General features: G+C 43.8%; 2 protein-coding genes and 1 long non-coding RNA gene across 4 annotated transcripts; 1 reads left to right on the top strand and 2 right to left on the bottom strand.

The window, feature by feature from the left end:
* The first annotated feature begins 5,077 nt into the window (after positions 1-5,077).
* On the top strand, positions 5,078-70,203 carry mRpL49 (mitochondrial ribosomal protein L49). Its single transcript, XM_068394364.1, has 4 exons — positions 5,078-5,306; positions 42,219-42,300; positions 63,415-63,538; positions 69,813-70,203. The coding sequence occupies exons 1-4, from the start codon at positions 5,160-5,162 to the stop codon at positions 70,000-70,002; spliced, it is 543 nt and encodes a 180-aa protein (XP_068250465.1). The 5' UTR covers positions 5,078-5,159; the 3' UTR covers positions 70,003-70,203.
* Positions 70,204-79,005: 8,802 nt separating this feature from the next.
* LOC137660240 (uncharacterized) lies at positions 79,006-83,712 on the bottom strand. Its single transcript, XR_011047660.1, has 7 exons — positions 83,333-83,712; positions 82,968-83,009; positions 81,577-81,624; positions 81,343-81,406; positions 79,950-80,001; positions 79,374-79,423; positions 79,006-79,142 (listed from the first exon to the last, which is right to left on the bottom strand). It is a non-coding gene; the product is annotated as an uncharacterized lncRNA (long non-coding RNA).
* Positions 83,713-116,430: 32,718 nt separating this feature from the next.
* RpL3 (ribosomal protein L3) lies at positions 116,431-124,405 on the bottom strand. 2 transcript variants are annotated; one of them, XM_068394971.1, is made up of 8 exons: positions 124,323-124,405; positions 118,751-118,943; positions 118,361-118,529; positions 117,794-117,929; positions 117,396-117,582; positions 117,021-117,223; positions 116,730-116,885; positions 116,431-116,616 (listed from the first exon to the last, which is right to left on the bottom strand). In XM_068394971.1, exons 1-8 carry the CDS (start codon positions 124,323-124,325, stop codon positions 116,458-116,460), a joined length of 1,206 nt encoding a protein of 401 aa, XP_068251072.1. In that variant the 5' UTR covers positions 124,326-124,405; the 3' UTR covers positions 116,431-116,457. The 2 variants fall into 2 exon arrangements, with proteins under 2 accessions (XP_068251072.1, XP_068251073.1); XM_068394972.1 differs by lacking the exon at positions 124,323-124,405 and adding an exon at positions 124,209-124,232.
* Positions 124,406-144,179: the final 19,774 nt, after the last annotated feature.

Consider the following 144,179-nt stretch of genomic DNA (forward strand, 5'->3'; position numbering starts at 1 on the left):
TGTCATTTATCTTACATTCCTTTTCCTATTGTAACCCCTGGACTTATTGTATTTCGCTTCTAATCATAAAGATATTTTTTATTATTATTTTATTATCAATCGTAATAACATTCTATTTTATCTCTCTTCTTATTTTAGTTTTTATAGTTTCTGTATGAAACATCTATATTAATGTTATTGTTGTTGTTAAAATATTTTATTTTAATTGATTGTTACTTTTCTTTTAGTTTATTGTTTCCTTATTTCCTTTGCTCGCTGGGCTATTTTACCCTGTAGGAACCCTTGGGCTTATAGCATCCCGCATTTCGAACTAGGATTGTAGCTAAATAATAATAATAATAATAATAATAATAATAATAATAATAATAATAATAATAATAATAATAATAATGAGACGGATATTTCTAGATTGTAAGTTATTATCCACTTCCTAAAGAGAGATTTTGAAAGACATACTTTTATTGCAAATATAACAATTTTTCTCCTCATTCACTTACAACTATTTCATACCGTTGATAATCTCTCTCTCTCTCTCTCTCTCTCTCTCTCTCTCTCTCTCTGGGGAAATTTCTTCAAGACACGAAAGAGAAATCCCAAATTTTACGATATCTCGCATTCAGATAGAGCAAATTCATGTGCAAATACAAGCCGACAAATTATGGTTTCACTAATATTGTTGTTTGGCGAAGGAATGACAAATTTCACTGAAATGAATACTGGAAAACTGCATAGAATAGAAAATTGGTCTTAGTCAAGGTAAGATTAAAGTTTCAAAAGAGAAAACATATAAACAGATTTGAGAAAAACTCAATTATTATTATTATTATTATTATTATTATTATTATTATTATTATTATTATTATGACTAGCTAAGCTGCAACCCTAGTTGGAAAAGCAGGATGCTATAAGCCCTAGGGAAAATAGGGAAAATTCACCCAGTAAGGAAAGGAAATAAATGAACTATATGAAAAGTAATAAAATATTGTAAGAACAGTAACAACATTAAAACAGATTTTTCATATATAAACTACTAAGAGACACTTATGTCTGCCTGTTCAACATAAAAACATTTCCTGCAAGCTTGAACTTTTGAAGTTGCAGTCAGCATGGAGAATTGAAAAAAAAAATGCATGCATTAAACGTTAATAACTAAATAGCTGTCGACAAATAGAATCAAATGGCAGAAGATTGAGCAGCCAAGTCATTGGGCGAACCATCAAAATGTTAAACAAGCGTTAACCATAAAATGAAAATTTTGACAATTTCATTTTGTTTTTCTCTTGTTTCCTAGCATACGTTTACTGTATATGAAGAGGAGGTTTAGATTTGCTCAGCAGACATTATTTGATCTTTAACTGATTTGTTTAGAAAATTTAATTTCAAAGGCGTAGGAGCGTTTTTCGGGTGGGGTTGGGGGCTGAAATTTGAAAATACTCTGGCGGTGGGGAGTATGATGGGTTGATTTCAAGTCTAAGAACAGATTCCTGAATTCGACAGGTATATGTACAGTTGCCTTTATTAATTCCGGTACACTTCACTGGATGCTAAGGAGACGTCTGACACCTCTGTACATTGGTGAAGGCAAATGATTCGCTATTCAACATTTCGTATAAAATTAATCGAAGGCTTTTCGTCACGTGTTTACAAGCTTGTGAACTTTGTTTTACTGCCAGCGTTGCTAACAGTTCCTCTTATTATGCAATGTACAGCTGTCAGACATCTTCTTAGCATCCAGTGAAGTGTACCGGAATTAATGAAGCCAATTGTACAGTGGACTTGAAATGAACTTCTATCTCTCTTGATATCTCAATTGGTAGAGTCGTCCATGCAGGCATTGTTTCGGCTCAGGGTCATAGGTTCGAATCTTGCCCGGCCTGAAGCATTGATTATAAATGGATTTCAAGGGGATATACAGTACATCACCAAAGGTAGATTTCGATGTTAAATGCCATTGTGGTTGATATTTACATTGATTAAAATCACAACTGTTAGTGATACATATTCATATATATATATATATATATATATATATATATATATATATATATATATATATATATATATATATATATATATATATATATATATATATACTGTATGTGTGTATTTCAATTTTTCAAATAAGTTTCAATTACCCCTTATTATCGAATTTGCTCTATCTTGGGATCTCAAATGCTTAGGGAAAATTCTTCAATGACAAATATTTCTGCCCGGCCAAGGACTCGAACCTACGACCGATAGAAATATGTGTAACTTATTTGAAAAACGTTTTTAATACTTTGAAAAAAAAATCCCGATTAACCTTTCTTGACATCCAACTACCTATCATTTTTGTTAACTTTTCCATCGAATCAATAATGTGAAAAAAAGGAAACCTTTCTTGTGATTTATTGGCAATGATTTAAACTGACTTTGATGTCGTTACAGAAAAAACCCTTCCTTTGAAACAGACTTTCGTATAGAGCAAAACTGTATTTATATTGCCATTAATCCCGGAGACATTATAATCATGTACTCATATTTGCGCCTCTCCAAACTATCACCTTTAACTCTATGCCCAGCACCAAATTCCTTAAAAACATCACGATCAATATTTGTGCTAATAAAAATGAATGTTGACAAATAATTGTCATATTTCTTTAATATGTTATACTGTAGGTATACTCCGTCTCTTCTGATTCATTTGCAGAGATCATCAGCATCCCTATTTTGGAGTAGTCTCTCTCTCTCTCTCTCTCTCTCTCTCTCTCTCTCTCTCTCTCTCTCTCTCTCTCTCTCTCTCTCTCTCTAGATAATAACATTAATGTTATATATATATATATATATATATATATATATATATATATATATATATATATATATATATATATATATATATATATATATATATATATATAATTATTGGATTCTTTTATCTTATATTGAAACAAAAAACAGCTTTATTGACATTCATACAATAACTAAGGAAATGATGGTAAGGTTTATTTTGCAACTGATTTACACTCAGGAACGCCCTTATTAACAAACACAAATTCGCAAGTGGATGGCGTAACACAGTCAGGCTTTGACGAAGACACGGAAATGTGACAATTTTCTTTTTCATTATTCGATTTGTCTTTGTTGATTAAGCTGATTATAAGAACATCAAATTACACTATAGTCGTGCAACTTTTAACATATATCTATTATTCTTTAAATCATTTGAATCTGTAATGAATAATGATATTCTCCATTCAAGGAAATTCCATTTGGCAGCGCTGTCCCCAAACTCGTCCTACCAACCTTAACTATGCTGATTATTGTTATCTTGATCACTTGAACTGGGACATGACTTACCAGCCATGTGTTCTGATGAAAAAATGAAAAATAAATACTTTTATAAGTAAATCCGGGTTGTTTCCGATAACATGTGAAAAATTCACAACATTTTCGGATAAAAAATATTCATTCGTAATAGGGAAACGACCGTTGGACAATTTATCAACTACCAATTCTCTAGCCTCTACCTTCCTAGCAAACTTTCTTTGACACACGTGTTCGTCAAATAATAGATTACATTAGTTGGGACAAGGTGCCTCTGATGCCATCTATTAGCGGTAAAGTAAAACTCGTTACAGTGTAAAGGGGGGGGGGGGGGGGGGGGGGAGCTAGAGGAGTCTTCCTTACTATGCCTTTCAGAATGTAACAATATTTTTATTATACGTAGTTTTTATTAGTAATGCATGTCATACTATGAAACATATTAATTATCTCAAAGTTTCATAAAAGGTCATTGAATAGTATATCAAATAACTGTGTAATTACTTGATTGTCTCGCCGATTTTAATACATGTGGCACTATCTGGCGCCACCCCCAAATGTAATTGAACTAACGATTGTTTGCTGAGGAAATACTTCTGACATTTATTGTGAAATTTATGATTTCCCAAGAAACAATTTGTGGCCAGACAACAAGGAACATCAAATTCATGTGCTTTTGAAGTTTTATAGCAATTTTGTGCCCAAATGGCAACAGAAATGAAGCAATAACAATTATGAGTGGGTGATGGGGATAATTAACAATTGGTACTCTACTACTAATGCCATCTGTTGGCCATGAAAATAAACAATGTGATGAGCTCTTTAATCCTTGCATTCTGGAACCTTCCATGACGTCATTTTGGTTTAAAAACAGCCAAAAATTAGTCTACTTAATTTGAGCTGAATATAATTTGTACCTGAGTTTTAGGCTCTATGGTAATTATATGTGAAATACAGATATGTATTACAAAATTGTATAGAGCAGATCCCAGTATTCTATACGCAAGGAATTGGGACTCGGCCATAAAATTAAAAACCCTAAATTTAACCAAAATATATTCATGTCCGCAGCAAATACGTTATTAGCTAGTAAGCCCAATTATAGTTATCAATCCTCTATATAGTGTGCCTTGTTACTTGTACCAAGAGCGTACGAACGTTTTTTTTTTTTTTTTTTTTTTTTTTTTTTTTTTTTTTTTTTTTTTTTCTGGTGAGGTGGCTAAAGTATGAAAAGGAACTGAGGGGGGCGGGGTCTGGGGAGCCTTCCCAGATTTTTTTTTACGAGGACATGAAAAGAGCAAAAAAAAAAAGAAAAAAAATTGGAGTGAGTTTTCTTGCTAATAAAATTTTGCAGGTAACATTGAAGAATTTTATAGCATCAGTGATAGAATAGCAGGGTCGATAATCAAACTAAATAAAAAGTATAAAAGGAAGATCATTCAGATGTATACACCAACACAGGAAGAAAGAGAAACTTTTTTAAGGAAGGCATGGAGATATCTTTAAAAAACATAATACTCTGCATTTGTTTTGGGTGGTTGTTTTGTAAAGTAGGTCAAAAGAAGTGAGTAGAATCAGCTGTAGGCAAATTTGGAGTAGGCACACGAAATGACAGAGGACACATGCTTGTAGAATTTGCTGGAGGAAAAAGAAGAATCTGAATATCATGAACATCATTATTTTTTTAAAATGGACATAGAAAATGACATGGAGAAGCCCATATGTAGAAACGAATAAATGTGGTGAGCCGTTGTAAAGACTACTACGGAAAGTTAATACTACTAGTAATCCTCCGCCGTTGGTTCGTGTGTATCTGCTTGTATTTTGTTTTATCGTATTTCTATCGTCCTTAATATATCATGAATTCCGTAACCAGAGGATTACATATGTTAACAAGAAGTAGATTAGGTCCGGGACTTAGTCGAAACCTTCACACTTCGTCCGTCACATGCGGAATTGACAGACTTCCGAGAGGTCACCATTCTATTCCAGAATCTCAGGAAAAGGTAGTTTTCGACATGTTAACTCCCCTCCCCCTATAACTATAACAAAACCATAATTATATTCTTTAAGCATTTTTATTGGTATTATTGTACTGTATTACGGGGTAATGTAACCTAGGGAAAAAACTACTTTTTTCTATAGAAAAAGTAGAACACTTGCCTCATGAAACTGCAATTGAATGATATCTATATTTACCGGCTATTACATGAACCATGTATACTTACAACTAATTATTTTGTGTTTTATCCACCGCTAACTATTACTGTTTATCCAGAATATAAAACAAAACCGTTAGTTGGAACAGGCGTACCCTTTAGGTAAAATTATAGAACAGCACGGAACTGCATATCCAAGAGAGAAAAAAAAGTTTTGGGTAGAATGTAGTTTGTTGGGAACCTTGGGGTGTCTGCCGTTTATGGGGACAGGGATATCTTTCTTATTACTAGCCAAATCGTATTTCATTATGGGGTTGATGTTCTTTACAATTTTCTAACATACCATAATATGATGTTAATTTATCGTTTTGACTAATAACACAATTTACCTTTACCACGGCAATATTTTCTAAGTTCAGCATGGTCCGTACGCAAGTCACGGGTAGCTCCTGCTTAGTTTCCAACTTTCCCGATAGACAGAGCCCGTGTCATCCCAGTCTAAGAAACGTTCGGTTTTACAAATTAATACTGTCCCGTCAATCTACATATTTACCCCTTAGTTTAATATGTAGTTTTTAAGGACACGTCATGTTTAGTGACATTTGATACTGCTGGGATATTTATCATGAAATGTTATCTTAGAAAAAGGCCGTTACAATGCGTCGTACGCTGAAGCCACGGCCAACTTACTCGGTCGTAAAATTTCCCGCAATCATTGTTTCCTGCCTGATTATAATAACACCCGTTTGGCGGCGCTCGATTCGCATATCAGCTGGTCGCGCAAGCATGAACAGTTTTCGATGTTCGTACGTATGTTTTCGCTAATTCCAACAATTTTCATTTTAATCTCTTGTTAAGATTGTTATTTCTTTCGAAATCGTCCCAAAATTATGCCGAATACTATTTTGTTTTATATACAAACAAAGGTTAGGTTATCCAGCATCTAGTTAAGATATTTCGTCAGATAAAGCCAGTGTCAAACAAAGCAACCGAACTAACCCTTTCGTGGGCCGCGTGATTTCAAATTTTTAATCCCCCCCATGACCCGAGATTGACCTACAGCTGACCCTTTCCAACTCTAACCGCCGTGATGGATAGACCTGTTCCGTATAGTTTCTCTGTGAGTGATATTTTCGAGTTTATCTCCCGTATTGATCAGATTGATGCAATTAAGACCCTCAGATATATACATCTACGTGATTTCACTCGTGTTACCCCCGAATTCTTTCACTATTTATTTCGAGAAGGCCTCTTAAGGGATTTTAGAGGTACATGTAAAAAGTGTAAAACAGGTGATGTGGCCCTGATGTGGTTTTAGCGACTACGAAATTTAAGGTAAGCCTGAGTAACCTATAATATGATCATGTGGATAAGATATAATTTTGAGTGCTGCCCAAAGCTTCTTTTCTGTAGGAGAGAGACTTACGAAGGGGGTCCGGGGGCTTGCCCCCGGGTAGGGGTAGTGACCTGGGAACTACTAGGATTGGTTAGGTTTGGTTGGTGGGGTTTGTATGTTAGCAACAGTGTTTGGGGGGTCGCAGGGGGGCGTTAGCCCCCCCGTTTAGTTCACGATGAAGGTAAGGACATGGAACTTCTTTTCTGTAGGAGAGAGACTTACGAAGGGGGTCCGGGGGCTTGCCCCCCGGTAGGGGTAGTGACCTGGGAACTACTAGGATTGGTTAGGTTTGGTTTGTGGGGTTTGTATGTTAGCAACAGTGTTTGGGGGGTCGCAGGGGGGCGTCAGCCCCCCCGTTTAGTTCACGATGAAGGTAAGGACATGGCTTGTAGGTCAGGTTAGGAGGGGAATTTTGGGTTAGTTGTCCATTTTTCTCGCACATTTCCGACATCCATGACCAGAGGGTTCCTAGTATGTAGATTGTTGGGACAAGCATTTACAAAACCAGTGAATTTGATATTTCATTCCGTGATCATTCCCGCGAAAAAGAGCAGATTTTCCTACTTAGTTTCCAACTTCCCCGATAGATAGAGCCCGTGTCATCCCAGTCTAAGAAACCTTCGGTTTTACAATTTAATACTGTCCCGTCAATCTACATATTTACCCCTTCGTTAAGTTTGTAGTTTTTAAGGACACGTCATGTAATCATTCCCGTAAAAAGAGCCGATTTCGGACTTTTTTTTACTCGATTTCAAGAAACATTCGGTTTTACAATTTAATACTGTCCCGTCAATCTACATTATTTAACAAATCATTCCCGTAAAAAAGAGCCGATTGCGGACTTTTTTACCTCGATTTTCGGCCGGTCAAAGGGCTGTCCCCATAAACGGCAGAGGCTCCGGAACCTTTGTATACTAGTGGCCAGTTCCTCCCTTGTGGATTAAAAATGAATTTCCCCATAATGGTTGAAACTGTAATTTTACCAAAATGAATATCAACTAACCTCAACTTTCCCCCCTAACCTAACCTACAAGCCGTGTCCTTACCTACTTACCCCCATACACTGCAGTATTCTAAGTTAGCTGTAATCATACATGTAGGTGACCGCTATCATACATACACCCTGTTTGTTAGAACAGGCGATATGTTTCTTATTACTTGCCAAATCATTTTTCGGGGCGTATGTATGATAGCCGCCATCTGTATGTATCATGACAGCAGCGTAAGGGGAGCATTTGCCCCCCTTCAGGTAAGTAGGTAAGGACATGGCTTGTAGGTTAGGTTAGTGGGTAAAGTTAAGTTTGGTTGGTGTCCATATTTTATGCTCACTGGAGGAACTGGCAGCTGTTATACAAAGGCTCCCGTTTTTCTTTATGGGGAAAATGTTATAGAAACTTTTTACGAGAAAGACTATTTTTGCAGAGTATGACTGTTTTCATTGGCAGGCATCCTTAGGCAGTGGTCAATAGATGGCGTTAGTGTAGCAAAACTAGTCATTTTCATAATAGTTATTTTTAAAAAACACTTAATGTGATTTATATGAAATATACATTTAACAAATAGTGACACTTTTGAGTAATTACTCCATTTTTAATTTAGTATATATTTTGAATATACAGTATACCAAATGTACGCTGACGTCACGAACTTCTCTTTGGTTGACTATGTTGATGTCAGCTTCCGGTTGCTTAGTACCTTCTCCACCAACCCTTCCCCCTCCCCAAACATATCTTACCATTTTTTGCTTTCCCAGCATTTAAAGAACCCACTAATAACTGTACAAAGAGAGGAGAGCTGCAGGACTGCATAATTTTGGAGTAAATGGAGTGTGTGCTCTTGTAAACAAATACCTTTTATGTTATATACTATAATGTTAAGTTATTTTACCATTTTACATTATATTATGATTTATCTTTACCACAGCAATATTTTCTAACTTCAGCCCTGTCTGTACACCTGTCACGAGTAGCACCTGGGAATTTCCCCAATTTGTGTCGTCCCAAGTTATGAAGCATTTGTTTTTACTATTTATGATGTCCCATCTATATACATTCTTACTTCTCGGTTAAGTTTGTAGTTGGTTGGGACACCACTTGTACATTTGCATTTAATACTTATAATATTTATCATGAAATGTTAGTTAGGGAACATGTCGCTATAATGAATCGGTCGCTGAAGCCGCGGCCAAGTTACTCGATCGTAAAGTTGCCCCTGAGCACTTCTTCCTGACCTTACGCATGACACATATTTGTTCCAACACAGATACCAATTCCGCTATTTATAGGGTATTACTTTCGGCAATGCTGAAAACTAGCCAAGACAATTTTAGTGAGGGATAACTACCCCCATCTGCTAGTTATCGGAAGGGGGTGGGGTAGACCGGCTACCCTGCTCACTCACACCTGTCGGTTGAGTAACCACTTTTGCTTTTGGCTCGGTAGAGTGCAGATGTGCCGTCTCTCTCTCCTGTTAAAACAAAATGCCTTGACTTTATTTACTTTTCCTTTTTCTTTTGTGTATCAGTGTGTTTGTTATTGCCCCGCTATGCGGACATGTCCAGGTCGTGAGGGCCGCTGCTGCGGTACCTTCATATCATCCGTAGAGATGAACCCCCACCCTTTGTGCCCGGCTTACCGGGGACATCAGTGCTCGCGGGATAACACCTGTTCCGAATGTCGGGAGTGGCCTGCCTCCCAGTGGGAGAAGTTTGCGCGTAAGAAGAAAAAGAAGTCTAAGCGCGAATCTTCGCCTTCGGGGTCTTCCTCGAAATCGAAGAAATCGCGGGCTTCTGCTTCCTCTATGCCCAAAGCTCTGCCCATAGCTACTTTTCAACCAGGCCCTTCCAGGGCACGCCCGAGCTGTAGCACAGGTCTTGTGACTCCAGGTCAACCCTGTGGGATAGGCGAAGGTGTCGGCTCCCCTTTGTGCGTCGGCTCCTTCCCCCTCCCCCAGGGAGCGCCTGTTCCTTTCCAGACCTTGTCTTTGTGGCCATCACTGGGCATCGATGGCCCCCCCTTTGAAGGAAGTTTTCCTCGAATTCCTCCGAAGAAGAGCAAAGAGAAGTCGGTCATCTCCTTCCTCTGCGGAGATTGATCCTCCTCTTGTGGGCGCAGGCGCTGTTGCCCATCGGTCGGACCGAGAGTCCGGTTCCAACGTCGAGGAGTTAGCTAACCCACCAGGGCCGGTGGCAGGGCTCTCTCCAAGGCAAACTTCCTCTTCGGGGGGAATATATCTCTTGTTCGTGAGAGAAGATTGCCTCTGTACATCGGCGATCTCCTTACGCTTATGGTTCTCCTCCAGGGGCGGAACGAGAACGTTGTCGTAAGCGACATTCTCCTTTTGAGGGAACTCTCCTCCCCTGCGGAGGATTTATCTGTAGACCTTGATCAGTCTCCCCCTCGGGCGGAGTCTGCTGAACGTTCCTCTCCAGAGGTTCGTAGAGTGGAGGGGTTCATAACTCCTCCCAACCCCGGACATTCTCCTCCCCATGCTGTGAGGAGACGTATTTTTGAACCTGCTGGTTCTCCTCACATTGACCCTTCGGGGTCTCGTGACGATCACCCTTAGGGCTGGCGTGATCGTGAGCCTTCGGGCTCTCGTCATGTTGATTCTGCAGGTTCTCATGACAGCAGGAGTCCTTCGAGACTCCGTCGCACTGATCCTTCGGGCTCACGCGGCTCAAAATCCTCAAGTTTCAGTTATGCTGAACCCTCGGGCTCTCGTAACGATGGTAACGTTGATCCTTTGGACTCTCGTTCCATCAGTCACGCTGACCCTTTGGGGTCCTGTGACAGAGGAACTTCGGTTCCTCGTTACGTTCACCCTTCGGTATTTCGTAACCTGAGTTACGCTGAACCCTTGGGCTCTTGTAGCTCTAGTCACGCTAACACCTCCATGTTTCGTGACCGAGAAACTTCGGTGTCTCCTTGCGCTGACCCTTCTGGGTCTCGCAACACAGGCTACGTTAAGCCTTTGGTCTGTAGTGCCCTTAGTCACGCTGACCCTTTGGGGTCCCGTGACAGAGAAACCTTGGTTTCTCGTTGCACTAATCCTTCGGGGTCTCGCAACACAGTTCACGCTGCATCTTCGGGTTCTCGTGATCACAGTCATTTCTTATATGAGAGTTTGTGGACTCTCGTTGTGTTGATCGTTCGCGCTCGCACAACACAGGCTATCGTGAACCTTCGGGTGAGCGTAGCAGTGAGTACTCTCATTACACTGAGAGCTTTCGTGCGCACACGAACAAATTAGTGCGCATGACCGTACTGGCGCGCGGACACAACCTGGCACGCACGAACAACCTTATGCGCGCCATGCACGCAATCAGCACCATGCTAAGGGGCACGCACGTGAACAAGATGCGCACAAACAGCGCCATGTTCAGGGGCGCGCACGAGAACAATCTAGCATGTGTAGACAGCCTAGCGCGAGTTTGGTCAATATTGTGCGGAATCCGTAGCCACACGAACTATGATAGGGCATGCGATTGTGATTCACGATCCTCTGTTGCTCCCTTCCTGAGAACATCCCAACCAGGAGTAAGTTCTCGCGAATCAACAACCTCGCAAAACCAAACCCTCCGTGATTCGGCATCTCCGAACAAGGTACCGTCTCCCTTTTTGGCGGCAGGGGTTAACCTCCCTGCAAAGAGACTTCCATCAGTCTCTCAAGTCTCATAGGCTTTCACAGAGACAACAGTTGCCCACGAGACTACGTCCAGATCCTATCCCTAAGGGTAGGCCTATGCCAATCCTGCCTGCTGGGAAGCCTCCCTCAGGCAAAAGGGTTGAGAAGGTTCCTAAACCCAAGGATCCGTGTCTTCCCAAGGACTTCCCCCTTAGTTCCTCGGGAGCCCGTGACCCCCCCATGGCTTCACACCTTATTCGATGTACAGTACTGCGCCAAGCCATTACAGGAGTCATTCCCCGTTCCCAGTCCTTAGGTGACACCTAGAATCCCTTTGTCACCTCCTCTCGTCTCGGGGGCGTCTCCTCCCTCCGATCCTAGGGGGAGTTCGAAGGATTCCGCGCATGCGGGCCCATCTAGCAAGGGGAAACGGTCATCCCCTCACAAAAGACTTTCGGTGGAGAATAGGTAAGAACCTGAAGGGAGGCCTCTGGAGTTCAAGACGCCACAGGCCAGACCCAAGGGGAAAAGGAAAAGGTTTCGTCCTTTGCCCCCTAATGAGGATAGGGTGACTTGCTACAGGGACTGCTTCCGTCTCTTAGCAGTCAAGATAGTGTCTAAGGAGGTACGACCTGCGACTGGGCGGGACGCACTCCCTATGGCAGTGGACTTACATCCCACCTGTAAACCGACGGAGACCTCTAGTCCCTTGTGGACAGAGGACCACCTCCCTCGTAACAGGGAACCAAAGGATTTATTCACCATCCCTAAATCCTCGGCCAGGCTTCTTTCGGCACTGCCTCCTAGGCAACCAGAAGCGAACACCTCCTCGGCAGTCTCCCTATCCCCGGTCTATCCCGTTGACAACCACGACCCACTCCGGGCTTCTATGGATGAGAGTTTGGAAGTGGAAGGGCAGAGCGATCTCGAGGATGATGCTCTGCCAGCAGCCGCTAACCCTAAGCTCATGGAGGATGAGAGGAAAAAATCGGAACATGCCTTCTGGTAGGTCCTAACCTGTATCCGTTCCATCAGTGAACTGCCAGATCCATTGGCAGCCCCTATTGAGGGAAAGGAGACGGTCCTTGACCAGTTCTACGGCACTCGGAAACCTCATAGGACCAGTGCAGCTTTGCCCTGGTCAAAGGGGTTGAAGAGTGCCAGACAGAAGGCAGTCCCCCAGGCGACTGGGTCCACCACCTCTCTCCGCTCCAACTCATCCTCCAAGCTCCTACCTCCTCCGTATGTGTTTCAGAGGATGTACTACAAGATCCTCGGAATCTCTTCCAACGCTGCCTCTCGATCACTCCTTAGAGGCACTCTCGAAGACATCCTTCGAGAGACTTACGGCCTCCGAAATCCTTAACCAGAAGAAGGTGGCTACTTCGTGGCTTGACTTCTGGTTAGGAACCTTAGGGCAAATAATCTGGTCTAAGGACCTGTCTCTGGAGTCCTCTAGGAAGTCTTTGGAGACCTTCCTGTTGTCTGGCACTCAGGCCATCAAGTTTCTCTCCCACCAGGTAGTGAACCTTTGGGCCAACACTATCCTGAAGAGGAGGGACACCGTCAGGCCGAAGTAGCGAGACTGATAAATGCACCTTTCGAGGGCAATTCTTTGTTCCACCCCGAGGATGTCGAACGGGTGGCAGAGATGTGGAGGAAGTCCAGCCAGGACTCCCTCGTCCAAAAGGCCTTAACAGCCAGGCCTTATCCCTCTCAGCCACAGCGGAAATTACAGCCAAAACCGCAACTGAAAAGGGCTAGAGACCCAAAACAACAGGGTCAAAAGGGTGCAAAGAAGGCCTTTCACAACAAGAAGTCCTTTTGTGGAGGAAAGGGAAAGAGGGGATACGGCCGAGGCCGATCCCAATAGGCCAGGCAATCCTCCTATTTGCCCACCTGTGGGGGGATGCCTGCAAAGCCGCTGACAGAGGTGGCTTCACCACGGGCCGAACCCTGGACCGTCGAGGTGATTCGTTCCGGGTATCGCATCTCGTTCACGCTCTCTCTATCTCCACTGACTCGAGTGCCGATTCCATTGAACTCCTGTGCGAAGGGATCCGCACGGGAGTTTGTCCTCAGGGCAAAAGTCCAGACCATGTTGGAGAAGGGCGCTCTCCAGGAGGTCCTCAACGGGTCCCCAGGCTTTTACAGTCGACTCTTTCTTGTGTAAAAGGCGTCTGGAGGCTGGAGACCAGTCATCGACCTCTGAGCCCTGAACAGGTTTGTTGAACAGACACAGTTCAGGATGGAGACGGCCGACACTGTCAGACAAGCGATAAGACCACAGGACTTCATGTGCACTCTAGATCTAAAGGACTCATACTTCCAGATCCCAATTCATCCGTCTTCCAGAAAGTATTTTAAGATTCATGTTCAGTCGGAAGTATTACCAGTTCAGGGTACTGTGTTTCGGTCTTTCCACAGCACCCCAGGTCTTAACGAGGGTATTCGCCCTAGTGTCATCTTGGGCCCACAGAGTCGGCTCCGTCTCCTAAGATACTTGGACGACTGGCTGATTCTGGCAGATTGGAAGCGGCCCTTCTCCGCCACCGAGACGATCTTCTAAGGTTTTGCCAGGATCTGGGGATCGTGGTGAACCTTGAGAAGTCTCAGCTGCTTTCCTCTCAAGAACTGGTATACCTAGGCATGCGATTAGACATCCTAAGGCACAAAGAGTTCTCATCAGTCGAAAGGATTCAGAGATTGAGGAAGATAGCACAGGTCTTCCTCAGTCGGGAGAGCCCCGGCGCAGTATTGGCTTCGCCTTCTCGGCCACCTCTCTTCCCTGACCCGACTGGTCCCCAACAGTCGCCTCAGGACGAGATCCCTCCAGTGGCGACTGAAATCCCAGTGGAACCAGCACACCGATTGCCGGGCTCACCTAGTCCGCATAGGACTAGAGGAACAGTCAGACCTCAGGTGGTGGTTGGCGGAGCCAAACCTCTGCAAAGGGGTCAATCTTCTCATCTCTCCCCCAGAATTGATGCTCTTTTCGGATGCAGCAAAAGAAGGGTTGGGGTGCTCACGTGCTGCACCATTACATCTCCGGCCAATGGTCTGAATCAGAAAGGTACCAGCACATAAATCTCTTAGAGATGAGGGCAGCCTTTCTGGCCTTCAAAGAGTTCCACCAGGTCCTGGCGGAGCACTCCGTGGTGTTGATGAGCGACAACACCACGGTAGTAGCTTATCTGAGCAAACAGTGCGGTACCTTTTTGCAGCAGCTGTGCCATCTGGCAGTAGAGATACTCAGATGGGCAGAAGACAACTCAGTGACTCTATCAACTCGCTTCATTCCGGGCAAGCAGAATGTGCTAGTGGACAAGCTGAGCAGAGCGACTCAGATAGTTGGCACCGAGTGGTCTTTGAATCCTCTGATAGCCAACAAAGTCCTGACATTGTGGGGTTCCCCGACTGTGGATCTCTTCGCAACGTCCCTGAATTTCAGGCTCCCGTTGTACTACTCCCCAGTCCCGGACCCCCAAGCTCTTTGGCAAGATGCTTTCCAACAACGGTGGATAAACCTAGACGCTTACGCGTTTCCCCCGTTCTGTCTGATGAGAAAAGTCCTCAACCAGGTACGAGCAAGCAACAACTTGCAAATGACCCTCTTAGTTCCACTATGACATCACGCAGAATGGTTCCCAGACCTTCTGCATCTCCTCAAGGGGATCCCGAGGGAGCTCCCCACAACCCGACCTCCTCAAACAACCACATGGCAACATCTTCCACAAAGCCGTAGCTTCGCTTCGACTTCACGCCTGGAGACTATCCAGCACTTCCTCACACACAGAGGCTTTTTGCAACCGGTTGCGAAAAGAATGATTCGACACCTTAGGAGATCTACAGAGGCAGTCTACCAGGCGAAGTGGTCAGTTTTCTGTGGTTGGTGTCGTGGAAGGGGTATCTCTCCCCTCGATGCCTCTGTTCCAACTATAGCGGAGTTTCTTGTATACCTTTGGGAAAAAAACGCTTCTCTCGGACTCGGCAGTCAAAGGCTACCGCTCAGCCTTGCCTTTAGACTGAAAGGAGTCGACATATCCTCCTCGTTGGAACTTTCTTTGCTATGAAATAGAAAAAAATGGTTTGTATCTAGGAAAACTTAAATGGTTTGTGGCCATGAAACAAATAGTAATTTTTTGTATTATTATTAGAAACTTAATTTTGATTATCCCTCTGTGACTTTTTCCAAAAAAAAAAAAACTTTTATTCGTTATTACAGTATCTTATTTCCAGGTATTGATAGCTACATAATCAAGGTATTGACAGCAGCCCCTACACTCAGTAGGGAGTGTAAGGGAGAGAGAATTAGGGTATTGCCTGCTACTAGTGTGTAGTGGTCTGTTTAACTGTTATAACTGAAGGTCTGCAATGACTCATGGATACCTTCATCGTCAGACTGATAAAGGCCAACTTGTAAAAGAGATTGGGATGACAGGGAATCCTGCCGATTGGAGATCTGAGACTCCTGCTGAAAAAAAAGGGTTTATGGTGACTGAGTTTTCCATATTCATGATATGAGAGAGATGTGGGACAAGAATTAAATTATGGTATGTTAAGAGTCCTGCGATCAAGGGAAAAACTGTATTGAGGTGTTGTATTAAGTAAAGTGCAATATTTTTCATACTTTCCCATCAATGTGATGTCAACACTTCTGAAAGCTTACAGAAACTTTAGTGTAAGAATGAATTGTGTGATGTGATTGTAAGTAATGAGGGAAGACAGACACTGGCCCTCAGCTTTATTTTGGCATGCCATTCTTCAGTTTTAGCTGCCGTTCTTCAAAGCAGATTTGACGGCAGAACATGACTGGTCAATATTAAGGCCATTGATTATTAACATTGGGGAAGTTTTCAGTAAAGAATTCGGGCATTGAGGGTTCTGCAGTCATGTTTTGTTAGGATTTTAATGTTCCGTTTTGTAACTGAAGTGGTATATCTTGCATGTAGCTAGTATTTTTTCTCTTGCTGGTACAATATGCAAAAGGGATGTTAATTTTGCCTTTGATTATTCTAATTGATATACAGTAATATTATTCCTAACAGTTTTTTCAAATAAAAATTTTTTGTTTTTATGAATACAGCATATCATTCCAGTTCCTTACACCAATGTGCCCCCCTTCCCTAGCCACTGTTTTTTAAGATCTCTTAAGTACAGTAATTTATCATAATTCTTTCCTCCCACAGTGTGTTCCTTTATTAATTATAATATTCCCTTTCACCTAATGTTCTTATACCTTTACTTATAATCAGCAAGCCAAAGGCAAGAGTAGGAAAGGTATAAATAACAAGGTTCAAGCTGGGTCCCCTTGCCCAGTATAAATCAAGGGGTGGTGCCCAGAGCTCCGTTCTCTTGACCTGTTACTTAAGTTTTTTTTGGGTATTACACCGTAATACCCAAATAGTATAGTATAGAGAAGTATGAAAAATATAGAGAGAAAAAGGTGGAAGTAAAGCGCAAGGTACGTGAGGCAAAGAGGGCAGCTGACCTGAGGTGGGGTCAGGGGCTGGGTCAGTCATATGAAGAGAATAAGAAGAAGTTTTGGAAAGAAGTGAAGAGAGTAAGGAAGGCCGGCGCAAGAATTGAAGAGACAGTGAAAGATGGAAATGGAAGGTTGTTAAAAGGAGAGGAGGCAAGGAAAAGGTGGGCGGAATGTTTTGAAAGTTTGCTGAATGTTGAGGATAATAGGGAGGCAGATATAATTGCTGTTCCAGGTGTTGAGGTGCCAGTGATGGGAGATGAGAATGAGAGAGAGATTACAATAGAGGAAGTGAGGAGAGCACTAGATGAAACGAGAGTAGGAAAAGCATCTGGTATGGATGGTGTGAAAGCTGAGATGTTGAAGAAGGGGGTGTGACTGTACTTGAATGGTTGGTGAGATTGTTTAATATGTGTTTTGTGTTGTCAATGGTACCAGTAGATTGGGTCTGTGCATGTATTGTACCACTATATAAGGGTAAGGGAGATGTGCATGAGTGTTGTAATTCAAGAGGTATTAGTTTGTTGAGTGTAGTTGGAAAAGTGTATGGTAGAGTACTGATTAATAGGATTAAGGATAAAACAGAGAATAAAACAGAGAATGCAATCTTGGAAGTACAGGGTGGTTTTAGAAGAGGTAGGGGTTGTATGAATCAGATTTTTACAGTTAGGCAGATATGCGAGAAATATTTAGCAAAAGGTAAGGAGTTGTATGTTGCTTTTATGGATCTGGAGAAAGCATATGATAGAGTTGATAGGGAAGCAATGTGGAATGTGATGAGGTTATATGGAGTTGGTGGAAGGTTGTTGCAAGCAGTGAAAAGTTTCTACAAGGGTAGTAAAGCATGTGTTAGAATAGGAAATGAAGTGAGCGATTGGTTTCCGGTGAGAGTGGGGCTGAGACAGGGATGTGTGATGTCGCCGTGGTTGTTTAACTTGTATGTTGATGGAGTGGTGAGAGAGGTGAATGCTCGAGTGCTTGGACGAGGATTAAAACTGGTAGGCGAGAATGATCATGAATGGGAGGTAAATCAGTTGTTGTTTGCGGATGATACTGTACTGGTAGCAGACACAGAAGAGAAGCTTGACCGACTAGTGACAGAATTTGGAAGGGTGTGTGAGAGAAGGAAGTTGAGAGTTAATGTGGGTAAGAGTAAGGTTATGAGATGTACGAGAAGGGAAGGTGGTGCAAGGTTGAATGTCATGTTGAATGGAGAGTTACTTGAGGAGGTAGATCAGTTTAAGTACTTGGGGTCTGTTGTTGCAGCAAATGGTGGAGTGGAAGCAGATGTACATCAGAGAGTGAATGAAGGTTGCAAAGTGTTGGGGGCAGTTAAGGGAGTAGTAAAAAATAGAGGGTTGGGCATGAATGTATAGAGAGTTCTATATGAGAAAGTGATCGTACCAACTGTGATGTATGGATCGGAGTTGTGGGTAAGGAAAGTGATGGAGAGACAGAAATTGAATGTGTTTGAGATGAAGTGTCTGAGGAGTATGGCTGGTGTATCTCGAGTAGATAGGGTTAGGAACGAAGTGGTGAGGGTGAGAACGGGTGTAAGAAATGAGTTAGCGGCTAGAGTGGATATGAATGTGTTGAGGTGGTTTGGCCATGTTGAGAGAATGGAAAGTGGCTGTCTGCTAAAGAAGGTGATGAATGCAAGAGTTGATGGGAGAAGTACAAGAGGAAGGCCAAGGTTTGGGTGATAGGAGGATAGATGTGAGAGAGGCAAGAGAGCGTGCTAGAAATAGGAATGAATGGCGAGCGATTGTGACGCAGTTCCGGTAGGCCCTGCTGCTTCTTCCGGTGCCTTAGATGACCGCGGAGGTAGCAGCAGTAGGGGACTCAGCAGTATGAAGCTTCATCTGTGGTGGAAAATGTGGGAGGTTGGGCTGTGGCACCCTAGCAGTACCAGCTGAACTCGGCTGAGTCCCTGGTTAGGCTGGAGGAACGTAGAGAGTAGAGGTCCCCTTTTTTGTTTTGTTTCTTGTTGATGTCAGCTACCCCCCAAAATTGGGGGAAGTGCCTTGGTATATGGATGGATTACACCGTTGTATATTTGTTGTGTAGTGAACGTCGGGTTGTGGTCAGCATTCGGACACTAGGCAGTTCGGGTGCTACCTCTGGCCACAGTCCGCAAACCACTACATAATTTTTGGTGCCCAGACCCGGGAAACACCAACCTTTAGTGATGGCATCGTCATCCAGTAAATGCCGAAAGGCTAAGAAGAGCCTGAGCCAGGATGTAGAGTGTCTTGTCAGGATTGTCAGTGACCTGACAACTCAGGTCAAGTCCCTGACACTTAAAGTGGCGGCCCTGAAGACCGTTGAGCCGTCACCAACGTGCCACGTTGCCACTGGGGTCACAACCACAGTGACCACCAGTGCTCCAACTACATCCCCTGCTTGGCCAAATTACAATGGTCTGGCAATTCCAGTGACTGGAGCAGAGCCACTGATTGGAGGTCTACAGCCCCCTCCAGGGTTCACAACGTTAATCCTCCCTGTACCATGCTTTTGGGAGTCTCCTGTGCCAAGTGGACTGCTTGCTTCCTCGCCTGTTCTGGCAACTAACTCTGTTAGTCCACCAGAGCCTGCAGCCAGTGGACTGGGGGAGCAGTTCTTGGACAACCCGGCTGAATCCAGTAGGCTCGAGAAAGCTCCAGCAGCCACCGCTGAGGCAGTTCTTACTCAGACAGGGGCCATCCCAAAGCGGAGACGCCAGGCCAAGGAAAGAGCCAGACCAGCCATGCCCGAAATGATCATGTCCCAGGAGTCAACCAGCGACGATTCTGGCAGCAAGACTTCTGGAGATACTTCCAGTTCCTGTCTCAGTGTCACCTCAGCTGACACAGTCTCCACCGACCACGTCCAGTCCCTCCAGACAGAACGCAGTCTGTCTGATCTGCTTAAGGTCCTCGACTCCAGGAGGAACCCCAAGCCTGGTATCTTCCAGCTCGAAACTGGCCAGAGTTTTTCCCGATTCCTGAGGGATTTCGAGGCCTTCTGTGCGAGTAAGTATACCGCGGGAAGCTCTGGCCGGTGGACTGTTGACCTTGGAAGATTTCTGAAGGGAGAAATTCATGAGGCATTCTCAGCCATGGGGGGTCCCGAGATCTCATACCCCGTCATGAAGGAACGCCTCCACGACTGGTGTCGAGAAGCCCGAGAGAGGCGTGATGCGGGTAGAAAGGCCCGGTTCAGCAGTGCTACCTGTGGCGAGGGCGAACTGCTGAAAATCTACGCCGTCTGGTTTGCCTCCCTGTACAAGTCTGCCTATCCTCGCCGTAGTTTGGACCGGAGGGAGCTTAGGCGGAAGCTCCTCAGAACTGTTCCAAGCAAAGCTGCGAGTTGGCTGGAACAGTCTCTGGCCACCATTAATGTCTCCGCTGGCCGTCAGGCCACTTGGCTGGATGTTTTGGACCTGTTGAGTGTTCTCGACGAGGCATCCCGTCAGCGAAGCCAGAAGGCAGAGGATTTGGCCACCAGTCGTGTGGGACAGTCATGGCACGGCTCGTATGCCGACAGGGTTGCCATGGCTGCCCCCAGCCGTTCACCTGGACCTGACAGAGCGTATTTACGCACTCCTCCTCGACCGGTCCCCAAACCTGCACCTGTGGAAGTGCGCCTGCCATCATCGCGCACCCCGGATAGATCTCCCCAATTCCAGAGGAGGTACTGTGCATGGTGCCGAAAACCCCAATTCCAGAGGAGGTACTGTGCATGGTGCCGAAAACCAGGGCACTTTGTGGACGAGTGTCGCAGACGCCTGAACCTCTGCCTACGTTGTGGCTCGTCCAACCATCATGTGGCACAGTGTGGACGACAGGCGCCGGTTATAAGCAGATCACCTGTCCAGAACACAGCTAATGCCCGCAGCCCTGGGAGGGAGACTACCCCTGTCCAGACTCCTTCAAGGCGGAGAGCAGTACCGGTGAATGCTACTCCGACCCCGTCGTCCTATTCTGGCTCAACCAGTAGCCGGGAGACCCGAAGTGGGAGCGAGTCCAGTGCTCCTTTTCGGACTGTGGGGAAGAAGAAGAAGAGCAAGAAGGCAAAGCCCAGGAAGTCAAGAACTGAGGAGTATCATAGGGCTTTAAACACCAGACCTTCGATGTAGAAGATGGGGTTACATCGAAGGAGGGTGTGAGTGCTAGGGTGCATGCTCCTAGTATTCCGGCGGCAGCCTCGGAAATCTCAATTTCCAAGGTTACCCCTCAACCTGAAAAAGTTATTACACCTCCAATGGCTCTTTCAGGATTGGCCTGTGCTAACCTGTCCTCGACACAGTCCAGAGCTTCTCCAACTGACTCCTCCAGGGAGAAAGCAGAAACTGAGGCAGTATTGAAAATCCTACGTAGGGTTAACCTGGCGCAGTTGGCTCCTGTACCACTCATGGTTGTCCCAGTGACCATGTCTGAGTTTCCATCGGGAGCATTGGATGCTCTCATTGACTCCGGAGCTGAGGTCAACCTCCTGTCATCGAGAGTAGTACAGGATTACCAGCTGAAGATGGTACCCAACACCATTGGACTGAAGGGTTTAGGGCAAACAGGACCTAAGACCCTAGGTACTGTACTGTTGACCCCTATACTGCATGGAATGACATTTGCCCCGGGCGTGTTCCATGTAGTGCCTTCAGGGACTATGGCTGAGCACGTAGTGCTTGGTTACCAGTTCTTGAGAGCAAATGGGGTGATAGTTGACGGTTCCCGAAATCGGCTGAGCGTTGGTAGTACTCCCCAAGAGCCTCTTTGGGAGTATTATGTCGCGATACGTAGAGCCTTTTGTCAGCAAGTGCTTTATGCACTTGATGTCCACGCAACCGATTCAATGAGGATTGCCAGTATTGAGCCAGTACTTGTTCCAGTTACTGTTAACTTGCCTAAGGGACTTGACACGTCTTTTAGGTGCCCTGCTTGTCCGACCAACTGTTGGCCGGAAATGTATTAAGATGGCGACATCATAACCCCTGGTCTGTCAAGGAAAGTTACAGAAATCCCTGGCATCCTTGAACTGAAAGACAGGAAAGCCTCAGTTTTAGTCAAGGGTTCATCTGAAGAAACTGCCAAGATCAAGAAGGGCGATCTCTTGGGGAAGGTGTTCACCATGGCAATGGTGGATGCTCCTCTATCCTGCCTGATAGCACAGGAGTGTGACCTGACTCCTGAACAGAGCGTATTGGAAGAGATAGACAATCTGTCTATCTCCGATGAACTGGACTCTTCTCAGAAGGACCAGTTTTGTCAAATGCTTCGACGTCATCTTCCAGTTATCAGTACTGGTGATGATGATGTGGGAGAGTGCTCAAGCACACCAATACGCATCCACCTGTATGACGAGACGCCCATTTATCAGAGAGTTCGACGGTTTGCCAAACCCGTCGCTGACGCCATCGAGGAACAGTGCAAGGAGTTGCATGAACTGGGTATTATTAAACCCAGCATCTCTCCTTGGTCTTCCCATTGTTCCAGTCCGAAAAAAAGACAATACTATACGGTTGTGTGTGGACTACCGTAGACTGAATAAAGTAACTGTCTCTGATAAGTTCCCGATGCCTAACATGGCCGATTCCGTATTTGGACTTCAAGGAGTCAAATACTTTACAACCCTTGACCTGGTTCGTGGATACTACCAGTTACCGTTGGCAGCGACAGTAAGGAATACACGGCTTTCTCTACCGCTTTTGGACATTGGCAGTTCAGACGCTTATCGTTTGGACTGAAAAATGCACCTGCAGTGTTCCAGAGAGAAATGCAGAGTATTCTCCAAGAGTTCCCGAAAGCCAAGGTGGTTGTCTACATTGACGACATCTTGATACTTGGGTCTTCTTTCGAGGGACACCTGAAACTGGTAGAACGAGTTTTGGCTACTCTCCAGAAGCACGGACTCAAGATAAAACTCGGGAAGTGTTCTTGGGTTCAAGCCGAGATCCAGTATCTTGGTCATCTGGTTGGACGTTCTGGTATGCGTAAGCTACCAGAATACATCCAGAAAGTGGATGACTTCCCTAAACCGACCACTGAGCGTGAGCTACGGGGATTCCTGGGACTGGTCAACTTTCAACGGAAGTTTATCCCCATGTGCTCACAGATAGCCAAACCATTATCTGCGAAGACTGGAGGACGAAAATCTCAAGGAACTAGGAAACTGAAGTGGACTGCAGAAATGGACAGTGCCTTTGTGCGCTTGAAGGAACTGATCAAAGAGGACATTATGTTTTCATACCCTGACTACTCTGCTGATGCTAAACCCTTGGAGTTGTTTGTTGACGCTTCGGGTGAAGGTGCTGGTGCTTGTCTGTGCCAGGAGTCCTTGGAGCATCCAGGGGAGAGTCGGGTTATAGCGTACGACTCTATGACTTTCCTTGACTGTGAGACCCGTTACTCTACCATTGAGCGTGAGTTGGCTGCTCTGCGATGGGGAGTGAAAACCTTCAGGGCCTTCCTCTATGGTCAGTTCTTCGGGATCCATTCTGATCACCGTCCCCTGATGTACCTTCATGACATGAAGATGGTGGACAGTCGTCTAGCGCGGACACTGGAGGACCTGTCCGAATTTAACTTTATTGTTAATTACTGTCCAGGAGATCAGCATGCTGCCGCTGACTGGTTATCCCGCTGGCCCGCATTAACTGACTCTCTGTTTGCTACTGAACCTAGCACTCCCAAGTTGCCTACTGGACTGGCCTTGTATAAGGAGGTTCGTGGTGGTCCAGATTCTCTTATCGAATCCTTGGAGCTAGTCGTGAACTGGTAGACAGAAGGGTCAGGTGTCGCACCCGACTCTCCGCTGAAGGGAGCCAAGCTCCGGGATGCCTTAGTTCAGCAGTTTCTGAAAGACGCCGGTCGACTAGGCTTCAAACTGGACAAGACCAGCAGGAAAAGGATCAAGGCAATGAGATTTCCAGGTACAGTCCCAGCCCTGGAGTTGCTATTGGCAGCATCAAAGTTATTGAACCTGGAAATCTGGGTCCATTGGGGTCCCACTTGTCCCGTAGTCTATCGTGATCCATCCGTGACTGAGCCTCAGTGTGTGCATCTTCAGTGTCTGTCTGGAGTGCATTTTAACCCTCTGATCAAGCTCCGCAATTACGTCCCTCCAACTGACGTGATTCTGGGCCATAAGGCGGAGGTAAAATCTTGTGTTCCTGACACTGAGGGCTTGATCACTGATGATCAGGAAGCGCCGGAGGATTGTCCTGTAATCCAGTACGTGACAGAAAAGGCACCTCGTCAGTCCAGTTGTACCCATGTGTCTCAACACTCGGCAGTAGGGATAGTAATGATGCAGGAGACCTTATTTTGTGCTCTTGTTGATACAGGAGCACAGGTTTGTCTAGTAAGTGAGTCTGTACTGAGCCAACTTGGCATAGAGTACCAGGTACTGTCAGGAGAACAGCTAGTGGGGTGGACTGGTTCCTGCACCAGCATTCTAGGCTACGTCCAGTTAGAGGTGAAGTGTCCTTCTAGGTGGAGGCTACCGCTGTTTAACTATGCGGTGGTAGCTGCCAAAAACATTAACTTTTGTTTTGTTCTTGGTAGGAATATATTGGACGCAGCCTACCTGACACTGGATTCACCCCGAGAACAGTTGGTGTATGACCACACTACTGTTCTTCAGTTGTCTCCCAAGGTACTCTGTCTCCTCCCTGCATACCGAGACCACTGTTATGAAGGTAATTGATCCTGAATCTGATCAGGGAGTGTTCTCCGGAAATGCTCTTCTGTCCTTTAGTCAGGTGTCCAAGATCCAAGGAGATCATCGACAGATTCAATCTGTCATTAAGATGATCTACTCTGGGGTTCCTGCATCTCGAGTTCCACGCTCCTGTCTACCCTATAGGAGATGTTGGTCGAACCTGGAAGTTCACCAGGGTTTGGTAGTGAAGCGGAATCCAGACGGCTCAGTAGTCCCAGTAGTCACCTTCAATGTCCTGATTGACCTAGTTGCCGAGAGACACCTCCAGAATGCTCACTGGGGGATCGGAAAAATGAGTGCAATGCTCCGTCGACTCGTCTGGCACAGATCTTTGATTAATGTAATCAGAGATATGTGCCGGACGTGTTGGGAATGTCAGACTTGTAAGGTCTCAAGGGAGGTGGTTTCCCCGCCGACCTTGAAAATAGTGACCTCTTCTCCCTTTGAATTGGTTGCTATGGATCTTGTGAGTCTCCCAACAACCAATACTGGTTTTATTGGGTGTCTGATGGTAGTCGACCATTATTCCAAGTGGGTGACGGCAGTACCCATAAGGAATAAGAAGAGCAGTACGATATGCCAGGCGCTTGAAGATTGAGTTTTTCCTGTTATTCCTTGTGTTCCAGTCCGGATATTGACTGATAACGGCCCTGAGTTTATTTCCCAGGAATTTACTGAGTTGTTGGAGCGGTATAATGGTGTACATGTGAAAACAACTCCATATAAACCCTCTAGTAACGGTGCAGTGGAGCGAGTGAATCGTACCATTAGTGAGTTACTGAGGGTGATTTCTGGGGAATCTCGGAAATGGGACCAGTTCTTATCCCGAGCAGTTCTCGGCTACAACCATTCCCACCACACTGAGATTGGCTGTACTCCAGCTGAGAACATACTGAAGGGTGCTCACGATGTTGATAGTATCCCGTTGCTATCAGCAGAAACGAGAGACCCATGGGCTGAAGGACATCCTCGGTACAAACCGTTTAAAGAGGGTTCTCTGGTGCTTAAGAAGGTGCATCTGTTGGGACACCTTCTGACGAACAAGCTCATCCCTAGGTTTGAGGGGGTATTCCGTGTTACTAAGGTACACGAGAATAAGGTCACCTTTGAGCTGCAGAGACTGCCTGATGGTGAACTGGTAAAAGCTCACCATATCCAGTTAAAGGCCTGGTTTGAACCTCCAGTTTATCTTAGGAGGCACTTTCTCTGGTATCCAAAGGATCCTGATCCTGTAACAGAGACTCTGAATAGTCCAGAACTCATGGATGACAGTCCTGTTTCTTCTGAAGTCTCTGAGAGTTCTAGTTCTAGTAGTGATGGCGACTCCTATGGGGTGGCTGCAGTAGTGGCATCCTACCTTCTGTCTCGAGATTGTATCAAGTCCCGACGACAGAGGAAAAGTCACCATCCTACTAGAGCTATTACTCAGCCTAAGCCCATTCTTAAGCCAGCTAGGACTTACGAGAGAAAGAAAGCACTGGATGCTTGGTTATATCCTCCGGAAAATTGTGATGAGACTCCTGTGTTAAAGCCTGAATCGTTTTGAGATCATTTGGTCCTCCAACTATGGGCGAACAGCCCCACTGAAATGTGTAAAACCCCTATTTTGTCTCCCGAGTCGGTGGTTCAATGTCCTGTTCCTGAATTGCCAACGCCCCAGTTCTTAGCTGCTTCTTTCCGAGAGGAAGGTATCGTTCATCCTCCGGGGAGTTGGGAATTCTGGGAAGTTTCCAGTATTCCATTATTGGAACTACCTTCTGTTGGTTCCAAGAGTTCCAGTCCAGATTGGTCAAGACCTGCTACTTTAGAAAGCCCTGTTTCTGAATCGGCAGTGTCTATTCATCCTGATAATGACTTTCTCGGCTTTTTGCCACCCGATTGTGACGACCGACTGTCGCCTGTGGATCCTACCTCTAGTGGATTTAGTCCCCCATGGACTAGGTCAAAAGGTCCTGTTCTTGACCTACCTTTAGTTCAGTCTCAATCCTGGAGTGGAGACCTCGTCTCACTGACCAGATGAATATTATAGAGAGGGAACCATCCTCCATTCCTGAGTCACCTCAGAATACAAACCCTTTCCTACATTCTGATGGTGGATTAAAATACCGGTCAGAGCTCGAGGCTGAAGTGGCACAGTCAGGTATATCTAACCTGAACGTTACAACACTGTTTGGGTCGCCCGAAACACAACGTTGCCCAGAGTCATCGCCTGATTTTTCAGGATTTTTATTGTCCTCTTCTGAGTCTACGGATTCTGTCTCTGGTTTACCTCAAAGTGTGTCGATCACCCGCAGATACCAACTCTTATGCGAGGTTATCAATCGATTAAAGACACCCAGCCTGTATCTGGAGAGTCGCTGGCTTAGCCTGTCTCCTGTGCTGCGAGAAATTAATATGGCTCGCCAGCAGATTGCTGAATCCCGGCGCATGTCCCGAGACAGAATTTTGAGACTCAGAAGAAGAACTATAAATCTCCCACTGAATTAATCTTTGCACAGTTTTTAAAGACAGTTTTGATAATAATTACCTTTTTTTTTTTTTCTTATTAGTCATATTGTAATTCCCACATTGGGTATTTGAAAGGCTGAGAAAGGGACACGTGGTGTGAGGAAATCTTTATTTAGTCACGGTTTCTGTAATTGTTGCATTATTGTTGTACTGAAAATTGACCTTGACCGTGACAGTTATAATGGATTCAATAAATTTTTATTATCATGTAATACCTGTAGTCCAAAATCAATGAGTATTGTATGCTTTTAAATTGATTTTGGACTGCAATGAATGAAATTTTTTTCTTGATAAATCCTGAACGTATTCCTGCAATAACAAATTGTTTGTGTAAATATAATGAAATTGTTATATTGTATATTATTGAAGCATTGTTGGGAGGAATAGACAATAATCTAACTTTTCATTTGTAAATACTGGATCTCCATTGTGTTTAAAAGGTTGTCTATTCCTATTGTTTTTTGTTAAATCGTGAGTCTGTGGGAAAAAATCTAGTGTACCTAAGGTAAATTTATGTAATTTGATATGTAACTGAAGGAAGGGATGATGAATTAAATCTTTAGTTGATCATCCTACCTTTTTACTGAGTTTATTTTTTTTTTTTGCAAGGTAAAATTTTTTTTACTTGAATGTAGAGTTTGTGTGGGGTGTTGCTGTCAATTACGAGGCATTTTTTTGGATGGGCTTGAGGGCTAATGGTGGGGGAATGAAATAGAAAAAAATGGTTTGTATCTAGGAAAACTTAAATGGTTTGTGGCTATGAAACAAACAGTAATTTTTTGTATTATCATTAGAAACTTAATTTTGATTATCCCTCTGTGCCTTTTTCCAAAAAAAAAAAAAAAACTTTTATTCGTTATTACAGTATCTTATTTCCAGGTATTGATAGCTACATAATCAAGGTATTGATAGCAGCCCCTACACTCAGTAGGGAGTGTAAGGGAGAGAGAATTAGGGTATTGCCTGCTACTAGTGTGTAGTGGTCTGTTTAACTGTTATAACTGAAGGTCTGCAATGACTCATGGATACCTTCATCGTCAGACTGATAAAGGCCAACTTGTAAAAGAGATTGGGATGACAGGGAATCCTGCCGATTGGAGATCTGAGACTCCTGCTGAAAAAAAAGGGTTTATGGTGACTGAGTTTTCCATATTCATGATATGAGAGAGATGTGGGACAAGAATTAAATTATGGTATGTTAAGAGTCCTGCGATCAAGGGAAAAACTGTATTGAGGTGTTGTATTAAGTAAAGTGCAATATTTTTCATACTTTCCCATCAATGTGATGTCAACACTTCTGAAAGCTTACAGAAACTTTAGTGTAAGAATGAATTGTGTGATGTGATTGTAAGTAATGAGGGAAGACAGACACTGGCCCTCAGCTTTATTTTGGCATGCCATTCTTCAGTTTTAGCTGCCGTTCTTCAAAGCAGATTTGACGGCAGAACATGACTGGTCAATATTAAGGCCATTGATTATTAACATTGGGGAAGTTTTCAGTAAAGAATTCGGGCATTGAGGGTTCTGCAGTCATGTTTTGTTAGGATTTTAATGTTCCGTTTTGTAACTGAAGTGGTATATCTTGCATGTAGCTAGTATTTTTTCTCTTGCTGGTACAGTTGCCTCAAAGTATTCCTTTACCCCTTACGCTTATGTTTTATGAAAATAATATGGTAACACCGCAATGAAAGCCTATTTGTCTTGTAACGACGGACGTGAATGGTCGAGCTATTGGTATGCCAGTGCTCCTATTTTTATAAACACTACTGTAGACAATATATTAATATATACGAATAATAGTTCACATTACAAGTGAAATAAGTTGCTGTTAAATACTTAGAAAAATAGTATTGTAACAGAGTAGTAATAATAGCAATGGTAAAAATCATATTCATTCCTGATTAATCAGACATCGTCAACCTTCGTTACATTCAGTTGAGGCAGGCGTTTGCTGAAATCCAACTTTAGTTCATAGTAGATATATGGGTTCTTTTTCAGAACATAATTATTTGAATGGAAATATGCTTTCGATTTATATAATCCATCAATTTATAAAGAAATGAGATCATAAACCGCAAATTTCAAGACCTATAAATATAATTTCATAAAGGCAATTATGATAGCCATTGACAGGTCATGATACGGAAGGCTTGGGGAAAAATTAATAGACAACCCGATGTATAAAGGAACAAATATATCCAGTGTATCATTCATATATATATATATATATATTTTTAATTCGAGCCACGTCTCACCAGAGTAGCCTAGAGGGAAATTTCTCTGGGCGGTAATTAAACTTGAGTCATCTGAGTAACAACACACCTTAACCACCCTGATGGTCTTTATATCATTGGTAGATATGGTTGCACACCGATAAAATCAGTACTCATATAGATGAGAGAGAGAGACTGAACTATGGTTGGTTTTATTTTGTCAATTTCGTTGGTATTATCAAACAGTACTATATAGACCTTTTATAATACCTTGATAATGACAACAGGGACTCGATTAGATAAATGTTGTATAGCCATGTCATTATATAATAAGATAACTCCGATATCCTTGTGTCTTCAATACTTATTACAATACGGTGGGGGTCTGAAACAAGTTATTGACGTCAAACTAGCTGTTTCACAGATCTCGTTCAATATGTAATATTTCCCTCCACATATGACCTAACAAAACATCAAGAAGGAATCATCAGTCGCATGTTAATTTTTATGAAAATAAATTCCATGATGATCATTCTCAGAGTAGTAAGGTATAAATTCATGACGGGCAGTTCGAGAATTTATCGGTTGTCAAAAGCCCACTTGACAACGGAATTACTTTAGGGAATGTAAGTGCTTCGTAAGATATCACTTTTAATACTAAATATTCTAGATAAGATAATTAGCAATTAAAACTTGCAACTAGATGCACCATAGAGGGGTAGACATAGAGATAAAGAGATGGATTGAATTGCTTTCAGTTATCGTCAGGTTTAGAATTTTTATTTTTTTTATTTTACATTTAACTTAAATGACTAAATTGCACCCTCAGTTGAGCTGGCCTTGGTCTTAATCGTTGGTAAAAAATAAAATACCCAAGTCTTTTATTATATAATTATGAATTTTCTTTATTAAAATCAGCTGGATTCATCGATGAATTTATAGCAAATATCTGAAAACTATGTATTACAAATTTGTGATATTCAATGTTTAATCGCAATCATAACTTCGTATTAACCTTTTGTTTTAGTACTCAAGCGATACTGGTTGATTGAAGCTTATTATTTTTTTTTTTCAGTTTCCATTCTCATAACATTCCTTACATTTGTGGGCAAGGTTTAGTGAAATCACTATGGAAATAAATTATTTAATTCTAGTTATACAATGTTGAATTGTAAAAAAGAAAATAAGTAAAACAAGATCGTATTTGAAACATTAATATTTTGTCCATCCACCATTATGTGCAATAACATCTTGCAATCTGTTTTGCATTGACGAGACGTGGTTATACACAACTTGTCGGTTGCGGCGGAACAGTTCCCAATCGTTGAGAACATGCTGGAAAAGACGCTGGTGGTTACGCTCCTGACCCTGCTCCCAGCTGTTGACGATGTTCCCCCAGACATTTTCGATCGGGTTCAAGTCGCATGCTTTGCTCGGCCAGGGAAGGAGAACAATGTCGCGCTGTTCAGCAAACCATGCTCGGACAATCCTCGCAGTATGGATGGAACAGTTATCCTAAAAGAAATAATATAACTGATTAATCATACTGTTAGAACAAGGTGGAAGGAGAACAATTTATATTTTTCAATATTAAACTTACCCGATAATCATGTAGCTGTCAACTCCGTTGCCCGACAGAATTCTATGGAGGGATACGCCAGCTATCACAATACTAGAAGGGGGTGTACTTACCAGCGCCACCTGTGGCCAGGTACTATAGTACTTCTTGTTGACACCTCCTCAATTTTTCCTCTGTCGTGCTTCCGGCAAGACGTTCTGGGATACGCTTATGATCTTCGAGTATTTTCACGGCTTTTGGTGAAGTATTCTCTCAGATTTCGGCTGTCGCTTTACTGGAAAACTTCTATATTAGCTTAGATAGCTATTATTTAGTCCTGATTTAACGGTTAACGATCTTTTGCTTGATTTTGAAACCCCACTTGGCTAACTCTTTTGATTCAAGATGTCTGACATTTCACAAGCCCCCACCCATAGACGATGTAGGTCTTGTAATAGGCGTATTCCGAAGGCCTCGGTAGATCCTCACACCGCTTGTTCTGACTGTAGGGAAAGGCCCTGTCAGTTAGAAGATCGATGTGAGGAATGCGCCGGACTTTCGGAACTTGATTTTGTCCGTCTTCTTAAGTACTCAACCAAGTTAGAGAGAGAGAGAGTTAGGAGGAGTTCTTCTCACTCTTCACTTTTTTCCTCACCTCATGATCCCCTACCTTTTCCTACCCCTGTAGTGGCTACCCCCGAACCTACTATTTGCCCTCAGCCTGATATGTCTGTTGTTTTGCGTGCCATTCAGGCCTTAGGCGATAAAGTAGAGTCAGTGGTAAGTGATCATAAGTGTCTTATGGCCGAAGTCAAGGAACTTAAGGTCGAGTGCAGTGGGTGGAATTAGTGCCAGTGCTGTGACGAGTGCTAGTGTCAGTGCAGTGCCAAGTGCTAGTGTCAGTGTCAGTGTGGTGCGTGAGGATACTTCTGTGCGTGCCAGTCGTCCTCCCAGTCCGGGACCTCTTGCAAGCTCCCAAGCCCAGGGGAGAAGCAATGTCGAAGGGCAAAAGGGTTCGGCAGGCCTTGATCAGCGCACAGAAGTATCCTCGGTGGTTGCGGGCGTGTCTTCCAGAGACCGTCACTCCCACCTGCAGACGATTGAGCCCGTCTTTTACTCGTCTGCTGAGCATTTGTCAGGCAAGAAACGCTGGACTCAGGTCTCGAGACCACTCAAACGCAGAGTCCAAACCTCAAGAACTCAACCGGGCTGCAGTCATTGGCTCAGCTCTGACTCGCCGCAGTCATCAGTTGATTGCACTCCGCCTAAGAGGAGTAAGGTTCTGCCACAACAGATCTCTGCTGTTAAGGCTTTACCTCAGCAGACCTTAGTGTCTGCCGACCCCAAGTTGACTCTACTGCAGTCCATGCAGTCACAACTTGCGGTCTTGATGCGTGAGTGTCAGGCTGAGCAGGTTACACCTCCTCCTGCGATCGCTCCGCCTGAGCGCAGTACCGCCTGCCAGGCGTACGATGTTGAGGCTCCTCAGCATACCTTAGCACGTTCTGAGTTTACTGTTTCCAGTGGTGTGCAGCTCCCTCCGCCTTCCTTAAGGCAACCTCAGCAATGGGAACAGGAAGATCATTCCTTACTTCCTCCGCTTCCACTTGCAGTTCCACCAGTGAGGCAACACTCTCTTGAGGTACAACAACCTCTCCCATCCATGAGTCAGTCTCCTCAGCTCTCGCTGCAGCGAGCTCAACCCTCCTCAAGGCAACCACAACACCTTAGCCTTGCGCCTCAGGAGCCTCAACTCGCGAGGCAATTACTGTGTTCTGCGCAGCCACTACCTCATCGCTCTCAGCCCACACCTCAGGAACCTCAACTCGTTCCTCAGGAACTTGCTACTGCGCATCCGCCTTCCGCTCAGCAAGCGCAACCCTTGAGTTCAGTCACTCATGCTAGGAGTCAGCCTCCTCCACCCATGCGCCTACCTTCTGCTACTTCTTGTGATCAGCCCTTGCAGTCTGAGCCTCAGGTGTTCCCTCAACAGAGTCTTGAAGAGGAAACCACTAATATTGTTGTTCCAGCTCGTGCTGACTCTGCCGTTCAGCATACCTTTCCGATCTCTTCGCTACACTCTGGTGATGAGGCGTCTGATGATGAGGCGGCACACCTGGATCCCTCATCAGACGTGGATGAATCCAAGTCTTCTCCACCTTCTATTGACTTTCGTAAGGTCTTGGCTCTGTTTAGGGAGGTATACCCAGACCACTTTGTCTCTGCTATTCCCCGCTCTCCGCCATCTGAGTTTTCGCTGGGCATGCAGCCAGCTAAGTCTACCTATACTAAGCTAGTCCTAGCAAGGTCCTCTAAGAGAGCGTTAAGGATCTTAGGGGAGTGGTTGCAGACTAAGCAACACCTTGGAAAGACTTCGTTCATGTTTCCTCCGACTAAGCTCACTTCTAAAGCGGGCGTTTGGTATGCCACAGGAGAGGAACCAGGCTTGGGAGTACCTGCCTCTGCCCAGGCTGACTTCTCAAGTCTGGTAGACTCGCCTCGTAGAACAGCAATGAGGCGCTCTAAGGTTTGCTGGACCTTCTCAGACCTTGATCACTTCCTTAAGGGTGTTTTTAGAGCATTTGAGATGTTCAACTTCCTAGACTGGTGCCTGGGGGCCCTCAGCAAGAAGACCTCCCCTGCGGACAAAGATTCTGCCATGCTATTAATGTCCTGCATGGATAAGGCCATTAGGGATGGATCTGGCGAGCTTGCGTCGATGTTTGTGTCAGGGGTTCTTAAGAAAAGGGAACAGCTATGTACCTTCCTTTCCTCCAGCATTACACCTTGTCAAAGGTCTCAACTCCTTTTCGCTCCGCTCTCGAAGTTCCTCTTCCCCGAAGAGCTGGTTAAGGACTTGTCTGCTGCCCTGATACAAAAGGACACACATGATCTTGTAGCCTCATCGGTTCGTAAGACTAAGGTTGCTACCTCAGTCCCCAGGACTTATCGCACCCCAGTGACTGATACTCCTGCTACGAGGTTCATACCGCCCTTTCGTGGTAGAGCCCCCAGCCGAGGAAGCTCCCGTCCAGACTCTTCCAGGAGCAAGTCTAGGAAAGGTTCCAAGGCCTCTAAAGGAAAAAACTGACTCTCCGCATCTCCAGACAGCAGTAGGAGCCAGACTCAAGAGCTTCTGGCAAGCCTGGGAAAAGAGAGGTGCAGACGCCCAGTCTGTCAGTTGGCTGAGGGAGGGTTACAGGATTCCATTCTGCCTCAAACCCCCTCTGACCACATCTCCCATCAACCTCTCTCCCAACTACAAAGAAGAGGACAAGAGGCTAGCGTTGCACCAGGAGGTGTCGCTACTTGTGCAGAAGAAGGCAGTGGTTATAGTCCGGGACCATCAATCCCCGGGCTTCTACAACCGTCTCTTTCTGGTGACCAAGAAGACAGGAGGTTGGAGACCGGTGCTGGACGTCAGCGCGCTCAATGCGTATGTCACCAAGCAGACGTTCACGATGGAGACGACGAAGTCGGTCCTAGCAGCGGTCAGGCAGGAGGACTGGATGGTCTCGTTGGACTTGAAAGATGCCTACTTTCACGTTCCTATTCATCCAGACTCCCAACCTTTCCTGAGATTCGTTTTTGGAAAGGTTGTCTACCAATTCCAAGCCCTGTGTTTTGGCCTAAGCACAGCTCCTATGGTGTTCACGCATCTGATGAGGAATATAGCAAAATTCCTCCACTTATCGGACATCAGAGCCTCCCTCTACTTAGACGACTGGCTGTTGAGAGCCTCCACGAGTCGTCGCTGTCTGGAGAGTCTCAACTGGACTTTGGACTTAATCAGAGAACTGGGTCTGTTAGTCAACATAGAAAAGTCTCAGCTCATTCCCTCCCAATCCATTGTGTACCTGGGAATGGAGATTCGGAGTCAGGATTTTCGGGCTTTTCCATCGGCCCCAAGGATAAGCCAAGCCCTAGATTGCATCATGAGCATGCTGAAGAGGACCAGTTGCTCGGTGAGACAGTGGATGAGTCTCACAGGGACCCTTTCATCACTGGCCCTGTTCGTCGAGCTAGGGAGACTCCACCTCCGCCCTCTTCAATTCCATCTTGCAGCTCATTGGGACAAGGGTTTGACTCTCGAAGCAGTCTCTATCCCAGTCACCAAAGAGATGAAGACCACTCTCTTGTGGTGGAAGACCAATCTCCTTCTCAGGGAGGGCCTATCGTTGGCTATTCAGACCCCCAATCTTCATCTCTTCTCAGATGCATCGGACTCGGGCTGGGGTGCGACCTTGAACGGACGGGAATGCTCGGGAACGTGGAACGAGGAACAGGGAACGCTCCACATCAACTGCAAGGAGCTACTAGCAGTTCATTTAGCCCTGCTGAACTTCAAGTCCCTCCTGCTGGGCAAGGTGGTGGAGGTGAACTCAGACAACACCACAGCCTTGGCGTACATCTCCAAGCAAGGAGGGACCCATTCGAGGAGCCTATACGAGATCGCAAGGGACCTCCTCATTTGGTCAAGAAGTCAAAACCTCACTTTGTTCACGAGGTTCATTCAGGGCAACATGAACGTCTCAGCAGATCGCCTAAGCAGAAGGAATCAGGTCATTCCCACGGAATGGACCCTCCACAAGAGTGTGTGCAACAGACTTTGGACCTTGTGGGGTCAACCTACCATAGATCTGTTTGCCACCTCCATGACCAAGAGACTTCCGCTGTACTGTTCCCCAGTTCCAGACCCTGCAGCAGTTCATGTGGATGCTTTTCTGCTGAACTGGTCCCATCTCGACCTTTACGCATTCCCACCGTTCAAGATAATCAACAAAGTCCTGCAGAAATTCATCTCGCACGAAGGGACACGGCTGACGCTGGTTGCTCCCCTTTGGCCTGCAAGAGAATGGTTCACAGAGGTACTTCAATGGCTAGTCGACATCCCCAGGACTCTACCTCTAAGAGTGGACCTTCTACGTCAACCTCACGTAGACAGGTTGCACCCAAACCTCCACGCTCTTCGGCTGACTGCCTTCAGACTGTCGAAAGATTCGCTAGAGCTAGAGGCTTTTCGAAGGAGGCAGCCAGTGCGATTGCCAGAGCAAGAAGGGTTTCCACTCGTAGAGTCTACCAATCTAAGTGGGAAGTCTTCCGGAGCTGGTGTAGAGCCAATTCAGTATCCTCTACCAATACCTCTGTGACCCAAATAGCTGACTTCCTATTACATCTTAGGAACGAGAGATCCCTTTCAGCCCCTACGATTAAAGGGTACAGGAGTATGTTGGCTTCAGTTCTCCGCCACAGAGGTTTGGACCTTTCTTCCAACAAGGACCTTCAAGACATCCTTAAGTCTTTTGAAACTTCTAAAGAGCGTCGTCTATCCACTCCAGGCTGGAACCTAGACGTAGTCTTAAGGTTCCTTATGTCACCTAGGTTCGAACCTCTCCAGTCAGCTTCCTTCAAGGACCTTACCCTCAAGACTCTTTTTCTCGTCTGCCTTGCAACAGCTAAGAGAGTCAGTGAGGTTCATGCCTTCAGCAAGAACATTGGTTTCACGACCGAATCTGCAACATGTTCTTTTCAGCTCGGATTCCTAGCAAAGAACGAACTTCCTTCACGTCCTTGGCCTAGATCGTTTGAAATACCTAGCCTCTCCAACATGGTAGGTAACGAACTAGAGAGAGTTCTTTGCCCTGTCAGAGCTCTCAAGTATTATCTTAATAGGTCTAAACCTATTCGAGGACAGTCAGAAGCCTTATGGTGTGCCATCAAGAAACCTTCGAGGCCCATGTCCAAGAACGGGGTTTCGTATTATATAAGGCTTCTGATTAGAGAAGCCCATTCTCACTTAAAGGAGGAAGACCTTGCATTGCTGAAGGTAAGGACCCACGAAGTAAGAGCCGTAGCTACTTCGATGGCCTTTAATAAAAACCGTTCTCTGCAGAGCATAATGGATGCAACCTATTGGAGGAGCAAGTCAGTGTTTGCATCATTTTATCTTAAAGATGTCCAGTCTCTTTACGAGAACTGCTACACCCTGGGACCATTCGTAGCAGCGAGTGCAGTAGTAGGTGAGGGCTCAGCCACTACATTCCCTTAATCCCATAACCTTTTTTTTTAACCTTTCTCTTGAATGCTTTTATTGTTGTTTTTATGGTTGTTACGGTAGGCTAAGAAGCCTTCCGCATCCTTTTGATTTGGCGGGTGGTCAATTCATTCTTGAGAAGCGCCTGGGTTAGAGGTTGTGTAGAGGTCCTTTAGTAGGGGTTGCAGCCCTATATACTTTAGCACCTTTGAGTTGATTCAGCCTCCAAGAGGAACGCTGCGCTCAGTAAGGAAGACGAACTTAAAAAAGAGGCAGAGTAACGGTTCAATTCGACTTCCTTACCAGGTACTTATTATTTCATTGTTATTTGAGATAACTGTTATATGAAATATGGGATACTTAGCTATCCTTTAATCTTGTACACTGGTTTTCACCCACCCCCCTGGGTGTGAATCAGCTACATGATTATCGGGTAAGTTTAATATTGAAAAATGTTATTTTTATTAGTAAAATAAATTTTTGAATATACTTACCCGATAATCATGATTTAATTGACCCTCCCTTCCTCCCCATAGAGAACCAGTGGACCGAGGAAAAATTGAGGAGGTGTCAACAAGAAGTACTATAGTACCTGGCCACAGGTGGCGCTGGTAAGTACACCCCCTTCTAGTATTGTGATAGCTGGCGTATCCCTCCATAGAATTCTGTCGGGCAACGGAGTTGACAGCTACATGATTATCGGGTAAGTATATTCAAAAATTTATTTTACTAATAAAAATAACATTTTCAATATAAATGACGGCAAAATAATGCCGTTTAGTCCAGCAAAAGGAGTCACAATAATGATTAATAAAAGGGCTTGAGTAGCCAAGGAGGAGACGTGGGTGTTGTGTGTTGATAAGAATATTTGGTCTACTTTTCATGAAGAGGCAAAAAATACCTTGTAACAATTTCAGTGGCTTTATTTGGCCGCTTTAGATTCATCAGGGAATGTAGATCAATGATGTTGATGTAAGATCCTTTTACAGTTATAAAACTAATAAATCCAAGACAAAAGTCTTATTGAGTAATTTGAAACTACTTTATGACCAATATCAGCAATGAGTTGATACCATATTTGTCAAGAAAGGGCATTCATATAACTAAAAAAAAAAAAAAAAACAATGCACATACCTGCATGAAAATTATCTGCTCAGGATAAGGAAGAGCATAAGCGCGAACGGTAGGAACCATCACCTCTTCCAAAATTTCGAGATACTGCTCAGCGTTGAACCTTCCACTGATCTCGGCCAATTCACCAACGCCATGCAGGTGTATCCACCCCCAAACGTTACAGGTGATATGGCCGCTTCTGGCTACTTGATAAATATTCTGGCTGTCGTATCTCGTGTTATCACGCCTCCAGCAATGCAGACGACCATGCGTGTTAGAAGCGAAGGTCTTTTCGTCACTGAAAATTACTCTGCCCCAGAAGTCTAACCCCTCTTCCAAATAACGTTGAGCAAATTCCAGCCGTGCCGTTTTATGACGATCCTCCAGCTTTTGTTTCACTGCCGGAGTCCTATGGTGGATACCGTCTGCGTGGAGCCTATTTCTTATAGTTCCAGACGAAACACGCAAGTTCAGTGTGTCCCTTATGGCAACTGCATTTATAAATGGGCTTTGCGTGGCTACTTCCGAAATCGCCATATCTTCTTCTGGGGTCGTTTTTCTTGGCCCACCAGCTCTTGGCCTGTCGTTGAGGTTTCCAGACTCTTCCCATCTTCGACACCAAAGTCGAACTGTTGGCAATGAAATTCCTAATTCTCTTGCAATACGTTTGTAAGACATGCCAGAGTCTCTCATGCCTACAATTCTGCTCCTATTGCTGATTCTTTGTTGATTGCGATCCATTGTCTACTCTAGTCACTAAACCGCTACTCAAGAGAATGACATAATGGACTAACAGAGGTCACGACATCACTTACTGGCCCCGCCTCTCTCTCTCTTTCTGAGTTATACAGCTTTAATCGAGTCCCTGTGTCATTCTCAAGGTATTAAAAAAGGTTTATATAGTACTGTTCGATAATACCAACGAAATTGACATAAAATAAACCCAACCATAGTTCAGTCTCTCTCTCTTATCTATATGAGTACGATTTTATCGGTGTGCAACCATATCTACCAATGATATAAAGACCATCAGGGTGGTTAAGGTGTGTTGTTACTCAGATGACTCGAGTTTAATTACCGCCCAGAGAAATTTCCATCTAGGCTACTCTGGTGAGACATGGCTCGAATTAAAAAAATATATATATATGAATGATACACTGGATATATTTGTTCCTTTATACATCGGGTTGTCTATTAATTTTTCCCCAAGCCTTCCGTATCATGACCTGTCAATGGCTATCATAATTGCCTTTATGAAATTATATTTATAGGTCTTGAAATTTGCGGTTTATGATCTCATTTCTTTATAAATTGATGGATTATATAAATCGAAAGCGTATTTCCATTCAAATAATTATGTTCTGAAAAAGAACCCATATATCTACTATAAACTAAAGTTGGATTTCAGCAAACGCCTGCCTCAACTGAATGTAACGAAGGTTGACGATGTCTGATTAATCAGGAATGAATATGATTTTTACCATTGCTATTATTACTACTCTGTTACTATACTATTTTTCTAAGTATTTAACAGCAACTTATTTCACTTGTAATGTGAACTATTATTCGTATATCATTAATATATTGTCTACAGTAGTGTTTATAAAAATAGGATCACTGGCATACCAATAGCTCGACCATTCACGTCCGTCGTTACAAGACAAATAGGCTTTCATTGCGGTGTTACCATACTATTTTCATAAAACATAAGCGTAAGGGGTAAAGGAATACTTTGAGGCAACTGTACAATATGCAAAAGGGATGTTAATTTTGCCTTTGATTATTCTAATTGATATACAGTAATATTATTCCTAACAGTTTTTTCAAATAAAATTTTTTTGTTTTTATGAATACAGCATATCATTCCAGTTCCTTACACCAATGTGCCCCCCTTCCCTAGCCACTGTTTTTTAAGATCTCTTAAGTACAGTAATTCATCATAATTCTTTCCTCCCACAGTGTGTTCCTTTATTAATTATAATATTCCCTTTCACCTAATGTTCTTGTACCTTTACTTATAATCAGCAAGCCAAAGGCAAGAGAAGGAAAGGTATGATAAATAACAAGGTTCAAGCTGGATCCCCTTGCCCAGTATAAATCAAGGGGTGGTGCCCAGAGCTCCGTTCTCTTGACCTGTTACTTAAGTTTTTTTTGGGTATTACACCGTTGTATATTTGTTGTGTAGTGAACGTCGGGTTGTGGTCGGCATTCGGACACTAGGCAGTTCGGGTGCTACCTCTGGCCACAGTCCGCAAACCACTACAGCTAATACGTAGTTACGAGCTTACTTGTCCCCAGGCAGAGCTAAGACCTCCCCCTTGTAACGTGGTTCGGGTCCTCAAGGGCTTCCCATATGAACCATTTTGCCAGGTTCGATCGCCACCTAACATGGAAGACGGTGTTTCTTCTCGCGCTGGCTTCGGACAAGAGAGTCAGCAAAATTCATGGTCTATCTGGTGATGACTCCCACTCTAGGAGATGGGGGAAAGTAATCCTCAACTACGTCCCTGAGTTCGTAGCTAAGACTCAAAATCCGGGTGTGCCAGACTCCAGGTTCGGTCCATTTCGGATAGAGAGTCTTTGTTCTGTAATCGAAGATCCAGACCAAGTGTTACTTTATCCAGTAAGGAGTTTGAGGTGTTACTTAGAAAGAACAACAAAAGCTCGCCCCGTGTACAAGCACTTTTTGTTAGCACGGGGAAGGTCAACAGAAGGGTCATGAGAAATACTATTTCCTCTTTGATGAGGAAAGTAATTAAATACGCTCACAAGCCAGACCATCCTCTGTCTAACCGACCCAGAGCTCATGACGTCAGAGGCATTGCAACGTCTCTGGCGTTTATGAAAAATTTTTCTGTGGCACAGGTAATGCAAGCGGGTGTGTGGAAGCGCCAAACAACCTTCACACCCCACTACCTGTAAGACGTAACTCACAGAAGCATGGAAACCTTTTCCATTGGTCCTGTGGTGGCCGCACAACAAGTGATCTAATGCCTCAAGCTCCTTGGTGGACAAGTTGCAGAGGGTTGAGGGCTGAGGTTACCCGGGTTAGTCTGGGATGAATGAAAAGAATGTCTGGCTCCCTTCTTTCTTTCACCTTCTTCCCCCCTGGGGAAACAGCTCCGCAAGACTGTAGCATAGCTGACCTCGCCCCTCTGCAGGTAAGATTCATTTCCCTTGTGCATCCTAAGTATTAACAAATACTTTGTTACGTCACCAATACCTTTAAGGGAGGGTATTGGATGACTTAGAACTCATTCTTATCTTCAAGTTCCTACGTAAAAACAAACCACTAGTCTCTCTCACACAGGCTTCAACAGGCTGCTATCATTGTGTTACCTTGTCACTACTTTGATTTTAGCGAGGGTAGGGTTCCTACTAATTAAATAAAAAATCAATTAGAGAGAACCCCAGGTCATAACCAAGGCCAGTTGGTGGGACTTCCTCCCTCCTAAGAGTAAGTCGCCCTATAAATAGCGAAGGTTTGTATCTGTGTCGGAACAAATAACAAATTTGGAAACAATTTGTATTTTTCCTAACATACAAACCTGGAGCTATTTATACAAATTTGCCCACCACCCTGTCACCCTAGAAGTCCTGCCAGAAAGCAAAAGTGGTTACTCAACGGACAGGTGTGAGTGAGCGGGGTAGCCGGTCTACCCCACCCCCCTTCCGCTAACTAGCGGATGAGGGTAATTATCCCTCACTAAAATTGTCTTGGCTAGTTTTCAGCGTTGCCGAAAGTAATACCCTATAAATAGCTCCAGGTTTGTATGTTAGAAAAAATACAAATTGTTTCCAAATTTGTTATTTTTTTTTAGTTTTCTTATACCGGTATGATATACTGTACAGTACTTCTTTCTCAAACCCATCTTCAAGATTTTTGTGCTATAGTGCCTGCAAAACTGATTCTCTCTCCCATTAGTTATTGTATACATGTTAGCTTTCATACTTAATGCTTGTTGTGGAAAAGTTCTTATGGAATACTTTTCTATGGTACTGTAATCAGAAAAAATTGAATTGGAATAGGTCCATCAAATGTCTCAAGGTTCTAACTTGTTGAAAAAAATTTAAGTTGTGAATTTATCTTGTAAATATACTGACACTGTACTCCTTTACTTAATGTTTCAGGTTGAGATATCTGTCGAGGAATGGCCTTATGTAGAGCGCGTCTTGCCTTTAACTAAAATTCCTGCCTACAATGCTAAACCTGGTAAGTCTAAATTATTTTTTGTGGAGACACAATTGAGTAGAACCCTAAATTCCCTAATCAAGGTCACATGAAGCTCATTAATCCATAAGGAAATTATATTCAACCTCATCAACCACATCTGGATGGGGACCTAAGCTCGTTGGAGCAAAGAAAACAGGAAATGGTTTAGTTTTAAAAGGTAAAAGTTTTGAGTTTATATTTATAATACTGTAATTATAAAGTTCCAAAAGGTAGTCAACAAGTAATTGGAATCAAAGACAATGGAATTTTAATTTGATTGGCCAAATTAAGCTAGGTGTCAGTAATCAGAACTAATTTGGATAATATTGTAAAATTTTTGCGTTCCTTTTTAATGAAAGGAAGGCGTCCATCTCTGTTAATAAGGGTTATAGATTCATGCTTAATACTGTACTCAAGCATCTAGGATTGATTGTTCCACCACTACAGTATATACAAACCCTTGAGCTCTTTATAGTGGAGATATATTTTGGCAACCACCTGAAACAACCCGTAAAACTTTTACGCGAGGTTTAAGCGTAGTAATTAGCAACCACCCTGCTCAAACCAGCACTAGTAACTAAACGTCGCTGTTTATTTCGGCTTGGTAAAGTAAAGACGTAGTCTTCTCCTCCCGTCCAAAACCTAACCTTTTAACCTGCTAATGATTAAAAGTAACTGGCCTAAAAGCTAAAAACACTTTCTTTTCAAAGTGCAGACCCCGGATTAACCTAAGGTGAGGTCTCTGTCACTTCCCGTAGCAAAGCAACAGCGGCCACCACTGGGGGAGTCTCTCCTGTTGCCGCTTCAGCAACTCCTGCCTTCCTTGGGGATTTCGGGTCTCCCCGCTAAGGAATGGTTTCCGAGGGTGCTACAGATAGCAGCAGCACTCTGCTTCTGCTCACCTTCATTCCTGCAGATTCAGTGTAGAAACAAGAGCAGTGGCAGACTGGTTCCCCTCGTGGTTTCCAGTCTTGGGATCACATCTGGATGAACCCAGAAACTAGCTTTGGCTACGTTTCAGATGCAGCTCTGGATGCCAACCTTCAACTTACTCAGATCTTTGATGGGAAGCAGAGTACGCTGCCCGGAGATTCGCCTCCAGGTGTTCGGCAACTTGCCTGTCCGCGAGGGATTTACACTTCACCAACCGCTGTTCAGCAGAGTTCTCATTTGCGGGAGGTGCTCCCTGCAGCGTCAACGGCCACTGTTTGTGCCTTTCCCACTTGTGAAAAGAGCTCCCTGCAATGGTCACAGGTATTGGTCGCCCTTCATGCCCGCAGGAGAGATGGCTTTCGCCTGATTAGTCTCCTATAGCATATGAACATCTAGGAAAGAATGTTCTAAATACAAATCTTACACTTTTTAGCTGTTTTTTTATTATTACTTGCTAAGCTACAATCCTAGTTGGAAAAGCAGGATGCTATAAGCCCAAGGGCTCCAACAGGGAAAATAGCCCAGTGAGGAAAGGAAATAAGGAAAAACTACAAGAAGTTTAAGAACAATAACATTAAGATAAATATTTCATATATAAACTATAAAAACTTGAAAATAATAAGAGGAATAAAAACAAGATAGAATAGTGTGCCCGAGTGTACCCTCAAGCAAGAGAACTCTAACCCAAGACATTGGAAGACCATGGTACAGAGGCAATGGCACTACCCAAGACTAGAGAACAATGGTTTAATTTTGGAGTGTCCTTCTCCTAGAGGAGCTGGTTACCATAGCTAAAGAGTCTCTTCTATCCTTACCAAGAGGAAAGAAGCCACCGAACAATTGCAGTAGTTAACCTCTTGAGAGAAGAAGAATTGTTTGAAAATTTCAGTGTTGTCAAATGTATGAGGAAAGAATAGGCCAGACTATTCTGTGTATGTGTAGGCAAAGAGGCAAAGATGAAATAAGCCGTAACCAGAGAGAGGGATCCAATGCAATAATTTCTGGCCAGTGAAAGGACTCTATAACTCTCTAGCAGTAGTATCTCAACGGGTGGCTGGTTCCTTGTCCAACCTACTACTCGTTTCCCAATTTTTACCTCGCAGGAACCACTGGGGACATGCACAAGTATATTAACATAAATTATACTAGGCTACACAAGGAAAATTTTTATTACCTGCTGTAGTTGAAGCCAGCTTGCAGAGGTACCCATGGTGCAGTACCCCAAGAGAGGGGAAGATGAAGAAAGAAAAAAGGCCAGACATACTTTCATTCATCCCTAACTTAACCTGACTAACCAACTGCTCCCCGTCCAGTAAGGATCCCTAGGTACTTTAAACTACTTGCTGAGCGGCCACCACACAACCTATAGAAAACTTAATCAAGTCTCCTGTGGGGCATGTCTTGTATATACTGTTGTGTGTTGTGAACGTAGTTTGACATTTCCAAATAGCTGCTTGTAAAACTTGCAACACGAAGAAGTTGGGATTGAATGTCAGGGATGTACTGATACCCCTGACATCATGAGCTCTAGGTCTGTGAGCTAGAGGATGTTCAGGATTGATTGCCTGGTGAATGTCCAAGCTGAAATAGAGTTTGTTCCAACACTGAGTACTTACCTCGAACTACTTTCTTAGGAGTATCTTGGATTCTCCTCCCAACTGACTAGAATTTTGTGTAGTTTCCCCTATCTCCGTTTTCTATAGTGGGTCCCTCTGTAGCGGATGAATACTCGCCCTGAAGCGACCCGGGTCAGTGAGCGCGCGTGGCCAGGTCTCGGTCACCAGTAAGTTTCTGGTCGCGACGTGATTAACATCTCGCCGCGCTCTCTCATCCCGTGCGACCCTTTGTGTCCCCACGCGGTTCCCACGTGTTTCAACCTTCACCTTATATTCCTTTATCCACCTCTTTCCCCTGTGTTCCTGTGTTGCTTGGTGCTTTAGTGTTCGATTATGGAGCATCCTCGTCGTTGCCCCGGGCCTATGGCTGGTAAATCTTGTGGTGGGTTCCTCTCTAATCCGGAGTTGATCCCCACACCTTGTGTTTTTCGTGTAGGGGCAGTGTGTGTACCCCCTCAGCCACATGTCCGGAGTGCGAGTCTTGGCCCGAGATCCAGTGGGCTCTCTACGGGACCAAGAAAAAGAAGGCATCCAAGAGAATCACTCAAGAAGGCGAGCATCTCCTCGCCCTTAGTGTCGCCCGATGCCCCGTCGGAGAAGAGTTCCCTGCCGCCTTCCCCTACCCAGAGTAGGGGACGAGGTAAGTCCGTTGCGGGGAAGCGGCCCATTGCCCTTCCCCAGGAGTCTGATATTCCTGATGTGGGGAATGTTGTGTCTGTACAGGCGTGTGGGGGGGCCTGATGGGGGGAGGGGAGTGTGTTCAGGAGACGAGGTTCTGGTGCCTACAGGACCCGTCTCGTCCGAAGATCCGATGTGGGGGAAGTCTGCTCCGGCCCCTTCCCCTGCATCGTGGTTATGCATTTCAGGTGCTTCAGCAACCGGGGGAGAAGCGGACAAGGAAGCAGGCTCGTCGAATTCGGACTCCATCGCTTGGATGGCCCCTAGGACGTCCTTCAGGTCTGCGATGAGATTAGAAGAGGAGTTCGACAGCTGGTTCGCCCCAAGAAGGCTGCATGGTCTCCCCGGCGCCGTCGTCGACGCTCCCGCCCGTCTTTTTGCAGCCTCCATCGCCAGTGGAATGAAACTAGGATCCCCCAGCAGCATCGGACGTATTGGAAGACTCAGCGGGCTCGTCTTCCTCCCCGTCATCGTTTACATTCATCGGACTAGTCCTCCTCGGAAGATGTGGGCCTAAGGGACTCGAGGAAGAAGCGGGAGAGGTACTGTCCCGTAGGAAGAGGTCTTGCTCGCGCTCTGCCCATTCCAGAAAACGTGCCAGGACCTCTAGAAAGAAGCACAAGAAGGGCCGTTCATCAAGAGATAAGTGGATACGAGTGACAGTCCCACGGAGCAAACTTCTCAAGGTAGCCTCCGCTCCGGGCTCCTCCAGGTGGCTCCCTAGAGCCGCTTCATCACCCTCATGACACGGGTCCTCCTGTAGGCCCGGCCGTCGCCCGAAGTCGGCTCACCAAGTGGCCTTCGCCAATCCTAAGTCCGCGAAGGTACCGGCTCCATCCGCCCAGCGGAAATAGCCGCTCCTTCAGCCTGGCAGCATGGCCCCGGCTCCCGGTCCCTCGGCGGCTATTCCTGAGCGACAGGGCGAGCCGGTAGATCTTGGGAGGTCCACGGCTCCGCGGGAGGGAGTAGACCCATGACGGCTACTCCCATCCCAGCGGATCTGCCCGCTCTGCAAGTTGCCGCTCCAGTGGTACAACGTGAGAGGAAGGATCTGGCTTCCCACGCGGCGCCATCCGTGACCGACGAGGCGCTCCATGCGGATAACCAGGTAGCGAAAGGCCTTATAGAAGGAGGAGAGTGCTCTTCAGACTACGTCTCCTCCTACTGGAAAGTCTTAGCCCTCATCAGGCGACACCACAGGCTGGACGACCCTAGACCATCGGCGGAGCAGGCCTGGCTCTCCGGGCTGAGCAGGTTAGTGGACAACCCGGTCCAGCAGAAACCGTCCCTAGCCCTCCCTCTGGCTCCGGACGTGAAGCTTGGAATGGACCACATTGATAAATTCATAGCGATCCAAGCGGATGCCCCCAGGAGCCAGGGTTCCTCCAAACTGCTGCCAGGACTTAGAACGCAGAAACGCTTTTACATCCCGGATGGTCGCCAAGGAGGTCCCCGTGCAATCAAGGCAGCTATTGCCACCCTAAATCAAGGAGCGGCAGAAGACAGGGCATCCTCTGCTCCAGTGTGTTTCTTGCCAGCGGAAGCCTCCATGATGGAGGATATGGCCCAAGACCTGGTGAACGTCACTTCTTGGTTGGACTGGTGGGCCTGCACCCTGGTGGGGTTCCAGTCCTCGCATGACCTCTCCGTACCGGAGAACCAGACCTTGTTGCGGGAACTGATCAGCTCGGGGAAAAAGGCATTGAAATTCCTCACGTTTCAATCCCTCTCGCAAACAGCCAATTGGGTCCTACGGAAAATGGACACCATCCTGAACAAGTTGCTCCGTAGGTTACCCGAGCGGGAGGCGATATCGCTGAGGAACTCGTCGGTGTGGGGCGATTCCGTTTTCCCCCCTGAAGGCGGTCGAAGAGGTAATGGAGAGGGTCAGGAAGCTCAAAGAAGCGGGGAACCCAGGCCCCCACCTGCAAGACGTCCGGCTCATAGGAGGTCCGCACCAGATGGCCCCCACTCGTCCCATTCATCGCCAGTCCAGTCTTGGAGAGATTCCCCGTCGATGTCTTGGCACCAAGCCTCGCAGCCCTCCCGTAGGGGAGTTTCGACTCCGCAAGCCTCCTTTAGGTCCTCCTATCCTAACTCTAGGAGAGGACGTTCCAGCCGCGCCTCTAGGAGAAGATAGGCAGGGAGGCCCCCTACTCCTGCCGAAGCCTCAGGTAGGGGATGCCTCAAACACTCTTGGTGGGACTACAGAGCGGATCCATGGACCGTAGCAGTACTGAAGGACGGGTACAGGCTACCCTTCCTAGCGGACCCGCCACCTCTAATTCCGGACTAACAGGTGGAGTGGTTGGCACCCAAGGACCCCTTAAGAAGAGCGGCATTGCAGGAGGAAGTGTCGGTCATGCTCGCGAAAAGGGCGTTAGAACCAGTCAAGAGTCTACAGCAGACTCTTCCTGGTGGAGAAAGCGACAGGGGGTTGGAGGTCGGTCATAGACCTGTCGGCCCTCAACAAGTTTGTGTGCAAGACCGACTTCAAGATGGACACCCCGAAGTCTGTAATGGCAGCCTTGAGGGAAGGGGACTTCATGATGTCCTTGGACCTCAAGGACGCCTACTTTCAGATCCCTGTCCACCCCTCCAGCAAGAAGTTCCTAAGGGTGAAGTGGGGTACCCAAGCGTTGCAGTTCAGGACTCTCTGCTGTCGACAACCCCTCAGGTCTTCACGAAAGTCTTCACAACAGTTTCGGTCTGGGCGCACGAACAGGGCATCTGCCTGATTCGTTACATGGACGACTGGTTGTTACTTTCAGCCTCTGAGGGAGCAAGGCGCGAAGCTTCTACGGTTCTGCAGGGAATTGGGTATCACCATCAACCTGGAAAAGTCGCAGCTGACGCCCTCCACCAATGACCTACCTGGGGATGGTTCTGGACACCCAGTTGGTGAGGGCCTTCCCTCAGAGAGGTTGAACAATCTAGATCGGATAGTTCGCCCCTTCCTAGCGGACCTGCCGAGGAGAGCCAAAGACTGGTAGAGGTTGGTGGGCCACCTCGTGTCGTTGGAGAAGTTAGTACCCTGGGGGAGACTCAAGCTGAGAGTGGTTCAATGGAACCTAAAGGAGCTCTGGACCCCGGGGGAGTCCCCGCACAAAATAGTCCCAGTGTTCTCGGAGACAAAGGAGATCCTGAAGTGGTGGCACGATAGGACGAACACCCTCAAGGGAATGCCCTTCGCGATCGATCCCCCGGAGATGCTGTTGTTCACGGACGCATCGAAGGAGGGATGGGGAGCCCATCTTCTCGACGAGTCGGCGAAGGGGAAGTGGTCCCCGAGGAGAAGAGCCGTCACATAAACATGCAAGAACTGATGGCCGTTCAAAGGGCATGCCTAGAATTCGTCCATCTACTCCGGGGAAACACAGTGGCTCTGATGTGCGACAACACCACGGTGGTGGCCTACGTGAAAAAGCAAGGAGGACTGAAGTCGAAGGAGCTGTGCAGTCTCACGACAGAGTTCCTGGAATGGGCCTCAAAGGAACAGGGCGAGGTCACAGCCAGGTTCATTCCAGGAAAGCGGAACGTTTTAGCCGACGGCCTCAGCAGGATGGGTCAAGTAGTAGGGTCAGAGTGGCCCAGACAGTCATCCTAAAGTGGTGTTTGCCAGTGATGTATCTCTTCGCCACAAGACTCAACGCACAGCTCCCCGTGTTTTGTTCTCCTGTGCCAGATCCAACAGCAGCGTTCGAGGATGCCTTTCAACATCTTTGGGACAACCTCGACGTGTATGCCTTTCCTGCCTTCGGGATGCTCAGACAAGTCCTCAACAGAGTAAGGCGAGCAAACAACCTGTGGATGACTTTGGTAGCGCCCTGGTGGCCGGAGAGAGAATGGTTCGCGGACCTAAAGGAACTGGCGCGCCTCCCACCATGGCCCCTTCCAGACAGGGAAGACCACCTCCGTCAGCCCCACTTCCAAAGGTTTCACGAAAACCCTCGGTCCCTCCGCCTACATGCGTGGAGGTTATCGAGCGGCTCCTGAAGGGGGAAAGATACTCGTCGAAGACCGCAGCAAGGATGTCGGGTTACCTGAGACGGTCTTCTGTCGCAGTGTATCAAGCAAAAAGGACCACATTAATAAATGGTGCGCCTCACAGAACATCAGGCCGTTGGAGGCCCCATTCATAGAATAGCGGACTTCCTAGTCTATCTGAGAGACGACATAGGTATGTCTATTCCGTCCATCTAGGTATGGATCTAGGAGCTTTCAGACAAATCTCGATGGTCATCAAGAGCTTCGAGCAATCTTGGTCTCCCCGTGCCTCTAGAGTGCCCCAGTGGGACGTGGCCAAAGTTCTGAATGCTCTGTTGGAGCCGCCCTTCGAACCCCTTAAGGACATCCTAGACAAGGAGCTCACCCTCAAGACTGTCTTCCATCTAGCCCTGGCATCAGCGAAGAGAGTAAGCGAGCTCCATGGGTTGTCGTACGAGGTCTCGCACACGAAAGGCTGGCGGAAATTAAGTTTCAAGTTCATGCCCGACTTCGTAGCCAAGACACAGAACCCAGCTTACTGGGATCCTAGGTTCGAGGGCTTTTCGGTGCCAGTGATTCCGTGTTCGGACAACCCGAGGGACTTGTTACTGTGTCCAGTCAGGGCAGTTCGAATGTACTTGGAAAGGACGGCCAGACTTAGCCCTGGGATCAAGAGTCTGTTCGTCTCATCGAGATTAGTGAAGAAAGCAATCTCCAGGAATACTGTCTCCTTCTGGTTACGGCAGATGATTATGAGGGCCTACGACAGCACTGGAGTCTCCCTTCCGGGTAAGCTGAGACCCCCATGATATTAGGGGCCTGAGTACTTCATTTGCCTTCGAGAAGAACATGGGTGTGGGCAGATCCTGAAAGTGGGCACTTGGTCCAGGCAGTCCACCTTTACGGCCCACTACCTGAATGACTGTTCTAGAAAGTCTTTGGACGGCTTCTCTATTGGTCCCGTCATTTCTTCGCTCCAAAAGATTTAAGGTTGTAGCCCCGGGGAAGCCTTGGGCAGTAAGTCCAAGCGACACAAGTTCCTTCCTTACCTTTCCCCCTTATTACCGCTTCCCCTCCATTCCCCTTCATCCCTTACTCCTCCCATGTGGGAAACGTTGAGATGGAAGCCCCCATGTCCGAAGATTCTTGAAGTAGCTTTCTCTAAGTCTCATATTCTGTTTTGGGGTCAGAAGAACCTAGTCTCCTATCTAGGTTTGATCTTTTTATCCAGCCGGTCTCTCGGCCCGTAAGACCACTCCCACCTCCTAAAGTATAAGTCTCCTAAGAAAGTAGTTCGAGGTAAGTACTCCGTGTTGGAACAAATCACAAATTTTAAGTAATTTGTATTTTTCCTAACAGTACTTACCTCGAACTACTTTCGGGTTATAGCCCACCCATCCTTCCCCGAGTGTCTTACAGGACTTTGATACCATATCTCAGGGCGAGTATTCATCCGCTACAGAGGGACCCACTATAGAAAACGGAGATAGGGAAAACTACACAAAATTCTGGTCGGTTGGGAGGAGAATCCCAGATACTCCTAAGAAAGTAGTTTGAGGTAAATACTGTTAGGAAAAATACAAATTACTTAAAATTTGTGATTTTTTGTGATCCTCCTTTAGTTCTACCTGAAGTAACAAACAATGATGTTAGTCGAAGTCGGGTTGCTGCTGTACATATAAGGTAGTACTTCAAATTCTTTACTGGGCATAGCAACAATTGATCTGGTTCCTTGGTTACAGAACGTAGACTCAAAGGGCATGAATGTAGAGTCCAGTACCCCCAGATTTTGAGTTTTTCAATATTAAACTTACCCGATAATCATGTAGCTGTCAACTCCGTTGCCCGACAGAATTCTATGGAGGGATACGCCAGCTATCACAATACTAGAAGGGGGTGTACTCACCAGCGCCACCTGTGGCCAGGTACTATAGTACTTCTTGTTGACACCTCCTCAATTTTTCCTCTGTCGTGCTTCCGGCAAGACGTTCTGGGATACGCTTATGTTCTTGGAGTATTTTCACGATTTTGGTGAAGTATTTCTCTTTGATTTCGGCTGTCGCTTTACTGGAACCTTCTATATTAGCTTAGTTAGCTTTTGGAATTAATTTGAAAATTATGGTGACGAAGAGAGTATGAACTCTCTTTCACCTTTTAATGGCCGACCCTTCCCTTAGACGGAAGTGTTGGTGTCTAAGAGAGTATAGACTCTCTTTCTTAATTTTGCTTAACAAAAGTTATAGATTTATTTTATATCTCTCCGCCTCTTATAGGCCTCTTCGATTAACTTCCTTTTATTATAAACTTATTAAAATTAATTTTTATATTTGTTTATATTCAACCTTCCTAATAGTAGGCGGTCTTTTCTTGGTACCGAAGTTAATTAACAATGAGCCCGTCATTTCGGTTTTACCTGTTAACATATTATGCTATTTCCGCCACAGAGTTTGAAAGAATTTCTTTGATAGTCTCGTACTGTTTTCAAAGTTGAACTAACGTTTTGTTTTGTCTCTGCAGTTGTTGACGTTCAGAACGTTCAACTTGCGCTCTATCGTTACGATAGAGAAAGAATTTTCACGGTTTCACGTTGCAGTAAGAGTAACCGTGTCTAGCGTTTTGTTCATTCTTTCTTAACTTAATGGTTTTAATCCTAATAAAGGAACTTTTCATTTTGGGAAATATTTAAGTTTTTTCCTTTAACAATAATATGTTTTAACGATATATATGATTGGGCTCTTCTCTCAGGTTCTAAGTCAAGAGAGAGAGAGAGAGAGAGAGAGAGATAGAGACGGAGGGAGAAAGAGGAGGATAAACGTTTCATTCAAGCGAGTAACGTTGTTATCGTTTTTGCTCTTCTCCCTAGTCTCTTTAGGGGAAGAAGGTAAACGTTTCTAGAGTGATCTAGTGTTTAGTCTCTTTCCAGCCACTGAATTATTTATCTTTCATTAGATTTTTCTGTTACATTGTAATTCTGTTTTCGCAATTACTAACTTTTGAGAAAGGATAGAATTGCGTGTTTCAGGTACAAACCACTTAAAGTTTCGAGTTCAGTGAAATAAGTGCAAACAGAAAATCAAAGTGATAAGTGATTAGCGCAAAGTGTGTCAGTGTTGTGCGTGAGGGTACTTCTGTGCGCGCCAGTCGTCCTCCCAGTCCGGGACCTCTTGCAAGCTCCCAAGCCCAGGGGAGAAGCAATGTCGAAGGGCATAAGGGTTCAGCAGGCCTTGATCGGCGCACAGAAGTATCCTCGGTGGTTGTGGGCGTGTCTTACCGAGACCGTCACTCCCACCCGCAGACGATTGAGCCCTTATTTTGCTCGTCTGCAGAAGAAATTTAGGGGAGAAAACGCTGGTCTCAGGTCTCAAGACCTCTTAAACATAAAGTCCAGACCTATGCCAGACGTACGAAGTTAGAGTTCAACAACCCGGATGCAGTCATTGGGTTAGCTCTGACTCTCCTCAGTCATCAGTTGAATGCACTCCGTCTAAGAGGAGTAAGGTTCTGCCGCAACAGATCTCTGCTGTTAAGGCTTTACCTCAGCAGACCTTAGTGTCTGCCGACCCCAAGTTGACTCTACTGCAGTCCATGCAGTCACAACTTTCGGTCTTGATGCGTGAGTGTCGGGCTGAGAGTGTTGCGCCTCCGCCTCCGCCTACACTCCCTCCGCCTGCGCTCGCTCCGCCTGCGCTCGCTCCGCCTGATCGCAGTACCACCTGCCAGGCGTACGATGTTGAGCCACGTTCTGAGTTTGCTGTTCCCAGTGGTGTTCAGCCTCCGCCTTCTTTAAGGCAACCTTTACAATGGGATCAGGAGGATTATACCTCTCTTCCTCCGCCTCCACTTGCTGCTCCACCAGTGATGCAACACTCGGTTGAGGTACAACAACCTCTCCCGTCCTTGAGTCAGTCTCCTCAGCTCTCGCTGCAGCGAGCTCAACCCTCCACAAGGCAAGCACCACTACACCTTAGCCTTGCGCCTCAGGAGCCTCAGCTTGCGAGACATTTACCTTGTTCTGCGCAGCCTCTACCTCATCGCGCTCCGCTCACAGCACAGGAACAGGAACTTGCTACTCCGCTTCCGCCAACCGCTCAGCAAGCGCTACCCTTGGGTTCAGCCACTCATGCCAGGAGTCAGCCTCCTCCACCCATGCGCCTACCTTCTGCTACTTCCTTTGATCAGCCTTTGCAGACTGAGTCTCAGGTGTTCCCTCAACAGAGTCTTGAAGAGGAAACCACAACTATTGTTGTTCCAGCTCGTTCTGACTCTGCTGTTCAGCATACCTTACCTCCATTTCAAACCTTATGATAATGGAGGTTATTTGTATTACTTATAAAAATATATTTGTATTCCTTGCAATATATTTTTAACAATATCGCAGAATATGGCAAAAAATATGAATCATGAGTTATGAATGTAAGGTAAATATTATGTTGATATTTAAACCCCATGCAAGCATGCATAAAGCACTCTAGCACTGGTCATGGAATTTCTGAGAAATGTTAAACGCCATGCACACGCTCTGCTTACCTTACAGCATGCTCTACATACAGCATGCTCTGCTTACAGCATGCTCTGCATACTACATGCTCTGCATACAGCATGCTCTGCATTCAGCATGCTCTGCATACAACATGCTCTACATACAGCATGCTCTGCATACAGCATGCTCTGCATACAACATGCTCTGCATACAGCATGCTCTGCATTCAGCATGCTCTGCATACAACATGCTCTGCATACAGCATGCTCTGCATTCAGCATGCTCTGCATACAACATGCTCTACATTCAGCATGCTCTGCATACAGCATACTCTGCATACAACATGCTCTGCATACCTTACCGCATGCTTCTCAGTCACACATCTTTGGTTGTTGCCAACTCACTAGACTGTCAAGCAGTTTCATAACGTTGCCTTCTAGTCTGCTGCTTTTGCACCAGTGAACCCTCACTGAGAGAACTTAGCTTTTCTAGGATATGGTCCCTGTAGATGAGAAAGTTCTTTTCTCCCTCCTTCTGATATTCCCTTGAGGACTCTGTCATTTGGAGGGAGCCTTTAGCTGCATAGCCTCTTATGGACTTTTATTTAAGCATAACATGCTTCCAGGGAAGGTAATGGTTCCACTTCAGTCGCTAATCCCGTCTGTTACCACACCTGCTCCCATAGACCTTGAGCTGTGTTGCAAGACATGCAGTCCAAGCTTAGTCCTTGTTAGAGGATTTTTTGTTTACGGAGTCAATGTGTCACGGGGAAGACGTTCAACAACCAACAGAAGTGACTTGTTGTGACGCAGTGCGGCAACCTCAGCAACCCGATAAGGAGTTGTCTGTACGAACCAGACAGTCTAGACAGATTCGGGTTGTCACTGTACTTCCTCGCTTGCCCATGATTGACAGTTCACAGACTGTGCAGCAGTACCATGATCTTGTGTCCGGCTCCGTCAGACGACTGGCTTTTAAGAGCTCCCACAAGTCGTCGCTGTCTGGAGATTTTCAAATGGACTATGGATCTGACCAAGGAACTGGGCCTCCTGGTCAATTTTGAGGAGTCTCAGCTCGTCCCATCCCAGACCATTGTCTCCTTGGGTATGGATCTTCAGAGTCGAGCTTTTCGGACTTTTCCGTCGGCCCCAAGGATCTTCCAAGCCCTAGAATGCATCCAGAGCATGCTGAGAAGGAACCGATGCTCAGTCAGGTAGTGGATGAGTCTAACAGGGACACTTTCATCGCTGGCCCTGTTCATCGTGTTAGGGAGACTCCACCTCCCCCCCCTTCAGTATCATCTAGTTGCTCACTGGATAAAGGACATGACGCTAGAGACGGTCTCAGTTCCTGTTTCCGAAGAGAGGAGGTCTTCTCTCGCGTGGTGTAAGAACAGCTTTCTTCTCAAGGAAGTCTATTTGGCTGTTCAGAAACACGACCGCCGTCTCCTCTCGGACGCATCAGACACGGGCTGGGGTGCGACTTTGGACGGACAAGAATGCTCGGGAACATGGAATCAGGAGCAAAGGACACTTCACATCAATTGCAAGGAGTTGTTGGCGGTTATTCTGGCCTTGATAAACTTCAAGTCCCTCCAGCTTAACAAAGTGGTGGAGGTGGACTCTGACAACACCACAGCCCTGGCTTACATCTTCAAGCAGGGAGGGACTCTTTCGTGGAAGTTGTTCTAGATCGCAAGGGACCTACTCATCTGGTCTAAAGATCGAAAGCTAACTGGTAACGAGGTTCATTCAGGGCGGTATGAATGTCATGGCAGATCACCTCAGACGGAAGGGTCAGGTCATCCCCACAGAGTGGACCCTTCTCAAGAATATTTGCAGCAGACTTTGGGCCCTGTGGGGTCAGCCAACCATAGATCTGTTCACTACCTCGATAACCTAGAGACTCCTGTTGTATTGTTCTCCGATTCCAGACCCAGCAGCAGTTCACGTGGATGCTTTTCTGCTGGATTGGTTCCATCTCGACCTGTATGCATTCCCGCCGTTCAAGATTGTCAACAGGGTACTTCAGAAGTTCTCCTCTCACAAAGGGACACGGCTGACGTTGGTTGGCTCCGCTCTGGCCCGCGAGAGAATGGTTCTTAGAGGTACTGCAATGGCTGGTCGACATTCCCAGGACTCTTCCTCTAGGAGTGAACCTTCTAAGTCTACCTCACGTAAAGAAGGTACACCCAATCCTCCACGCTCTTCGTCTGACTGCCTTCAGACTTTCGAAAGACTCTCAAGAGCTAGGGGCTTTTCGAAGGAGGCAGCCAGAGCGATTGCCAAAGCAAGGAGAACATCCACTCTCAGAATTTATCAGTCTCAAGGGGAAGTCTTCCGTAGCTGGTACAAGACCAATGCAGTTTCCTCAACCAGTACCACTGTAACCCAGATTGCTGACTTCCTGTTATATCTAAGGAAAGTAAGATCCCTTTCAGCTCCTACGATCAAGGGTTACAGAAGTATGTTGGCAGCGGTTTTCCGCCACAGAGGCTTGGATCTTTCCACCAACAAAGATCTACAGGACCTCCCTAGGTCTTTTGAGACCTCAAAGGAACGTCGGTTGTCCACTTCAGGCTGGAATCTAGACGTGGTCCTAAGGTTCCTTATGTCATCAAGATTTGAACCTCTCCAATCAGCCTCTTTTTAGGACCTCACTTTAAAAACTCTTTTCCTCGTGTGCTTGACAACAGCTAAAAGAGTAAGTGAGATCCACTCCTTCAGCAGAATCATTGTTTTCACATCTGAAACGGCTACATGTTCCTTGCAGCTCGGTTTTTGCTAAACGAGCTTCCTTCACGTCCTTGGCCTAAGTCGTTCGAGATCCCAAGCCTGTCCAACTTGGTGGGGAATGATCTGAAGAGAGTACTTTGCCCAGTTAGAGCTCTTAGGTACTATCTAAAAAGGTCTTAACCTTTACAAGGACAATCAGAAGCCTTATAGTGTGCTATCAAGAAACCTTCTTTTCCAAGTTCTAAGAACTCAGTTTCTTACTATTCAGGCTTCTGATTAGAGAAACACATTCTCATCTGAAGGAAGAAGACCTTGCTTTGCTGAAGGTAAGGACACATGAAGTGGGAGCTGTGGCTACTTCAGTGGCCTTCAAACAGAGCCATTCTCTGCAGAGTGTTATGGATGCAACCTATTGGAGAAGCAAGTCAGTGTTCGCATCATTCTATCTCAAAGATGTCCAGTCTCTTTACGAGTACTGCTACACCCTGGGACCATTCGTAACAACGAATGCAGTAGTAGGCGAGGGCTCAGCCACTACATTCCCATAATCCCATAACCTTTTAACCTTTCTCTTGAATACTTTTTATGGGTTGTACGGTCGGCTAAGAAGCCTTCCACATCCTTGTTGATTTGGCGGGTGGTCAATTCTTTCTTGAGAAGCGCCGAGGTTAAAGGTTGTGATGAGGTCCTTTAGTATGGGTTGCAGCCCTGTATACTTTAGCACCTTTGAGTTGATTCAGCCTCCCAAGAGGAACGCTGCGCTCAGTAAGGAAGACGATCTTATTAAAGGCAGAGTAACGGTTCAAGTCGACTTCCTTACCAGGTACTTATTATTTCATTGTTATTGTGGATAACTGATTATATGAAATACGGGATACTTAGCTATCCTTTAGTCTTGTACACTGGTTTTTCACCCACCCCCCTGGGTGTGAATCAGCTACATGATTATCGGGTAAGTTCAATATTGAAAAATGTTATTTTTATTAGTAAAATAAATTTTTGAATATACTTACCCGATAATCATGATTTAATCGACCTTCCCTTCCTCCCCATAGAGAACCAGTGGACCGAGGAAAAATTGAGGAGGTGTCAACAAGAAGTACTATAGTACCTGGCCACAGGTGGCGCTGGTGAGTACACCCCCTTCTAGTATTGTGATAGCTGGCGTATCCCTCCATAGAATTCTGTCGGGCAACGGAGTTGACAGCTACATGATTATCGGGTAAGTATATTCAAAAATTTATTTTACTAATAAAAATAACATTTTTGCAATAAACTCGGGGACGAAGCTGAGAGTCACTTCCCCCCCATTGCCTGGAATGGGCAATATCATACGAGAGACCATGAAGTTCACTGAATCTTTTAGCAGACGGTAAAGCGAGTAGGAACGCCGTCTTCAGAGTGACATTATGGTCTGTTGCATGGCGTAAATGTTTGTAGGAGGTCTTATCTCCGATTGGGGCAAGAGGTCTCATAACTCCGTATGAGTAAAAAAAAGTTCCAACGAAGAGGAAAGATCTACCCCTTTCAAACTAAAGGCTAGACTTGAGGCCGAGTGATAGCCTTTCCCCACCGAGACTGGAAGGTGTTTTTCCTCCCAAAGATAAAGCAGTAACTCCATATTATGGGAATAGACATTGAGGGGAGAGAATCCCTGCCACGACACCAACCACAAAAGATATTCCATTCTGCCTGGTTGGGAATAGACATTGAGGGGAGAGAATCCCTGCCACGACACCAACCACAAAAGATATTCCATTTTGCCTGGTTACCACTGCAGAGGACTGTCGCAAGTGACCAGACATCTGTTTCGCTGCTTGTTGTGAAAGTCCTCTTTGAGAGAGAAGGTGCTGGATAGTCTCGTAGAGACGGAACCGTGCTGAAAAAGATGTTCGTGTGTGGTTGTGTGAGTAGATCGGATCACACGGTTAGTTCTCTCGGGAGATCTACGAGAAGATGCAGAAGATCTGAGAACCACTGCCTGATGCCAAAGCGGAGCTATGAGGGTCATCATTAGATTGTTGGAAACTCTGATTCTGATGAGCAATCTTGTCATCAGACAGAACGGGGGAAAGGCGTACACGCAAAGCTGTCTCACTGTTGTTGGATTGCATCTTGCCTTAGAGCTTGAGGATCCATGACTGGGGAACATTACAGCGGAAGCCTATAGTTCAGGGACATTGCAAACAGGTCCACTGTCGGCAAACCCCACAAAGTCAGGACTTTGTTTGCTATCAGAGGATTCAAAGACCATTCGGAGCCCACTGAGTCTCCCTGCTCAGGTTGTCCGCGAGCACATTCCTCTTGCTCGGAATGAAGCGAGCTGATAGGGGAACCGACTGAAGTTCTCCTAGGGTCTATCTAAGTGACCGTCGACGTGAGGGAAGACTGACGACAAACTCTCTAATGGAATACGTGGGGTATCCCTGACTTGAGAAGGACAAGGCCAAATCAAAGGATTTTTGGCGATCTGATAACAAGATAACATATCAAAAAGGAACCTTACCTCCTTTCGAAAGTTCCAGGGTTTCCTTCGGAAGACAGGGAGATGGAGAACGTCTATGAATTGGAGGATGTTCAGATGCCCGAGGCGCCTTAGGAGAGAGCTTCTGCGGCATAGAGAGGTCTTCCTTAGTTAGTCTAAGGGGCCTGTCGGGGGAAATGGGAACACCCGCAAACTTATTTGGGGGTTCTTTAAACCCTACAGGTAAGGGAATCAGCCTACTGCTAGAGGTAGTCTCAGCAGGAACAGTCACTGAAGGTGTTGGAATAGCAAACCAACCTGATTTTGTAAAAGAAGCTCATGAAAAACTCGCGAAATTGGGTAATTTACTTTTGAAAACCTGAGAATTGCGTTGACGTGAGCGTATCACGAGCAGAAACTTCCGATTCACAAGGGTCTAAAGGCAAACGAGAAGCAGGAAGCCCTACGGGGCCTATGGGAACCTGAGGAATGGAGGACAGCTAACACCTGCCACAGGGGAAGATGAGGCCTCAAAACCTGAGCAACTAGAAGCGTTAGAGAGTACTGTGGCTCGGTCGAACGCGTAAGCATTGGCGATCGTTTAGCCAAAGCGCCCCAGGCCGCAAACGGAACAGGGGGTAACTTAGCAGAATGCACAACAGAGGTTTGGTCAGTGGAATGTCCTTTAACGGTAGGAGGTTGTTGGGAAGAAGAGTGCTTAAACGTCCTACTCCCGAATGTGAGCGTCTAGTTCGTGATCACGAGCGTTCTGCTCGTGATCGTGAACATTTTGCTCGTGAACGGAAACGTTGGTAACGTCTAGAGTGTCTTCCTCGTGAACGTCAAGATTGTAAATGTGAATGTCTAGATCGTGACAGATCGTTTACCTTGTGATTGCAAGCATGAATCTCATGAACACGAGCTTAAATCTCGTGATCGTGAGAGTCTAACTCTTAATCTTGAACTCTTATTAAAACACCATCTGAAAGAAGAATGCTAAGACCGTGATAATCTTTGGTCTTGTGAGCGTGATGCTCTGGAGTTAGAACGTCTTACGAGAATATAACCTTCGATCTCTTATTTCAACATCGGATTGTCGTGAACGATTTCCTGCCTGACCAGGAAGACAAGTTAATGAGTCTCGCCCCTGCAATTGTTGATCAGAATAAATTCTGATCTTATCATTGGATTGCCGCGAACAACATCCTGACCGACCAGGAAGATGAGGTAATGAGTCTCGTCCCTGCCATTGAAGATCAGATGAAGCGTTGTCCACCAGGAGACCGTCTGCAGCAGCAGTAGGAAGGAGGTTAGCCTGCAGGCTGGAAACATTCCTAATGGGAGAAACAAAGGTCTGTAAATTAGGAGACGACGATGCCATAGGATGGTGAGAAGGATCGTCAGCAGGAGGTAGTCCGGAGAGTGAAAGGAAAACCTCGCAAATGCCTAGGGCGAAGTTGGCAACCGGTGAAGAATCCCTCTCAGTCCAACGTTGAAGGCGATGCAGAAGCACTTTCTTCAAAGGGGAAGAAGAAATCCCTGAGGACGGCCAAGCCTGCAAAACATCTGAAATAGAGAAGGGCATTGGAGCGGCAGGAGAAGACGAGGTGGTATTGGGAAAGTCCTAGTCTACAAGTTTCCATCGAAAGAACTTCAGAACAACTTTCTAGGATGAGTCACAGTTCTTCATACCTTCACACACAGCTTGCGTAGGCCACAGATCTTGCTTAGCAAGGTTTTAGCGAGGTGCAGGGACTCCTTATTTCTTGAGTGCTTATTACTTTTCATATTGTTTATTCATTTCTTTATTTCCTTCCCTCACTGGGCTATTTTTCCCCTGTTGAAGCCCTTGAGCTTATAGCATCCTGCTTTTCCAACTAGGGTTGTAGCTTAGCTAGTAATAATAATAATAATAGTTGTATTCAAGGGATATTAAAATAAGAAGATAAGGATATGCAGTTTACATAATAAACTGCAAATGTGTGACAGATTTCTGTGCAACCCTCTATTATCCACGACATGTGTTCCTGTTGGGTAGCATGTCTGTTGCTCGCATTCTCTTGCTAGTGTGGCTTTACAATGACAACAACTACATGAACCTAAGGAATTTAGCATTCCGTAAATGACCACATGAGCCTAAAGAATTTGGCATTCTGTAAACGACGACAAGAACTTGAGGAATTGGGCAATTTCTTAGACAATGCAAGTGCCCTGCTCTTCTATCATTATTATTACATACTAGCTAACCAGGGATGAAAGGAAATAAATAAACTACAAGAAGTAGTGAACAAATAAAATATTTCAAGAAAAGTGACAACATTAAAGTAGATCTCTACCCCTCGAAAAATCTGTCAGTAAGTCAGCCTCGAAGGCTGGAGGAGTTTGGAAACCACAGACAACCTTCACAACCCCCACCCCAACTACTTTCGGCAGTACATCCATTGATACCTTCACTATTGGTCTGGTGGTAGCTACTCAACAGATTTTGTATCAAACCTATCTGCTTCATTGAGCAAGAAGCATTTTGTCTAAGATAGCAATCAAAACGTGAGTCTAGATTCTAGAAGGAGAGGTGAGGAATGACTGGACTTTCCCCCTTCTTTATACCTGTCCCTTTGGATGGTCATGTGCTGGACCAGGTTCTAGATATAGGTAAGTCTCACAGTGGAGCAACTAAAGGTTTTTTTTTTTTTTTTTTTGTAGAATTATCTCCATTTCTCATAAATCATCATATATTCAGACAATATATCCTCTACAAGATATAGGTTCTTCCATGACCATTTTACCATTGTCGCCATATAGGGTCCTAGCCTAACACTTTCAACATCATCTAACCAGGGTCATCGAAAGTTGACAGATGTCGTCACTTTTGATACATTACTTAACCAGGTACCTTGACAATCCCGGGAAAGGGAAATGGTCAGTTTTGGTTCTAAGGTAATAGTTTGTATGCGTATGGGCTCAAATCACAAATTTTCATATTAATATGTATTTCTCCTTACTGTAGAAGCCTGAATCCTTCATGTTACTCTTCACACCTCAACCACTCCTCCGGTCTAAGGTCAAAAGTGGGAGTTTTGCCGACTGTCTGGTGGTTAGGCCTTACTCCCGACGTGCCCGTGACAGCAGTCACCTTGTTAAAATACTAACAGCGTTCCAGCATCCCTGAAGTCCTACTGTATTTCTTTAAATGACTTGGGTGTTTCTATATTTAGGCAATATACAAAATACCTGGAAAATTTGTGATTTTAGGGCTGTAATGGCCTTTCTCTTTCCTTCATTGACTTCAAGACTGAAAAACATGGGACAGTATGGCCTACCCAAGGCAAAGTTAATGCCATTAACCACTAAATTATTTCAGTACTTGACAAATGTCTAAGCCTATTGAAGGAAAGGAAAGAAAATTTTTCAATTTTTCCTGGGTAACCGTCTACATGCTAAACCTTCCAGAGTAAAGCAGTGTGAACTTCAGACAAGTATAAAAATAAACTTTATTCAAATTTGGTTCCTGTAGTCACACCAATTTTCTTCATCATTGCTCCTCTAATTGCTTCTTTCTGTTTTCCCTGGTTACTTAAAATCATCTAACTTTTCCTACTCAATAGATTCTTCATTACTCTCTTTTCTTGTAGTAAACAAAGGTACATGTATGTACTAATCTGCTGTATCTATCTGTTTTAGGAATGGGAAAATTCTTTTACAAACATTTTCCTTCTCTTAGCAATTATTTTTCAATGCTGGCTTTCAATTCTTTAATATACAGTTCTGTAGCCTATATACTGTATTCTATAGGTGTTCAGTAACATTCTCTACTACCAAGCAAGAAGTACAGGCTCAAAAAAAAAAGTATTTTGGAAGAAAAGTAAAGGATAAAATGAAAATATTTGGTTCTGTGGAACTGACAAAAAGTATATTAGTGTAGATTTCAGGGCCTATTGGTCAAGCGCACACTTCTTGCAATTCTGCAGTCTGTAAGTAAAATTCAGAATGTGAAGTATCTTTATTAAAAAATGTGATATTTTTGTATTGATTTCCAAATTGAAAATATCCCCCAAAAATTAGTTGTGTGCAATCAAAAACATTATATGTGAAATATAATCTACAAAATACTAAATTAGTACTGCAAATCCATTTTCAATATCATTTTTTTTAATGAGTATCTTTAATACCTATGTTCTGAAACTAAAACAAAAGATCATGAACAATGTTTCTTTATTACAGGTGAGGTTATGCCATCAGGATGGAGGGCACCATCTGCCAAACCTGGGGATTATCCATATTTCGTAAATCGAAATGCCAACCACATGCTGCCAGTATATGTCCTTCACAAGCCAATATTGAGCAGGTAAGATTAAATTTTTATTCTGCTTAGTTACCTTTTTTCTAGTCAAATGTATGATTTGCAACTGTACTTGGTAAATTGCCATATGTTTGCTATATTACTATTACTGTATAAAAAATTGTGGAATGTGCTTTCAAATCATATAAAACTTAGAAATTTCACTCTTAATAATGCTTTTATTTCTTATTGTTTCTACATGAATACAAACCCTTGTTATTTATAAAAATATTATTTCACTTTGGCTGGAACTCTGCTTTTTAAATTTTAGAGAGGTCTCTCAAAATTTTCCTCCATCTACAACTCCTCAGAATGTGAGTTATGATAATTTGTCAATATTTCTTATTTGTTATCAAAAATTAATGTATAAAATTCTATTACAGGTATTAGTATTTATAACATCATACATCTTTAAAAATTACTGTAAATATATATAAGAACTGGAATGCAACAATTCCCATTTTGTTCCGTTACTGGAATACAAACCACGCTATTTAATAGGGGTATTACTTTCGGCGTAGCTGAAATGACGAGCCATTAATTTTTAATGAGGGTCAACTACCCATACCGCAATTTGGGAGGTGGGAGAGGGTGGCTTTCCACTTCGCCTTAGAGGTCTCCCTTCACCAGCGGTGAAGAGGAGCCTCTTTGGTTCACTGTCGTCGCAACCATCTTCGATGCAGTCGTCTGACCTTCATTCATCGATCGTCACTGCTCCTGCAACCAGTCTTATGACTTCGGTCATGGACCTCAACTTATCGTTCGCGATCCCCTTCGGTGGATGGAGGCCCTTGCAAAGGGCACGTCGACCATCCACCCTCCAGACCTGCCAACGTGCCATCACCGTTCCTGTCAACGGTAGAGCCTATTGTAGCTCTACCATAAAGTGCGCGGCTGCGAGCCATCACCCTGCAGCTCGCCAACCGACAGGACTTCAGCCATCACCAGCAGCTCGTCAACACTCTACAGCGTGCCCCTTGACCTGCTCGGCCTCATAGAAGGCAGCAAATTCATGCGCCTGCGCACCAACGTTCTCATGCGCGCCCACGATCTCCTGCGCATCAGCGCTCCCCTGTGCCTGCGCGCCAACATGTGCGCCAATTCTCTATTGCACACCAGCGCGCTCCCGTACGCCAGTACTCAGCTGTGCGTCAACAAATGCCTGCGCCCCATTATTCTCCGACGCCCAAACACTCTACGTGAGACCGCAGGCACATTCAGCTCTCACCTGTGTGCCGGCGCTCTCCTGGACATTCGCGCTCCAATATTCTCCCGTACGAGTGCAGGATCTACACCCGGCAAGGACACCATCGCCTCATTCCCCTCCACAAACGCATTCCAGCATGCCCTGCGGAAGAAGGGAAACAGGCACAAGCAGAGGGGTCCAGGATCCCTAAACTGCCTTCTAAGAAGGACCCACCTATTACGGCGACTTCATAGGGAACTTTCGGTCCCTTTCCCTTCAGGGGATCTGTCTGACAGTGCATCAGTTAGTCAGCAGCCTTGGTTCAGTGCCTTAGTCAGAGCTGTAACACAGGCATTCAAACCCGTCCTGTCCGACCCCTCATCAGAGCAACCTACAGTTCTGGACTCAAGACACGCAACCATGGCTTCCTCTACCCCTTTGAAGAGGAAAAGAGGAGTTTCTGACGCGGTCACTTCCCTGAGGGTGCAGACCATCAAGTCTAGTCCCTCCCTGTTGGATGAAGATCATCCTTCACCAAGGGAATTGTACGAGGAGACACACACTTCCATTGCTCCATTGGAGGAGACCTCCCTTCACGCAGAGAGTTCCCCTCAATCTGAGACCAGGAAGGACATGACACTCAGGCCTTCAATGTTGGAGTCCTACCTCCTTCCTTGGAAGGAAACCAAAGACTCCATGACTCTACCAAAGTCCTCCACCAGGGCTAGAACGGAGACAGCCACACAAGAAATGTCCGCTACTCGCCCCAAGAAGAGCTCTTGGAGATAGAAGGAGACTTTGCTGCGAGTCCAACATCAGGAAGAGACCAACAAGAATCAGAACATGCATTTTGACCCAGAGATACTCCCTCGAGAGGAAAAAGACAGTCTTAGACCGCGTCTTCGGTACTCGGAAACCCTCAAAGACCAGTGCAGCCCTGCCCTGGTCTCAAGGGTTAAGAGTACCAGGGACAAGATCACCCAACATCCCTCCGAGTTTACCTCCTCCAACGTGCCGGCTCTATGAACAAGCTCCTCCCACCTCCTCGCGTACAGCAAAGGAGGTACTTAAGAGAACCCTGGAGAAACCCAGTTCAGCTCTTCCACATCACCATTCTCTGGAAGAGCTAACCAGGGGAATCCCTCTTGAGAGACAATCCAGCCGGCAGGTCTCGTTCTCGGCGGCCGAAGTCCTTAACCAGGAAAAGGTCGCTAAGTATGCGATGCAAGATACTTCGTGGATGGACATCCGTTTAGGGACCTTGGGTATCCTGATACGATCCAAGGATTTTTCCAAGGAGCGTATCAGGAAGGAAATGTGGACCTTTTTACTCTTAGGCACTAGCATGATCGAGTTTCTTGCCCACCACGTATCGAACTTGTGGGCAAACACTATCTTGAAACGTCGAGATGCAGTGTCCGAGAGGTTCCACTAACAGGTCCCAAGCGTCAAGATAAATAGGCTCAGACATTCCTCCCCTAGAAGGGGCCCATCTGTTTGAGCCTAAGGACATGGAACTTGCTGCTGAGAGGTGGAGGAAGTCTCATCGAGACTCCCTCCTCCATAGGGCTTCAACAACTAAGCCCTATAAACCTCCAGCACCTCAGCAGTCCCGTCCAACCAAGACCGTAACGATGAAACCAGCAACGAAGACAGTGGTGTCTAATGAGCCCTTTAATGTCAAGGACAGGAAAGGCCAATAGTCCTACAGGGGTGGAAAGAATCCTAAAGGGATCAGCCGAGGACGCAAACGCTAGGATAGGCACTCCCCCCTGCGTTTCCACCAGTGGGGGATGCCTTCAAAGTAGCTCAGGCAGGTGGAAGCAACTCGGGGCCGATTTCTGGACAATATCCGTGATCCGTATAGGATATAGCGTCCCGTTCATAACATCCCCACGTCCCCTGACTAGGAATCCAGTGTCAATAGATTCCCTTGCCATGGGATTGGCAAGGGGGCAGGCCCTTCGGGCAGAAGTACAGACCCTGTTGAAGAAGGGCGCTCTCCAAGAGGTTCTCGACGGGTCCCCAGGCTTCTTCAGTCGACTTTTTTTATTTTTTTTTTTTTTTTTTTTGTAAGAAAGGCTTCTGCAGGCTAGAGAGCAGTCATCAACCTCATGGCCCTAGACAAGTTTGTCAAACAAACTCCATTCAACATGAAGACGGCAGACACGGTCAGACTAGCAGTAAGACCTCTGGACTTCATGTGTACACTGGACCTAAAGGACGCGTACCTCCAGATCCCAGTCCATTCGTCTTCAAGGAAGTACTTAAGATTCAACCTAGACAACAGAAAGTACCAGTTCAAGGTGCTGTGCTTCGGTCTTTCCACAGCACCCCAAGTTTTCACCAGATTGTTTGCCCTAGTGTCATCTTGGGCTTACAGGATTGGCATCCGTGTCCTCCGCTATGTGGAAGACTGGCTAATCCTAGCAGACTCAAAAGTGTCAACCCTTATTCAACACTGAGACTTTGCCAGGATCTGGGGATCATGGTAAATCTTGAGAAGTCTTCTCTGCTTCCTACACAGAGACTGGTATACTTAGGCATGATCATAGACACCCATCTCCACAAAGCTTTCCCATCAGACGACAGGATAACAAGGCTGAGAAAGGTCACAAGACATTTTCTCAGATGAGAAGAACTTCCAGCCCAAACGTGGTTATGTCTCCTCGGTCACCTTTCATCACTGGCCCGTCTAGTTCCCAATAGTCGCCTCAGGATGAGATTCCTCCAGTGGCAACTCAAGTCCCGGTGGAATCAAACTCGTGATTCCCCGGACATCCAGATCCCCATGGGATCAGCGGAACCGACAGACTTCTGTTGGTGGGTGACAGACGAGAACCTACGAAAGGGAGTGGACCTTCCTGTCCTCCACCCGGATTTGATGCTGTTCTCAGACGCTTAAAGAAAAAAAAAGGGTGGGGTCCCACATGCTGCACCACACGACCTCAGGCCTCTGGTCAGTCAGAAAAGTACTGTATCTCCACATAAATCTCCTAGAGATGAAGTCTGTATTTCTGGCCTTTCAACAGTTCCAACAGTTCCTGGTGGGCCACTCAGTGACAACACCACAGTAGTGGCTTACATCAGCAAGCAGAGGTACTGTTTTGCAGCAGCTATCCCATCTAGCAGTAGAGATACCGAGATGGGCCGAAATCCACTCGATACCACTATCAGCACGCTTCATTCCAGGCAAAAGTTATGTGCTCGCCAACAACCTGAGCAGAGCACCTCAGATAGTAAGTAACGAGTGGTCTTTGGATCATCTAGTAGCCAACAAAATCCTGACTTTGTGGGGTTTCCGACTGTGGACCTCTTTGCAACGGCCCTGAACTTCAGGGTCCCGCTGTATAATTCCTCAGTCACAGACTCCAAGTCTCTCTGGCAAGATGCTTTCCAACGACAGTGGGACAACATAGACGTTTACGCCTTTCCCCCGTTCTGTCTGATGAGGAGGGTACTCAACAAGACTAGAACATAGGTCAATCTTTCAATGAGCCTCATAACTCCGCTATGGGATCACGCAGAATGGTTTCCGGACCTTCTGCAGCTCTTAACGGAGCCCCCAAGAGAACTCCCTCCACGACACAATCTACTCAAACAACCACATGCCAACATATTCCACAAAGCCATAGCTTTGCTACAACTTCACGTCTGGAGACTATACAGCATCTCCTCTCTCAAGAGAGGATTTTCGCAACAAGTTGCGACTAGGATGTCTGGATATCTGTTTAAGTCATCAGCTGCAGTCTACCTGGCAAAGTGGAAAGTCTTCTGTGGATGGTGACGTGGAAGGGGCACCTCTCCACTCGATGCCACTATTCCAGCAATAGCGGAGTTCCTCGTGTATTTGCGTAAAGAAATGCGCCTGTCAGTGTCAGCAGTAAAAGGCTATCGCTCAGCCTTAAGCCTCGCCTTCAGACTGAAAGGAATGGTCATTTCTTCATCGCTAGAACTTTCCTTACTCATACAGAGTTATGAACTTACCTGCCCCCAGTCAGAAGTGAGACCTCCCCCCCCCATGGAATGTGGTTTGAGTTCTCAGTGACCTTATGAACCATTACGCCAGGCAACCGATCGCCACCTGACTTGGAAGACGGTGTTCCTGCTAGCTTCGGATTTCTAGTCTCCGTACTGTAACAGATGACCTAGACCATCTCTCACTATGCCCAGTGAGGAGTTCGAGGCTGTCTCTTAAGAGAACAGCCACAGCCCGTTCTCGTGTGCCTACACTATTCGTCAGCACAGGAAGGACCAAGAGGAGGGTTACCAAGAGAATTTCTCAGTGACGCATGTTCTTCAGACCACATTCACATCTCACTCCCTGCAAGACGTGACCCACAGGAGACTCAAAACGTTCTCTATGAGTCTTGTGGCGGCTGCATAACAGCTGGTTTAAAACCTGAAGCTCCTTATTGGACAAGTAGCAGAAGGTTGAGGATCCTGAAGTGACCGTACAAGCAGGATAGTTCCGGCAGAAGACAGTGCAAAGAATCCCTCTTCGACTTCTTCCTCTTCTGGTGGAGCTGCTCCCACTGGGAGGAAGGAGGCAATAGAGCTTATCTACTGTCAACGAGGGCCAATTTTAAGTGGCTGTGCTAGCAAGCGTGTGGATAGACCGGGAGCATTGCCCACCACCGAAAGGTGGTCAGTTGTTTATGTAGCCGGAATTTCAGCCTGGGCAGAAACAATTTCCGATGGAAAGAATGAGAGCCTGTATTTGTTGAAATACAAAATGAAATTTTTAGCAATTTAAAATAATTCAAATATGATTAGGTTGAATTTCATCAATTTACCTTTATATTGCTCAAGATATTTTTAATGGTTTTTATAGTTGAGAACTTTTCAATTGTAATGTTCATAATTGCAAGCTATTATTGGAATTGTATGTACAGTACAGTAATGCCGTAGACAGAATAAACATTGTGCTACCTCCGGCTTTATATCAGTAAAAAAATTTTAGTGTAGTTATTCAAATTCAAGCAACTTTTCAGAATCTAAATTTGTTTATATTGTCCACTTTTGTTTAATATGGAAGTTTGGTCTTTCCCCTCATAGGTGAAAGTATTTAATGATTAATTGCTTTCTTTACAGATATTATACAATTGTGAAACATGTAGAGGGAGATATATTTGCTCTAGGAGAAAAACTACGTAAAGTTGTCACTGAAACATCAAGACAAAAGTATGCAGTCATTCAAGTAAATGAGCCACAGCGATGGATCAAAGCAAAAGGCAATCATTACCAAGCAATTAGAGACTATCTGATAGAAGAGGGATTTTAAGAATGTGGATTAAAATATTCAGTGTACATAGTGGTTATAGTAACCAATTCTAGAACAATATTAATTCACTCACAAAATGTTGTTTAAGCTTTTTTTTCTCTTGCTTTCTGATAAGAGGTTTCCGCATATTGTTTATACACTATAAAATAATTTAACAAATAAAAAGAATGTGCCCCATAAATAAATCTTGGATTTTTCAAATTATTTGCTTTTAAACCTTCTAAGGAAAAATGACCTCTTTCATAATAATAGTAAAAACATATTTGATGCTAAGATGGCAGGTGGAGGAAATGTATAATCTTTCTGTGCATTAGTAAATTTAATTAACTGCGGACTGCACCCTGGACTCAAGACCCCTGTTAAATTTACGATAATATTAGTGTTTGCCTGCTGTACAAAAGTCTCTTCCTACCCTTGATCCACACAATTACAAGACATTATGAGTAGTAGGTTGGTCAGGGCACCAGCCACCCATTTAGATATTACAGCTAGTTATGGGTCTTTAGACTGGCGAGACAGTAGTACATTGGCTGCTCCTCTTTGGTTATAGTTAATTTATCCTTCTATTCTTCACATTTTCCTGTCTTTATACATCTGACCAGTGAAATTACCAAACATTTCTTCACCCGTGGACCAAGGGGTTACTGCACTGTAATTGTTCAATGATCACTAGAAAAAACTTTAAGCTATGGTAAGCACCTCTTCTACAACACTTCAAAATCAAGTCATAGCCTCCGTACAATGGTCTTCCACTGTCTCGGGAAATTTCTCTTGCTCGAGGGTAAACCCGGTCGCACTATATTTCTCTTCATTTTATTAGGCCTTTGTTCCAACACGGTGTACTTACCTCGAACAACTTTCTTAGGAGTATCTGGGATCTTCTCCAAACCGACCAGAATTTTGTGTAATTTACCCTACTCCCGTTTTCTATGCGGGGTAACCTCTGGCGGAGTGATACGCGCCAGAGACGACCCAGGGTCAGAGAGCATGCTTGCTCAGGTCTCTATCTCCAGAAGTTTCTGGTCACGCCGTGGATAACATCCCGACGCTCACTCTTACCCAGTGCGACCCTTTGTGCTCTTCCTTATTCTTTTCCCTCTGTGTTCCTGTCTTGCGGTTCCTTATTAGTGCGTTATGGAGCATCCCCGTCGTTGCCCTGGGTCTATGGCCGGCAAATCGTGTGGCGCCTTCCTCTCAAAACCTGAAGTTGACCCGAACTCCTTGTGTTCTTCGTGTAGGGGGCAGTGTGTGTTCCCCTACAGCCACGTGTCCGGAGTGCGAGTCCTGGAACGAGGTGCAGTGGGTGCGCTACAGCACCAAGAAAAATTAGTCCTCTAGGAGATCGCCTAGGTAACAGAGCGTCTCTTCGCCTCTTGCTTCGCCCTGCGTTTCTTCGGACAGTGTCTCTGCCGCCTTCCCCTACCCAGTGTAGGGGACGAGGTAAGTCAGTTGCGGGGAAGAGGCCTGTGGCCCTTCCCTAGGAGTTTGATTTACCTGATAGTGGGATTGTGTCATCGATCCAGGCAAGTGGGGGGCCTGAGGGAGGGACAGGAGTGTGTTTGGGGGACAGAGCCCTGGTGCAAGCAGGGCCCAGCTCGTCGGACGATCCTATGTGTGGGGTAAAACTGCGGCAGCCTCTTGGGCATGTATTTCAGGTGCGTCAGCAGCCGAGGGTGCCGCCGAGAAGGAAGACTCGCCGCCGTCAGACCCCTCGCATGGGCGCCTCCGAAGACGCCCTTCAGATCACCCTTAAGGATGGAAGAGGAGTTCAAGACCTGGTTCCCCAGCGAGGAGCTCCCCCGCTCCCCTCCAGCGTCTTCAGCTACGTTCCCGTCCGTCTTCCTGGAGCCTTCGTCGCTGACCGAACGCCGTGGACCCACCAGCAACGCAGCGCGACTCAGGCCCTTCAGGTCTTCAGGCTCCTCGGTCGAGGCCTACTCCTACTCCTCGGAAGACGGAGCAGCGAGATAGGTCCCGCAGGAGGTGGTCTCGCTCACGATCCAGCTCTAGATCCCCCAGGAGGAAGTATAGGAGAAGAGACTCCCCGGAGGAAGAATGGGTGCGGGTCGTCATCCCACGTAGCCAACTCCTGGAGGCGTCAGCAGTCCCGAGCACCTCGGGATGGCTTCTTAGGGCCCCCTCACCAGTGAGATATGTCACCAGCAGCAGTTATTATCGACTGACTGAGGGAATCGTCTCTTCAGGCCACAAGGGACAGGCTTAAGTCCGTGAAGGTTCCGACTCCATCCGCCCAGCGGAGAGATTCGCCCATTCGGTCTGGCAGCCGCGTCCCGGCCTCAAAATCAACGAGTCGTCCGGAACGAGACTCTTTCCCTCTACGTCAAGCCCACAGACCCCTGGACCTCCGAGAAGAGAGAAGTCCAGGACGGAGGCCTCCGTCCCTGCACCGATGCCCGTCCTACACCCTGAACCGCCGAGATTGGACCACTCCAGGAAGATGCCTCCTCCCCGTGCGGATCCCGCCATCGGAGGTCCTCCGTCACGAGCAGTGGAGCGTCCAATGGAGAATGTAGATGACGGTGTAGAAGGTTCGGCAGCGGAGGTTTCGGCCTACAGGAGTGAGATAGGCCTCATTGGGCGTCACCACAGGCAGGACGAACCGGAGCCCTCCACTGACGAAGTTTGGCTATCGAGCCTCAGCAGGCTGGTGGATGCACCTGTGCAACAGAGGCCCTCACTAGCCCTTCCTTTGGCTAGGGATGTTAGGCTGGGTATGGCGCACGTTGACAGGATCGTGGCCAACCACGCGGAAGCTCCCAAAAGCCAGAGCGCCTCCAAACTTCTCCAAGGCCTAAAGACACAGAGCCGATTCTACCTTCCCGAAGGACACCGCACGGGTCCCTGTAGGGTGGAGTCAGCAGTCGCCATCCTGGGACAAGGAGCAGCAGAGGAGTGCTACCACTGCCCCGGTTTGTTTCTCCCCTTCGGAAACTAACATGATGGAGGAGCTGGCCAAGGACCTGGTACACGTATCATTGTAGCTAGATTGGTGGGCCTCCACGCTGGTGGGGTTTCAGTCCTCGCAGGCCCGGAGAACCAAGCCTTGCTGAAGGAGCTGATTAGCTCGGGAGGCAAGGCCCTAAAGTTCCTCTCCTACCAGTCCATCGCACAGGCCGCCAATTGGATACTACAGAAGAGGGACAGGAGGCTCCCGGACAGAGAAGCAAGGTCCCTGAGGAGCCTGCCCGTGGGACGACTTAGTGTTCCCCCCTGAAGGCGGTGGAGGAGACGGTAGAGGGTCAGGAAGCTAAAAGATGCGGGAAAACCCAAACCCCTCCAGTGAGAAGACCTGCCCATAGAAGGACACCCTCCGACGTCTCTCTCCCTCCTTGCACCTCATCTAGCCAGCCCAGGAGAGACGCCCCTACTACGGCCTGGCATCAGCCTTCGCAGCCCCCCGTAGAGGAACGCCTGCTGCGTAGTCAGCCTTTAGGCCTTCCTATTCGGCCGCCAGAAGAGGTAGTTCAAGCCGCGCCTCTCGAAGGAGATAGGGAGAGAGGCCCCTACTCCTGCCGAAGCTTCAGGGGGGGGGGGGATGCCTCAAACGTTCTTGGCAAGCATGGTGAGACCACGGAGCAGATCCGGGGACCGTAACAGTTCTGAAAGAAGGGTACAGGTTGCCCTTCCTGGCGGACGCCCCCCCCTCTGATACCAGATCTGCAGGCGGAATGGCACCCAAAGACCCCTTGAGAAGAACGGCCCTGCAAGAGGAGGTCTCTGCAATGCTGGTGAAAGGGGCAATAGAACCAGTCAAGAACCCGGGTCCAGGGTTCTACAGCAGACTCTTCCTGGTGGAGAAAGCAACCGGGGCTGGAGACCAGTCATAGACCTCTCAGCCCTCAACAGGTTCGTGTGCAAGACCGATTTCAAGTCGGTCCTAGCGGCCTTGAGGGAGGGAGACTTCATGATGTCCATAGACCTCAAGGACGCATACTTCCAAATCCCTGTTCACCCCTCCAGCAGGAAGTACCTAAGGGTAAAATGGGGTACCCAAACGTTGCAGTTCAAGACCCTCTGCTTCGGTCTGTCCACAGCCCCTCAGGTCTTCACGAGGGTCTTCGCAACAGTCTCAGCCTGGGCACACGAACAGGGTATCCGCCTGATTCCGTACCTGGACGACTGGTTTTTGCTTTCAGCCTCGGGAAGTACTGAGGGAGCAAGGCGCGAAGCTCCTGCAGTTCTGCAGCGTCCTGGGTATCATCATCAACCTGAAGAAGTCCCAACTGATACCCTCCACCAGGATGAACTACCTCAGAATGGTCCTGGACTCCCGGTTGGCGAGAGCCTTCCCTTCCGCGGAGAGACTGGACAACTTGGACCAGATCCTCCGGCCCTTCCTGTCGGACCAGCCCAGGAGAGCCAAGGACTGGCAGACTGATGGGCCACCTCGTGTCGTTAGAGAAGGTTGTCCCACAGGGGAGTACAATGGAACCTTTAGGAGACCTGGAACCAGAGAGACTACCCGCACAAGGTGGTCCCGATGTCCCCGGAGATGAAGGAAGTCCTAGAGTGGTGGCACGACAGATCTAACACCCTCAAGGGGATACCCTTCGCAGCCGACCCTCCGGAGATGCTCCTGTTCACGGACGCATCCAAGGAGGATTGGGGTGCTCATCTCCTCGACAGCACAGCAAGAGGAAGATGGTTAGCCGAAGAGAAGAACCTGCACATAAACGTGCTAGAAATGATGGGAGTGCGAAGAGCGTGCCTAGAGTTCGTTCATCAGCTGCGGGGAAACACCGTGGCACTGATGTGCGACAACCCCACGGTGTTGGCCTACATAAAGAAGCAAGGAGGATTGAAATCAAAGGAGATGTGCGACCTCACGGAGTTTCTGGATTGGGCCGAAATAGAGCAGATCAAGATCTCTGCCAGATTCATCCCAGGGAAGAGAAACGTCCTGGCCGACGACCTCAGCAGAATGGGTCAAGTGGTAGGGTCCGAGTGGTCCTTGCACCCGGAAGTGGCCATGACACTCATTCAGAAGTGGGGCTCGCCAGTGATAGACCTCTTCGCCACGAGACTGAAAGCACAGCTCCCCGTGTTTTGTTCTCCTGTGCCAGATCCGGGGCCGGCGTTTAAGGACGCCCTCCAACACCCTTGGGACAACCTCGACGTTTACGCCTTCCCTCCCTTCAGAATGCTCAGGCAGGTCCTCAACAGGGTTCAGGCAAGTCCTCAACAGGGTGAGGCGAGGGGACAACCTTTGGATGACTTTGGTAGCGCCCTGGTGGCCGGAGAGGGAGTGGTTCGCGGATCTAAAGGAACTGGCGCGCCTTCCACCTTTGCCCCTTCCGGACAGACCAGACCTTCTCCGGCAACCGCACTTTCAAAGGTTCCACGGAAAACCCTTGGTCCCTCTGCCTTAAAGCGTGGAGGTTATCGAGCGTCTCCTGAGGAAGGAAGGGTATTCGGCTTAGACGGCAACAAGGATGTCAGGGTACCTGAGACGTTCGTCAGCCGCAATATACCAGGCAAAATGGGCTACCTTCACTAAGTGGTGCCTCTCGAAGAACATCAAGCCGTTGCAGGTCTTCATCCAGGAGATAGCGGACTTCCAAGTATCTCAGGGATGAGGGGAACATGTCCTTCCCAGCCATTAAAGGAGTCCGGGCTGGATGAGGGGAACATGTCCTTCCCAGCCATTAAAGAAGTCCGGGCTGCCCTGGGACAAGTCTTCCTCCTGAAGGGAATCGACCTGGGTACCTCCAGACACATCTCGATGCTCATCAAGAGCTTCGAGCAATCGTGCCCCCCTCAGGCCATTAGGGTGCCTCAGTGGGACGTGGCGAGTGTCCTGAAGATGCTATCAGAACCTCCCTTCGAACCCTTAAAGGACATCTTGGACAGAGCTCACCCTCAAGACAGTTTTTCTGTTAGCGCTGGCATCAGCAAAATGGGTAGGGGAGATTCATGGACTGTCGTACGAGGTGTCAGACTCGAAGGGCTGGCGTGAAGCTACCTTCAGGTTTGTACCATCCTTCGTGGCCAAGACCCAGAATCCAGCAGTCCGGGACCCCAGGTTTGAAGGATTCTGTGCCGGAAATACCTCGTTCGGACAACACGAGGGACTTGCTTCTGTGCCCTGTCAGAGCGGTACGGAAGTACTTAGAGAGGACAGCCAGACTTCGACCCGAAATCAAGTCTGTTCGTCTCCTCAGGACTAGTAAAGAAGCCAATCTCCAAGAATACGATCTCCTACTGGCTACGGCAGGTGATCATGAGAGCCTACGGTAGTGCAGGGGTTCATCTTCCGGGGAAGCCTAGACCCCCCAACATCAGAGGGCTTAGTACTTCGTTGGCCTTTGAGAAGAACATGGCAGTCGGCCAAATCCTGAGGGCAGGTACGTGGGCTACTCAGTCAACCTTCACAGCTCACTACTTGAAGGATTGTTCGAGGAGATCTCTAAGACTGATTCTCTCTCGGTCCCATCATTTCTGCGCTTCAAAAAGATTTAAAGGTGTAGCCCCAGCGAAAGCCACGGGCAGTAAGTCCAAGAGACACAGGTTCCTTCCTTACCCTTTTTTCCCCTATTACCTTCCCTAAAATGACCCTAAAATCCTTTAGGTGCCATGGGATACACCGTCAGTGAATGAATACGTCTCCAAGGATTTTTACAGAGGTGAGTTACTTAAGTTTTTTGGGGTTTTCCCTATTTCTCGTGTTTTCCCTTGTGGGGTCAGCAGAACCTAGCCTATCTAAGTTCCCCTTTTTCTCTCCTCATCACGGTCTCTGGGTCCTGTGGGACACTCCACCACCTACTAGGGTATGTCTCTTACAGGACTCAGTAGAAACCTATCTGACCCCGGGTCGTCTCTGAACCGTATCACTCCGTCAGAGGTTACCGCGCACAGAAAACGGGAGTAGGGTAAACTACACAAAATTCTGGTCGGTTGGGAGGCGACCCCAGATACTCCTAAGTAAGTAGTTAGGAATAATACATATTACTTAAAATTTGTGATTTTCTAGTATAATTTTTATTGTAATGTGTTAAAATATTTTACTTTTCCTAGTTTCCTTTACTTGCATGGCTATTTTCCCTGTTAGGGGCATTCTGCTCTTCCAGGTAGGGTTGTAACTTACTGTAGGCTTTAAAAGGTGCGCCATTACTAGCGAGAGCGTTTGCAACCGTGACCCCTCCAACAAAATTGTGGCTGGTGATCTTGCTTCCTAAATAGCTAAATGTTTTCAGTCTTCAGTGTTGATTGGTTAAAACAGTGACTGTCTTTAGATATTGTTGAGGGGCAGGCATTAGGTGCCACAGCTTTCCTCGAGGCAAGACTAATTAGCCCATTTCTGCCTTTCAATTTCTAGCAGTAACTTGAAGGGCAGCGAGGGAAAATCAACCATACTAGTTTGTAGACAAGGCATATCTGGAAGTTGACTGATTGGTGCATCTAGCCAAACCTGCCCTGGAGGATACAGTAAAATGATCTAGAGACCGAAGGATTGACCATCCATGCAGCAGCATGTCTATGGCACCCTCCTGACACTTATCTTACTGCATGGAGGGTGGTACCACCACCACCCTATGGAAAGGGGTTGAGGGTTCCAGTGGCACACTGTTTCTGGAGAAGAAAAGATCTCTCAAACAAAAAGTTCAATACAGCAGTGAGCATAAGATAAAATGCTTTTATGGTCAACCCCAGTTGATATTAGCACACAATCGACACAAACATCTGCATGTCTACGTGCTACAAATTCGATAAGTCTCAGGATATGGTTATAAGTTTGTCCTACTGAAATGTATGTTTGGAAGGAGTCTGCCAAACATGCAGTCTCAGTTGTGGGCATCCCATAACATGTTCAAATGATATGGGAAAATAAGGGAACCTTCTTATGAGAACAAAGCCAAGAACCAATAGGAATAGAAGGCACGCCCTTCCAAAAGGTCGTCTTGGATTCGCGGGGGAAACTGGAGACTTTAATAAAGATACCTCCAAAGGAGGAAAGTCGGTTTCATCCTGGAAATGTGAAATGAAGGGCTCACCTACATAAGACAAGTGGAAAGTGATGGGGATTTATGGAGATCAGAGCAAATCCCACACACGGGGATATAAGTGAAGGGGGGGTTAAGTCTAGTGAAGATTTGCGATAGCTTTGCCATATGAGCAATAACATTACCAGAGCATCTCTAGGTCATCAGGCAGGATGTATCTCCCATTGGGAGGATGACCATTCCCTACAATAACATGGGGGTTCATAGCAACACCGCTTACCACAGCAGTTCAGGCAAGGGGAAGAGATCAATGTCAACTTGACTCAAGAAAGTACAAGAATGTCAAATTAACAAAATTAGTTGTACCACTATGTAAACTACATTACAGAGGCATTAAATGAACACAAAGGGTAATCCAGCATGCTATTCCAAGACCGCGAGTTGATGCTGCTCCCCTACGCTAATGTTGTCTAGTACCCCACTTTAGTTAATCAGTCGAGCACCTTCACTTTCCTGTTAGTCAACTTACAAGGAAACTTGGTTTGGTCAACCATCTTAGAAGCTGTTCAGCACATATAAATGCAATATAAAATATAACTTCATAATTGTTTTGTACAGTAGTACTTGAGAAATTTTCCTTGGAATTTATGAAAAAATCCTCAGGCAGGATATTCCAAGGGAACAATGTTAATTTATTTTGTAAGACATTTCTCCTTTTCACAGCCATGAGCTTAGTTCCCAATTGCCTGCTAGCAATGATTTTGCATTTTCAGTTAATGTTGGTCTGATGATTATGCATAGCATGACCGCTGGGTGATAAAGTCCTATTTTGCAATATAGTTTATCCTAATCAAGGATTGTCTACACCCATACTTTTTTGCAGGGAAAATTTAGTAATTGTAACAACACTTTTGGTCTGAGGCAGCTAGACTGCAAAGATTTCTTACCAGTTACGACCGGACAGATTTAAATTCATACTCTTCAAGCTCATTAAATATTATAAAATAATGTGGTAAAGAAAAATTCTTGTAACTAAGAAAACCTTTATTAATAAAACTTGACAGTCTGTAAAGACCAAGTCATCGTAATTCACTTCACGAGAATATACTTACCCGAAATTAGGATCTTCCTTACCTGATGGATTCAGCTTTCATCAAACAGGGTCATCTCGTTGTTTCACTGAAATCAGAGAACCTTTCATAAGATAGTTACAAAACAATAGAATTTATTTATGAAGCATGTCAGTCAGTCCTATCATTTACGAATCATTTCTTAATCATTTGATTCGGCTCGTTTGTATCATCAAGTTCATGGTAACTAAACTCCTGCGACTTTCAAACCTTTTAACCCTATTCCAGTAGTTGCTATAATTACACAGTATTTAACAAAATATTTAGTCATAATACGTACCATTTTCAGTTTCTTCCGAAATTTGTACTATCCATACGCTGAACCAAAACCTGAAATTTCAAAAATAGTCCTCGTTGTAGTAATTATTACCATGAAAACTGCTTTCATGACCATCCTCAAATACATCCCACCACACCACTACTGCTTAAAAACACCTACCACTTACCAAAGAAACAAGGTACTTTAAATGTTTAAAGAACAAAAAGGATTCTTTGGCAATAACTACAAAGCTAGATTATAATTCCACACCAAAGAATTACCGTGATTGATTATATAGTTGAGTTTGCTTCCACAACTATTATGAAAACTATAAAATTCCCCTGAACTGTGAGTAAACATACAGATGGCATTACATGAATAAAAAAAATTTTGTAAAACAAGATGTCAGCACTAGCGTGGCACAAACATTCACTGGAATGCTTGCTTCCTAAGAACTGTTTGATCTGTCCCCTACAATGGCACTATCACCTGATAAACTCAGGGTAGCGTGGCGTAATCAAGGGGATACATATTGGCATTCTACTGTACAAGGCATGCTTGTAGCTACCTGCTACAAATAAAATGATGAAAGCTTACCTGTATTTCTCAACTATCCGTCAGTTGGCCAACCTTGATGTTATTCAAATACCTGAAACATTCAAATTCATCAACAACTAGTGGAAATTGGTCAATCTTCCTCTAAAAGTTGCCTATGTAAAAGACATTGGAAATTTTTGCCTATTGATGTGATCAGATATTCAGATATTCTTTTTGATCAAACGTTTACTTATACTATGCTTTTGTAATAGTGTGTGGGATATATCACCGTGCTCACTGGTAACTGCCCACTAGGAACTCCAGAGAGCCATGGAATATACATCCTCCTAATCCTCACCCAGACCTAAAGGCACCAGGGGACTAAGTTAATCTTCGATGCATGACACTGGACAACTACATGTGGAAGTTGCACAAGTCAAACTGCAGGTTGGCCGGCGTGAGCCAGCTACCCACATTACACCGTAATCTAATTTCAAGATATCCATTAAAGTTCAATTTGAAAGTCAATTGTTGACATGAATACTGGTACCATAGACCAGGCATAACTGAAATTTAAATTGGGTAATACTGTATATTCATAACTGAAATTTAAATTGGGTAATACTGTATATTCATAAAACTGGTGCTAGTTAGACAAGTTAATTATTTCCTCTAGAAGAGGATATAAACTTCTTGGGCAGTAGGCAAGTATTGGATGAGCACAAAATATAAATATCCATGGCGGAAGGCAAGTAGTGGAATTCTAAATATTCTTAGGTTATGCAATGTACACAATCTTTTTAAAGCAACGATAGAATTACAATTGGTCCTGCGCAAGTTATAAAAGAAAAACGCTAGCAACGAGTACTCAACCTATACACTTATAAGTACTGCGAAGGATTTAAGGAAAAAGTACATTTTCTGGCATAGGGTTGCCTGAAAATTTTACCAAGTAATTGGAATAGAAGTGTAGAAATCTTTGGAAGGAAATTGGCGTACAGTTATAACAATAAATAGGCGGGTGCAAAGGGTAACGAGTGGAAAATGCATAACCATAGTCGAAACCAATCACCAACTCTTCTAACAACTTCAAGTTATTGACAAGACTAAGTTACTCCCATATTTACCCCTTACTTCCTTAACATCTGTTTGCAAAATTTCCAAAATATCTTTCTACCTACCATCCTATTAGTTGTTCCTTATCAAGATGGCAAGTAATAGATTTTATCAGATCACGACAAAGAAACCATATCTCACTATCCAAGTTTTTTTTTATTTAAATGGTCATAATGAAAAATTAATTTTTAATATGAGTATCTATTTGGTCATATATATTACAGCCATCATTCATCAAAGAATCAACAGCTTGGACAGCCAGGTCGAAATTAATTGCATTCAGTGACAGCATATCACAATTAGGTTCTTAATTTATGACAATCAAGAACACACTTACCAGGTCAGTATAAGCCCTTGGCTATTTCAACACCTGCAGCACCATCTCACAGCTATTCCAAAATCTGCAACAATTACTAATTAAAGACCGCTACATCATAGTTAATGGGAATTTCTCTTAATATTCAGTCCTACTATCTAAAAAAAAGAATCACCTTAGATCATTAGTTGTATTGTATCATCATTGTATATACATTAGAAAAACAAGGTATGATAATTCCAATGTGTTCCATACCTAAGGGATTCTGGTTTTCATCAAAAGCAGGTCCACTTGGTCCTTTAACTGAAATTAAGAAAAGCTTTTGTAAGTTCAACTTCTTACTTGCAAACACAACACTATGCAACAATTTACTCAGTCCTATCATTTACGAATCACTTCTTTATTATTATTATTATTTGCTAAGCTACAACCCTAGCTGGAAAAGCAAAATGCTATAAGCCCAGGGGCCCCAACAGGGAAAATAGCCCAGTAAGGAAAGGAAAGAAGGAAAAATAAAATATTTTAAGAAGAGTAACATTAAAATAAATATTTCCTATATAAACTATGAAAACTTTAACAAAACAAGAGGAAGAGAAATTAAATAGAATAGTGTGCCTGATTGTACCCTCAAGCAAGAGAACTCTAACCCAAGACAGTGGAAGACCATGGTACAGAGGCTATGGCACTACCCAAGACTAGAGAACAATGGTTTGATTTTGGAGTGTCCTTCTCCTAGAAGAGCTGCTTACCATAGCTAAAGAGTCTCTTCTACCCTTACTAAGAGGAAAGTAGCCACAGAACAAATACAGTGCAGTAGTTAACCCCTTGAGCGAAGAAGAATTGTTTAGTAACCTCAGTGTTGTCAGGTGTGTGAGGACAGAGGAGAATCTGTTAAGAATAGGCCAGACTATTCGGCGTATGTGTAGGCAAAGAGAAAGAACCGTAACCAAAGAGAAGGATCCAACGTAGTACTGTCTGGCCAGTCAAAGGACCCCATAACTCTCTGGCGGTAGTATTTCAACGGGCGGCTGGTGCCTTGGCCAACCTACTACCTCATACGATTCGGCTCAAATGTATCATCAAAGATAATTGTACTACAAGAGGCAAGCCCCGATTAAGTGGTTAGAATGGTAGAGATGACCTACTAAAGAACAAGGACAAAGTAATAACAGCTGTTGGAGAAATAGAAACCTCTGGAAGTTAGTGTTGGATTACACCAGGGGTAAGTACGAAGACCAATTTTGTGTTGGTCTGGGATGTGTTAAATTAATGCATCAGAAACGTAGTTGTGGGAGTTGCCATGTGCAGGGGATTTAGTGGTTACTGTTGAAAATGAGTTAAGAGTAACAAAGGTGGGTGGAAAAGTATATTAGAGATGGTGTTGGCACGTCAAAAATAAATTGTTTGGGCTTGGGAAGGACCTATCAGGGGGAGATCAGGAGAGAGAGGCAGAGAATTAGACGGTGAAGAAGGATATGGAGAGAAGAGGTTTGGTGGAAGAGAATGCCTTTGATAGAATGCACTGAATGACAGATCAGGCAACCAACCCCTTTATGTGGAGATATCAGAGAAGTGATTAATGTTAAATTAGGTAATGTTATTTGAGAGTTTTGCAGATATAAAATTCAACAGCTAATATAACATACCTTTCAATCGTGCTATTTGCAATACCCAACGCTGTATCAAACCTGAAATGAAATCATGCAGATAACAACCTGATAAATATTTTACCTAAACCCATGCAATCCACATGGTAAACAACATTCATTAATATTTCCAACTACTATATAGGAGAAACAGGATTTGCCTTTTACAGAACTGTCAAGAGGTTTTTTGGCACAACCATTCATATGAGATTGATTGCTTCCTAAGAACTATTTAATCTGCCCCATTAAATGGCACTATCATCTGAAATAGTTCAGAGTAGCGTGGCGTAAGTTAAGGGGCACTAATCTACACATCTCAATCTTTCCCTAAATTACACTATTTTGCATTAACTAATTCAACTCACCATTCGTAACAGCAGAGATTCACTCCAGCTTCCAAAGATGGTCAAACTTTTCTAAAAAAAAACATCTTCCCACAGGTTCTGTTTTTAAATGAGAAAATAATCAACATTAGAGTTCGAAATTCTCTGAAGGTAAACTTGTATAACTAAATCAACATCTGTCAGTACTAGCGTGGCACAAACATCCATTTGAGTGCTTGCTTCCTAAGAACTGATGGATCTGACCCCTAAAATGGCACTATCACCTGATACAATTCAGGGTAGCGTGGCGTAATGAGGGGATAAAATGTTTTCAAGTATAGCTTGTCATTCATTATCATCTCAATTGGACTTACAATTAGGCAACCCAACCATTTAAGGCAATATCACATTGGAAATTTCAATAATCGGCTTACCTGTATTTTTCACCTGTCCCCTCAGTTGATAGACATGTTCCAATTCAAATACTATACCTGAAAGATTCAAATTCATATTTTGTTAATTTCATATAAAGTGTACTGCAAAAGTTGGTTATAATTATTCTATCGGCAACTAATGTGATTGATTATATCGTTCAAATTAAACAGTAAACTACAGCCTGGCTCAGTCATTTCTCTCCATAATTTGCCCTTGCTTAATCGTGTGTAGGATATATCACCGTGCTCACTGGTAACTGCCCACTAGGAACTCCAGAGCGCCATGGAATATACATCCTCCCAATCCTCACCCAGACCTAAAGGCACCAGGGGACTAGGTTGATCTTCGATGCATGACACTGGACAACTACATGTGGAAGTTGCCCAAGTCAAACTGCAGGTTGGCTGGCGTGAGCCAGCTACCCACATTACATCAAAATTCAGTTAGCTAATTCAGACTAAAATTTACTGCTAAAAAACACATCTCACTAGATGCAGATTTCCATGGATCCTTTTTTATCCTAACACAACTAGACATCAAATGAGTTAACACCCACAACTTAGTAAAAACTGGAACACTACTTAAACTTGCCTTTCACAGAATTACTGCACATGCAAAACCTGGTTTGTGGCATATGTTTGACAAACTTGTAACAAGCACAATGTTACTGAATAAATATTCATACCCGCCTTCAAAAACTTTTTGCAGTCCATTCTTACTCCAGTATTCAGATTGAGTTTTAAATGGTCTGAAAAATAATAAGTTCACAATAATACCAAATTTCATCTTCCCAGATTAATATTTTAAATTTTCATTGTAAAATGTATTACAAATGACCTTTTTTTTATCTTCAGAAACTGTTAGAACTTTCATGGCACAATTATCTAAAAAAGAAAATTGCTTCCTATGAACTAATTAATCTATCCCCTACAATGGCACTTCCATCTGAAATACTACAGTGTAGTGTGGCGATGTAAGGGAAACATGGGTATAATAGTGTAGAAAATTTTAAAACAATCATTCAACTTGAAACCCACTTCACCAAAGATTTAAAACACCCTTCAAAATATACCTGTTATTTGCAGTCCACTGGACCTTCCGCTTGAATTAAGCATGACAGCACCTAAGTTAAGAATTTTAGTTTAATGATTATCTGGGATCTATGGCACGTAAGAAAAACATCAGTTTCATCGGTATACATTCCCAACTTATATTCGGAAATTTGAGAAGGCAGTTTCTTCAATTGTGAAAATTTCCAAATTATACTCTATACTATGCAAGACACTGGCTAGTAATTGCACACCATAGCCTTTATACAATGGTCTTCCAATGCACTGTCTTGGGATATATCTCGCGCTTGACCCAAGGGGTCACTGCAGTGTAATTGTTCAATGGCCATTTTCCCTAGTAAGGGTATAAGAGACTTTTAGCTATGCTAAGCAGCTCTTTTAAGACTCCAATATCTACCCATAGCCTTAGTACAATGGTCTTCCATTGCCTTGGGAGAGTTCTCTTGCTTGAGGGTACACTCTGGCAGACTATTTAATCTCATTTCTGCTTGTTTTGTTAGGTTTTTCTAGTGTAATAGATTTTTATTCTAATGTGTATTTAGAAATTTAGTTTCCCCCTTTCCTTTACTTACATGGCTATCTTCCCCGTTTCCTTTACTTACATGGCTATCTTCCCCGTTGGGAGCATTCTGCTCTTCCGCCATTACCAGCGAGTGCGTTTGCGACCTCGACCCCTCCAACAAAAAGTTGGCTGGTGATCTTACTTCCTAAACAGTTTTCAGTCTTCATTGTTGATTGGTTAAAAGTGACTGTCCTTAGAGACGGTTGAGGGGCAGGCATTATAGGTGCCGCACCTCTCCTCGAGGGAACACTAATCAGGCCATTCTCACTTAATTTCTAGCAACGAGGGAAAATCGACCACACTAGTTTTGTAGACAAGGCATAGCTAGAAGTTGTCTGTTTGGTGCATCTAGCCAGAACTGTACTGGAGGATACAGTACTGGATAAGTGGGAAAATTAACCATGGAGTTCTGCAGGGGAATATCAAATTTGCGTTAGGTGCATCTAGCCAAAAATGGCGCTTCTGCGCTCTAGGATTCAGATACCCCTGATGGGACCTTCAAAGGGATTTTGTTTCTTCCAACTGCAAAGCAAAATTGCTCCCAAGAAAAGAGCAGGCTCAGAGTGTCGCGAGATTCGTTGCTCATAATTCACTCGGCAAAAGAGGTTGAGAGCTATCAGGAGAGGACTGGAAAGAGCCTCGGTCTACAATAGAACCTACTGTAAGAAAGTGCTAGCAGTAGTAGTTTTCACTACATACTGGACTGTAGTTCGTGGCTGCCAAACCTCCATTAAAATGAATCCTGGTGTACCGGGTCTGATCAGACAACACGTCAAAGCAAATTTTATGATCTAGAGATTGAAGGATTGACCATACATGATGCAGAATGTCTATTGCACCCTCCGGACACCTATCTTACTGCATGGAGGGCAGTACCACCCTATGTTAAGGGGCTAAGGGTTCCAGTGGCAAATTCGAAAAAGAACATAGTACCATACAATTTAGGTTTAAAATAATTGTCCATGTAAGCTACGTAAAATAGTATTGTTTATATCTCAAAGAACAAATTCAAAACAGCACTGAGCAAGAGGTAAAATGGTTTTATGGTCACCCCAAGTTAATATTAGCGCACCCATCTGCGTCTCAGATAGCTATAATTTAGTCCTACTGAAATGTATGTTTGGAAGGAGTCTGCCAAACCTGCTGTCTCAGTTGTGGGAATCCCAAAAGATGTTCAAATAACTTGGGGAAATAAGGGAGACTTATGAGAACAAAGCCAAGAACCGATAGGAATAGAAGACAAGCCCTTCCAAACCGTCATCTTAGATTCGCGGTGAAACCAGAGACTTTAATTAGATACAGTATCTCCAAAGGAGGAAGGTCGCCTTCATCCTGGAAATCTGAAATAAAGGGCTCACCTAAATAAGACTAGTGGGAAATACGACTAGTGGAAATTGATGGGGATTCATGGAGATCAGACCAAATCCCAAGAGGGGGTTAGAAGCGAAGGGGGTCAGTCTTGTGTAGATTTTCAAGGAAACTTCATGACCATCACCCTCTGTTGTCGGGCAAGACATTTCTCCCTTCGGGAGGATGACCATTCCCTAGAAAAATAACACGGGTTCATAGCAACACCACTTACCACAGCAGTTCAGGCAAGGACAGGAGAATAATGTAGACTTGACTCGAGAAAGTACAAGAATGTGTCAAATTAACAAAACTAGTATTAGCACCAAGTAAACCACATTACGGAGGTATCAAATGAACACTAGTCCATGACCATTAGTCTATGCTGCTGCCCTACACTGTTTAGTAACACGTTATAGTTAAAAGTCGGGCACCTTTCTTTTTCCTGTTGGTCAACTTACGACGATACTCGGTTTGGTCACCCACTTTAGAAGCTGTTCAGCACTTATATAAATGCAATATAAAATAAAACTATTTCCATTATTGTTTTATACAGTAGATATTTTCCTTGGAATTTATGAAATAAATTTCAACTTTTGGCCGAATTTTCAAAGGGAATAATGTTAATTTACTTTGTATGACATTTCTCCTTTTCAAAGCCATGGGGCTCAGTGAACTGGAGCTTTCCCAATTGCCTGCTAGCAATAAATTTGCATTTTCAGTTGTGACAAACCATCAAGCCTTTTGTCTGATGATTATATATAGCAGATAAAATGTCCTAATCTGCAATTTAGTTTATCCTCATCAAGGATTGTCTACATCCATAATTTTTTTGCTGGGAAAGTAAAGCTTTAGGCTTGGTAATTGTAACTTCACTTTTGGTCAGAAACAGATCGACTGCAAAGATTTCTTACCAGTTATGACTGGACGAATTCAAATTCAGTCCCTTCAAGGTCATTAAATATAAAATGTGGCAAAGAAAAATTCTAGTAATTAAGAAAACCTTTATTAATAAAACTTGACAGTCTGTAAAGACCAAGTCATCGTAATTCACTTCACGAGAACATACTTACCCGAAATTAGGATCTTCCTTACCTGATGGATTCACAGCTTTCATCAAACAGGGTCATCTCGTTGTTTCACTGAAATCAGAGAACCTTTCATAAGATAGTTACAAAACAATAGAATTTATTTATGAAGCATGTCAGTCAGTCCTATCATTTACGAATCATTTCTTAAATCATTTGATTCGGCTCGTTTGTATCATCATGATCATGGTAACTAAACTCCTGTGACTTTCTAACCTTTTTACCCTATTCCAGTAGTTGCTAAAATTACAGTATTGAACAAAATATTTAGTTATATAATTCATACCTTTTTCCGTTGCTTCCGAAATTTGTACCATCCATGCGGTGAACCAAAGCCTGAAATTTCAAGTCTTCATTACAGTAATTCTTACCTTGAAAACTGCTTTCATGACCAATACTCCCTCAAATACATCCCACCACACCACTGATGCTTTAAAACACCTCCCACTTACCAAAGAAACAAGGTACTTTAAATGTTTAAAGAACAAAAAGGATTCTTTGGCAATAACTACAAAGCTAGATTAAAATTCCACACCATAGAATTAACGTGATTGATTATATAGTTTAGATTACTTTTACAACTATTATGAAAACTATAAAATTCCCCTGAACTGTGAGTAAACATACAGATGGCATTTCATAAATAAAAAAAAATTGTGTAAAGCAATTTGTCAGCACTAGCGTGGCACAAACATTCACTGGAATGCTTGCTTCCTAAGAACTGTTTGATCTGTCCCCTACAATGGCACTATCACCTGATAAACTCAGGGTAGCGTGGCGTAATCAAGGGGATACATATTGGCATTCTACTGTACAAGGCATGCATCACAGGTCACTATCAAACAAAAAAATATTTGTATCAGCTCCCTGCTACAAATAAAATAATGAAAGCTTACCTGTATTTTTCAACTATCCATCAGTTGGCCAACCTTGATGTTATTCAAATACCTGAAACATTCAAATTTATCAATTAGTGGAAATTGGTTAATCTTCCTCTAAAACTTGCCTATGTAAAATACATTGGAAATTTTTGCCTATTGATGCGATCAGATATTCTTTTTGACCAAACGTTTACTGAAATTCTTATTATACTATGCTTTTGTAATAGTGTGTGGGATATATCACTGTGCTCACTGGTAACTGCCCACTAGGAACTCCAGAGAGCCATGGAATATACATCCTCCTAATCCTCACCCAGACCTAAAGGCACCAGGGGACTAGGTTGATCTTCGATGCATGACACTGGACAACTACATGTGGAAGTTGCATAAGTCAAACTGCAGGTTGGCCGGCGTGAGCCAGCTACCCACATTACACCGTAATCTAATTTCAAGATATCCATTAATGTTCAATTTGACTGAGTCAATTTTTGACATGAGTACTGGTACCAGAGACCAGGCATAACTGAAATTTAAATTGGGTAATCCTGTATATTCATGAAACTGGTGCTACATAGACACGATTATTTCCTCTAGAAGAGGATATAAACTTCTCGGGCAGTAGGTAAGTATTGAGCACAAATTATAAATTTCCATGGCGGAAGGAAAGTATAGGAATTCTAAATATTCATAGGTTATGCAATGTACACAATCTTTTTAAAGCAACGATAAAATTACAATTTTTCTGCACAAGTTATAAAAGAAAAACACTAGCAACGAGTATTCAACCTAAAAACTTATATGTACTGAAAGGATTTAAGGAAAAAGTAAATTTTCTGTCATAGGGTTGCCAGAAAATTTTACCAAGTAATTGGAATAGAAGTGTAAAAATCTTTGGAAGGAAATTGGAGTACAGTAATAACAATAAATAGGTGGGTGCAAAGGGTAACGAGTGAAAAATGCATAACCATAGTCAAAACCAACCACCAAATCTTTTAACAACTTTAAGCTATTGACACGACTAAGTTACCCCATATTTTCCCCTTACTTCCTTACCATCTGTTTGCAAAATTTTCAAAATATCTTATTACCTACTATCCTATTAGTTGTTCCTTATCAAGATGGAAAGTAATAGATTTTATCAGATCACGACAAAGCAACAATATTTTAGCCAAGTTTTTTTTTTTTTATTTAAATGGTCATAAAGCAAAATTAATTTTTAATATGAATATCTATTTGGTCATATATATTACAGCCATCATTCATCAAAGAATCAACAGATCGGACAGCCAGGTCGAAATTAATTGCATTCAGTGACAGCATATCACAATTAGGTTCTTGATTTATGACAATCAAGAACATACTTACCAGGTCAGTATAAGCCCTTGGCTATTCCAACACCTGCAGCACCATCCCACAGCTATTCCAACATCTGCAACAATTACTAATTAATGTCTGCTACTTCATAGTTAATGGGAATTTCTCTTAATATTCAGTCCTACTATCTAAAATAAAGAATCACCTTAGATCATTAGTTGTTTTGTATCATCATTGTATATACATTAGAAAAACAAGTTATGATAATTCCAATGTGTTCCATACCTAAGGGATTCTGGTTTTCATCAAAAGCAGGTCCACTTGGTCCCTTAACTGAAATTAAGAAAAGCTTTTGTAAGTTCAACTTCTTACTTGCAAACACAACACTATGCAACAATTTACTCAGTCCTATCATTTACGAATCACTTCTTTATCATACGATTCGGCTCAAATGTATCATCAAAGATAATTGTACTACAAGAGGCAAGCCCTGATTAGTTGGTTAGAATGGTAGAGAGGACAGTAATAACAGCTGTTGGAGAAACAGAAACCTCTGGAAGTTAGTGTTCGATTACACCAGGGGTAAGTACTAAGCCCAATTTTGTGTTGGTCTGGGATGTGTTAAATGAATGCATCAGAAACGTAGTTGTGGGAGTTGCCATGTGCAGGGAATTTGGTGGATACTGTTGAAAACGAGTTAGAATAACAAAGATGGGTGGAAAGGTATATTAGAGATGGTATGGGCACGTCAAAAATTAATTGTGAGGGCTTGGGAAGGACCTATCAGGGGGAGATCAGAGAGAGAGAGAGAATTAGACGGTGAAGAAGGATATGGAGAGAAGAGGTTTGGTGGAAGAGAATGCCTTTGATAGAATGCACTGAACGACAGATCAGGCAACCAACCCCTTTATGTGGGGATATCGGAGAAGTGATTAATGTTAAATTAGGTAATGTTATTTGAGGGTTTTGCAAATATAAAATTTAACAGCTAATATAACATCTTTCAATCGTGCCATTTGCAATATCCAACGATGTATCAAACCTGAAATGAAATCATGCAGTTAACAACCAGATAAATATTTTTTCTAAATCCATGCAATCCTCATGGTAAACAACATTCATTAATATTTCCAACAACTATTATATAGGAGAAACAGGATTCAACTTTTACATAACTGTCAGAGGTTTTTTGGCACAACCATTCATGAGATTGATTGCTTCCTAAGAACTATTTAATCTGCCCCATTAAATGGCACTATCATCTGAAATAGTTCAGAGTAGCGTGGCGTAGGTTAAGGGGCACTAATCTACACATCTCAATCTTTCCCTAAATTACACTATATTTTGCATTAACTAATTCAACTCACCATTCATAACAGCAGATTCACTCCAGCTTCCAAAGATGGTCAGAAACTTTTCTAAAAAAAGATCTTCCCACAGGTTCTGTTTTTAAATGAGAAAATAATCAACATTAGTGTTCGAAGTTCTCTGAAGGTAAACTTGTATAACTAAATCAACATCTGTCAGTACTAGCGTGGCACAAACATTCACTGGAATGCTTGCTTCCTAAGAACTGATTGATCTGACCCCTAAAATGGCACTATCACCTGATACAATTCAGGGTAGCGTGGCGTAATGAGGGGATATAATGTATTCTAGTATAGCTTGTCATTCATTATCATCTCAATTGGACTTACAATTAGGCAATCCAACCATTTAAGGCAATATCATAGGAAATTTCAATAATCGGCTTACCTGTATTTTTCACCTGTCCCCTCAGTTGACAGACTCGCTGGTATTTTCCAATTCAAATACTAGACCTGAAAGATTCAAATTCATATTTTGTTAATTTCATATCAGTGAACTAAAGTTGGTTATAATTATTCTTTCGGGAACTAATGTGATTGATTATATCGTTCAAATTAAACAGTTAACTACAGCCTGGCTCAGTCATTTCTTTCCATAATTTGCCGATGCTTCATCGTGTGTAGGATATATCACCGTGCTCCCTGGTAACTGCCCACTAGGAACTCCAGAGAGCCATGGAATATACATCCTCCCAATCCTCACCCAGACCTAAAGGCACCAGGGGACTAAGTTAATCTTCGATGCATGACACTGGACAACTACATGTGGAAGTTGCATAAGTCAACCTGCAGGTTGGCCGGCGTGAGCCAGCTACCCACATACATCTAGATAGATAATGAACTGCCATTGCTTAATTTTACCCAAGTAAAATATCTTCAATTAAACAAAGCATCAACAAAAATCAAAGGAGTCTGACAATTTACAGGGCTAAAATAATGCCGAATGGAGCTTGCAAACCTTATCGCTTGTAACATACTAACACTCCTACCTAAAATAAAAACTTTCCTTTTAAAAAAAATGAAGCAATTTTGAAGAAAAATTAATTTAGCTAAGTTACAAAGGAATGCGAATTTGGCTAGTATCAAATTGTACACATTCACAGCAAATGGGGAAAACACTACTCACCAAAGTCATCACTGCAACCTTATTCACATCACTTCTCTATGTTTGCGGAACTGGTTGCACCCCTGCAACAGAAAAACAAATATCAGTATGGCTCTAAGTCATTATATGAGATAATTCATATATCCAATTTCCATAGCATGGCAAAATCATCCATTGGAATGCCTTCCCTTAAAATACAAAATTACAAAGGTACAATTCCTTATTGTGTGTAGGATATATCACCGTGCTCCCTGGTAACTGCCCACTAGGAACTCCAGAGCGCCATGGAATATACATCCTCCCAATCCTCACCCAGACCTAAAGGCACCAGGGGACTAAGTTTATCTTCGATGCATGACACTGGACAACTACATGTGGAAGTTGCATAAGTCAAACTGCAGGTTGGCCGGCGTGAGCCAGCTACCCACATTACATCAAAATTACGAGGGCAATGATGCCAAATAAATAACTTACCTTTTAATATGAAGTGCATCCTCTCCTTTAATGTTCAAATGCAGTTTTAAATGGCCTGAAAAATAAGTTTACAATAATGAATGACCAAAATATGGCCAGATATCCTTTGTACCAACTATTACAAATGCTATATATATTCAGAATATGTATATTACATTACCGTTTTTTTTTACCTTTAAAAAACTGTTAGAACTTTCATGGCACAATTGTCTAAAAAAGAAAATTGCTTCCTATGAACTAATTAATCTATCCCCTACAATGGCACTTCCATCTGAAATATTACAGTGTAGTGTGGCGTTGTAAGGGAAACTATCTTGCTCATGGGTCTAATACTAAAGGAAATTTTTAAAAATTTATTCAAAAATTTTAAATAATTTTTATTTTTCCTAACATAGTCACCGAGAACTACTTTTCTTGGAGTCACTTGGTGATCTCTCTTTCTCGACCAAGGTTTTTCGCGCCGTTACCCCCCTACTCCGTTCTCTATTTAGACCTGCCGCCAGAGAATGCGCCCTGAGGGCAGGATTAGGGCAGGTCACTGCTTCTCTGGGTCAGCGTCCTCATTAAGTTCGTCGCTTAGCCCAACTTGGCAATGGAATGATGGCACTCGGGGACGGAAGGGAGGGCCATTACCCGAAAAGTAGTTATCGGTGAGTATGTTAGGAAAAATAAAAATTATTTAAAATTTTTGATTTGTTCCGACACAAATACTCACCGAGAACTACTTTTCTTGGAGACTTATACTTTAGGAGGCGGGAGTGCTATTCTGACACTTGACTCGGCACATAGTGCCTAGAGGGCTATGGAATGCGGGGGCCTATCAGAGTGCGGGAGTGAGGGTAACTGCGCAACCTTACGCTATTATCTAAGATTTATCTCTTAAAAAATTCTTCTGACGATTCCCTCCGGATGTAGTCGCGAAGAATGTGTTCATCGTTGGGGACAGCCTCTGGCCTTACCGCTACACAGCCTGGAGGGCGGCCATGACTGTCCCAATGGAGAACCCGTCCAAGGATTTCCTTGGATAATCCTTGAGGTTGTGGGCAGTAAAGGTTGACTGGTGCGACCAAGTGCCTGCCTGTAGGATCTGCCCCACCGCCATGTTTCTCTCAAAGGCCAAGGAGGTGCTCAGACCCCTGATGTCATGGGTCCGGGGAGTGCCTGGCACTGCCATTTTATCCTCTTCATAGGTTCTAGCGATGACTTGTCTCAGCCAGAAGGAAATGGTGTTCTTGGAAACTTGCTTCCTATTAACACCTGTGGAAACGAAGAGGTTTTTGATACCTGGTCGGAGTGAGAGACGTCTAATGACAAACCATGGATCTCTCCCACTCTCTTATCGGACGCCAAGGCCAGCAAGAAGACGGCCTTGAGGGTGAGATCTTTGTCCACGATATCCTTCAAGGGTTCAAAGGGGGAACGACACCATCTTCCGGACCTTGCCTAAGTCGCACATCCACGCCACGGTGTTCCCCTTTAGCAGACTTGCGAAGTGTAGGCACGCCTTCTGGACTGCTTCCAACTCCAGGACATTGTGTGGAGTTGCCTCTCCCCTTCCAACCAGGTCTCTCGTGCCGTTTCGTCGAGGGGAAGGGCTCCCCATCCCTGGTTGGAGGCGTCTGTGAACAGTAGTAACTCGGGAGGGCCGGTCCCGTAGGTCGTCCCCTTGAGTGAGTTCGACTGGCAATGCCACCATTCTAGGGAGGGTCTCGTGTCTGGAAGGACTAGGATTAGCACCTGCTGCGAATCCGTCTGTTACCAGAGGTTCCTGAGATTCCATTGGATGGATATGAGCCTTATCCTACCTTGGGGAACTAGGTTCTCCAATGAGACCAGGAGACCTATCAGCGTCTGCCAGTCTTTCGCCCTCCTGGGGTGTTCTGACAGGAACGGCTGACTAATGTGCCTGAGGTTTCTTATCTTATCCTCCGAAGGGAAAATTTTCCCCGAATGATGTCTAATGTCATTCCCAAGTAGTTCATTCCGGTGGATGGGGATAGATTTGACTACTGTACTTCGGGTTGATTACACTCCCCAGATCCTTGCAAAACTGGAGGAGACTTCTCCCTTGTCCCTCCAAGAGGACCATTGAGGCGGAAAGAAGCCACCAGTCGTCCAGGTATCAGATAAGGCGGATGCCTCGTTCGTGAGCCCCCACTGCGACAGCCGCGGACTCTCTCGTGAACACTTGGGGCGCTGTTGACAGACCAAAGAAAAGGGTCCTGAATTGCAGGATCTGGGAACCCTGTTTCACCCGGAGGAACTTCCGACCCGAGGTGTGGACCGGAATCTGGAAGTATGCGTTCTTAGGGTCGATGGTCATCATATAATCTTTCTCCCTCAAGGACAGCAGGACTGAATTCTGAGTGTCCATTTTGAAGTCCGTCTTCTTGACGAACCTGTTGAGAGCTGACAGATCTATAACCGGTCTCCACCCCCCGGTCGCTTTCTCCACCAGGAATAGGCGACTGTAGAAAAACTGGACCTGGGAGAAGAACTTCTTCCATGGTACCCTTCTCTAGCATGGACGACACCTCCTCTTGAAGGGCGGTCCTCTTTAACAGGTCTTTGGGATCTAGCCATTCTATCCGGTTGGCCGGAAAAAGCGGGGGTGGTTCCGTTAGGAACGGAAGTCTGCAGCCCTTCTTTAGTACGGACACTGTCCAAGGTTCTGCTCCTTGAGCCCTCCATGCTTGCCAATGACGTCTGAGGATCCTCCAACCCGAGGGCTGGGCAGGGATAGGGGCCTCCCACTCTTATCTTCTTCTAGAGGGGCGGCCTGATCTCTCTCTCCTAGAGGCAGAGTAACCCGACCTGAAGGAGCTTGAGGGCGCTGGAGCCCCCCTGCGGGGGGGCTGAGGCATTGCGGACCAGGAGGAAGAGGGGGGCTTCTCTCCTCGTAGTGCTGGTAGAGGCTTGGGGTGCTGCGGCACTATCCGAGACGGACCTCTTGTAGGGCGGTCTCCTAGGAGTCGTAGGTCTGGGGACGTTAGCCTCCTTTTTCAAGACCTTCTCCCTTATGGCTTCTAGTTCCTTCCAAGGAAACAGAGACTCTCCCCACAGGGGAAAGCTGCGAATGGCTCGCGTCTCCCTGTCTGGTACCTTCCAAGACACCTTCGCCAGAACAGTGTCTCGCTTCCAGAACACCCAGTTAGCTGTTAGTGCGAGAGACTGATATGTCAATAACCTAAGGGTTTTACCCCCGGAGGTAATGAGGTCCCTCCGTAGGCCTTGCTGGACAGGGTCCTCGGGGTCAAAGGAGGCTTGTACACCTCCCAAAGTGTAAGCCCACCAGTCCAGCCAAGAGGAGACGTTTACTAAGTCCCTCGACATTTTCTCCATCATGGAGGCTTCTGCTGGCGAGAACCAGACTGGGGCCGAAGAGGCTCTACTGTCTGAAACGCATTGACTAAGGATGTCTACTGCTGACCCCACCTTAAAGGTTGGGGGACCCCGGCATTGCTGGCCACTACCTTGCCGACATACTCCTGCTCTAGGACTAGATCTCGGGTTAGAGGAAGTGCTAGGGACGTCTTAGGTTGGGAGGAGTCTGCATGATCCTCAAAAAGGCTCGACTTCCAGGAAACTTCATCCGTAGTCGCAGGTTCCGGTACTTGTGGTGCCTTCTGAAAAGGCTAACCACTCTCTTTTAGACGGAGTCCTCCGTCAGGGAGCCCTCCTCTCCGTCAGCCGAGGTCTCGGCTTGGGGCCGGGGAGCTGGGTTACCGGCCACGCCAACTGGACGTCCAGCTCTTTGGGGCCAGGGGCGCCGTCCTGCCGAGGTACTGGATTTCATCTGCGGGGACGTCCGCACCAGGGGCCTGGGTTAACGCAGGCAACGCTGGTTCAGCGGGGACTCTCGTCGGCCCAAGGGCTCTGGGTGCCGAGGATGCGGTTCCTGTGGGCTGACCCAACAGCGGGAACCGTTCCTTCTGACCCGAAGGCCGCACCAGCTGGGCTGGTTCGGCCAGGCCGCCCGACAAGAAGCGCGTTTCCCCCCGCTGGGCGGGGTGAACCGGAGGCTTCGGGGACTTACGCCTACCTGTTGAGTCCTGCCTACGGCTTGATCTCGAGGAGCCGGGTCACCGGGCACTCCCCATCGGGCGCTTCGGTTCTGGAATACCAGGCACTCCCTTGCGGTGGTACCAGTCTTCCCCGGCGGGAGCTCCGCACCAGGTTCGGGGGTCAGAACCGGCATCGCCGTACCGTCGAGGACTACTGTTCGTGTATTCTCTCCGGGGGACGCGGACGCGGATCCCCGTGGGCTGACCCGACGGAGGGAACCGTTCCTTTTAAGTCCGAGGGCCGAACTAGCTGTGCTGATTCGGCCAGGCTGCCCGTAAAGAAGCCCGGTTACACCTGCTGGCGGGCTGGGGGACGCGAACGCGGATTCCCGTGGGCTGACCCGACGGAGGGAACCGTTCCTTTTAAGTCCGAGGGCCGAACCAGCTGTGCCGATTCGGCCAGGCTGCCCGTAAAGAAGCCCGGTTACACCCGCTGGCGGGGTGAACCGGAAGCTTCGCGGTCTTACGCCTGCCTGAAGAGGCCTTCTCGCATTTCTCCCTGCGAGGGTTATATCTGCGTCTGGAGGATGGCCTTCGTGGTGAGAAAAAACCCTGGGTTGCCGGTCCGGGGAACGCTGAAATACAGACCTGGGAGGCTCCTTCTCGGCGAGGCCCTCGGCTGCAGAAGAGACTGAAAAATACGCTAAGAGACTGGAGAAGAATTAGGGACATTTTTCCCCCACATGGGGTCATCAGAGGAGACGTGGCCTGCTTGCACCAGGACTCCGTCTCCCCACACACTCTCGAAAGTAGTACTTACCTCGAACTACTTCTTAAGAGTTATCTTCTCCACAATAAACCAACCTCGTCTCCTACTCTGGGTAGGAGAGGGTGGTAGGAAAGCTCTGTCAGGCGAGACGCCCGGCGCTAGTCTTAGGCGAACCCTTCGTCGCCTACTTCTTCTTGGTGCTATACCGCACCCACTCAAACTCTTGGGGAAGAGCAATGGGCACTTCCCCGCAACTGACTTACCTCGTCCCCTACTCTGGGTAGGGGAAGATGGCTGTATAAGAATCTCTATTCGATGAGGCATCGGGAATTAAGTGGCGAGAAGAGGCTCGTCTTCCTATGAGCCTCTTGGATGTATTCTTTCTCTTGGTGCCGAAGTGCACTCACTGCACTACATTCGAGGACCAGTAGTCCTGACACGTGGTTGAAGGGGAACATGAGCTGCCCCTACACAGCTAACACCGAGGATAAGGGGAGGAAGAATGATTTATTGTAAAATTGTTTCCTTCAGCTATTAATTCCTTGAAGGAAATCAAGGAAAACTGTTCCATAACGCACACAACGCACGACACAAGCACTTAAGGAAATGAATTAAACACCAGGTAAGCACACGGTTGAAAAGTGAACGCACAGGAACACTTGGGAAAGCACACTGCGAAAAAACACAAGTCCCCACGCTGGGAACACGTGGAACACTAAACGCGCACAAAGTATCGAGAGAGACGAGAGTGAGGTGTGAACACCTCACGACCAAGGAACTTAACCCTGGATAGGTACGGTGGGTCGTTTGCGACCCCGAGCGTCAAAAAAAAACAGGTTTTTCTCACGTGACTCACCCGTGACTGAATTTGTGGGTGATCGACCTGCAGGAGGTGTCTCCCCTACACGCTCTAGTAGTGTCCAGATGTGCATTGCTGTAGCTGTACTCCTTCCCCGATTTCTGAGACGCCTCGGGGTCGTTCGCGTCCGAGTTTACCCTTCTGAGGTAGTTTGCATAATTATCAAAGTTATTACGTATTATGAAATTGTCGTAGAATGGTGCAACTTGTATAGGTTATCAGTTGTGGAAAGTCTTGGTGGATTGTTTGGCTACCATGTGCATGTTTTTTTTTTTAGTTAAAATGTCGTTCATCACCACGAGGACCATTTTACCGCGAGTGCCCCTTTTTCATTTTTTTTCATTTTTTTACCAAGTCATTTTTCCGTAAGATATTGCCAAATAGTGTCGTAAAACTTTTGCTTGTTTAGTGTTGGAAAGTGTGTCTAGATGATCTGGCTACCCATGCATGACTTTGTTTTTGTCAGATACGACGTAGTTATTGGTATATTGGGTATTTAACTGCGGTTACCAATTTCTGTTTTTTTTCAATATTTGTAAAAATTACTACGTAGTAAGGAATTGCCGTATATTATTCATTTTTTTTTTCATGTTTATGTGTTAGAAAGTGTGCCTTGATGGTTGGGCTAACACGTGCATGTCTTTTTTTTTATCTGAGATGTCGTATATTAGAATGTCGGGCATTTTACCGCGAGTGTCCCTTTTTAATTTTTTTTAATTTTTTTGCCAAGTCATTTTTCCGTAAGATATTGCGAAATAGTGTCGTAAAACTTTTGCTTTTTTAATGTTGGAAAGTGTGTCTAGATGATCTGGCTACCCATGCATGATTTTGTTTTTGTCAGATACGACGTAGTTATTGGTATATTGGGTATTTAACTGCGGTTGCCAATTTCTGTTTTTTTTCAATATTTGTAAAAATTTACTACGTAGTAAGGAATTGGAATTGCCGTATATTATTGATTTTTTTTTCATGTTTATGTGTTAGAAAGTGTGCCTTGATGGTTGGGCTAACACGTGCATGTCTTTTTTTTTTTATCTGAGATGCCGTATATTAGAATGTTGGGCATTTTTCCGCGAGTGCCCCTTTTTATTTGTTTTGCATTTTTTTGCTTAGTCATGTTACCGTAAGGAATTGGCAAGTAGTGTCGCAAAACTTATATTTTTATAGTGTTGGAAAGTGTTTCTAGATGATCTGGCTACCCATGAATATTTTTTTTTTAGCCAGATATGGCGTATATATAAGTATGTGTTCGATTTTCCTGTGATTGCCATTTTTTCGTTTTTTCCCATTTCTTTCAAAATTACTACGTACTAAGGAACTATCACTGAGTAATATTTCATTTATATGTTTATTTGTCGGAAAATATGCCTTGATGGTTTGCCTAGCACGTGGCTGGAATTTTTTTTTTCTGAAATGCCGTATATTAGAATGGCCATTTTTCCACGAGTGCCCCTTTTTATTTGTTTTGCATTTTTTTGCTTAGTCATGTTACCGTAAGGAATTGGCAAGTAGTGTCGCAAAACTTATATTTTTATAGTGTTGGAAAGTGTTTCTAGATGATCTGGCTACCCATGCCTATCTTTTTTTTAGCCAGATATGGCGTATATATAGGTATGTGTTCGATTTTCCGGTGATTGCCATTTTTTCGTTTTTTCCCAATTCTTTCAAAATTACTACGTACTAAGGAACTATCACAGAGTAATGATTCCTCTAGATGTTTATTTGTCGGAAAATTTTGTTTACTTTTTTTTTGATTGAATATCAAATTTTTTTAGCTAAAATATTGTTTTACATTTTTTTTTTCGATTTTATTTCCCTTCAAAAAAAATTTTTTGGGTCAGAATTTTAATTTTATAGTCGTAAAATAATCGACAATTATCCAGCAACCCACCATACAATTTTTATGCATATCCAATAATAATTAGATTAGTAAATAACACCTTGAAATTGACATACCCTTCCTACATTTCAAGTGGCAGATTAGGGAGTCTGAGTCAGTGTGGTTGGCGGCCATTTTGTGGACATATCCGAAGCGTAAGCTGCCCTATCTATATATATTCTTGTTCCCTATAGAATTTGTGATATTTTGGTATATTTTTACCTGCATAAATATCATATTATATATTAAATATATGTATTTTTTTACGAAATTTCCAAGTACTCAAAAAATTACCTTTAGATATGGCCCCTGATATAAATGTAATTTACAAAATAATGAAGATTTTTTTACATATTTCTATTTTAGGATAACATATGTTTATTCCCTAAAAAAATTAGCCACTTCCTATTTCATTTGGGTACCCAAAAAAATTCATGAAATTTGGACAATTTTTTTTGGCCAAAAAAAGTTACCCTTTTTTTCTCATTTCAGATCTTCACCTCCATGGGTCTGACTTCATCCAAAATACATCAAGATGTGTCCTAAACATTCAAGAATCAATTCCTAAAAGGATTTGTGTATATATGTATAAACTTTTTTTTTATGAATTTTTATGTCAGGTCTTTTTTTTTCTACTTAATTTTTAAAAATATTTATAATAAATAGTTTTTCTGCAGATGAGTAGTATTCATCTTTACAGTTGTTTTAAGCATTCATTGAAGTTTTTTTTGGCAAAAGAAAAAAGGAGGTTACTGCAAAAACTGATTTTTCAAGAATTTGTTTTGGCGTCGGGGTCGTTCGCGTCCGAGTATACCCTTAAAGGGGTGTCCGAGGACCGTACCTATCCAGGGTTAATGAGGACGCTGACCCAGAGAAGCAGTGACCTGCCCTAATCCTGCCCTCAGGGCGCATTCTCTGGCGGCGGGGGTAGGCCTATATAAAGAACGGAGTAGGGGGGTAACGGCGCGAAAAACCTTGGTCGAGAAAGAGAGATCACCAAGTGACTCCAAGAAAAGTAGTTCTCGGTGAGTATTTGTGTCTGAACAAATAAATTTTACAATGGTACTTACATCTGAAATATTACAGTGTAGTGTGACGATGTAAGGGAAACTATCTTGCTCATGGGTCTAATACTAGAGAAAATTTTTAAAAATTTAATAAATTTCAAACTATAACATCCAATTTAAAAAAAAAAGTCTTGCAATTCATACCTGTTGCTTATAGTTCACTGGACCTTCTGCTATTATTAAGCTGGACAGCACCTAATAGAAAGGGAATGTCAAAGGGAAAGTCAAAACTAGTCTGAATTATGGTACATAAAACACTAGATTTTAAAACAAAAAATTTCCAAATCTTTCACAAATTGTTTGTAAGATATATCACCGTGCTCCCTGGTAACCGACCACTAGGAACTCCAGAGCCATGGAATATACATCCTCCTAATCCTCACCCAGACCTAAAGGCACCAGGGGACTAAGCTAATCTTCGATGCATGACACTGGACAACTACATGTGGAAGTTGCATAAGTCAAACTGCAGGTTGGCCGGCGTGAGCCAGCTACCCACATTACATCAAATTTAGTTAGCTATTTCAGACTAAAATTTACTGCTTAAAAACATGAGCCAGCTACCCACATTATATCAAAAATTTAGTTAGCTAATTCAGACTAAAATTTACTGCTTAAAAACACGAGCCAGCTACCCACATTATATCAAAAATTTAGTTAGCTAATTCAGACTAAAATTTACAGCTTTACATCTCACTAGATGCAGACTTCCATGTATCCTTTTTTATCCTAACACAATCTAGACATCAAAAGACCTAATACCCAAATCCTAGTAAAAAACTGGCACACTACTTAAACTCGCTTTTCACAGAATTACTGCACATGGAAAACCTGGTTTGTGGCATATGTTTGACAAACTTGTAACAAGCACAATGTTACTGAATAAATATACATACCCGCATTAAAAAAAATTTTGCAGTCCATTCTTACTCCAGTATTCAAATTGAGTTTTAAATGGTCTGAAAAATAATAAGTTCACATTAATTCATCTTTCCAGATTAATGTTTTTCATTGTAAAATTTATTACATGTGACCTTTTTTATCTTCAGAAACTGTTAGAACTTTCATGGCACAATTGTCTAAAGAAAGAAAATTGCTTCCTATGAACTAATTAATCTATCCCCTACAATGGCACTTCCATCTGAAATATTACAGTGTAGTGTGGCGATGTAAGGGAAACATGGGTGTAATACTGTAGACAATTTTAAAAATTTATCCAACTTGAAATCTACTCCACCAAACATTTAGAACAGCCTTCAAAATATATCTGTTATTTGCAGTCCACTGGACCTTCCTCTTGAATCAAGCATGACAGCACCTAAGGAAAGAATTTTAGTTTAATGATTATCTGGAATCTACGGCACGTAAGAAAAATATTAGTTTCATCAGTATACATTTCCAACTTATATTTGGAACTTTAAGATGGCAGTTTCTTCAATTGCGAAAATTTCCAAATTATACTTGATACTATGCAAGATACTTGCTAGTAATTGCACACCATAGCCTTTATACAATGGTCTTCCACTGCACTGTCTTAGGGTAGCTCTGGCGCTTGACTCAAGGGGTCACTGCAGTGTAATTGTTCAATAAGCACTTTCCTTAGTAAGGGTAGAGGAGACTTAGCTATGGCAGGCAGTTCTCCCAAGAGCCCAAAATCAAGTCATAGCCTTTGTACAATAGTCTAACACTGTCTTGGGGTAGTTCTCTCTTGCCCGAGTCAAGGGGTCACTGCAGTGTAATTGTTTCATGGCCACTCTACTTAAGTGGTAGAAGAGACTTTTAGCTATGGTAAGCAGCTCTTTTACGACTCCAAAAACTACCCATAGCCTCTGCACAATGGTCTTCATTGCCTTAGGAGAGTTCTCTTGCTATTTATCTTATTTCTTCTTGTTTTGTTAGGTTTTTCTAGCACATAGATTTTAATTCTAATGTGTATTTAGAATTTTATTTTCCTCTTATTCTTTACTTACGTGGCTATTTTCTCAGTTGGGAGCATTCTTCTCTTCCGGCTAGTTATAACTTAACATTTAAAAGGCCCGCCATTACCAGCGAGACCGTTTGCGACCTTGACCCCTCCAACAAAAGGTTGGCTGGTGATCTTACTTCCTAAACAGTTTTCAGTCTTCATTGTTGATTGGTTAAAACAGTGACTGTCTTTAGTGTGTTGAGGGACAGGCATTATAGGTGCCGCACCTCTCCTCGAGGGAACACTGTTAGGCCATTCTGACTCAATTTCTAGCAGCGAGGGAAAATCGACCACACTAGTTTTGTAGAATAGGCATATCTAGAGGTTGCCTGTTTGGTGCATCTAGCCAAAACTGTACTGGTTGTGGGAAAATTAACCATGGAGTTCAGCAGGCGAATGATATCAGATTTGCGTTAGGTGTATCTAGCCAAAGATGGCGCTTTTGCGCTCTAGGATTCAGATACCCCAGATGGTTGAACTGAATTGAATATAGGATTTAGGCATTAAGCCAAGCACTGGGGCATCAAAGGCCATTCAGCGCTATAATACCCCTGATGGGACCTTCATAGATATTGTTTTTTCCAACTGCAAAGCAATACTGCTCCCAAGAAAGAGCAGGCCTAGATGGCCGCGAAATTCGTCGCTCGTTATTCACCCGGGCAAAAGAGGTAAAGAGCTATCAGGAGAGCAATGAAAAGAGCCTCAGTCTACAATAAAACCTACTGTAAGAAAGTGCTAGCAGTAGTAATTTTCAAGACATACTGGATTGTAGTTCGTGGCTGCCAAACTTCATTAAAATGAACCCTGGTGTACCAGGTCTGATCAGACATCACTTCAAAGCAAATTTTATGATCTAGAAATTGAAAGATTGACCATCCATGATGCAGCATGTCTATGGCACTCTCCATTCACTTATCTTACTGCATGGAGGGCGGTACCATGCAGTGGGTAATTGGAAAAAGAACGTAGTACCATAAGAAGTTCAAAACAGCGCTGAGCAAGAGGCAAAATGGTTTTATGGTCAACCCCAAGTTGATATTAGCGCAACATCTGCGTCTCAGGATATAGTTATACATTAAATTTAGTCCTACCAAAATGTATGTTTGCAAGGAATCTGCCAAACCTGCTGTCTCAATTGTGGGAATCCCATAAGATTTTCAAATAACTTGGGGAAATAAGGGACTTATGAGAAAGCCAAGAACCGGTAGGAATAGAAGACAAGCCCTTACAAAAAGTCATCTTAGACTCGTGGGGAACCTGGAGACTTAAATCAGATACCTCCAAAGGAGGAAAGTTGCCTTCATCCTGGAAATCTGAAATGAGGGGCTCACCTAAATACGGCTAGTGGAAATTGATGAGGATTTATGGAGATCAGAACAAATCCAAAGAGGGGGCTAGAAGCAAACGGGGTCAGTCTTGTGTAGATTTTCAAAGAAACTACTTCATGACCATCACCCTCTGTTGCCGGGCAAGATGTTTCTCCCTTTGGGAAGATAACCATTCCCTTCAAAAATAACACGGGTTCATAGCAACACCGCTTACCACAGCAGTTCAGGCAAGGGCAAGAGATTAATGTCAACTTAACTCAAGAAAGTGTCAAAGTAACAAAATTAGTAGTACCACTAAGTAAACCACATTACAGAGGTATTAACTGAACACAAAGGGTAATACAGCATGCTAGTCCATGACCACGAGTCTATGCTGCTGCCCAGTAACCCGTTAATAGTTACATGTCGGGCACCTCCTTTTCCCCGTTAGTCAACTTACTACGATACTCGGTTTGGTCACCCACCTTAAAGGCTGTTCAGCACTTATATAAATGCCATATAAAATAGAACTATTTTCATAATTGTTTTATCCTGTAGTACGAGATATTTTCCTTGGAATTTATGAAATAATTTTCACTTTTTGGCCGAATATTCAAAGGGAACAATGTTAATTTACCATGTATGACATCTCTCCTATTCACAGCCATGGGGTTCAGTGAACTGGAGCTTTCCCAATTGCCTGCTAGCAATAAATTTGCACTTTCAGGTAATGTACGTGACAACCCTTCAAGCTTTTGTCCGATGATTATGCATAGCATGACTGGTGGGTGATAAAATGTCCTAATCTGCAATACAGTATCCTCAAAGATTGTCCACATCCATATATTTTTGCTGGGAAAGTAAAGCTTTAGGCTTAGTAATTGTAACAACACTTTGTCAGAAGCAAATCGACTGCAACGATTTCTTACCAGTTATGACTGAACGAATTTAAATTCATTCCCTTCTAGCTCATTAAATATAAAATGTGGTAAAAAAAATTCTAGTAACTAAGAAAACCTTTATTAATAAAACTTGACAGTCTAAAGACCAAGTCATCATAATTCTCTTCACGAGAACATTGACAGTCTGTAAAGACCAAGTCATCATCATTCTCTTCACGAGAACATACTTACCCGAAGTTAGGATCTTCCTTACCTGATGGATTCAGCTTTCATCAAAAAGGGTCATCTCGTCGTTTCACTGAAATCAGAGAACCTTTCATAAGATAGTTACAAAACAATAGAATTCATTTATGAAGCATGTCAGTCAGTCCTATCATTTACGAATCATATCTTAATCATTTGATTCGGCTCGTTTGTATCATCAAGATCATGGTAACTAAACTCCTGTGACTTTCTAACCTTTTAACCCTATTCCAGTAGATGCTATAATTACAGTACTGAACAAAATATTTAGTCATAATACGTACCTTTTTCAGTTTCTTTCCAAATTTGTACTATCCATACGCTGAACCAAAGCCTGAAATATCAAAAATAGTCCTCATTGTAGTCATTATTACCATGAAAACTGCTTTCATGACCAATACTCGCTCAAATACAACCCACCACACCACTGCTACTTAAAAACCCCTCCCACTTACCAAAAAACAAGGTATTTTAAATGTTCAAAGAAAAAGGATTCTTTGGCAAAAACTACAAAGCTTCATTAAAATTCCACACCATAGAATTAACGTGATTGATTATATAGTTTAGTTTGCTTTCACAACTATTATGAAAACGATAAAATTCCCCTGAACTGTGAGTAAACATACAGATGGCATTACATGAAAAAAAAAAATTTGAGTAAAACAATATGTCAGCACTAGCGTGGCACAAACATTCACTGGAATGCTTGCTTCCTAAGAACTGTTTGATCTGTCCCCTACAATGGCACTATCACCTGATAAACTCAGGGTAGCGTGGCGTAATAAAGGGGATACATATTTGTATTCTACTGTACAAGGCATGCATCACAGGTCACTATCAAACAAAAAATATTTGTATTAGCTACCTGTTACAAGTAAAATAATGAAAGCTTACCTGTATTTTTCAACTATCCGTCAGTTGGCCAACCTTGATGTTATTCATATACCTGAAACATTCAAATTCATCAATTAGCGGAAATTGGTTGATCTTCCTCTAAAAGTTGCCTATGTAAAATACATTGGAAATTTTTGCCTATTGATACGATCAGATATTCTTTTTGACCAAACGTTTCACTTAATTCTTATTATACTATGCTTTTGTAATAGTGTGTGGGATATATCACCGTGCTCACTGGTAACTGCCCACTAGGAACTCCAGAGAGCCATGGAATATACATCCTCTTAATCCTCACCCAGACCTAAAGGCACCAGGGGACTAAGTTAATCTTCGATGCATGACACTGGACAACTACATGTGGAAGTTGCATAAGTCAAACTGCAGGTTGGCCGGCGTGAGCCAGCTACCCACATTACACCGTATTCTAATTTCAAGATATCCATTAATGTTAAATTTGTGACATGAATACTGGTACCAGAGACCAGGCATAACTGAAATTTAAATTGAGTAATCCTGTATATTCATGAAACTGGTGCTACTTAGAAAAGTTAATCATTTCCTCTAGAAGAGCATATAAACTTCTCAGGCAGTAGGTAAGTATTGGATGAGCACATACATTAAAATATAAATTTCCATGGCAGAAGGCAAGTATTGGAATTCTAAATATTCGTAAGTTATGCAATGTACACAATCTTTTTAAAGCAATGATAAAATTACAATTGGTCCTGCACAAGTTATAAAAAAAAAAAAACACTAGCAACGAGTATTCAACCTAAAAACTTATATGTACTGCGAAGGATTTCAGGGAAAAGTAAATTTTCTGTCATAGGGTTGCCTGAAAATTTTACCAAGTAATTGGAATAGAAGTGTAGAAATCTTTGGAAGGAAATTGGAGTACAGTAATAACAATAGGTGGGTGCAAAGGGTAACGAATAAAAAATGCTTGACCATAGTCAAAACCAACCACCACATCTTCTAACAACTTCAAGCTATTGACAAGACTAAGTTACCCCATATTTTCCCCTTACTTCCTTACCATCTCTGTTTAAAAAATTTCCAAAATATCTTTCTACCTACCATCCTATTAGTTGTTCCTTATCAAGATGGCAAGTAATAGATTTTATCAGATCACGACAAAGCAACCACATTAAGGTTTTTTTTTTTTATTCTAATGGTCATAATGCAAAATTAATTTTTAATATGAATATCTATTTGGTCATATATATTACAGCCATCATTCATCAAAGATTAAACAGCTTGGACAGCCAGGTCGAAATTAATTGCATTCAGTGACAGCATATCACAATAGGGTTCTTAATTTATGACAATCAAGAACATACTTACCAGGTCAGTATAAGTCCTTGGCTATTCCAACACCTGCAGCACCATCCCACAGCTATTCCAGCATCTGCAACAATTACTAATTAATGTCCGCTACATCATAGTTAATGGGAATTTCTCCTAATATTCAGTCCTACTATCTAAAAAAAAGAATCACCTTAGATCATTAGTTGTATTGTATCATCATTGTATATACATTAGAAAAACAAGGAATGATAATTCCAATGTGTTCCATACCTAAGGGATTCTGGTTTTCATCAAAAGCAGGTCCACTTGGTCCCTTAACTGAAATTAAGAAAAGCTTTTGTAAGTTCAACTTCTTACTTGCAAACAACGCTAGGCAACAATTTACTCAGTCCTATCATTTACGAATCACTTCTTTATCATACGATTCGGCTCAAATGTATCATCAAAGATAATTGTACTACAAGAGGCAAGCCCCTGATTAGTTGGTTAGAATGGTAGAGGACAGTAATAACAGCTGTTGGAGAAACAGAAACCTCTGGAAGTTAGTGTTCGATTACACCAGGGGTAAGTACTAAGCCCAATTTTGTGTTGGTCTGGGATGTGTTAAATGAATGCATCAGAAAGGTAGTTGTGGGAGTTGCCATGTGCAGGGGATTTGGTGGATACTGTTGAAAATGAGTTAAAATAACAAAGATGTGTGGAAAGGTATATTAAGAGAAGGTGTGGGCACGTCAAAAATAAATTGTGAGGGCTTGGGAAGGACCTATCAGGGGGAGATCAGAGAGAGAGAGAATTAGACGGTGAAGAAGGATATGGCGAGAAGAGGTTTGGTGGAAGAGAATACCTTTGATAGAATGCCCTGAACGACAGATCAGGCAACCAACCCCTTTATGTGGGGATATCGGAGAAGTAATGTTATTAGAGGGTTTTGCAGATGTAAAATTTAACAGCTAATATAACATACCTTTCAATCGTGCTATTTGAAATATCCAACGCTGCATCAAACCTGAAATGAAATCATGCAGTTAACAACCAGAAATATTTTTTCTAAATTCATGCAATCCACATGGTAAACAACATTCATTAATATTTCCAACAACTATTATATAGGAGAAACAGGATTCAACTTTTACATAACTGTCAGAGGTATTTTGGCACAACCATTCTTTAGAGATTGATTGCTTCCTAAGAACTATTTAATCTGCCCCATTAAATGGCACTATCATCTGAAATAGTTCAGAGTAGCGTGGCGTATGATAAGGGGCACTAATCTACAAATCTTATTCCCTAAATTACACTAGATTTTGCATTAACTAATTCAACTCACCATTCGTAACAGCAGAGATTCACTCCGGCATCCAAAGATGGTCAAACTTTTCTAAAAAAGAGATCTTCCCACAGGTTCTGTTTTTAAATGAGAAAATCAACATTAGTGTTCGTAGTTCCCTGAAGGTAAACTTGTATAACTAAATCAACGTCTGTCAGTACTAGCGTGGCACAAACATCCATTTGAGTGCTTGCTTCCTAAGAACTGATTGATCTGACCCCTAAAATGGCACCATCACCTGATACAATTCAGGGTAGCGTGGCGTAATGAGGGGATAAAATGTTTTCAAGTATAGCTTGTCATTCATTATCATCTCAATTGGACTTACAATTAGGCAATCCAACCATTTAAGGCAATATCACATAGGAAATTTCAATAATCGGCTTACCTGTATTTTTCACCTGTCCCCTCAGTTGACACTCGCTGGTATTTTCCAATTCAAATACTAGACCTGAAAGATTCAAATTAATATTTTGTTAATTTCATATCAGTGTACTAAAGTTGGTTATATTTATTCTTTCGGGAACTGTGATTGATTATATCGTTCAATTTAAACGGTTAACTACAGCCTGGCTCATTTCTTTCCATAATTTGCCGATGCTTTATCGTGTGTAGGATATATCACCGTGCTCCCTGGTAACTGCCCACTAGGAACTCCAGAGAGCCATGGAATATACATCCTCCCAATCCTCACCCAGACCTAAAAGGCACCAGGGGACTAAGTTAATCTTCGATGCATGACACTGGACAACTACATGTGGAAGTTGCATAAGTCAACCTGCAGGTTGGCCGGCGTGAGCCAGCTACCCACATACATCTAGATAGATAATGAACTGCCATTGCTTAATTTTACCCAAGTAAAATATCTTCAATTAAACAAAGCATCAACAAAAATCAAAGGAGTCTGACAATTTACAGGGCTAAAATAATGCCGAATGGAGCTTGCAAACCTTATCGCTTGTAACATACTAACTCTCCTACCTAAAATAAAAACTTTCCTTTTAAAAAAAATGAAGCAATTTTGAAGAAAAATTAATTTAGCTAAGCTACAAAGGAATGCGAATTTGGCAAGTATCAAATAGTACACATCCACAACTGGAAAACTTATTATACACATGCTACCTGAAGCAAATGGGGAAAACACTACTCACCAAAGTCATCACTGCAACCTTATTCACATCACTTCTCTATGTTTGCGGAACTGGTTGCACCCCTGAAGCAGAAAAACAAATATCAGTATGGCTCTAAGTCATTATATGACGAGATAATTCATATATCCAATTTCCATAGCATGGCAAAAACATCCATTGGAATGCCTTCCCTTAAAATACAAAATTGCAAAGGTATAACTGCTTATCGTGTGTAGGATATATCACCGTGCTCCCTGGTAACTGCCCACTAGGAACTCCAGAGAGCCATGGAATATACATCCTCCCAATCCTCACCCAGACCTAAGGGCACCAGGGGACTAAGTTAATCTTTGATGCATGACACTGGACAACTACACGTGGAAGTTGCATAAGTCAAACTGCAGGTTGGCCGGCGTGAGCCAGCTACCCACATTACATCAAAATTACAAGGGCAATGATGCCAAGTAAATAACTTACCTTTTAATATGTAGTTCATCCTCTCCTTTAATATTCAAAATGCAGTTTTAAATGGCCTGAAAAATAAGTTTACAGTAATGAATGACCAAATTATTGCCAGATATTCATTGTACCAACTATTACAAATGCTATATATATTCAGAATATGTATATTACATTACCGTTGTTTTTTACCTTTAAAAAACTGTAAGAACTTTCATGGCACAATTGTCTAAAAAAGAAAATTGCTTCCTATGAACTAATTAATCTATCCCCTACAATGGCACTTCCATCTGAAATATTACAGTGTAGTGTGGCGATGTAAGGGAAACTATCTTTCTCATCGGTCTAATACTAGAGGAAATTTTTAAAAATTTAATAAATTTCAAACTATAACATCCAATTAAAAAAAAAAAAAAGTTGCAATTCATACCTGTTACTTATAGTTCACTGGACCTTCTGCTATTATTAAGCAGGACAGCACCTAATAGAAAGGGAAATTTAGAATGTCAAAACTAGTCTGAATTATGGTACATAAAACACTAGATTTTTAAACAAAAAATTTCCAAATCTTTCACAAATTGTTTGTAAGATATATCACCGTGCTCCCTGATAACTGCCCACTAGGAACTCCAGAGCGCCATGGAATATACATCCTCCCAATCCTCACCCAGACCTAAAGGCACCAGGGGACTAAGCTAATCTTTGATGCATGACACTGGACAACTACATGTGGAAGTTGCATAAGTCAAACTGCAGGTTGGCCGGCGTGAGCCAGCTACCCACATTACATCAAAAATTTAGTTGGCTAAATCAGACTAAAATTTACTGCTAAAAAACACGAGCCAGCTACCCACATTACATCAAAATTTAGGTAGCTAATTCAGACTAAAATTTACAGCTTTACATCTCACTAGATGCAGACTTCCATGTATCCTTTTTTATCCTAACACAATCTAGACATCAAAATGAGCTAATACCCACAACTTACAAAAAACTGGCACACTACTTACAACTCGCTTTTCACAGAATTACTGTACATGCAAAACCTGGTTTGTGGCATATGTTTGACAAACTTGTAACAAGCACAATGTTACTGAATAAATATACATACCTGCCTTCAAAAATGTTTTGCAGTCCATCCTTACTCTAGTATTCAAATTGTTTTAAATGGTCTGAAAAAAATAACAAGTTCACATAAATTCATCTTCCCAGATTAATGTTTTTCATTATAAAATGTATTACAAATGTGACCTTTTTTATATTCAGAAACTGTTAGAACTTTCATGGCACAATTGTCTAAAATAGAAAATTGCTTCCTATGAACTAATTAATCTATCCCCTACAATGGCACTTCCATCTGAAATATTACAGTGTAGTGTGGCGTGTAAGGGAAACTAGGGTATAATACTGTAGAAAATTTTTTAAAATTCATTCAACTTGAAATCCACTCCACCAAAGATTTAGAACAGCCTTCAAAATATACCTGTTATTTGCAGTCCACTGGACCTTCCTCTTGAATCAAGCATGACAGCACCTAAGGTAAGAATTTTAGTTTAATGATTATCTGGGATCTATGGCACGTAAGAAAAATATCAGAATACATTTCCTTATATTTGGAACTTTAAGATGGCAGTTTCTTCAATTGTGAACATTTCCCAATTATACTTGATACTATGCAAGATACTCGCTAGTAATTGCACATCAGGAACTCCTGAGACCCTCCTAATATTAACCAGGCCTAAAAGACATCAGGGGACAACGCTAATTTTTGATGCATGACAGGCAGCTCCCCAACACTACATTAGGTTCGCTTAGTAAAACCATTCAAGACACTCGAAGCCCATTTGCAGCACTGCCAGTTCTCTCATACATTTAAGCAGATATGGTTCAATATCTTAACTCTTTGGCCAGGTCAAAGGAGACCGATTGGTTAATTTAGTCAATAACCATGGTTTTTTTTTCAAGCAAAAGGAATAACCTGAATTCGGATCTAATATTTATTCCTTCGGTTGTGAATATTTTTATATAAGGCCCAGCTCTGATCTTGCCAGCCAATTTTAACTACAATTTTTGGTGCATTTACATGCTTGACTACCTGATCAGTTCAAACTTAAAAATACCTACCCATTTTAAAATATTGGAAGACGCAAGCTTACTACCACTAGTGTTATAGGGTCTTTTGACTGTCTAAACAGTACATGGATCCTTTCCCCTTGCTTAGACAGAATAACCTGGCCTAGTCATCACTTATTCTCCTGTTCTTATACACCTGACAACACAATTTAACAAAATTATTCTTCACCCAAGGGGTTATACTGCATTGAAATTGTTCAGTGGCCACCTCCCTTTAGTTAGGGGTTGAAGAGACACTAGCTACGGTCAACAGCTCTTCTAGAGAACACACTAAATTCAAAAAATTGTTCTGTTTTGGGTAGTGCCATCAATATTTCCAACAACCATATAGGAGAAACAGGATTCAACTTTTACATAACTGTCAGAGGTTTTTTGGCACAACCATTCATATGAGATTGATTGCTTCCTAAGAACTATTTAATCTGCCCCATTAAATGGCACTATCATCTGAAATAGTTCAGAGTAGCGTGGCGTAGGTTAAGGGGCACTAATCTACAAATCGCATTCCCTAAATTACACTATTTTGCATTAACTAATTCAACTCGCCATTCGTAACAGCAGAGATTCACTCCAGCTTCCAAAGATGTTCAAAATTTTCTAAAAAAAAAAAAAAAAAAAAAGATCTCCCCACAGGTTGCTTTTAAATGAGAAAATAAGTCAACATTAGTGTTCGTAGTTCCCCGAGGGTAAACTTGTATAACTAAATCAACATCTGTCAGTACTAGCGTGGCACAAACATCCATTTGAGTGCTTGCTTCCTAAGAACTGATTGATCTGACCCCTAAAATGGCACCATCACCTGATACAATTCAGGGTAGCGTGGCGTAAAGAGGGGATAAAATGTTTTCAAGTATAGCTTGTCATTCATTACCCATTTTCCCCATTTTAAAATATTGGAAGACGCAAGCTTACTACCACAAGTGTTATAGGTTCTTTTGACTGTCCAAACAGTACTACATGGATCCTTTCCCCTTGCTTAGAATAATCTGGCCCAGTCTTCACTTACTCTGTTCTTATACACCTGACAACAGAATTTAAAATTATTCTACACCCAAGGGGGTTACTGCACTGTAATTATTCAGTGGCCACCTTCCTTTCGTTAGGGGGTTGAAGAGACACTAGCTACGGTCAACAGGTCTTCTAAAGGACACTCAAAATTCAAAAAATTGTTCTGTCTTGGGTAGTGCCATGGCCTTTGTACCAGTCTTGGGTTAGTTCTCTTGCCTGAGGGTTCACTCTGGCACTGTTCTCTTATGTTGAATTCTCTATATTTTATATAGGAAGTACCATTTTAATGTTACCGTTCTCAAATTATTTTATATTTCCTAGTTTCCTTTCATCAGTGGGATATTTTCCCCCTTTGGAGCCCCTGGCCTTATAGCATCCAGCTTTTCCACCTTAAGTTGTAGCTTAGCAAGTAATAGCAACTCATCCGCCTGATGAAGGACATAATGCAGCGAATGCTCAAGTGCAAGAAAACCTAATGACCAAAATGAATGTGGCAACGAGCCAGATCTCTTAGAGGTGAAAGCAGCCAGATTAACGATAATCTGGCAATACTGGAAATGGACCTGGAGTCTTGTCCTCAACTAGTTTTACTATAATAAACAATGTCGCTTGATACCCAATAATGAATTTAAAATAGGATCGCCAATTAGGACTTTCTAAGCATCCAAAGCTACAGTACTAGGAATTATCTATAATTACAATTTTGCTAATCATGTAACTCAATGGGAAAATTTTAATGACTAACTTTCAACATACCATTGCAAGTTTCAACTGCACTCCAGTGCACACCTAACAGATTGACCAAAAAATTACTTTTATAGATTCTCAATATACAGAAGCCATTTGCAGTATAAACGCATGTCAAGTGTCCGGCCATTAGAATACGGGTATCATTATTCTTGGACGCCCAATTTCCATGGCCTGTAGTTGATCTGGCCCTTAATTAGGAGCGATACATTACCATTACAGTAAGAAACGCGAAGGCATCAAGGGCTACGATGGAGGCTTTCAAGATTTTTGTAAGGCCTGAAAAAGCTTCCATCGCTATAAAAACTACTCAATCTAATTTATATATTCTCGCTAGTTTTACTGGTGTACTTCTACACTGACCATGCTTGACATTATACCGATTTTACTGGTTTCTCAGACCTTAAAATTAAAAAAATTCACTACCTACCATTTTTGGTCCAACTGTTGCCCTACCACAAAATTTACCAACAGTATCATAAATTCAACTCACTACCAAGGTATTCATGCAAATAAACTAGCCAATATACCTTGGGTATACAGTACTGTGATACTGTACTTTTCATCAAATTAGTTTTATTAAATAATTTAGAATGGTAATGATCAGAGTGCTTTTACAATGAAAAAATAAAAACTTACCAAACTGAGTAATGAAGGCAAAGTTTCCGGCTACTAACCTGAAAAAGAAAAGACCAAGTGTCAATACAGGTCATAGAATAAACTTTATTATTAACTTTAAAAACATATATCAGAAGGAAGGCAGCATATAGCTTCAACATAATTGTTTTGAGAAATGCTTATCATCATGATAAATGTTCATGTATAAAATTTCCTTAAAAGTGCTCACCTGTATTAAAACAATGCTTCAATGATTTCACTGGGAATTTAAAATGTTGAAACCCTCTATGTACTGGTGCCAACACTGTACCACGTACCATTTCTGTAAAAGGAGTTTTGGTCTTGTAAGATTCTTCTACAGGCATACTTGCAAAGTTCATAATTATTGCATGGTTATTTTGCTAAAATAACGATACTAATTTGACAAGGCACTTAAACTTTTAGGTCTTAAGATTTATCCACAGGTTACCTTTACTACTAACACCATAATTTTACTTGCAATATACCTACGAGAGCCAAATTACTCACCTCCTTTACATGGTAGTGTTTGTCCAGGCATCGGGGTATGCATGAAAGAGCCTTCTCATTACACCAAGATGGATATTTGACTCAAATCATTTTAATGCAGTGCTTATCTAGTAGGTATTGACCTTGTCACAATTGACCAATTCTTGTTTAATATTAAACATTCTTCTTTAAAAACCTATAAATTTCCAATCTTAATTTACCTAGTCAACATGATAATCCAATTTTTTTGAGCCAAATAGCTAAGTGAAAACATTCTTATAAATAAATTGAAAATTAATTTTCTTCATAGCAAATGAGACTAAATACCTAAATAGTTTGAATAAAAAGGAAAAATAAAATTCCAGTCCCATATTCCTATATTTATTGGAAAACTTTACTTCTTCAGCTTTTCCTTGTCTTTCTTGAGAGGACCCATATTGGCCTTCTTCTCGGCCTTTGTCTGGAAGCGACCATGACCAAACTTGCTGGAAGTATCGATGAAATGAAGGGAAACCTTCTCCAAAGCCACACGCTTGGTTTGCAGGAACAGGGACTGTAAAGGAAACAATTGTGTTAATATTGAGAGGAGGTTTAAGGAAATTAATTGCATACAACTTGGAATGTTATTCCTCATTTCTCAATCTTTACAACCCAAAAGGCACTCACCTTCCTGAGACACACCAAACGCTTCTTCTTGCCAGCACAAGAGCCCTTAATCATAACGAAATCCTGCCTTACACCACCATAATGAGGGAAACCACCCATTGGGGTGATAGATTTATCTGTCAAGTCATATTCAGTAGCAGCATTGTTCTTGACAACCTGGAAAGTTTAAAATAAACCAAACTTAATGAAAAGAACTAGATCAATACATGATAAACTTAACAAGCATGACTCCACATATCCCCCAAAATTATTTCAATATATGGCAAATTTAAATTTAGTTAGTTTCCTCACCTTTCCATCAACAGTATGGATTCCTTTACCAATTCTGTAAATCTTCTTATTCATTTCTGTACGATGATGGTAACCCTTTTGACCGGCACGAGCAACAGTGAACTGCACACGACTGGGATGCCAAGCACCAATGCAAGCCACCTTACGCAGACCCTTGTGCGTTTTGCGTGGCAGTTTCTTGGTGTGCCACCTAGATGTCACACCTAAATGAGAAGATTTTATCAACTATTGCCCACTATGATTTATTTACAAAAATTTCTTAAAATATCAGAAGGAAGGCAGCATAGGTCTCAACAGTTTATATTTAGACGAAAAGCTAATCATCAGTTATGGTCTCAAAAAATTTTGATATTTAACCAATTAAAACCAACATACCTTTCATTCCTCTACCCTTGGTAACACCAATGACATCTATCATTTCATCTTGACCAAAGACAGAACTAATGGGAACCTGCTTCTCAAGGTGCTGCACAGCCCAGTCTACTTTAGCTGCAATGTCACCGCCATTCAGCTGAATCTCCATCAGATGGGCCTTCTTTTGCCTCTTCCTCAATAACTTGATCTAAAGCAGAAAATGCAAAGTTGAAATTACATTTTTAATGTTTTATTCATCCTAGCCACAAATACTAGAATCACTTAAATCAGAAAAAAATTCCCCAAAAAGTAAAGATTTTCAAGTTATGTAGGAACAAATTGGTTTCTAAATTTAAAACGAACTCATAAGACTAATATTTCAAAAAGTCATACAACAAAGATCAAACATTACTACAAACCTGAGTATGAGCAATAATCCTAATTGAAGAGCAGTACTTTTTCATCTTCTTGATATCCCTGGCAATAACTTTCTTGCCAACTGGATCCTGCCATTTCTTGGTGGCATTGGTGAAGGCCCTCTTCTTTGACTTATGCCTGTGAAAAGATCAGTGTGAAGGCCTCTGTCACAAACCAACGTTTGGAGGAAGAGACCCAACACACGCACACAGAGCTCTGGCAATTGTCACTCAGAGCACTTAAGTGCGCTACCCTACTCATCTCAGATGCTACCAAGGTTCAAGATTAGCCATATGAGCAAAAATCTGATATTCAGTCATAGGAAACAAAACCTTTAACCAAGGCACCAAACTGGAGTGGAGTACAGAGAACAGCATTTAACACCAATGGACTTCAAGTCCGATGGCAACTGAACCCTGCTGGGGCATTGAGGTTAAGTGTATCTTCATAAACAAAATTAACTGAACCCTGCTGGGCAATTGAGATTAAGTGTATCTTCATAAACAAATTTATTTTTCAATCACTGATTTCAGATAGGATTAACAAAATTTAAAAAAAAAATTCCTTACCAGTTCTTGTAGAATCGCCTCCTGCATTCCTCACTAAGATGCTCAGCCCAAATAGTTTTGAAACCTTTGGGGCCTTTGGGAGTGTCAATGTAGCCAATGAAGCCAACACAGACCATTGGGGGAGTTTCAATAATAGAAACAGCTTCTACCACCTCCTTTTTGTTGATTTCTGTAAAAATTAATTTATATTAACATTGCAGCTGACAGCAAAATTAAAAGGGTAAATTTCATCAACCTTGAATGAGGTTCTACAATCATTTTACTAGACACGGGATAGGTAATACATACAACACTTAATTCCTTATAGACCAAAATTAAGCATGCCAGATTTATGAAATATCAATTGTGTCGTATTCACTTAAAATTTTCTAACCAGCAAAGGATACTTACTAGATCCCGGTTTATCTGCCACACGGACAATATGCGTCATACCAGCCTTATATCCAAGGAAAGCAGTAAGATGAACAGGTTTGTCCCTGTCATCTTTGGGGAAAGCTTTCACCCTTGGACGGTAGCGACATGATCGCTTCTTCGGGTAGAAGGCCATAGACCCATGGCGGGGCGCACTAAACTTGCGGTGAGACTGAAAATAGATAAACCTTATTAATCAAAACAATAACCATATCTCCCCAGAATTTCATCAAATACTTGGCTTCCTAGGAAATGTTCAGTCCACATATTCCACATACCACACATTCACTCAAGCCCCACCCTCTGGCCATGTTAAGCTAGATTGTAAATTAAAATTTTTCCAAAACACTAGGATTCAGATTTCAGTTCAATATTTTCTTTTTTATAAAACTTTGTACACATTATTCAAGTAGACTACAGGAACCATAAATACCAAAGTTGGTATAGAACAGGGCAGCCACAACCATAAAGAAAACACATTTTCTAGGTACTCCTAACCTGTTTCTATTCTATCATCTAGAATTAGGCACATTTATATACTTAATTATCAAATATCATCAGCTACTGTAGCCTACTTTGTAGTCATTTACTATTTTCCCCTGCTGGTCTATTTTGCAGTGGCTTGCAACATCAAATCAGTAGTTTCTTTCACTTGGCAACAGCTGCTCAGTTTCCTATTAAAATTCTACCTTGTCTTTTGGAAAACTGAGTTACACTACATTTTGCTGTGTAGGCAAGTTATTACATATTGCCACCGGTTTTCAAGATAAAACCTTTTACATGAGTATGCATCAATCTTCCACGTTTTTATTATGCCTGAGGTCCATGTTTTTTCACCGATAAAGTATAAAATTCCAGTGACAAAAATACTTTTACATTGTTCCTTTCTTAAGTGATCACAACGTACAAAACATGGTGGCAAACCCCAAATGGGTAACACTACAAATTAAAGCTAGCTTTGCCTATCTATTGCTACCTTATTGGATAAAAAACAAATGGAAACGTATCAGCCGTACAAATAACGCAATATAAAAAATATCAGCCTTGCGGAATATCACTTCAAATGGTAAAAGCGGAACAGGTAAAGGAAAAAAATTGTAAAAACGGCCTGGGTAAAAGAATAGGAGCCAATTTTAGAACGGTTTCCTATATAAAAGTCCTAATCAGGATTGTACATTATTTGAGATTTATAATTCGAACAATCCTAGTGAAATTTCAGTGAATGAAGTCTGAGGCCTTATATTAATTCATATGCATGTTACCAGGATAGGCCCGAAATAAAATTAATGAAGGAAATGGGGGAAGAGCAAAATAACTGTTGGATGTATTTCCATAATCCCATATTTTTCTTCAATATTTCACCCTTACATCATACTTGCCTTGACAAATGAATGTAAAACCTTACAAAAATTTTAAGTTAGTTGGCTATTGGGGGAATGGGACAAACTACAATCATCATTCTTTGGTCTGGCTGTTCAATGAGTAATTATCAATGGGCATTTTACTTTTTAAGCTGCTCCAGTTACACAAATAACCAACCAAGTCTACCCCTCCCTAGAATAAGCGTAGACACGCAGTACTAACAAACTGGCCCAACCCACTTCAAAAACAGTAGTTACCCAATCGACAATCAAATAGGTTGACTAAACTACAAAATTAACCACCAATATCAATTCTATCAATAGTTTTAATCCCTATTACTCTTGGTAATTGTTTACAAGTCATGCAGCTCTCCTCTTCTTGTATAATAAATAGGAGGTTCTGACATGTCAACATAGTCAACCAAACAATTTGTGATGGCAGCGTACATTTGATAATATTGTATTATTCAAAATATACTTTATCAAAAATTGAGTGATTTTTAATTAAGTACATTTTGAATATACAGTATATAAAATGTACGCTGGCATCACGAATTCTGTTTGGTTGACTATGTTAACATGTCAGTTCCAAGTCGTATCTTGCTATTTTTTGCTTTCCCAGCATTTAAAGAACCTCCAGACAAAATGTGTAAGATTTGTAAAAAGCCAAACTTAATCAACCCACCTAACCTAATAGTTCCCACAACCCTAGCACGGAGGGAAGGTCTCAAACTAAAAATCACAAATAAATCCTTTCACCGAAGTAAATCACACTTAGGACGCTTTACCTTTGATCGATAACACATCGAGCTTTTAATAATTTGTTCACTATACCAGGAATACTGTGAAACTTTACTATAGCATTGAAATTGAGTGGCAGCCATTACACAGTTGAGCTCCATAACTAAAGTAACAACTACAACGGAACTAAGGATTTCTCTTCAGCAAACTGGGTGTAACAGAACTGCCTACGTCGTACAAACATACATACATCTCCAAAAACATAAAACTTGGTAAGGGAAGGAAGGAGCGACTCATGATCGAACAAGCAATTGCATTGGTAGAAAGTGGAAGGATGGCTTTAATGCACGAGGCCTAGCGGTATCGTGAAACTAAGCTGTGAACATAGAGCAGCAGATACTGAATGTCCAACTTGTAAAATGTTATCAAACGTGTAATAAATATTTCAGGGGATGAGGATCTGTTATTTTTGTCTATTTATTATGCATCCCAGAGCATACAACAATTAAAGGCTACTTTAATCATTACCGATTTGCCAGTATTCTCCTAACCAAAAACCCAGTTCAAATTGGGTGGGCCTGGTTACCGTAGGATATAATAGGTTATATCTTAGTATCTACTTGCAACAGATTAGTCACTACTATTTTTCCCAATATTTACTTTACAAGTTTCTAAATTTAGATAACTAAGACAAGTTACAGCAAAGAATGAGAAGCTTGCAAAAGAAAATAAAACAGGTCGAGAAACTACAAGGACATGTCATGAAACTCTGAGAGGACTATGATGAAAATAACTGGTCAGCTACTCAGGCCACGGCTAAAGGCAATTGTACAAAAGATAAACTTTGGATTACCAGTCAATGAGACTAATCAGCCTGTTACCATTAATTCCAGCCGTAACAAACTTGTTGCATCAGAAAAAAATCGCTAAAATCCTCTCATATACACTAACCAGAATGATGGAGCCATGAAATTTTCAAATTAAGCTTTTAACTTTTTTTTCAAATATTTTACATTCCTTCAACTCTCTCCCGTAACAGCCTTTGCAACAAGTTTCAAAACACTTTAGCAGAATTCCGAAGATATTCATGGAATAGCAAATTAAACCCAAATAGGCATCCACTTGATATGGACAACTGCCATTGGCCATAGTTTCTGCAATGTACAAGGTTAGTAATGTACCTTAAAATTCAATCATGATGTGGTGTTGCTAGTTCTTATAAGACGATCCGATGAAATCATCTTTGTTAAACGAATGATTGGTTTGATTACTTGAAATAATGCCGGTGGTAAATTGGAGTAAATAACATTCTCACTTTTACGTCACAAATTTCCTGAAATATTAAGAGGAAAACCTGGGGTGTATGTATGAAAGCGGCCACCTGCATGTATGATTACGGCTGACTGAGACCACAGCAGTTTAAGGGGGGTCGCAGGAAACCTTAAGTCCCCACGTCGTACATTGTTGGGTGGGGAATATTTGGGTCGGTTAATATCCATTTTCGAGGCAAACATGAGGAATTGGCCCGTGATGTACAGACTCCGAACATCTTTCACGGCAAACATGAGGAATTGGCCCGTGGTGTACAGACTCCGAAAATCTTTAACATTTAATCCCACAAATTTTGGAAGCCAACTTTCACATTCCAGCAGCTCTTTATTGGACCACTAAACTGATCCCGATTATTGCATGGCACTGACCAAATTTAAATGTATTAAGTGTAAAGTGTATAGTTGGGTTACTAGCCTTCATCCTCACATTGAAAATTAGAATTAGTCATCACCCAATTTATTGCACCGACAAGTTTTTTCTTCGCTACAATTGCATACAAAGATTATATTGATATACTGTATATTCAAAATATACTTAAAAATTGAGTGATTACTCAAATCGGCTAGTGAGGAAACTTTTCTTTTTAAAATCCCTTCACCTTCAACATCTTAATTATTGCTTTCCCAGAATTTGAATAACCACCTGATTACTGTGCAATATGAAAACTGCAGGATTGCATTATTTTAGAGTAAATGGAGAGCGTAGTGTTGTAAACTATTACTGAACATTATATTAAAATGGATATCTTAACATGTGGCTAGTGCCCAGCAAACCCCCCCCCCAAATGAGAATCCTTTGCCACAGATTATTAAGACCATGTCACTCACCTATGGCTAAATTGGATCACTCACCATGTGGCTAGTGTCCAGTCCAACCCCCTAACAATCCTATAACGTTTGCGAGTTTCTTTCACTAACCTATGGCTATTGACGCAAGGGGCCTCTACAAAATCCTCATTCATGATATTCAAAAGACTACATTATGAAAGACCTTAATAACAATCAATCCCCATTACAGTTAGTAGGCATCCCCTCTCAAATTTTGGAACTTTTTCTTTCATTAAAGAGCAACGGGACATACTGAAAGTGGTTTCAACAATAGGACAAAATTATACAAATTTCAAGCTAATACACCAGGTTTGGATTCAGGGATGAGGCATGTATGACAGTAAAGCACCATAAATGCCTTATCTTTAACCATATAGGTAATACGGCAAAATGAGCGGGTAATGGCCTCTAACATGGCTTGTTAGGTGAACGTTAGGTTAGTTAGTGCTTCATGCAGGGGTTTCTGCCCGTCGTTAAAATAAGGTTCCTCCTTCCCTTAAGGAGGCGTGTTAAGGAAACGAGCCAGGTGGGATTCTAACAGTTTGATTGCTAAGAGCCAAAGGGCTATAAAAGGAAAAATAACCCATGGGAAAATGAAAAATTGTACGCAGTAACGAATGAAAAATAGAAAACAGCATAAAAATCTATAAAGTATAATAGCACGTAGGAGATTTGCATGTATAACAAGGTTATAACTTTTACCGTACATAACTAGAATACACCAGGGCTTTCAATGACCAATCGATACATCGTCTATACGATCATACGTTACGCAATTGCCGTTACTGATTTAATGGCAGATATTCCGTACGTTAACGTACAACATAACCAAAACTAGATTACTCGACCAGTCACGATACAATTGGCAAGATATCCTGTAACAGTTACAACATGGAGGACAGCATGGCACACCACAGCCGGTTAACCAATCTTAATTTGTTCGTTATCTATGGAAAATGCCTGGATATCCAATTCAGGAAATCCTTGCACTTCCTGTAACATTTGCTAAATCCTACGATACACATGATTTTGAACTTTCCTACGGGAGATCACTCGGACATGAAAAAGCATGGCACGGGAAAGCATGGCGGACCACGGTAGGATGGTTCGTCACGTGGGAAGAGCTCTTTTCCTCAATATCACAAATAACCATTAAAATAAGAAGGAACACTGTACCATAAATCTAGCACTACCACTCAACAATGTAGATGCACCGTCATACAATTGTGTAAGACGTTAAACACCAACTTGTTAACGAAATTTCACTTAAGCAAAACACACGACACCTACCATCTTGCCTCACATCCACGTAGAAGATCTGTCATGGCGCCTGCGCAGCTATATATAAGGTCGCCTCTGCGCATGCATTGCCATATCAAAAGTTTTATTATTTTTTTAGGTTTAGGAGTAGTTTGGTAACTTAAAAAGAATATTTCCTTTTAAGATTAGTATATATAAGTTTATCTTCCTATACCAATCTATTTATCTAGTTAATTTTATTCTCTGCCTAAAAATAAAAATAGCTTTACAAAATTCCACAACTAACATCTAATTTTTAAACTTCTTCTGCTTCTTTTACACTCGAAAATATGAACTTTCTTTGGAGTTATCTATTTTTTGCAATTCTAATATTATTTTACTACAATTATATAAGCCTATGAATCTAAATCATAATATTACTCTTTAATTCTAAACATATACTGTCGTAACTTACAGCAGTATTTTATTTCTAGGAATGTGTGTTTGTTTCATGATATGTTTTCCGAGCGTTTAATCATTCGGAAGTCTTTGCACATAAATATTTAATATCATAACTTCCTTTATATAAGAAGTAGCAAATAGTTTCTCAGTATCCCCACTTTCTCTTACAAATATAATTATTCTTTTTCTGGCTCTGTAATTCAAATAGCATCAATTCTAAAAGTCCACATTTGTAAAACTACGAAATTATTTTACGATACAAAATGGTCTCACAGTGCATATGCTTTTTTATTATTCAAACACAAATATAAGCCATGATTATGTTGTTTTATTGTATATTAGGACTTGTCTATTATTTCACGCGTATACACATTCAACTACACTTGCCATACAGTTTCTCCATTTTTCATTTCAAGATATTATTAAACACTTCGTTTTCAGTGTAATGAATTTTCAATCCATAATTCTATCTTGGGTTCAAATATACATTTTTTTCCTATTCGCATCGTTTAATCATAACTAAAACCAACTATTTCATCTCATGATTTTCAAGTTTACAATGAAATTTCTATTTATTTTTTTTTCAGTGAGAAAAGTGCAGATATACAAGATTTAAGTCCAGGCTCAAAATTTAGAGTGAAGTAAGTTTCGAACTACTTAACAACCAACATTCCTGTCTTAAAACTTGCATTACTTGTGTCTTTGTCTCTAAGACGATATACTTCTTTACTTTGACGGCTGTTTTCCTGGTCCTATACATCACGGGAATCATACTCTTTACAGGACCTCCAATGTTATGTTATCTTGTTCGTTCAAAGTATTCAACATTTCATATCACGTATTGCTCATTTATTGTTAAATAGCCACTGTCAAAGGACTCGCAGAATAGGAGTGTCTTCAATTTCCTCTTGAAAGCCTTAACATATTCAATCATTCGTATGTCTCGTGGAGCTTATTGTATAGTTACGGGGCTACAGTACACGTGTATCTAGATTCTAATAGGCCTATGATAATTTCCCCTTGTGTTAGCTTTAATCCTGAGATTCGCTAACTATTCTATAAAGTTATTCAGTACTCTCATTTTGCTTGTGTAATGAATTCAAAACTTTATTTCCTTTGCAAACATTTTCTTTTGAGAATACTTTGACCAACTTTAAAGTGACAATTTACTCTCTAATTTTATCATAGGCCTATGTAGTGCGTCTATTTGGGAATTGTGTAGCTTTTCGATATCATTATCTTTCTATTTTGTGGAATTGTTTTTCTTAAGCATATCAACATTGATTTCTTTATTTATGAATACAGTAGTTCCATTTAACTTTTTCTCTCCTAGTGAAGGCAAAGGTTACATTATATTCCATTCATTTCTAAATCTTTCTTAATACTAAAAATTGCTTTAAGTTTGTTACGAATTCCATTTATATATATATATATATATATATATATATATATATATATATATATATATATATATATATATATATATATATATATATATATATATATATATATATATATTAAGATTTCCCAGTATTCCTGACTTTATTCTCATTTCGTTAATCGACATAGTTTATACTACACATTTGTTTTGTATAGTAATTTGTCTTGGGTACTAGATTTCAGTCTATTTCCTTTAAGCTCCAACATTAATTATAGATACACACTTTAATTATATTGGCAACATACATAAATATGCATAGGCTCTGTATTTTATTTCCCATCACCATTTTCATATCAATTTGTGTTTTACAGAAAGTCACAATAACCTGTTAAGAGTAGTAAAATGTTTACGAAGATGAGAGAGCGAGAAGTCGTAGTGCTTCTACAAACAAGACATAGCCACGGTCGCATAATCTAGTCACATGAGAATCAAGATAAAAATTCCAGAAGACATGAAACTTCTTAAATTGGAGATTTACAACAGCCTTACTACGAATGAATTGTTATCAAAAGGTTTCAGAGGCAGGACACAGAATTTGAATGAATCCTTCATTGAGAAAATATGGGCAAGGTGTCCAAAGGAAAAATTTCGAGGACGAAGAACGGCGATTGCAGGTTATGTAATGAAACGGCTGCATGCGAGCACATTGCTGGGCATGAGAAAAGCAACCTAGTTAAGGACACAATGGGTTCACCTACTGGAAAAGCATTAGTTTTCAAGAAAGCCAGAAGGCTACAGAGTAGTTCAAGAACCCCACCAAGAAAAAGGAAGAAAGAATTCAGCTAATAAAGGACAGGCTATGATGCTGGCAGCTTCTGAATTTCCTGGTGACAATGAGCAAGATGGTGCCTTTTGACATCCCCCCAAAGGGGATAGTATCTCTTGCTGAAAGATGAGACCAGGTACTATAGAAGCATGCCAATAAAAAATAAAAATGAAGGTTTGGCGAGCAATTGTGCTTTAATTGCATTTACACATGAAATTTTGTTATGTAAACTTGAATGCGCGATATCTCAAAACTTTTTCCTGTTTTGTGTATTAGTAACTTTAAAACACTCGAAGAATTTCTTATTTGATGTCTGACTTTCATAATTCAAAATCCTTTAGAATCCCTTATAAATTCTAAATCAAAATCTTTGGACACATGTGAACAATATCCACACATTTTGATTTTATTTCAATTCTAAATCTAATAGTGAAATAGTTTTTAAAATTACATTTATTGGTAGAAAAAAAAATTTCTTTTAACTAAATTCTAGCACAGTTTCCGATAGACCACTCTGTATGTATTAATTTAGTTTCCCAAATTTAGTCTAAAACTCCATACTGTATGTAGGTAGCAGAACCAAATTGGTGAAAGAAATTTTTCAATAACCCCTTCCCAAAGAAAGTGGGTGCCCTTAACTCAATGTTCTATATACTCTTAATTCAAAGGCTCTCTCTTATTCCTGCTTTAGCTTTTATCCTGTAATTCTAATTCACTACTAAAGAAAACCAGTTGTTATTTAATGCTTAACTTTCGCTTGCATAATTTGTTTGTAAGGACATCTCTCCCTCTGTCGTCCAGAAATTCAACAAATTGTCTATTTATTTAAATTCTCCTTTCGCCACACCGTGGCTTCCTATATACATGTATTCCGCTCTCTCAGCTACAATTTGACATATGTATTATTTCATTACATGTTTCTGTTTACTTGCAATTCATGTATTTGTTCATGTGAGAAAACATATATTCTGGCGGGAATTTCAAGCTGAATTGGCGCCTACGCCATGCTACCTTTCCGTCCGCACCCTGTATTATATTCCCACGCATGTTTGAATAAACTATCAGTTGATGTTGGTGACGCTTGTCTCACTGTCCTTACAACTGGTGACCCCGGAGTTGAAGTAGCATCAGCGGTTTTGGCTTTGCCATTAACGGACTTATTACGGCCGTGCTACCTTCTCTTTACTCCGTTACCTTAGGCGTGAGCTTCAGCCTTTGGTTCTCCCACACCTCGGTGCATGTAAGGCAGTAGGATGAGCTTAACCGACATATCAACTTCCCACCTCTTCGCTGACTCGTCGTCTGACCACAATGCTGGAAGCAACACACCCATCGCGCCCAGCGGCCTCGCCTCCACGCCCAAAGTCAAACTGCCGCCCTTTTCTCAACACAACACCGCTTCCTGGTTCCTGAGAGCAGACGTACTCTTCCGAGTCGCTAGACTCAGCGACTCCTGCGCCAAGGCCGACATTGTTCTCACCTCCATCCCGGAAGAGGTATTCGACAAGATTTGCCCATGGCTCGACGCCCAGGCCGGCCAAGTTTCATACGACGACCTGAGAACGAAACTCATCGGTATCTACTTCCTCTCCGTTTCAGCAAGGGCACTGAAAGTCCTGGACCTCGCCGGCAAGCCAATGGGTGACACCTCTCCTGTCGAGGCGTGGGACGAGTTAACCGGCCTGCTTATGCTCCCCGAAACAGACAGCAACGACCGACGGCGTGAAATTAGCCTATCTCGCGAGATCTTCCTTCGACGCCTACCACAGGATGTAAGGGCCCAATTGACAGACGCCGACACGCTTCCGATGAACGAACTCCTGTCGAAGGCTCAGAAGCTCCACGAGGCCTCCAAAGCATCTCGCCTCGGAGCATCATCATTATCGTCTTCGTTCTCCTCCTTCAGCAGCTGCTCTTCCATAGACTCCTCAGCAACGGCCCCTGAGGACAACGAGATCAACGCTCTAGCAAGAAAGAAACCGCCGCAACCGACACGACCGAACCCTAGGACTAACCCAGCATGGTGCTTCTACCACCAACAGTTCGGCAGCGACGCCAAGAAATGTAGGGCACCATGCAGTTTCCCTAGAAGATGACGCCAGAAGAATCCACCTACCACCATCGCAGCCGCAGGAAACCCAGACAAGAATGGTTTCTATAGCCTCGATACTGTTTCCAACCGTAGACTCATGGTAGACACCGGCGCAATGCAGTCAACGTTCCCACCGTCCCAGTCCGACCTAGACCGTGGTCCCAACAAAAACGCTCCCTCACTCGTCGCCGCCAACGGATCTCACATACGGTGTTATGGGACCAGGACCCTGAAAATATCTATCATGGGCCGTTCGTATTCTTGGCCCTTCGCCATCGCTGACGTCAATCGCCCCCTCCTCGATGCGGATTTCCTCGCTCACCACGAACTCCTTGTCAACGTTGCTAACAAACGTCTCATCGACACGGGAACCTGGCAGTCCCGCGCCCTAGAAGACGGCCCTGCAACAATGTCCGTATCCGCCGTAATGACGCACCCCTACGCCGGCCTCCTACAAGAATTTCCTGACGTTTTCAAGCCCGAGCTCCGACACTCGCCAGGTTCCCCCTCCAAGCACGGGATCTACCACCACATCAAGACGACAGGTCCTCCTACTCACGCCAAATTCCGCCGCCTCCCGCCCCAGAAACTGAAGGATGCCAAACGCGCCTTTGAGGATATGGAACGCATGGGTATTTGCAAGAAAGCATCGAGCCCCTGGGCATCTCCCCTATACATGGTAAAAAAGCCTAACGGGTCCTGGAGACCTTGCGGCGACTACAGGCGCCTAAACCTCATCACGACGTCCGATCACTACCCTCTGCCCAACATGCAAGACCTAACGAATGCATTGCATGGCACGAAATATTTCACCGAGATGGACCTTCTCAAGTCTTACTTCCAGGTCCCCGTATTTCCGGAGGACATTCCGAAAACTGCCATTGTGACGCCGTTCGGATCCTATACCTTCGCATACTCAACCTTCGGTCTACGCAATGCCGGGGCGACCTTCCAACGACTAATGGATAGCATTCTGGGCGACCTACCATTCTGCGTCTGCTACGTCGACAACATCCTGATATTCTCGAAAACTAAGGAGAAACACCGGAGGCACGTCCGCAGCGTCCTCAAACGCCTACAGGAGAACGGCCTGGTCGTACGTTTCGGCAAGTGCACGTTCGGGGCGGAAGGAGTGGACTTTCTTGGTCACCGCGTATCCTCGTGCGGGGTAAAATCCATGACAACCAAGATTGACGCCATCAAAAGGTTCCCGATACCTACAACCACCCGCCAACTTCAGGAGTTCCTGGGGATGGTCAATTACTACAGGCACTTCATCCCCAACGTCGCACAGACCCTAACACCCCTCGACAACGTCCTGAAAGGGAAAGCAAAAAAACTTGAGTGGGGTTTTCCCCAACAACAGGCATTCACCCAGACGAAGGATGCCCTCGCAAAAGCCACCACCCTGGCTTATTTCGACGACAACGCGCCCCTGCGACTGACGACCGACGCCAGTAACGTCGCCTGTGGGGCTGTGCTGGAACAACTCGTTGATGGTTCTCCTCGACCGCTGGCATTCTTCAGCAAGAAATTGAAACCCACTGAAACAAGATACAGCACCTTTGATAGGGAACTCCTCGCCATCTATCTCGCCGTCCGCCATTTCAGGCACATCCTGGAGGGCACACCCTTCACAATCGCGACGGACCATCAACCCCTCGTATACGCTCACAAAATCGACAGACGCATGGTCCTCCCGACAACAACGTCATCTCGCAACAATCGCCGAATTCGGGTGCACCATACGCTACGTTCCAGGAAAGAAAAACACAGTCGCGGACGCCCATTCAAGGATTGAAATCGACGCAATCCACCTGGGAATCGATTACGCCAATCTCGCATCCGAACAGCGCACCGACCAAGAAGCACAGGATCACCTGACGGGGCCATCCGCGCTCAAGATAACTGCGATTCCCCTCGGACCAGCACGAGTAACTATCCTCTGCGACACCAGCACCGGCCGCCCACGCCCCTGGATACCGGCCTCCTGCAGAAGAAAAATATTTGACATCATCCATGGACTTTCACACCCCTCAGGACGCACCACCGCTCGCCTTTTGCCTGAAAAGTTCGTCTGGCCAGGAATCAAAAAGGACGCCCGGGAATGGGCGAAGACATGCATCAACTGCCAATCAAGCAAAATCACCCGTCACACCGAATCGGGGGTAGGTGATTTTCCCCAACCAAAAAGACGTTTCGGTCACATACACATCGACGTCGTGGGACCATTGCCGCCTTCCGGATCTGCTCGCTACCTGCTTACAATCATCGATTGCTCCACGAGGTGGTTGGAGGCATCGCCGATGACCGAAGCTACGACTCAGGCATGCGCCGAAGCCCTTTTGTCAAGCTGGGTGAGCAGATTTGGCGTTCCTGACGACATCACGACAGACAGAGGCCCCGCTTTCCTCTCAGAAATATGGCTCGCTCTGGCAAACCTGATGGGGACGACACTCCACAGCACCACGGCATACAACCCCGAGGCAAACGGCATGGTCGAACGAACTCATCGCGCCCTCAAGGCGTCCCTGATGGCGAGCTGCACCGACGGGGACTGGAAATCACGACTTCCTTGGGTACTTCTCGGCCTTCGCACCGCCCCTCGCGCAGATGGCGAGCCTTCGCCCGCCGAAAAGGTTTACGGGGAGGTGCTCGCAGTTCCTGGCGAATTCTTTCCCACATCAACTGACGACACGCAGCTGGATCATCTTAGGGACATCGCCAGGAAATTCAGGCCATGTCTCAAAACTTACCAGGACAGAACTAAGCATTTCAAGCCAAAGAACCTGGATGACTGCGGCTACGTTTTCGTCCGTGTCGACGTCCATCGACAACCACTAACCAGACCTTATCGAGGCCCCTACCGAGTAATTAAGACGACGAAAGCCTTCCTTCTCGACGTGCATGGCCAAGAAGATTGGGTCTCAATAGACCGCGTGAAACCAGCGTTTCTCGAAGGGAGTGACACTGCCTCCGCCGGACCTGGCAGATCCAGAGTGCCACCTCAAAACAAGGCGCCCAATGAAAGAAAAATCAACAAACGACGACGAGAGGAAGAGATCCTTACGCCAACCGCCAACGCGCCCCTCCGTTCAAAAACAAGAGGAACCCTCCGACGCCCGAAAAGATATTAAGATTAATCATCAGCCCTCTACGCCGCCCGATGTCTTGGGGGGGGGAGTACTTGTAAGGACACCGCTCCCTCCGTCGTCCAGAAATTCAACAAATTGTCTATTTATTTAAATTCTCCTTTCGCCACACCGTGGCTTCCTATATATATGTATTCCGCTCCCTCAGAGCTACAATTTGACATACAGTATGTATTATTTCATTACATGTTTCTGTTTACTTGCAATTCGTGTTTGTTCCAACACAAATACTTACCTCGAACTACTTTCTTAGGAGTTACCTGTAATCTCCTCTCAACCGACCAGAGTTTTGTGTAGTATACCCTACGTCCGTTTTCTATGGAGGACTAACCCAGGAGTAATGAGAACGTGCCCCGAGGGTAGACCTGAGCTAGGTCGGCGTCAGCTTGGGTCCCGTTAGTCAGTAAGTTCTCTGGTCGCGTCGTGATACCATCACGCCGCTCTCATTCTCTTACGACCCTTTGTGTCCCGCGTGGTTACCGCGTGGTATCTCTGTGCTTATCCCTTGTGTTCTCGTGTGTTCACTGCCTTTCCTTGTGCTTCCCAAGTGTATTCCTTGTTTATTCCCTTCGTTCCTGTGTCTTGTGGTTGTGTGCGATGGAGCAGATCCGCCGTTGTCCTGGGCCTAGAGCCGGAAAGTCGTGTGGAGCGTTCCTTTCCAAGCCCGAAGTGGACCCTCATTCCCTTTGCTCTTCCTGTAGAGGCAGAGTGTGCTCGCCGTCGGATACGTGCAATGAGTGTGTTAGCTGGAATGAGATCCAGTGGTTGCGTTATGGCACTAAGAAGAAGAAGTCGTCGAAACGTTCGCCCAGGAAATCTAGCTTCTCTTCGCCGTTACCGTCACCCAGTGGACGGTCCGACGGGGCTTCTGTCTCGCCTTCCCCTACCCAGAGTAGGGGACGAGGTAAGTCCGTTGCGGGGAAAGAGCCGAGGGCCCTTCACTAGGAGTCTAATGTGTATGAAGTGGGGGTTGCTGGGACTTCTCAGGCTAGTGGGGAGCCTGATAGTGCTGTGTCTGGGGTTCTGGAGACTCTGCCCTTGTGCTTGGGGGGCACGTCTCCTCCGACGACCCCTTGTGGTGTAGTAATGTTGTGCCTGTTTCTTCGCCCGCTTCGTGGGCCTGTGTTTCAGGTACTTCAGCGGCTGGTGACGCCCAGGAAAAGTTGGACTCCACGGTAAGTGAGCCCTTCGGGTGGAGGCTCCCTAAAACGCCAGGTAGGTCCCCAATGCGGATGGAAGAGGGCCTGGATACCTGGTTCCCTAGTGTAGTACGTCCAACCTCTTTTCCAGCTCCTTTGACGACGGTTCCGGAGTCTTTCCTACAACCCTCGACCTCTGGAACGCAGCAGGTCGCGAAGCCCTCCGTAGCCCCCGCTCCTGCCCGTCGGTCGCGTGGTACAGTATCCACGGGCTCTTCAGATGATGGCGCTTTTTTCTCTTCAGAAGGGGAAGCGAGGAGGAGGCACCGGCGACGGAGAGAGCGGTCCAGGAGCAGGCGTTCCCGCTCGAGGTTTGGTAGAAAACGGTCCCAGTCTCCACGGAGGAAGTACAGGGAGAGTAGGTCCCCCGATGGTGATTGGGTCTTCGTTCCCCGTAGGAGTGAATTGCAGCGTTCCCCTGACCGGCGGTCAAGGGATTACTCGCCGCGAAGGCCATCTTCCAGCCGCAGATATGACCCTCGCAGGAAGCAATGCGAGAAGGCCTCTTCAGGCAGGCGTAAGTCCGCGAAGCTTCCGGCTCACCCCGCCCAGCGGGGGGAGCCGTGCTTCCGTACGGGCAACCTGGGCGAGTCAGCACAGCTGGCTCGGCCCTTGGACTTAAAGGAACGGTTCCCTCCATCGGGTCAGCCCACGGGATCCGCGTCCTCGTCCCCCTGAGAGATTACACGGACGGTAGTCCTCGCCGGCATGGCGATGCCCGTTCTGGCCCCCAACCCTGGTGCGGAGGTTCCCGCCGGGGCAGACCGGTACCACCGCAGGGGAGTGCCTGTTGATCCAAAGCCGAAGCGCCCGGTAGGAGTGCCCGGTGACCCGGCTCCTCGGGATCAGACGGAAGGTACTGCTGACAGTAGAGAAGGTTCCCCGACCGAGGACTCGGCGTATCGGAAGGTAATAGGCCTGATACGAAGGCATCATAGGATTGAGGAACCGGTCCCAACCGACGAGGACTTCTGGAGGTCCAGCCTGAGCCGCTTGATGGAGGCACCCGTCCAGCAGAAAACCTCCCTGGCACTGCCTGTGGCCCGAGATCTAGTCCTGGGACGGGCTCCTGTTGATAAAGTTGTGGCAGGCAATGCCGAAGCTCCCAAAACACAGAGCTCCTCGAAGTTGCTCCAAGGACTCAGGTCCCAGAGTAGGTTCTATGTGCCAGAGGGACAACGGCCGGGAGCCTGCAAAGTGGAGCCTTCCCTCGAAGTTCTGGGACAGGGTGCCCCGGAGGACAGAGCCTCCTCAGCCCCGATTTGCTTTTCGCAGTCGGAGGCAGCGATGATGGAGGAGATGTCGAAAGACTTGGTGCACGTCTCCTCTTGGTTGGACTGGTGGGCCTCCACGCTGGTAGGGGTACAAGCCACATATGACTTAACAGACCCGGAGCAACAGAACCTACTGAAGGAGCTTATCATCTCCGGGGGCAAGACCCTGAAGTTCCTTACTTATCAGTCCCTTGCCCTTTCAGCGAACTGGGTTCTGCGCAAGAGGGATACTATCCTGGCGAAGCTTTCCCGGAAGATCCCAGACAGGGAGGTGAGGGCCATGAGGAACCTTCCTGTGTGGGGTGACTCCTTGTTCCCCTTGAAACAGCTAGAGGAGATAATGGAGAAGGTAGCTAAACAAAAGGAAGTGAGCGCTCCCAGGCCTCAACTGGTAAGGAGGCCCCCCTACAAGAGGTCAGCATCAGACAGGCCCTCTACTTCTCAGGCCCCTCCTAGCCTGACGAGGAGAGAAGCCCCTTCTTCCTCGTGGGCTTAAGCGCCACAGCCCCCCCGTAGAGGAGCTCCAGCAGCGTCTGCCTCTTTTAGAACAGGGTATTCTGCTTCCAGGAGAGGCCGTTCAGGCCGCTCCTCCAGGAGGAGGTAGAGTGGGAGGCCCCCTACTCCTGCCCAAGCCTCAGGTTGGGGGATGCCTCAGACGACATTGGCAAGCATGGAAGGCTCACGGAGCGGAACCCTGGACAGTATCCGTACTGAAGGAGGGGTACAGGCTCCCGTTCATAATGGAACCTCCACCTTTGATTCCGGCCAGCCTGTCGGAGTGGCTGGCACCCAAGGACCCGTTGAAGAGGGCGGCCCTTCAAGAAGAGGTGCCCACTATGTTGGAGAAGGGCGCCATGGAGGAGGTCCTGCACCCGGGACCAGGTTTCTACAGCCGACTATTCCTGGTAGAAAAGGCGACAGGGGGATGGAGACCGGTGATAGACCTGGTTAGCTCTCAACAAGTTTGTTTGCAAGACAGATTTCAAAATGGACACTCCAAAGTCGGTCTTGCAGTCCTTGAGGGAGAAAGACTACATGATGACCATAGACCTCAAGGACGCATACTTCCAAATCCCGGTCCACCCCTCAAGCCGAAAGTTTCTCCGAGTGAAATGGGGTACCCAGATCCTGCAATTCAAGACCCTCTGATTCGGGTTGTCGACAGCTCCCCAGGTATTCACGAGAGTCTTCACGACAGTCTCGGTGTGGGCTCACGAGCGGGATATTCGCCTCATCCGGTACCTGGACGACTGGTTGCTTCTTTCCTCCTCAGAGGACGTTTTGAAGGAGCAGGGTGTAAAGCTTCTTCAATTTTGCAAGGGTCTGGGTATCATGATCAACCCAGAAAAATCAAACCTGTCTCCCTCCACCAGGATGACCTATTTGGGGATGACACTGGATTCCCGACTAGTGAAGGCCTTTCCGTCAGAGGAACGGGTAAGCAATCTAATAAAGATCCTTCTGCCTTTCCTTTCGGGGCAACCCAGGAGAGCCAAGGACTGGCAAAGGCTAATAGGTCATCTGGTGTCATTGGAGAAACTGGTTCCCCAGGGGAGACTCAGGCTCAGGGCCATCCAATGGAACCTGAAGGGCTTCTGGAACCAACTGGACTCGCCCCAAAAATTAGTCCCAGTTCTGCCAAACACAATACCCTCCCTGGAGTGGTGGCAGTGCCGGTCGAATACGTTCAAGGGGATGCCCTTCGCGACCGAGCCTCCCGAGATGCTCCTATTCACAGACGCCTCCAACGAGGGATGGGGAGCCCATCTCCTCAACGAGACGGCGAGAGGAACCTGGACGGACGTGGAGAAAGGCCTACACATCAATGTCCTAGAGTTGAAGGCAGTCCAAAAAGCTTGTCTGCAGTTCATCGATCTACTAAGGGGAAACACTGTGGCGTTGATGTGCGATAACGCCACAGTAGTAGCGTACATAAAGAAGCAAGGAGGCCTCAAGTCAAGGGAGCTGTGCGATCTCGCCTTAGAGATCCTGGATTGGGCGGAGGCGAACCAGATAGTGTTATTGGCAAGGTTCATCCCCGGGAAGAAGAACGTCCTAGCCGACGGTCTCAGCAGGATGGGTCAGATAGTAGGAACAGAGTGGTCCCTCCTCCCAGAAGTAGCCAGGCTCATCATTCAACGGTGGGGTTCCCCAGTGATGGACCTCTTTGCAACCAGGCTGAACGCACAACTCCCCGTGTATTGTTCTCCTGTCCCAGACCCAAAGGCAGCCTTGGAGGATGCCTTTCAGCACAAATGGGACAACCTAGACGTTTACGCTTTTCCCCCCTTCACGTTGATCAGGCAAGTACTCAACAGAGTAAGGGCTGCCCGAAACTTAAGGATGACTTTGGTAGCGCCCTGGTGGCCGGAGAGAGAGTGGTTCGTGGATCTAAAAGACCTGGCAAGCCATCCTCCATGGCCACTCCCCGACAGGCCAGATCTTCTACAACAGCCACACTTTCTCAGGTTCCACGACAACCCACAGTCTCTACGCCTTCACGCCTGGAGACTATCGAGCGCCTCCTGAGGAAAGAAGGATATTCGTCAGCAACTGCTAAGAAGATGTCGCTATACCTGAGAAGGTCGTCGGCAGCGGTCTACCAAGCGAAATGGGCCTCTTTTACGAAGTGGTGCGCTTCAAGGAACATCAAGCCCCTCAAAGCCTCAGTCCCAGATATCGCAGACTTTCTAGTATATCTCAGAGACGAGATAGGGATGTCAATCCCAGCTATAAAAGGAGTACGGGCAGCCTTGGGTCAAGTCTTCCTTCTGAAGGGCATCGACTTGGGCTCCTCTAGACACATCTCTATGCTTATCAGGAGTTTTGAACAGTCCTGCCCTCCTCAAACTGTTAGGGTGCCTCAGTGGGACTTGGCTAGGGTTCTGAAGATGTTAAGTAGCCCCCTGTTCGAACCGATGAAAGATATTGTAGACAGGGATCTCACTCTCAAGACGGTCTTTTTGTTGGCCTTGGCCACTGCGAAAAGAGTAGGAGAGATCCATGGGCTGTCTTACGACGTCTCTCATTCGAAGGGGTGGAGAGAAATCTCCCTCAAGTTCGTCCCTTCGTTCGTGGCGAAAACCCAGAATCCAGCAGTCTGGGATCCTAAGTTCGAGGGGTTCTCACTACCAGCCATTCCTAAGACTGGGAATCCAGAGGATTTGAGGTTATGCCCTGTCCGTGCCGTTAGGAAATACCTTGAGAGGACTGCACATCTCCGGCCGGGCATCAAGAGTCTTTTCGTCTCCACAAGTGTTACAAAGAAGCAGGTATCGAAGAATACCATATCCTTTTGGTTGAGACAAGTTATTGCCAGGGCCTATAAGGAGGAGGGACTGGCCGTGCCAGGTACTCCTAAGCCCCATGACATTAGAGGACTAAGCAATCCCTTAGCCTTTGAGAAGAACATGGCAGTGGGCCAGATCCTTCGGGCGGGCACCTGGTCGAACTAGTTGACCTTTACTGCCCATTACCTCAAGGATTACTCAAGAAGGTCTTTAGATGGGTTCTCCATTGGGACAGTCATCTCCGCGCTCCAAGTGATTTAACGTTGAAGCCCCAGGCACAATCGTGGATAGCAAAACCAGGAGACACAGGTTCGTTCCTTTTCACCCTAATCCCCGTTTCCTATCCCTACCGGAGATAACCACACATATGTAACCAATGAAGAACACGTCTCTGCAACTTTGTCACTGAACTCAGCATCAGAAGATTTTTCAAAGGGTGAGTACTTAGACACTAACGTAAGCTCTTTGTGTAGTTTACCCTACCGTTCGTTTCCCAGTTTTTTAGAACCTAGTTCATATCTAGGTTACTTGTCATCCGCTTAGCTGGGTCTGAAGGTCAGGAAGACACTCCCACCTCCTAAAGTGTAAGTCTCCTAAGAAAGTAGTTCGAGGTAAGTATTTGTGTTGGAACAAATCAAAAATTTTAAGTAATTTTTATTTTTCCTAACATACTTACCGAGAACTACTTTCGGGTAATGGCCCTCCCTACCTTCCCCGAGTGCCTTTCTGCCCTTGCAGGGACTTTTTGCAACATCCGAGGAACTTACTGACTAACGGGACCCAAGCTGACGCCGACCTAGCTCAGGTCTACCCTCGGGGCACGTTCTCATTACTCCTGGGTTAGTCCTCCATAGAAAACGGACATAGGGTATACTACACAAAACTCTGGTCGGTTGACAGGAGATTACAGGTAACTCCTAAGAAAGTAGTTCTCGGTAAGTATGTTAGGAAAAATAAAAATTACTTAAAATTTTTTATATTTGTTCATGTGAGAAAACACATATATTCTGGCGGGAAGTTCAAGCTGAATTGGCGCCTACGCCATGCTACCTTTCCGTCTGCATCCTGTATTATATTACCACGCATGTTTGAATAAAAACACTTGGATAGCCTCCCAAGGGGCGAAAAATTCACTGAAATCCCCGTAGAGTTTAGCCATGTCCGTTACCATTCTTGGCAGTTGGGCATGGTCCCTCTATGGACTTGTACGGCATTGCAAGCGCCTTTACCAAGAGGACTGCAACTGCCACCATTGCACCAGCTACAAAAACCGAAGAATCGAACTTTACGACTTGGTTGGTGTTCCTCCCTTTGAGGTTGAAGACATCGAAGTTTATAGTCACAACATTAGATGTAATTGCAATTCTTGCAAGTTCACATCTTCATACATCCCTCAATACTATCAACCCGACCCAGCTGCTTTGGAGGAGACTACTCCCCCTCCCAAACGGAAGAAGAGCCCTGTTCAATCTTCAACAGCTTCCACTGAACCCTCATCATCGCCTCTAAGGACACCTAGGACTGAGAACCTGGCCTCGCCCTTGTCTGTCCCCTCTCCACCTTCACAGACAGCATCTGTTGCAGCCCGCACTCCTTCTCCAGCACCTGCGACCTCCACTGCCATGGAGGTTGAGCCTCAGGGGTACACACCTTGGACTGCAACTGTGTTACCTGCCTTCAAGACCTTCTACAGGAGGCCACTGTCATTGCTGCCAGCTCCCCACCTTCCCAGCAAGAACCCAAGAGACCTCTCCCGAAGTTTAGGCTCTCCAACAACTCCACATCCTATGCAGCAGTTACTGCCATGGCTGCAAAACCTGGCATTAAACTCTCAGTTAGACCAAACCGAAAGGGTGATTTAATTATCACTCCCAAGGACTTGGATACCGCCAAACACCATCAAGAAGAACCGGACCTTACCCTGCTAGACCCTGCCAGACCCTGCCTTAATTAGAAGAAAGGCAATCATTTCAAGATATCCTACCACTATGCCAGTCTCCATTGTTACTTCCTGCAGCAATATAGAAACAGCTGACCGCTGCAAAAACTGTGACAACGTCCCTGTCAGGAGGCTTTTAGCCACCTTCATAGGTCCTGTGCCTTCATCACTGGATCTTGGAGTCTGGGGGACGTTTCCAATTCAAGACTACACTCCAGAGCCTCTTCGCTGCTACCACTGTCAACGCTATGGCCATCACAAGGAGGACTGCAAAGGCCCTGCTTTCCGTGGTGTCTGTAGCCAACGCCATAACACTGAGATATGTATACAGGCCCACAAGAATGGACAAGAAACTCGCCCTAAGTGCCGCAACTGCTCTAAACCACATCATGCCTGGAACAAGCGCTGCCCTGAACGCCTAAGGAGAATTGCTGCAATGAAGGGCACCAGTTCTCCTAAAAACAACAAGCCAGCTCCACTGCAAAAACCTAAGAACCAGCGAACTCCTCGCCAAAGAAGTCAACGCCAGCCTACCACTGTTCCTGCTCCTGCAACTACAAAACAAAACCAGGCACCCATCGTCCCTGTACCTCCACCTGCAACTCAATTGCAAGCAGTTTCAACTCCTCATCCTGCAACTCCACCTCCTCAACTTACATCCTTGGCTCAACAAATTGAGTCACTCACCTTGACTGACCTTATTCCCATTGCCATCCGAATCCTTGCCAGAGTCCTGTCCTTAACCTCGACCTCGAATCCCAATTTCCTGCAACCATTCATCAATCCAGCTCCAGAGCAGGGATAAGCTTTTAGCTTAAACCTCTCATATCTCATCCTCCTAATCCTTAATCCATTCCTCCTTCAATCCTAATTCCTAAAAGGAGAATAGTTATTACAAAGCTGTGTTCCTAATAAGGAAACAGCTCTTGTTTTTCCTATCTCCTACAATCCTTTTTTCCCCATCATTCCTCCTCCAAACCTATCCTCGGGGGGCCTTTCTCGTACTTACTGACCGAGCGTTGTACAGAACTGGGCCCCCCCCTCCCTAGTTCCCATCACAGAGCAGGAATAAGCCTCTTTGCTTAAACCTACTCCTGTTCTCTCCTACTAAAAATCCCTCTCTCCTCTCCCAGTCTCTCCCACTTACTGGGACTTGCTACTATCAATACTTTTTTCTCTGACTAAAAACTTTCTTTCGTGTACCTAAAAAGGAGTCCCCTTTCTCGGGTTACTTTCTACCCCTTTTCATGGCTTGTCAATTCATTCCCATCCCTCATTCATCATCCTCACCCCTCATCCTTTTTCCTGTTCCTTACCTAACATTCCTTTTAATAATACAATTTTTTACTTCTCTGGAGTATCTCCCTTTACAGAACCAATCGTGTACGGGCTGTCCAACGACAAGAGCCCGTGTCATGTTATAGGCATGGCAATCTACATGAATGAATGAATAAACTATCAGTTGATGTTGGTGACGCTTGTCTCACTGTCCTTACATGTTCATCACCTTATCCCCAGGCAACCATTTTCGTTTGAGAACTAACTTTGACCAAGTTTACATTTGGCTTTTAGGCTTCAAACATTTTTTCTATAAGTATTTAGAACATATCTATTTGGTATTATTGGGCTGTCTGTTCCTCGTTATTTCACTCTTAGATGTCTTATTACCTTCATGTTATCATGTGTTATGTTTTTCATTTAGTTTTCCAATTTCTTGTGTTCATTAATAGTTTACCTATTTTCTTTAATCTTTTGGGCTGTATGTTTCACTTTGTTTCCAAAACTTTCAATTATGATTAATTCTGACGGTATTCTACATTTTAGGATTTCTTCTCATTCCTGTCTTTTTTTTATTGCTATTTTCCTATCATACATAATTTATGTAACATTTTTTCTTTGTATACTAAATTTCAGTTTACTTGCTTCAAGATTAAATTTTACTGACATAGATACAGTTTATGGTACTAGTACTTACATACCAAAGTCGCCATGTAGTCAGTAACAGGCGAATACTTAGCATTACCTCCATCCAATGGAAATATGGATTTAGGCTACAAGGCTGGGAGCTGGGGCCAGTGAGACTATTCATTGCCCTAGTGCATCGAGGGTACAGCACTAGAGGTACACAATGAAGTCAAAGTTATAGGATGCGGGACAGCAAGATGGACGAAAGGAAGGGATGATGCAGAGACCCGTAAGTAATGCTTATATGTAGTGCATTGACTACACTATCCCATATTACTATTTGCTGCTAACCAACTAATGTATCCTATTATTATTTCAGCTGTCTTAAAAAACTCTATTCCATCATCAATACATGTATCCACTTGGTTCGGTGGTACATCACCATCTCTTCTATGTAGATAGACATACTGTACCTTCTTCTCTCAACCTTATTCATCCCAGTAGGGTTGGCCGCTTGAGTCAACTTTTTTTTTCATCTATTTCTATTCCTTGCATCATCTTACTCCCCCAAGTCCCACTTCAACCACATATATGTACTTAATCTGCTGATGCCCCACACTCTTCCTCCCTTTTACTGGCATTTTCTTAGCTCTTACATTATTAATATTACTAGCTAAACTACAGCGCTAGTTGGAAAAGCAGGAATCTACAAAAATATACTCATAGTTTTAAATTAACAGAACTTGAAATTAACTAGACCATGGCTCTGCAGCCACTATGGGGCTTAGGGCATAGCAATCTTCATAAGCAAACCAGAATGCTTTAAGAGTGTTTAGCGATAACCGATTTGGTGCGCCATGGAGCTTCTGCTAGAACTCTTCCAAAGAAAGATTTCTACACAATCTAAGGAAGTAGCCTAGTGAAGAAAGGAAATAGTTAATAAATAAACTATAAATGAGTACTGTATGAATAAAAAACCTTAAGATCAGTAGAAATTTTAAAATACAGTACTATAGATCTGTCATATACAGTATAGACTATGAAGCGAGACTCAAGTCAGGCTGTTCAACATAAAAACATTTCCTGCAAATTTAAATTACTTCTAGTTCCACTGATTCAACTTCCTGATCAGGAAGATCATTTCACTATCTGGTCACAGCTGGCATTAGACTTCTAGAATAATGTGTAGTGTTGACTGAATCTTATGATGGAGTAGGTAAGACTTTCAGAATTAACAAGATGGTACAGTCTGGGAAGATGTGAATGTAAGGGATGGTCAAAATTACGAAAAAAATTATGCAACGCGCATAAGTGGTCTACCCTTAAATCTGCACTCTTTGGTGTACATGCAACAGTTCTTCCTATACTTAAACCAAATGGCTCAGTCACTCACTGTCCAAAGGAAAAGGCAACCCTTTTGACTGATATTTTTGCCAATACAGTAAACAGAGTAATGAAAAACTTGAACTTCCTCATTCCTGTTTTCCTGAGGCTAAACTAACTAGTTTAGCTTTTCGATCTCGTGAGATTAAAGCTCTGTTGATGGACCTTGATGCTTATGGAGGTGTAGACCCAAATGGTATTTTTCCTTTGTTTTTTATAAAGACAGCAAATTTCTTGGCTCCAAAGTTATCTGTTATTTTTAAATATTTAACTTAGCCGGTGAATATATAGCTGCAACTCTGTTGCTCGACAGACAAACTCTACGGAAAAAACTCGCCAGCGATCGCTACACAGGTTGCGGGTGTGCCCAACAGCGCCATCTGTCGACCAGATACCCAGCTCTTATGTAAACAAAGACTCAATTTTCTCTCTGTCGACGTGTCGACAAGACGTACTTTACTCGCTGTTGCTAAACTGGAGTTTTTCACATCATATTGGTGAAGTACTATATTCTGGTTTTGAGCTTTCGCAATGCAGGTGTTTTATCTTCATCTTAAATCTTGAACTCGTTTTGGATAGATTTAATTATGGTGACAAAGAGAGTATGGACTTTCTTTCACTTTTAAATGGCCGACCCTTCCCTTAGACGGAAGTGTGTTTAGGCTTTTAGTAATTATCTTATCACGTTATAAATTAATTATAGATTTTCCTCTATATATTTTATATCTCTCCGCCTTTATTAGGCCTCTTCGATTAACATTCCATTTATTATAAACATATAAAAATAAATTTTAATGTTTTGTTTATATGCGACCTTTCCTGAGAGTAGGCGGTCCTAACTTGGAAACCGAAGTTAATCAACGTTGAGCCCTTTATATCGTAAATAGCTTTTAAAGAGCTAAGGATTTAAAACTTTTTAAATGTAATATTTTATGAAAGAATTTCTTTGATAGTCTTCGTACTGTTTTCAAAGATGAACTAACGTTTAGTTTATTTATGCTACGC

Source organism: Palaemon carinicauda, chromosome 20 (assembly GCF_036898095.1).
Source record: "Palaemon carinicauda isolate YSFRI2023 chromosome 20, ASM3689809v2, whole genome shotgun sequence".
NCBI lineage: Eukaryota > Metazoa > Arthropoda > Malacostraca > Decapoda > Palaemonidae > Palaemon > Palaemon carinicauda.

Coding starts and splice junctions, on each gene's coding strand:
- RpL3 (XM_068394971.1), bottom strand. Junction 117,930..118,360: donor AGGCGATTCTACAAGAACTG/GTAAGGAATTTT, acceptor ATCTTTTCACAG/GCATAAGTCAAAGAAGAGGG. Junction 117,583..117,793: donor GGATTATTGCTCATACTCAG/GTTTGTAGTAAT, acceptor TTTCTGCTTTAG/ATCAAGTTATTGAGGAAGAG.
- mRpL49 (XM_068394364.1), top strand. CDS start 5,160: ATGAATTCCGTAACCAGAGGATTACATATGTTAACAAGAAGTAGATTA. Junction 5,307..42,218: donor TTCCAGAATCTCAGGAAAAG/GTAGTTTTCGAC, acceptor TTAATGTTTCAG/GTTGAGATATCTGTCGAGGA. Junction 42,301..63,414: donor TGCCTACAATGCTAAACCTG/GTAAGTCTAAAT, acceptor TCTTTATTACAG/GTGAGGTTATGCCATCAGGA.